Source organism: Taudactylus pleione, unplaced genomic scaffold, assembly GCF_031769625.1.
Source record: "Taudactylus pleione unplaced genomic scaffold, aTauple2 ptg000322l, whole genome shotgun sequence".
In the NCBI taxonomy this organism is placed as follows: Eukaryota; Metazoa; Chordata; class Amphibia; order Anura; family Myobatrachidae; genus Taudactylus; species Taudactylus pleione.
This window is the reverse complement of record NW_028284723.1, coordinates 3,934,556-4,078,734: the sequence shown is the minus strand read 5'-3', so window position 1 is coordinate 4,078,734 and position 144,179 is coordinate 3,934,556. Positions and strand designations below refer to the sequence as shown.

The 144,179-nt window shown below is 43.4% G+C and overlaps 3 protein-coding genes across 5 annotated transcripts in view; 1 reads left to right on the top strand and 2 right to left on the bottom strand.

The window, feature by feature from the left end:
• Nucleotides 1–1,552, top strand: part of ZW10 (zw10 kinetochore protein) — a 65,997-nt gene extending 64,445 nt beyond the window's left edge. Inside the window, exon 16 of the mRNA XM_088443026.1 lies at nucleotides 1,361–1,552. Coding sequence (XP_088299152.1) covers nucleotides 1,361–1,481 — 121 coding nt within the window. The 3' untranslated portion in view covers nucleotides 1,482–1,552. The remainder of the gene's footprint in view (nucleotides 1–1,360) is intronic.
• A 28,910-nt stretch (nucleotides 1,553–30,462) lies between these two features.
• On the bottom strand, nucleotides 30,463–51,947 carry LOC148509509 (transmembrane protease serine 5-like). The gene is made up of 8 exons (XM_088443009.1): nucleotides 51,869–51,947; nucleotides 40,408–40,521; nucleotides 36,459–36,502; nucleotides 35,651–35,813; nucleotides 33,327–33,502; nucleotides 32,149–32,247; nucleotides 30,639–30,790; nucleotides 30,463–30,540 (listed from the first exon to the last, which is right to left on the bottom strand). Exons 2-8 carry the CDS (start codon nucleotides 40,515–40,517, stop codon nucleotides 30,532–30,534), a joined length of 753 nt encoding a protein of 250 aa, XP_088299135.1. The 5' UTR covers nucleotides 40,518–40,521; nucleotides 51,869–51,947; the 3' UTR covers nucleotides 30,463–30,531.
• Nucleotides 51,948–52,248: 301 nt separating this feature from the next.
• On the bottom strand, nucleotides 52,249–106,428 carry TMPRSS5 (transmembrane serine protease 5). Of its 3 annotated transcripts, XM_088443015.1 has the most exons (12): nucleotides 106,347–106,428; nucleotides 97,272–97,370; nucleotides 76,199–76,315; nucleotides 74,662–74,797; nucleotides 67,445–67,558; nucleotides 63,512–63,555; nucleotides 62,704–62,866; nucleotides 60,381–60,556; nucleotides 59,203–59,301; nucleotides 55,220–55,362; nucleotides 53,904–54,056; nucleotides 52,249–53,805 (listed from the first exon to the last, which is right to left on the bottom strand). In XM_088443015.1, exons 1-12 carry the CDS (start codon nucleotides 106,363–106,365, stop codon nucleotides 53,797–53,799), a joined length of 1,272 nt encoding a protein of 423 aa, XP_088299141.1. In that variant the 5' UTR covers nucleotides 106,366–106,428; the 3' UTR covers nucleotides 52,249–53,796. The 3 variants fall into 3 exon arrangements, with proteins under 3 accessions (XP_088299141.1, XP_088299143.1, XP_088299142.1); XM_088443017.1 differs by lacking the exons at nucleotides 53,904–54,056; nucleotides 55,220–55,362; XM_088443016.1 differs by lacking the exons at nucleotides 76,199–76,315; nucleotides 97,272–97,370; nucleotides 106,347–106,428 and adding an exon at nucleotides 75,385–75,425 and having other exon boundaries at nucleotides 74,662–74,753.
• Nucleotides 106,429–144,179: the final 37,751 nt, after the last annotated feature.

Genomic DNA, 144,179 nt, shown 5'->3' with positions numbered 1-144,179 from the left:
AATGTCACATCAAGAAGTTATATTTTCACATTTTCGAACAACAGATGTGGGTATGGTGTCCAGTTTTGCCGTATACGAAGGTCTATCTGCCGAGGCTAATTCAAGCATTGCGCCATTCACATCATGAGCAAATCAGGCTATATAAATTGTTCCTTCCCAGGAAGGCTGTAACTATATGCTGACTTTCCTTTACGTCTCCCCAGTGGATACAGTGGCTCATATTTATAACTTTCTTCCTTACAGGAAAGTAATTCATCTTCAGGGCTGCCCTGACAATCTTACAATAATGTCAGGTGGTAGGATACCCCTGGGGTAATTGCACCTACCCTCTGAGCCTCTCTTTTAGGTGTGATGTAGAAGTCTCCTTCACCATTCTGCCTCCCTCTGGCAGTGCCCGTATCTAGACTGTGGGCCTGATTCAGAGATGGACAGAATTAAAGATCTGCACACAAGTTGCAATTCCGTCCTTCTAAAATGCTAATACAGCAGGAGAGGTCTGTAGGAAACCCTCCTCCTTGCTGCATCTGCGATCCCAGCGCCGAGACTAATGCCAGGTACACACCTAGATGATGTCGTCCTATCCGGCAGATCGGACAACATATGCCCCAGTTTCCTGGCATGGTGACTAGCCATGCCCACGCTCTGCCCCCAATCTCCGCAGCATGTCAGCCATGCTGTGGCTTTGGGTGGGGTTCTGCAAGCGGGTTCGTGCGCAGACCTCAAAACATCAGATGTGCGCTAACCGTCGGGTTTGCACACAGCTCTGAATCATTCCCTATGTTCCTGGGAGTTCTGGTTTCCATATGCACTCAGAACTGATGCTCTCTCATAGAGCATGTTTGGTCAATGATGCTGAATGCGGAGCTTACTTTTAGGAGACAGAAAAGTATATAATTTTATATCCATTTATTTTTAATTTATTCCTTATCCATGTACAGTTGTGGAGTCTGTTAGTGAAACTAGGGAATAAAGGGTGGCATAATGGCTTATTGAGGATAATGTATACACATTCTACCTTCTCATTATATATTACAACAGAGGGGTCCTTATTTTTTCACTGAAAGAACCTTTGTTGCATTGTTATAACTAGGGTATAGTTATTGCCTTCTTGATTTCAAATACAAGTGCTGCTGAGGAAGACTGAGCTGAAGTGTGGAAGTGATTTGCGGTATAGGTTTCTGTGCATTTCGGGAGCACATAACAGACTTACACTTTTGTTGGAATAAATGTCCATTGGAAAATGAGACACCGGTTGCCCGATTTATGTTATGTTTTACTCTGACTGCATTGTCATTTAATGATGTTAAACCTTGTACGTCTCTGGATATCTGGGTTCACTGTCTTCTCTCTCTTTATACAGGTGGGCAGATGGTAAAGGACCCCTTGCTACAGAGTTCTCTACTATCGAAGTAAAGAGTTTAATCAGAGCTCTCTTTCAGAACACAGAGAGGAGGGCAGCAGCGTTAGCCAAGATTAAATAACACTTAGGATAAAGTGATCTATCTGTAATATTATGTAAATACTTGACACCAATAAATTCGTTCTTATAAAAGTAGCGTTTTCCTTTTTTGTGTACACTAAAAGAAATTCTACACATTAGGGATTTGTTTTCTACTGCAATAACCAATTTGAGCTGGAACCATTGTTAAACTCTAGGAAACTTTTCTAACTCCTTAATGCCTCATAGCTGTAAGTTAATGGAGGATTAAAATGGTTTTAAAATCATCCATCAGTCCAGTAACTGCCTCCGTCACATTTGAATAGTTTCCATGTCCTATAAAACCAGAATGATTGTCATACATATGATCACAAGACGCTTTATTTCTAGATTCAATTATTCCATTTTCGCTTGAGGTTACTGCAGATCTGCTAGAAATTAAAATGTCTTCATGTAGTCTATTTTATTTTATTTTACAAAGATGAAGCTCAATAAGAAATGAGGTTCCCTAAAGTGATTGTTGTTTTTTTTTGATAGTTTTGTTTTTTCTACTTCAGGGTCCATAGGGTATCCACAGGATACCTTGGGGTATAGGTGTGACGTCAGTCGCAGGGCACCAAAGAGTTAAGCTTTCAGCCTCCCAGGATGCACTAGGTCCCCCTCCTATACCCCGCCCCCGGGCCAAGGCACCTCAGTTTAGTTTGGTGCCCGGCCGGAGTCGGGTGCACCTGTTGGAGTGGGGGCTAGAAGAGCCCCTGAAGCTTATTCTTCATGCAGCTGTGGCTGCACAACTGGATGTACAGCATGGACAGTCAGTCCTGACGTCCATGCTGTCTTCCCTACACCCCGCCGGTACCAGAACGCCGGTACTGATCCGGGGATGCTGGTGGGCGTCTGGGGTCACAGCTAGCGGTGACCCCAGATGCTCCGGACCATGGCCGGATTCAAGGGGGACAGAGGTAAGCAGCGGGGTCCCGCGGTGGGTCCCCGCTGATCACATGGTCCTAAGTCCCCAGGCAGGGGGCTCCCTGGGGACTGGCTGCAGCGTGGAGCCAGGCGACCAACCTGCGCTTCCACTACCCCCTGGGACAGCGGACCGCAGCAGAGCGGTAGCACTGCGGCGTCCCAGGGGTTAAATGCATGCCAGGGGAGCGCGCCTTCCCTGTCTCACAGCCGGCGCCTCCCCCGCTGCACACAGCCCTCTCTGCATGCTGCCGACTGGTCCTGTGGCAGCGCTCCTCCCCCAGGCCAGCCTCCTCTCTGCTCCTCGGCGGCCATCTTCTCCAGAACGCATGGTGAACGCTGCTGGAAGCGCTGGACGGAAGCATCGTGGTCTGGGTCCCCCCGCATACCTCTCCTCCGCTGTGGTCAGGTCTGTGTATGCAGCGCTGTGTCCTACCAGGCCCTGTGTCTGTGTAGTTGAGTGATCAGCGCTGTTAGTGCAGGAATTGTTATTTCTCTGCATTGTATGTGACTGTGCTAGCGCTGCTGCCTGTAATCTTTTCTTCATCTAAACTGTCAGCTTTATTACTGTCCCTGTTCTTTCTGCTAAAGCCCTTGCGGTGCGGTGCTGCAGGGTGGTCTCTCGCCTATTTAATACTTAATTGGTGAGAGAGGTCACATACGTGGTGCCATCATGTCTAAAAGTGATTTTCCCCTCCGGCTACAGTGTACCACGTGCAAAGTACCGTTAGCGGAGGGGGAGGGTAGCGCGGAGGGCCTTTGCCGGCAGTGTTTGTCCATGGCGCGGCCTATTACGGTTACAGCACCGGTACAGGAGCCGCCCTGGGCTTGTTTCGCTCAGGCGTTAACAGCTTTAGTGGGCCAGTTAGCTCCGCAGCCCGCGTTTACTCCGATGGGTTTGTCCCAGCAGTCTGTGGTGTCGTCACCCATGCAGGGGTTCCCACGACAATTGGTGGTACCCCACAGTCTCCCTATTTCCCCGCTCCCGGGTTCTCAGGAGCCAGCGTGGGTTAACTCCCTGACGAGTTCTGTACAGCACTTGTCGGATGTGTTGCAAGGGGAGTCTGTGATGCGGCCTCATAAACGGCCGGTGGCGTCTCTGTCCGCTCCTTATGAGGATGACGAAGGGACGTCTGATGATGGGGAGATTCTAGATCCTTACGATCAGGAACCTCTCCATACTAAGGACGCTGATGCTAAGTCCAAAGTATATATTCCTGGACTTATTCGGGCGGTCCGCACAGCCTTGGTGATTGAGGACGAAGTTCCCCCAGCGGCTAAATCTAAGTATGCCTTTTTCAAAGATGTGAAGGGCGATGCCACAGTCTTTCCTCTTTCGGGTCAGTTGGTGGACCATTTAGAGGAGGCGTGGAAACAACCTGGCAAAAGATACCAGCCGCAGAGACGCCTGGCGGTGGCTTATCCGTTCGCGGATAATTATTTTGCGAAGTGGGAATCCCCTCCACAGGTGGATTCTCACGTGACCCGTCTTGTCCGTAGTGCCACATTGCCGATGCCATCCATGTCCTCCCTTAAGGATGCTACGGACCGCAAGGTAGAAATCTGCCTGAAGTCCGCTTATTCCCTTGCAGGGGGGGCAGCACGGCCGGCTATGGCCATTTGCTGGGTTGCCAGAGCGATGGAGCGCTGGGCGGATTCATTAGAGGCTTCTTTTGAATCCGACTGTCCGGCCGATCAGGCGGAGTTGATTGGCAATCTCCGTGATTCGGCCACCTACATCAACGAGGCGGCTCTAGACATTAGTACTCTGGTGTCTAGAATTTCTTCAGCAGCGGTAGCTGCTCGTCGCACCTTGTGGCTGCGATCCTGGAAGGCGGACGCAGATTCCAAGAAAGGTCTGGAAGCGTTGCCGTTTACCGGAGAAGTTCTCTTCGGTCCGGATCTGGATAAGATTGTGGCCACGCTGGCGGCAGCCAAATCTGCCTGTCTCCCGTCGGCCGCTGCTCCTTCTGGTTCGGGACCATCGTCCTTTCGGTCATCTAGGGCCCAGGGCAGGCCCAAACCACAGTCGTTTCCTCGACAGGCTGGCCCTAAGAAATCGGTCAAGCCCCGGAAGCAGGCATGGAGTACCAGACGTCCGGCCCCCAAGCCAGATGACAAGCCTGCGGCCTGACGGTCCGGGCCTCCCTTTGGGGGATCCCAGGGTGGGAGGCCGCCTGCTACAGTTCGCCCAGTGTTGGTCGACCACTACGACAGACACTTGGGTTCTGGAGGTGGTTTCTCACGGATACGCCCTCTCCTTCCGGCACAGACCCCCGGCTCGCTTCTTCACCACGGGTCTCCCATCAGACCGGAACAAGGCTACGGAGCTGCGGAAGGTATTGCACACTATGCTCCAGGCTGGAGTTATAGTGGCGGTTCCATTCTCCCAGAGGGGCCAGGGTTTCTATTCAAATCTATTTTTGGTACAGAAACCCAATGGGTCATATCGTCCGATTCTCAACCTCAAAGCACTCAAAATGTCTTTGCGGGTCCCGAAGTTTCGGATGGAGACCCTACGGTCCATCATTCTGGCGCTGGAACCTGGGGACTACTTGGTGTCATTGGACATACAGGACGCTTACCTGCATGTCCCTATTCTTTGGCGCCATCAACAGTTCCTCAGGTTCGCAATCAGCAGCGACCACTTCCAGTTTCGGGCGTTACCTTTTGGCCTGGCAACAGCACCACGTGTTTTCACCAAGGTGATGGCGGTCATGGCGGCTTCTCTGCGGCTGCAGGGAGTCCGCATGTTGCCGTATTTGGACGACCTGTTATTGGTGGCATGATCTCCAGAGCTCCTGTTACGCCACTTGGACCTGACCATTGCACTGCTGCAACGGCACGGCTGGCTAATCAACTGGCAGAAGTCCACTCTAATCCCGTCTCGGAGGATTCTGCATCTTGGAGCCTTATTGGACTCGGGACAGCAAAGGATCTTTGTGACGGAGGACAAGATCTCTGCTTTACAGTCAAGGGTGCGCAGTTGTCTGCACAGCCGCCGGGTGTCCTTACACTCGGCGATGAGGTTACTGGGCTCCATGGTGTCGGTGTTCGACATGGTGGAATACGCCCAGTTTCACTCCAGACCTCTGCAGCACCTGATCCTGTCCAAGTGGAACGGGCTGACTCAGTCTCTGAAGTCCCAGACGATTGTGCTCACCCAGGAGGTTCGCCTGTCCCTTACGTGGTGGTTACAGACGACCCACCTCAACAAGGGACGTCCGTTCTGGGTTCCAAATTGGGTCCTGTTGACAACGGACGCCAGTCTTCGGGGCTGGGGAGCAGTTTCGGGTCCACACTTGTTCCAGGGCAGGTGGACGCCGACAGAAGCGGAGCTTCCAATAAATATCTTGGAACTCCGTGCGGTCTTCAATGCTCTCCAGCAGGCACAGCGGTTTCTCCAGGGTCGCCCGGTGCAGGTCCAGTCGGACAACGCTACCACCGTGGCCTACATAAACAGGCAAGGAGGAACTCGCAGTCGGGCGGCTCTCGTAGAGGTCTCTCGGATCCTGGTTTGGGCGGAGCGCAATCTTCCGGCCATATCAGCGGTCTTCATCCCGGGAGTGCTCAATTGGGAGGCGGACTTTCTAAGTCGCCAGGACGTTCATCCGGGGGAATGGTCCCTGCACCCGGACGTTTTTCAACTACTGGTGGACAGGTGGGGTCTTCCAGAAATCGACCTCATGGCGTCCCGGCACAACAACAAGTTGCCGGTGTACGGGTCTCGCACAAGAGACGAAGGGGCGTCTCTGGTGGATGCTCTGTCCGTCCGGTGGACGTTCCGGTTCGCATACCTGTTCCCTCCGGTCTCCCTTCTTCCACGGGTAATCCGGAAATTCAAACAGGAAGGAGGGACGCTCCTGTTGATAGCTCCCGCGTGGCCCAGACGGCACTGGTTCTCAGACCTTCAGGGTCTGTCCGTGGACATTCCTCTGCGGTTGCCGCTACGACCGGACCTTCTGTCTCAGGGTCCTTGCCTTCACCCGGACCTGACTCGGCTGTCTTTGACGGCGTGGCTGTTGAGACGGCCATGCTGAGGTCCCGGGGGTTTTCCAGCTCTGTGGTGCGTACCATGTTGCGAGCTCGGAAACCGTCTTCCGCGAGGATATACCATCGCGTGTGGCATATGTTCTTCCAGTGGTGTCGACCGAGAGGTTATGCACCGCGGGAGTTTCGTCTGTCTCGGATTCTCGCCTTCCTGCAAGCGGGACTAGATCATGGGCTTCGCCTTGCTTCTTTGAAGGTACAGGTTTCGGCCCTATCTGTCTGGTTTCACCGTAGGATTGCTACAATCCCGGATGTGCGCACCTTTATGCAGGGTGTTCTCCGCATTCAGCCGCCCTTTGTTCCACCTGTGGCGCCTTGGGATTTGGCTGTGGTCCTGAGGGCTCTCCAAGGACCGCCGTTTGAACCACTGGGCTCAGTGGATCTTAAATGGCTAACAGCTAAGACTGTTTTCCTTCTGGCCATTGCTTCGGCCAGACGTGTTTCTGAGTTAGGGGCTCTTTCTTGTAGACCCCCTTTCTTGGTTTTTTATGGGAACAGGGCAGTGCTCCGCACTCGGCCCGAGTTTCTTCCCAAAGTTGTTTCCCAGTTTCATATTAACGAGGAAATAGTTGTTCCGGCCTTTAACTCACCGGGTCTTTCCGTGGGTGAGGCCTCTTTGGATGTTGTGCGGGCCTTAAGGACTTATGTTGACCGCACTTCTTCGTTTAGGAAGTCGGACGCTTTGTTTGTCCTCTTTGGCTTCCGTAAAAAGGGTTGGCCTGCTTCAAAGCAAACTTTGGCAGCCTGGATCCGTATGGCTATTTCTGAAGCTTATCTTCATGAAGGCCTACCGGTCCCTCCTTCTCTGAAGGCTCATTCCACTAGGTCTGTGGGTCCTTCGTGGGCAGCTCGACGTGGTGCCTCGGCAGTTCAGATCTGCAAGGCTGCTACGTGGTCTTCTGTCCATACCTTCGTGAGGTATTACAGGTTTGACACCTTCGCCTCTCAGGATGCTTCCTTCGGGCGGCGGATTCTCCTTTCTGTACAGGAGCGTCCCCTATCCTGTGGATACCCTATGGACCCTGAAGTAGAAAATATGAGATATGGTAAGAACTTACCCTTGTTATCTCTATTTCTACGAAGTCCATAGGGTTCCACAGGACTCCCGCCCTGTCGCACCTGTGCTGCAGATGGGCTTTGCTCTGGTCACCGGTTTTCCGTCTCCCTCTGGTGAGAATGTGATTCTTGTATGTGTCCAGATCTTTGTTCTCTCTCTTCCTTCTCCTCCTCCGGCCTATGGCTTGGTAACTAACTGAGGTGCCTTGGCCCGGGGGCGGGGTATAGGAGGGGGACCTAGTGCATCCTGGGAGGCTGAAAGCTTAACTCTTTGGTGCCCTGCGACTGACGTCACACCTATACCCCAAGGTATCCTGTGGAACCCTATGGACTTCGTAGAAATAGAGATAACAAGGGTAAGTTCTTACCATATCTCATATTTTATTATTCGGTATTTGATTGCCAACATTGACTCATTTTCCTTGTAGAAATTGGAGCAAAGAATATTAGACCAGACCACATGTACACAAATTCATAGTGAATCATCAAAGCATTTGACATTAGTCGTATACACAGCAAACCTCTGCATTATATAGTAATTTCACTGAAACGTACAGATATTCATTCTTCTCATGAAAATATGTAATGTTCCCCCTTAATAGGACACAAAATTGTACGTACAATCCGTCTGAGATAAAGATAGAATCAATAGAGCTGGTCAGTAACTACACCCTAGTCCACCCAATCACATTTATCTCCTGAAATTCTCACTGTTCATGCCTGTGTCATCTGTCCTGGTAGCATTACAAGAGATTACACTTGGGAGGTATTCTTTATAATAACAGTAAATTGATACTTACATGATGTGTGTCAATTAAACCCTCTTAGTAGATCAGTGTGTTTGCATATGAGGGGGAATAGAGGAACGCAATTTCTTCACTTCTTGCTTTTATTATCTTGTATGATCCTGGGCCTCATCTGCAGACTAGTACACGTTTCCTGCACGGTAAGAGAGCCTTACCTTACCCCAGCCACTAGTGCTGACAAGTAAATTGCAATAACAGGTGCCGTGTCTGTAGTATAACATGGTGGGTACTAGAAGTTGATGGAGAACTAAGCATAAATACTTAAACTTGGAGAAAAGAACACATTCTAATAAATTATTTAAATAGGACATTAAGCCTTTTTTTGCAGTGCATTGTATTTTAAAATCCCGAAGCATTTAGTGCCATTAATGTTCACATTTTAATTGAAAACCATTGAATACTAATGGATTTAATAAAGAAAATGTTAAAAAAAAAATAATTATAAAAAGAAAAAGCTTCACTCAGACTTGACATTTTTGCATTATTCATTTAGAACAGCTCTTCAAAATTTCTACTTTTCATATGTGCTGGTTTAAAATAAGGCAAGGTTTAATATCCAAATATTCATATTTATTATGTAATTAATGTCAGCTTGGCGAAGATCAGCCTTTGTGCTTTATAAAGGTGAGCATGAATAACCCTAGTATGAATTAATGTTTGATTTGCTGTACCAAGCTGGAGAAATAGGGTTCACTTCAGATGTTTGTGGGCCCAAAAGCAACACACTGTAAGGGCCCCCATGTACAGAAATCAGACCATTCCTCACCACATATGGTTTACTGAAGCTCCAGTTAGGCCGCCAGAGGGGGTGGTTAGGGTTAGGCTAAGCTTAGGTTTAAGCATCGGGGGGAGGGTTAGCACTAGGGTTAAATTAGGAAAAAAAAAAGACATGTTGACCATTATTTTTGTTGACCTTTTTGTCCCTGTCTGCATATTGCCGTCGACTCATTGATTGTCGACCTTTACATTATTGATCTTTTATACCACACCCTTTTGTGTGCGCACGGCGTACCTACTGTGCACACTTTTATGTTGGCATTCTGTTTTAAATCTTTACGGAGGGCAATTGTTGTTTCTACCTCAGGGTCCTTAGGGATCCACAGGGATACCTTGGGGTATAGGTCTTGGCTCCACAGCCATGGGCACCACAGAGTTAAAGATGTCCTCCCAGGATGCACTGGGCCCCCTCCTATACCCCGCTCCCAGGCCAAGGCACCTCAGTTTTCAGTTGGTGCCCGGCCGGGAAGCTGGGTCATCGCAGACGGGGGCTGTGTAACAGCCCCTGAAGATCTTCAAGAGCGGTAGCATAGGACTGTCCAGCGGACGTCCATGCTACCGCTCCGACACCCCCGCCGGCGCCGACCACCGGTAGTGATCCGGGGAGCTTGGCGGGCTCTTGGGGGTTCCTGCTAGCGGAACCTCCGGGGGCCTGGGACTGTGGCCGGACCTACAGGGGGGCAGCAGGTAAGCAGCGGGCGTCTGCGGTAGGCGCCCGCTGAATCACAGTCCGGCGTCCCCAGGGCTGGGGGCTCCCTGGGGACGGCAGTATAGTGGAGCCAGGCGGATGCCTGCGCTCTCCACTAGACCACCAGGGATACGGGGCTGGAGCGTTGCGGAACACACTCCAGCATCCCGGGGGGTTAATGGCCTGCCAGGGGAGGATGCTTTCCCTGTAGCGCACAGGAGGCTCCTCCCCATCACTGCTGTCGGCGCCTTACATTAAGGTTTTGGCGGGCTGAGGCAGTGATCCTCCTCAGGCCCGCCTCCCTTCATCCTCCGGCGGCCATTTTATGTGTCCCAAGACGCTGTGGTGACAAGGGTGCGGAGCCTGGGGTGCCCCTTACATACCTCTCCTCCAGTAAAGGTCAGCGTATGTAGCGCTATCACTACCAGACTGTAAGTCTGTGTATGTGATAGTGCACTTAGTGCAGGGTTTTCTGCATGGTATGTGACTTTATGCTAGCTCTGTGTGCCTGATTTTTCTCCTGTCAGCCATTTTAGCTATCCCTATTTCTTCCTCCTGACCAGCCCTCTCAGTGCCAGTACTGTCAGGGTAGGAATTTACCTCAGTTTGATTTATTTCTGTGAGAGGAGATTCACATACCACTATGTCCAGTGAGGACTCTGTTAGAGGAGCACCTCTCCTATTTTCCTGCTCCAGATGTAAAGCAGGTGTGGGGGAGGGGGCGGTACTCCTGGATGGGTTATGTGCTGCATGTTTGGCCGTCCCTGGTAACTCTGCTGTACCCAGCACCTCTCAGTAACCACCTTGGGCTTGTTTTGCACAAGCCCTGACTGTTCTTGTAAATAGGCTTGCAGCCCCTCCTACGTTTCCACAATTGGGGTTTGCACAGCAGGCGGTAGTCCCGCCTCCTGTTCTGGGAGTTCCGGGACCAATAGTAATGCAGTGCCCCCCGCAACAGGTCCTTAATCAGGCTGACCCAGGTTTGTCTGATTCTGGGGTGCGGAGCACACAGCAGGATCAATCCAGACCTGCTAAAAGACCGTTATTGTCATATCCATCCGCTCAGGATGATGACGATGACTGGTCGTCTGATGAGGGCGAAATTCTAGATTTGTCGGACACTGACACTCCTCAAGCAGAGGCTAAGTCTAGTATTTACATTCCAGGCCTCATACGGGCAGTCCGTGCGGCCATGGTAATTACTGACGACAACTTACCTGCAGCGCCTACTCATGCTTATTTTAAAGAGGTTAAAGGAGCTCCAGCAGTTTTCCCCCTATCTGGTCAGCTAGTTGATCACATGGAGGAGGCCTGGAAATCTTCAGGAAAAAGATTTCAACCTCACAAGCGTCTGGCACGTACTTATCCCTTTGCGGAAGATTATTTCACTAAATGGGAGTCTCCTCAGGTGGATTCTCACGTTACGCGCTTAGTAAAGAGCGCTACTTTGCCTATGCCGTCTATGTCTTCTCTGACGGATACTACAGACCGTAAGGTGGAGGTGTGTCTTAAGTCCATCTATTCCCTTGCTGGAGGAGCATCTAGACCAGCTATGGCTGTCTGCTGGGTGGCCCAGGCTATGGAAAGGTGGGCGGACGCTTTGGAGACATCATTCGCTTCTGAGGGTACCAGCGAACAGGTTATGTTAGTGGGTAACCTTCGGGATTCCGCTACGTACATTAACAAAGCAGCTTTGGATTTGAGCCTGCTTACTTCTAGGATTTCTGCGGCGGCTGTGGCCGCTCGACGCTCCTTGTGGTTACGTTCGTGGAGGGCGGACGCTGAATCCAAGAAAGGCTTAGAATGCTTACCCTACAATGGACAGGTCCTGTTTGGACCAGCCTTGGACAAAATAGTAGACACATTGGCGGCTGCCAAATCTGCGTGTCTACCCTCAGCCCCGACTCCGTCTGGGTCTAAAAATCCGTCCTTTCGGCCCTATCGCCCTCCGGGAAAACCTAGGGTTCAGTCCTTTCCGAGACCTTCAGGTCCCAAAAAGACCACTAAGACCAAGAAGCAAGCTTGGAGTACCAGACGTCCAGCTGCCAAGCCGGACGACAAACCCTCAGCCTGACGGGTTGGGCCTCCCCTTGGGGGATCCCAGGGTGGGAGGCCGACTTCTGCAATACGCCCAGTGTTGGTTCAAAACCACCACAGACACTTGGGTACGGGAGGTGGTATCTCAAGGATATGCCCTCTCCTTCCGCAGAAGGCCTCCTCATCAGTTCTTTGTAACAGCAGGTCCTTCAGATCCAACGAAGGCTCTAGCGATCCAAGAGTCGGTGCGTTCTATGCTTCAAATGGGAGTAATAGAACCTGTTCCGTTATCCCTGAGAGGGACCGGATATTACTCCAACCTTTTTCTGGTTCAAAAACCAAATGGATCATACCGACCTATACTCAACCTCAAGTCCCTGAACAAGTTTTTAAGGGTCCCTCGGTTCCGGATGGAGACTCTGCGTTCTATTGTTTTAGCTATGCAGTCTGGGGATTTTATGGTGTCCCTGGATATTCAGGATGCTTACCTGCATATCCCCATTGCCAGGGTTCATCAGCGCTACCTCAGATTTACAGTGTTGGACCTCCATTACCAGTTTCAGGCCCTACCGTTTGGCCTTTCCACGGCTCCTCGGGTGTTCACAAAAGTAATGGCGACCATGGCGGCACACCTGCGGTTGCAGGGAGTTCGCCTGTTACCTTACTTGGACGACCTTCTGTTGTTGGCAGGGTCGCCACAAGTCCTTTGCAGCCATCTACAACTGACAATATCGGTATTGCAGGCTCACGGCTGGATAGTGAACTGGAAGAAGTCCTCTCTAATTCCTTCTCAGAGAATGGTCCATCTCGGGGCATTGTTGGACTCTCAGCAACAGAGGATCTTTTTGACGGAGGAAAAGATAGCCCTGTTGCAGTCCAAGATACGCAATGTTCTAAACAGTCGCCGAGTGTCTCTTCTCTCGGCGATGAAGTTACTGGGATCCATGGTGTCAACGTTCGACATGGTGCAGTATGCCCAGTTCCACTCCAGGACTCTACAAATGTTGATCCTGTCCAGATGGGACAGAAATCTCCGTCGAATAAAGACGCAGATGATCAGGCTCACTCCGGAAGTGCGCCTGTCTTTGACGTGGTGGTTACAAAAGTCTCATCTCAGCAGGGGACGTCTGTTTTGGATTTCGGATTGGGTCCTTCTAACAACGGATGCTTGCCTTCGGGGCTGGGGATGCTGTGACAGGCCCACATGTCTTCCAGGGCCGGTGGACGTCGGAGGAATCGAACCTGCCAATCAATATATTGGAAATTCGAGCAGTGTTCAGGGAGCTGCAACATGCAAGACCGTTCCTGCTAGGGAAACCTGTGCAGGTTCAGTCAGACAACGCCACCACGGTGGCTTACCTAAATAGTCAGGGAGGAACTCGAAGCCAAGCGGCTCTAAAGGAGGTGTCCCGCATTCTAACTTGGGCAGAAGGCAAGCTGCCGGCCATTTCGTCCGTCTTCATTCCGGGTGTGCTGAACTGGGAGGCGGATTTCCTCAGCCGCCACGATGTACACCCGGGGGAATGGTCTCTTCACCAGGAGGTGTTCCAACTCCTGGTGGACAAGTGGGGTCTTCCCGAAATAGACCTCATGGCCTCCAGACACAACCGCAAGCTGTGGGTGTACGGATCCCGAACAAGAGACACGGGAGCTCTCCTGGTGGACGCTCTGTCGGCACGGTGGAACTTCCAATTCGCGTACCTGTTTCCTCCATTCTCCATGCTGCCTCGAGTAATTCGAAAGTTCAGGCAGGAAGGAGGCAAGATCCTGCTGGTGGCCCCGGCGTGGCCCAGAAGGAGTTGGTACTCGGATCTCCAGTGTCTATCCATCGACACTCCTTGGCTGTTACCCCGGACCTATTGTCTCAGGATCCTTGTCTCTACCCGGACCTGAGTCGGCTATCTTTGACGGCGTGGCTCTTGAGGCTTCCCTCTTGAGGTCCAAGGGTTTCTCTAGAGCGGTGGTCAATACCATGTTACATGCTCGTAAGCCGGCTTCAGCTAGAATTTACCACAGGGTGTGGCATACCTATTTTGAGTGGTGTCGCCCTAAAGCGTACGATTCTCGCGAGTTTAGAATATCGAGAGTGTTGGCTTTCCTTCAGGCAGCCTTGGATTTAGGTCTACGCCTTGCTTCACTGAAGGTGCATGTTTCTGCCCTGTCTGTTTTGTTTCAACGAAGGATTCCCACGCGGCCTGATATCCGTACCTTTATGCAGGGTGTCCTTCACATCCAGCCTCCCTATGTCCATCCGGTAGCTCCATGGGATCTGGCTGTGGTCCTGAAGGCGCTACAGGATCCTCCATTTGAACCTCTGGGTTCTGTGGATCTGAAATGTCTTACGGCAAAAACAGTGTTCCTTCTGGCTATTGCTTCAGCCAGAAGGGTGTCGGATTTGGGGGCTCTTTCGTGTCGTCCCCCATTTCTAATTTTTCATTCGGACAGGGCGGTACTTCGTACCCGTCCCAAATTCCTTCCTAAAGTAGTGTCTAGTTTCCACATTAACGAGGAAATTGTGGTCCCAGCCTTTAATTCATCTGATCTCTCAGCTGGTGAGGCTTCTTTGGATGTGGTACGGGCTCTGCGGATTTACGTGGACCGTACCAGTTCTTTGAGAAAATCGGACTCTTTGTTCGTCCTATATGGATTTCATAGGAGGGGTTGGCCTGCCAATAAACAGACTTTGGCACGCTGGATCTGCATGGCGATCTCTGAGGCATACACTCACGAGGGACTCCCAGTGCCACCCTCTGTGAAAGCTCATTCTACAAGATCTGTGGGACCTTCGTGGGCAGCTCGACGTGGCGCCTCAGCTCTTCAACTTTGTAAGGCGGCCACGTGGTCCTCTGTCCATACTTTCGTCAAGCATTACGCCTTTGACACATTTGCTTCTCAGGATGCTTCCTTCGGGCGGCAGATTCTCCTCTCAGCACAGGAGCGTCCCCGCCCTTGAAGGATTACTGCTTTGGGACATCCCCAAGGTATCCCTGTGGATCCTTAAGGACCCTGAGGTAGAAAACAGGAGATATGGTAAGAACTTACCTTTGTTATCTCCGTTTCTACGAAGTCCTTAGGGTCCACAGGGCGCCCGCCCTGACGCCCTGTGCTTCTGTAGGGGGGTGTTCTGGTCACCAGTTTCTGTCTCCCTTTTCTATGAGAATGTGAATCTTGTGTGTTCCAGACTTTCTTCTTCCTTTTTCCTCTCTCCCGGCCTATGGCTTGATACTAAAACTGAGGTGCCTGGGGGCGGGGTATAGGAGGGGGCCCAGTGCATCCTGGGAGGACATTTTTAACTCTGTGGTGCCCATGGCTGTGGAGCCAAGACCTATACCCCAAGGTATCCCTGTGGACCCTAAGGACTTCGTAGAAACGGAGATAACAAAGGTAAGTTCTTACCATATCTCCTGGTTTTTTTTGCATTTGCTTGCGCTGGCCAGTACTGCTATTCTTTTTGTGACACCCTCACTTCTCTAGAGTTGTTTTTTTTTTTTTTTTTTTCCTGTATGTATGTGGCCTATGAATTCCTGTGCCTTTTCCCTTCTATACTTGCTAAAAAAAACACACCACTTATAACAGTTTAAAAAAAAAAAAAAAAAAAAAATTCCTGACAGCACACAATAGTAGAGAAAGCTTCACAAATACAGTAGTATAAATGTTAGTGATGGCTAATGTATGCATAGTTTAACAAAGAAAACAGGTGTGAACAATATATAGGTATTCACTATAAAGTACTCCAATTGTATAGATAAAAAGCTTGTAATATCAGATTGCTACATACTGTATAATACTTACTGAATTCATACAGAGCAAGACAAAGCGCACAAAATGAGCAGCCTGTGGCAAAATTCTTTAGGGTTACCCTACCCCACTACAGTGGTAAAATGTTGGCAAGTTGTCTATATAAAAAAAAATTGTACATGCCCAGTGTGGGATACTGTTTTATACCTTGAATGTGTTTAGTTGGTACAAGTACACAACCTGACTATGAGGTGTAATGAGTTTCATTACCGTTGTCGCTCCCATTGAGGATTTATTTGAAAAGTTCTTAACAGACAGGGAATGTTAGTGGGCATCAGTGCAGGTGTGTCGTGACAATTTTCAGGGTTGGTCTCAGCCTGCAACTGCTATCCCATATGCTGTAAATATGGCTCTGGCGTCTCCGTTCCAGCGGCCATTCTAAAACCATAGTGTTACTCAGAACTCTGATAATGACTGATCTGCTACCGATGCTGTGTCTTTGGGTCTGACTCAGACAGACGCTAATGCGATTGCAACTGTGTATTCGTACGCAACGCAGTCGCGGAAATAGCCAAAGATCACCTGAGCATTAAGATGCCCACTGCTGCCTTCTCACCTGCGTGTGACTACGCATACCTATGTAAACATCAGGAACATTGAAGTACATCGGTGGCTGTCTAACCTTGCAGTAGGTCTGACCTGCAGCCATGGGAGCTCTTCTGACATGCAGAGCTGCGTATGAAATTGCAGTGGCTAATTTATGCACGCTCATCTCTGAATCAGCCCATCACTTTTGAGCCAAAAAACCCCCAAGGGGGGAGTATTACCACTTTTGAGCTAAAACACACCTAAGGGGGGAGTATTACTACTATTGATCCAAAAAACAGCTAAGGCGGGAGAATTACCACTTTTTACCACTTTTGAGCCAAAAAACGCATAAGGGGGTAGGTAGTATTACCTCTTTTGAGTCTAAAACATGTAAGGAGGGAGTATTACCTCTTTTGATCCAAAAAAACAAAACAACACATAAAGGGGCAGTACTACCACTTTTGAGCCAAAAACAACTAAGGGAGGAGTACTACTTTTGAGGCAAAAAATACCTAAGGGGGTAGTATTACCTCTTTTGAGCCTAAAAAAAAACACCCAAGGGGGGAGTATTACCTCTTTTTGAGCCAAAAACATAACTGGGGAGTATTACCACTTTTGAGGCAAAAAACACATAAGGGGGGAGTATTATCACTTTTAAGCCTAAAACACCTAAGGGGGAGTATTACCACTTTTGAGCCAAAAACACGTAAGGGGGGATTATTACAACTTTTGAGCCTAAAATACCAAAGGGGGGAGTATTACCAGTTTTGATCCAAAAAACATAAGGGTGGAGTATAACCACTTTTGAGGTAAAAACACTTAAGGGGGGAGTATTACCACTTTTGAGCCTAAAACACCTAAGGGGGAGTATTACCACTTTTGAGACAAAAACGCCTAAGGAGGGAGTGTTGCAACCCCATTTGTTACAAAAACACCTAAGGGGGGAGTATTACCACACTCTCCTGTTTTAAAAACACCTAAGTGGGGAGTATTACCACACTCTCCTGTTTTAAAAACACCTAAGTGTGGAGTATTACCACTTTTCAGACAAAAACATCTAAGGGGGGGTATTACCCTTTTGAGACAAAAACAACTAAGGATGGATTATTGCTACTTTTGAGACAAGAAGACCTAAGGGGGCAGTATTACCTCTTTTGAGACAAAAACACATTAAGGGGGAGTGTTACCACACTTTTTTTTTTAATAAAAACACATAAATGGTAGAGTACTACCACCTCTTCTGTTTCAAAAACAACTACGGGGGGAGGGAGTATTACCACTTTTTAGACAAAAGCAGCTAAGGGGGGGAGTATTTCCAATTTTGAGACAAAAACACCAAAGAGTGGAGTATTACCACTTTTGATACAAAAACACATAAGGAATGGAATATTACCACGTTTGCGACAAAGACATCTAAAGGGGGATATTATCACCCCTTTTGTTATAAAAATACCTAAGGTGGATTATTTCCACTTTTGAGACAAAAACACCTAAGTGGGGAGTATTACCACCACTTTTGAGACAAGAACACCTAAGTGGGAGTATTACCACATTTGAGACAAAAACAACTAAGGGGAGAATTACCACTTTTGAAACATATAAAAACACGTAAGGAAGGATTATTTCCACCTTTGAGAAAATAACACCTATGGGGGAGTATTACCACTCCTTTTGTTAAAAAAATCACCTAATGGGGAGCATTACCGCCAATTTTGTTATAAAAAACTTAAGTGGGGAGTATTACCACCCCCTTTTATATTAAAATACCTAAGGGGGGATATTATTACCCCTTTTATTATAAAAAAAAAAAAAAACACCTAAGAGGGGAGTATTTCCACTTTTGAGACAAAAATACCGAAGTTGTAAGTATTACCACCCCTTTTGTAATAAAAACACCTTGAGTGGTATTTAATTAGTTTTGAACCCGCGATAAAATTTCACCTGCCAGAGTTTTCATCTACATCGCGTATTTTAGCTGCAGAAACTTATCGTGCGCTCCCCTGCTATTCACCGTATTCAATTCCAAAGTACGTGAAAACAGAGAAACGCAAAGTCAAAACACGCAAAATGTGGTGTCAGAAACGTGGGAAAACAGCCTGAACTCCCCAATAAGCTGCAGAAACATTGGGGATCAATGTAGTAGTGACAAATTAGCCCTAATAATACTGTTTGGGGTACTGAAATTCACACAATTGCCACTAATTAGCGTATTTGCACAAGTGGTGAAGAATAGCATAAAGCAGTATTTTTAGGTGAAAATAAGTTGTCCTGTCAAATTTGGGGTACCTGAAAATGGGTGCAAGCATATTTTAATGTCTCTAAAGTGAGCTTTTAAATAAAGTGAAACTTCACCCCCAAAAATGTACCTCCTGCAATCCCTAAAACACTTGAGCCCTTCTTAGAGCACCCCCAGAACCTTATTTTGCTAGTTTGCGTACTTGTCCCTCCACTTTGCACTTTTTCGCCCCCAAGTTCAAAGTACTTTTTTGGGGTGTTCTCAAGATGTACTTAGGAATAATTTGACGCATTTGTCCACTGGGGGGGCCTGTCTTAAGGGTTCTGAGTGGTTTCCATACCTTTGCACCCCTAAACAAAAATGTAGCACTTCTTTTTTCCACCTATTCAGAGGCTAATATTTTTCACCTATTCCATTGCATTGCGTTTATGCTTATGCGAAAAGCGGATGGAATTGAATACGGCGATACTTTTGTGACAGGCAAAAAGTCGCAATCGGCGATACTTTTTCGTGTATCTCGGCTTTTTGCTTCTAATTGAATACGGGTCCTAAGGGGGAAGTACTACCACCTCTTTTGTTATAAAAACACCTAAGGGGGAGTTTTACCACTTTTAATACAAAAACACTTAAGAGGGAGTAATACCACTTTTGTTACAAAAACACCTAAGGGGGGGGGTATTGCCATCTCTTTTGTTACAAAAACACCTAAGGGGGGAGTATTACCACTTTTGAGATAAAAACACCTAAGGGGGGAGTATTACCATTCCTTTAGTTTTAAAAACAGTTTATGAAACTGCCATCCTGTCTGCCACTGCTGAGTTTCAAAAGTTTAATAGATGTCAAATATTTTTAAAACTGTTGTGCTTTTGTGTCGCTAATCTGATTCTTACTTTTTTTTTATTATTTCATACTGTATTGATTTCAACTAAAATCACCAATCGGTATACTTCCAAAATACTCTTATGCCATTCTTCAACCTTGATTTGTAGATACTATTTTTTTTGGTCTTGGTTTTCCTTAATCATAACAGCTATGTTTGGTCAGATGCAACTCAAACACCAAATGGAAAGGCTTTTTTTGTAATGGTATCTGGAGATGTTCTCTCTCTTCCCCTCTCAGCCTTCTTATCCATAATCCTAGAAGCAAAATGATAAGAGATGTGTAGTACCACACTTTAAAAATGCCTCTGCTTCCTTCCTTTTCAGAGCTTCCATTTTGTGTGCTGCCAGGCATCTTCTGCTGCATGCCATTTTTTTTTTATTTTTTTTAAATGCTGGACCACCACAACTGTGGCAGGGACTGATGAAGATGAGTCAAATAGTCTTTTAAAATGACTACCCACCTCCCTCCCTCATAAATTTGTTTAGGAATCCAAAACTTAAATTTAATTTACTATGAGTCAACCATTCCTTTCCCTGCCTTCAACTACATACATCTCCCTCAGGCCTCTTGAATAATGAAAACTTATTTTTCCTTATATGCCAAGTTGGAAGTTGAACTTCCACGTAATTTTGCCGCCCACTGCTGCCACTTATTTTAGTCAGCCAGCTAGCTTGGTGCAAATTATGGGCCTAAACTGGATGAAAGCAATATTGTGAGGTGGTCAAAACTGACTGGAATCGAGTGAAAATTAATGTTATTGAGGTTACTAATACTGTAGGAACAAAAACAGGCCAAAATTATGTCATTTTAGCTGTTTTTATGATTTTTTTTTTTTTTATGAAACACAGATCCAAAAACACGCAAGGGCGGTTTTTGCCAAAACCAAATCCAGATTGAAAACACAAAGGCGATACAGATCCAAGACCAAAACCAAAATACGGGGGTCGGCGCACATTCCTAATTTCTACACATTTCGAAGACTCATTTGAAAACAAATACTATTTGCATGCACTGGCCACTAGATGGAACTCTCTGCCTATGTTTGAATTTGCTGTATTACATCTTGCATATTTTTTTTATATAAATGAGTACTGATATTTATCTGCAAATACAATTGTCCCCTCTAATGAATTGAATTTCCATGAAAAATATAGTTGTTTTACTAATATATAAATATATATATATATATATATATATACAATTAGTAAATCATTACAGTATATAAGATTACTTTACAGAAAATATGACTTATATGAAAGTGTGGGCATACTATTAAATATGTGAATGTGTGTTATACACTATGCAGTGTGGCCTGTGCATTGTGTTTTATATATGCGTTTGTGTGCTGTGTAGTGTTACCTATGTATTGTTAACAGGGCCGGATTAAGGCTTGTGGAGGCCCTGCGGCAACTAAGTTGTGGGGGCCCCCACCAAGCCACATGGAGCCTAACCCCCCTCCACTGCCAAGCCACACGAAGCCTAACCCCCTCCCCCGCCACACTGAGCCTCCCCTCCCTCTCCTGCCACACGGAGCCTACACCCACCCTCACTGATTACTTACCCTCTGTCTCTGTGTTGTGAATGCAGAAGCACAGTCAGCGCTGCTGCATAGAGCGCAGAGTGGCTACTGAGGCCCGACATCAGTGATCAGCGTCGCAGATAGGATGTGTCACGGATGCTGATGAGGGGACTCGGGAGCCGCTCTGCGCTCTATGCGGCAGCGCTGACTGTGCTGTTGCATTCAGAACATAGATCAGCGGCAGCTCAGCCCCCATCCGGGAATAGGGGACACTGGACACCTGCTCTCCGCAATGTTCATAAAGATCATGGATTGATCTGGATTTAAATAGGCAAAAAAGTTAATTCTGTGCAATGACGCTTCGCAGCAGTCTCAGGACCTGCCTGATCCTGGAACGGGGTGGATCATCATGTACCCTGCCCAGAGCTGGTTCCTGGCTGAGCAGGGTACTGGTACACCTGCTTGGAGTTTGCACATGGGCCAGGAAGTCTCAATTTTATCTCTCTCAGATCTTGGCGAATTTCCCTTAGAACGGTGGTTTGCTCCCGCTTGCTGGTCTGGATGGAGTCGCTCATTGACTTAATGGCTGCAGTATGTCTTTCCACTGCCACTCTAAGCCCATCATACTTCGACAAGGGTGGCAGAGGTGGTTGGGGGTGACATGAATGATGGAGGTTGTGTCACTCCCCCATCCGACTGCAGCCTTTGAGGGTATTTGTCTCCTAAAAAATAAAAGGTTTACAATTTTGAAGTTAGAGAGATAGATAGATACTGTAGATGCATATGAGGGGCTCGGGCTGCAGTACATAAGGGGTGCTTCTGTGTTGTCCATAAATGGGATGAAGCTGCAGTACATAAAAAGGGGCTGCTGTGTTATCCATAAAGGGGCTGGGGCTGCAGTACATAAAGGGGTGCTGCTGTGTTGACCTGTCCACCAATGGTCTGGGGCTGCAGTACATAGTGTGCTGTGTTGTCCAGGGGTGCTCTTCCCCAGTACATAAAGTGATGATGCTGTGTTGTCCATAAAGGGGATGGGGCTGCAGTACAAAGTGGGGGAGATGTATGAACCCCAGAAATGGTATCAGCGCACGTTATGTGCGCTGATACCGCTTCTCTCCGATGTATGACCGGGGCACTATGCGCCCCTGTCATTATCGGCACTGCTATCTACAAGAGAGCAGCGCCGAGCAGCAGGGCCATGTACGAACGGTCATACCGCATGACCGTTCAGCCGGCTGTAGCTCTCGTTATCGACAGCTACAGCCTGGCGCTAGCCTATCCCCACAGCAGGGACAGCTCTGTCCCTGCTGCGGCGACTGCCGGCTCCAGGCTGCACGCGGGGATCTCGCAATACTTGCAAGATCCCACGCATGCTCAGTGGAGCTGGCCGGGACAGAGACACAGCGCATCAGCAGTAGGCTGATGCGCTGTTGTCTCTAGCGGTGAGCGCTGGAGGGGGGAGTTAACGCAGCCCCTCTCCGGCCGATGAGATGTTCTTACATCTCATCGGTAGTGCTTCCTGCTTCGCCTCGGTAAAGAGGCTAATCGGGAAGCGTTATAGCGGCACGTTAAGTGCCGCTATCATACATCTACCCCAGTGTGCTGTGTTGTCCAGGGGTGCTCTTCCCCAGTACATAAAGTGGCGCTGCTATGTTGTCCATAAAGGGGCTGCTGTGTTGTCCTGTCCCTCAAGGGGCTGAGGCTGCAGTATCATCAAGGGGTTGGGGCTGCAGTACATAAAGAGGTGCTGCTGCAGTACCATCAAGGGGCTAGGGCTGCAGTACATAAAGGGGGTCTGCTGTGTTGCCCATAAAGGGGCTGGGGCTGCAGTACATAAAAGGGGGCTGCAGTACATAAAGGGGTGCTGCTGTGATGTCCTGTCCATCAAGGGGCTTAGGCTGCATTACATACAGGGGTGCTGTGTCATCCAGGGGTGCTCTTCCCCAGTTTAAAAAGCAATAAAAGTAAAAAAATATATAATTCCACAAAAAAAAAATATATTTTTGTGTGTATGCTAGCTACGCTGTTATTGTTCGGTGACACTGCTGGCCAGACCACAGTTTATCATCCAAGTATTGTGACACTATAAGTCATAGCGCAGTGTGTTAATCTTATTCATAAAAAAATCTTGTGACACTAAGTGGCAGCACAGTGTGTTATTTTTTTCTTATTCATAAAATATTTTGACACTGTAAGTGGTAGTGTAGTGTGTTATTCTTTTCTTATTCATAAAAAATACTGTGACATATTAGGTCATTGATACTGCAGTGTAATATTTAAAATTCGTACAAATTGACATGTGTGCTGTACCCCACTTCATTCGTGTTTGTTGATATGGAGAATGATCAGTTGAGCAGTTGAGAGGAGAGCATAAACCACATACTAGTGCTGGAGCTGCCAGTGCCACCAGTGAAGACGATACTAGTCTGTCTACATCATCTATTAAAGCTGATGCCCGAGGGCCTCTAAATTCAAAGAACTAATCTTTTACAGTGGCAAAGAAAAAAACATCAAAGGAAAAGATTGTTGCAGAAAGACATAAAATTGGCAATATGTCTTTCACCACATGAAGTGGCAAGGAAAGGCTAAGGCCTTGGCCTTTATTTATGACTGGTGGTCCTGACTCTTATGGTGATGTAAGCACTTCTCCCTGTAGACATTTAAAAAAAATGAAAATAGTTTAGGCACAGGAACCAACTTTGCACTCAGAAATGTCACAAATCCCTGATGAGAGTTAAAGTGTGTTGGTGGGTGCCATGTGTGAGACTGACTTTTCCAATATTGTACTTGAAGAGGAGCCTCCTTCCACTACTTGTGCATCCTCTGCAAATGTGGGGATGAGCAGCATAAGTAAACATGCTGACATAGAAATTGAGGATGCGTCTATGGAAGTGCACCAGGATGATGAGGATATTTATGTAGCTGAGGCTAATAAGGATGTTGATAATGAGGATGTTGTTGATGAGGATGTTGTTCAGGCCCCAATGGAAACATTTGTTGCCCATGATAAGGAAAAGCCTGTTGTCATACCTGGACATAAAACAAAAAATCCACTTCTTATGTGTGGAATCATTTCTACCCAAATCCAGACAACAATTGTCAAGTCATCTATACCAATTGTCATGCCAGAGTAAGTAGAGGTATGGAACCTAACCATCTAGGAACCTCCTCCCTGTTATGTCATCTACAGCGCATTCATCAAAAGTGTTTGCAAAATTCTGAAACTTTGTCTAAAAAATAAACAACAAGCAGATCAGCATCAGCTAGCTCCCTTCTCTCTGCTAGATCCAAGCACCTGGCATCTTCACCACCAACACCTTCATCAACATTATCCATAATCATGATCGGAAGTAGTCCTGCATCCTATTTGATAATGCTAACTCAGTCCTCTCCTATGCTGGATTCCATAAAAGAATCCTTGAGGGCTATGCCTGCTGCTGCTGGGAGTGCATCTTCATCCCAGAAGGTGACCAGGAAGACTACTAGTAGTATTTCTAAAAAACAATTGACTGTTAAACAATCCTTTGCAAGTGGGAGCAAATATGACAGCAGTCACACAGTTGCACAGTGGATATCTGATGCCATAACATCTAAGAGCCGTATTCAATTAGAGTGGATCCACAATACTTTTCCACCTCCCAGACTTTTTACCTACATCGCGTCTTTTGTAGGTGGCAAAGTATTGCATCCGTGGCTGCTTTACCCCGTATTCAATATGGAAGTACGCAAAAACGGGACCCGGCAAAACTTGAACAGGCTGAAATACTTTCAGATTTAGGGAAATCAGCCTGACACCCCCCAAAAGATGCTCTGACATGGGGGTTAGCTATGGTGCCCCCCGATTTGGCTTACTGAAGGTATTTGGTGTTTTTAAACGGCCTCAGTAGCTGCTAAATAGCGTTTTTCTATACGTGGTGCAGAATAGTATTCAGGAGTATTTTTTCCAGAAAATAAGTTATCCTAGCAATTTGGGGTACTTGAAAATGGGGGCCAGCATATTTAAAAGTTGCTAAAGTTAAGTTGAAAAAAATCGTAAAAAATCCACCTGCCGCAAGCACTTGCAATAAAAAAACACTTGGGGCATACTTGGGGACCCCCCCAGAGTCATGATAATCACGACCATCGCCAGGCCGCTCGTACTAGCTGTGGGTGGTCACCAACAGCTTTGCGAGCAGCCTGGTGGCCAAAACAAACAATAAAAAAAACGCCCTGATTCAGAGCGAGTGCTCGCAAACAGCGAGCACTTCTGAATCAGGCCCATAGATCCAAAACATGGGGGTTAACTCCAAGATGTTGTGGCATTAACTCCAAGATCTCAGGGAGGGGCCTTCCTAGCCCATTTGCATGCTCGATTCGGGAATTTTAATGTTGCTGAGTGGGCTGCGAAGGTCAGTCCATCTAAATTAAATATATGACAAGTGAAAATTGTAATATTTTTTTTATAAATTTTATAAGCACATTATTAGAATTAAAACACCTCTATTGGCTCCTAGAAAATAAACACACATATTAGACAGTACACAGGCCAGATAAACACTATCACCTCAAACACTATGGTTTAAAACAGTGTTTCTCAAACTCGTTTCTCAGGATCCCACACAGTTAACCTTTTCCTAGTCACCCAGCAGGTGCACAGGTGTAGTCATTACTCACTAACACATTTTCAAAGATCCACAGATGGAGCTAATTATTTCACTTGCGATTCTGTGAGGAGACATGGAAAGCATGCACTGTTTGGGGTCCTGAGGAGCGATTTATCGAACCTGTGTTTTAAATGTATTAGTATTGTTGTTTTGAGTAACAATAACTTTATTCTTAAGCTTGGATCTTCTTACTGTTTCCTTAGATTTCTTGGTGTATGATAAGTGGAGTTCACAGAATGAACTTTTTTGCCAATTTCCATCCAGATCCTTCCATGATCCAAATCCAAACTTTGGTCCCACTATGAAGTCTGGCTATTGCCTCTTGGATAAGGACACAATTTTCCCTCTTACTAAGCCCTGATTTTCATGTCTTGCCATCTGTTGGGTCTCCTTCAGTTGGGACAGACACATTTGGTTGTGATTTTGTTTAAAGAGGAGCTGGAGGAACATTTGTTGAGGTCATAGCAACAGGATCACCATCTGCAAGAATATCAAAAGGCAGATCTTCATCTGACTTCCATTCCAAATCCTTCCAGAAATTCTTTCAAATCAGATAGACTGTCTTCATCCATGTTTGCCAAAGTTCTAAATCCATCGGTGGATTTTTCTATGCACATGCGAACGCGGGGAGGAGCAATTGCATACATATGCAACCAATATGCAATCAACAAACATCTAAAGAGATCTTCGAAATGCCACCCATGTGTATGACTGCCAACACATCTGGTAAGACACCTGTAGAGTGTTCGTGTAATTTCATATAGATGATATTGCAACTTGTTTAAAACATATCCAGTGATAATTTCTAAGCAGCCATTTTATGTAGACAGCCAATCAGACACCACCAGAGTCTTTATAAAGTATGCATGCTGTAATAATTGCCATCATGAGAGCTGCATCCTTCAGCCAGCGGGAGCTTCGGATTCTGACGGAGGTAATGGACTGCTGGTTGGGGGTTGTGGAACCGCCAATAAGCAACCACACCAAGCTGAGGGCGTTCAGACCTAAGGCGCTGCTCTCCAGATCTCCTGGCCCGCTTGTGGGCCATCAACTCATGCAGTGAGCATGCATATCTAGGTATATGTATGACAGTGTAAAATGTGTATGCATTTCTGCATATGTATGCCCGCACCTCATGGACTGTTGTATGCTACCATTTGTGTATATGTTCTGCAAGACTTCTGTATCACTTTAATGCTTCTAATTTTTTGTATTGGTTGCCATTTGTATGTTTGGGAAGTGGTGTACTGTGTATGTCAAGTGCATTTTGTGTCATAACACATGAATATCATCTATATTTGGCTGTGTGAAATGTTAGTGCTTAATGTTGTGTGTGTGTGTGTGTGTGTGTGTATGGAGAGAGAGATGGATGGATGTTTGGTTAAATACACCTTGTTTTGCCTTTTTTATTATGTACAATGGGATTTATGTGAAAATGCAAAAAATAATTTTTTTAATATATATTTTTTTTTACTAGGACAACAATGAGCTGCTATAAGAAGGAGGCAAAGACCAGCAGGCCACATCTCCCCCTCCCCTGAATCCTCTTCCTCCCTGTCCAACCTACCTCCCCTGTCCCAACTTTCTCCCCTGAACAACCTTACTAGCCTGTCCAACCTTCCTCTTCTGTCCCAATTTCCTCCCCTGAACAACCTTCCTCCCCTGTCCCAATTTCCTCCCCTGTCCAACCTTCCTCCCCTGTCCCAACTCCTACCCCAGGCCACTCCTCATCTGACTCGAACATGGTGGCAGTTTCAAGCCCAGGGACGGACAGTCTGGTAATCTGGGAAGAACAACAGGTGTTGCCAGTAGCAACCACTTCGGTTCTAATTGTAATTTTTCAAGTACAATTTAGTGAATAAAAGCAAACATCTGATTGGTTGTTTGTCAGCAACACTGCCTTTTATATACATATTCTCCTGGAAAAATTTTTATGCTGGGTACACACTGAATGATGGATTGGTCAGGAGACTGATCCACCATCAGAACAACCGATTGGTAAGCTATACACACTTAACAATCGGAGGCTCGATTTGTCTGGGCTGACATCACAACTGGACATGCAATTAAATTTGCCCACCTAGTTGAGATGTCAGTGTCGCCGACCACCCATACATACATGCAGATGCACACCTAGCTGAGATGTCAGTGTCAGCGCTCCCTGCAGCTAGTGTACAGGTGGTTGCTAGTTTCCTGTGCACACATGCAGATGCATGCCTTGTTGAGATGTAAGTGTCATCAGTCCCTGCAGTTGGCGGGTAGCTCATACACACATGCAGATCATACCTGCCTACTTTTAATTTTTTCTCCCGGGAGAAGCCCAGAGAGGAGGAGCAGGTGGGTGGCAATGGGGGGGCGGGACCAGATATTTTGTGCCATTAAGGCCCACCCCCGGCATCGTTTTGATTCCCGGCAGCGCCTGGCCGACAAAAGCAGAGTTCCCAGCAGCGGAAGCCCGACAGCCCTGGAAATCCCGATCGTCGCTAAGGTAAGTATAAACTAACCTAACCCTCCTTAGGGGTGCCTAATCCTAACCTCTTCCCAAGTGCCTAACCCTAATCCCCCCTCTGAGTGCCTAACCCTAACCCCCGCCTTCCCCGCTGCCTAAACCTAAGTACATCGGGGGGTGCCTAACCCTGACCCTCCCTCCCCCTAGCCTAACCATAACCCTCCTTGGGGGGTGCCTAACCCTAAGTCCCCCCCGGGTGCGCTAAACCTAACCCTCCTACCCCCCCCCCCCCCCCGCAGCTGTCGGCTCGTGGTGCCCGGCATCCCTTCGATCGGGATGCCAGGTGCCTGTCTCCCGGCATCAGGGAAATGACAGGCGTCTAGATATAGACGCCCAGCATTTCACCCTCACCGGGATATGACAGTCGGGAAGCCAGCTGTCGGTATTAAGGCAGACGATTTCCCGATTGTATACCCCACCCCCACATAGTAAGTTGCAGTAAATAGCGCATATTTAAATAGAGAGTGGTGCCAAATTATGTTATTCTTGTAGAATCGCATCATTAAGCCCCGCCCCATACTCGGGGACTGCCAATCTCTGTGAAAATTCTCCACATTCTGCCCACTTCACTTAGAAGTGCCTACTCCAACGGGGGTTCGGGGGGGTTAGCCAAAAAATCGGGAGCCTCCCGCGACTTCCGGGAGAGTAGGTTATGATGCACACCTAGTTGAGATGTCGGTGTTGGTAGTCCCTGCAGACAGTGTACTGAGGATGGCTTATCGATTCCAGGCCATATATAATCTGTGCACACAGCTTCCACCCTGAATATTGTGGGCACTATGCAGAAGCAAGGAGGGTAAGAACAGTGCATGCGTTAGAAGGCTCAACAACATGGAGATGTGAAAATGTTAAGAGCTGTAGTAAATGTCAGGTTTGCATGAAAATCGTTTCTTAAATCTGTATTTTTGCTACAGCACTTATAGTTTCCCACCCCAGGCATAGCACATTTACATAATAAAAAGGAAAATCTCCACACAGAATACAGCTGTCAAAACTAGTATAATAAGATTTATTATATAACATCAATAAGAATGGAGCAAGAAAAAACTCACCAGCATATGACTGAGTAATTACTACAGCAATCAATTATCGTAATTACACAAGAATCCACAGTGCAAATCATATTTCAGAAATGGATATAAAATGTAATTTGCTCTATCTATGCATGTACTACATTAAAAAACGTCACAAAAATTCCAAGTCAAACTCACATCAGCTACAGTATATTCCGCTTTAGTAGGGCTGCTCAGGGTAACTATCAAACCTCTAGGATTAAAGACCCAGACAGATCTTGGTTCCAGGGAGTGGATGTCTGAATAATATTCTTAGTGGTATATACTGTACAACAGTCTTGGCCATCACTACTACTGTACCTTAAGAGGATTTAAATTACTCTGATCAGACTTTAAAACATTTGTGTATATGGCTACTTGGAAGGAATCAAAGGACTGGTTCAATGAAATTATTTTTGGGGCTTGATCCAATTAGTAGCGAGTTCCTTGTAGCGCGAGTAAGTGTGGCTGTATGCCTCACTTACGGTACCGCCAGACTTGCACATTTTTGTTTGCTAGACCATAGGGCTGCGAGTATAAATGTGCGAGTCTGGAGTGAGTTTGGGTCATGAAGGGCAACTCACCCTCTTCGCTCCTAATTGGATCGAGCCCTTTAACTTTTCTCACACACTGTTTTTTTTTTATTTTAACACTGAAAAATCAGTAAGCCACAAAATAGTGTGCCACAAAAGTGGCATGACCAGCTTTAAAAAGGGTATGACTAGTACTTAGCAAGTTTGCCCTCTGACCACCTTCTCCACCCTCTATTGTATACCACATGCACTAGTGTTTAGTTATGCCCAGCTGTCTAGATCCAACGTGCAGTGGAGGATGACATCTGTAGGGGTTGTCATAAAGGTGGCGTGGCTCTCAGGTAATAAGGCCCACTTGGGATTTCTCCAGTATCCCAGGGGACCAGTCCAACTATCAGTGATGTTGTTGTTTTTTTTTATATATATATCTCGCAATTTTAATTTACATTTTTTTAAACTATACACTTTAGCAAACAAGACCTTGTTGTGTCCCTTTATTGTTCATTTACAGAACTGCAATGTTTTAGAAATAAAATAATACAAATAATAATAAAAAGGGCCAAGGAGTGCACTATATAGATGATGTTTTTGTTGCAAAATCAAAGAATAAATACAGTCCTATTTTATTTGATAATGATTCTAAATGAAGTTATTTTTATTTATTGGTTACACTCCATTGAACACCATACATGGAAACCAGTGATACACTGTCTTAAATGCAGTATGATGTAGACATAGGCTACTGCTATGTATGCCTATTAAATTGCACCTTAAAGTACAGTATTTCAGCTAAATTGCTCAATAGAAATTATTGTATTTCAGCTCTGTATTTCATAAGGAAATATATAAATATACTACAATATAATAACTATGTATGTGGAGTGTTAAGCATTGAGTAGTTTCACAACAAAACCCTTGTCCAGACAATACTCTACATGATGAGTCCATGTGGTGGGTGAATTGGGAAGCCAGTTATACATGGATCCGTTGGTCCAGCTGATGTTTCTGTATATCATCTAGTCATCCTGCAATAAAGAAAATTCTTATTCCAAAAGGTTTCCTCTATTTTTGAAGGTCATAAAACAGAATAGGCCCTTCTTGTATGAAAAAAACATTAATGTACCTCAATGATGTTGTGTATCCAGTCTAAGAAAGATACAATCTTTGTGTATACACCTGGGCGATTGGGCTCCGCACATCCCATTCCCCAACTCACCACTCCAACTAAACGCCAGGTGTAGTCAGTCTGACATACCAAGGGACCACCACTGTCACCTTGCAAGAACAAAGGCAAACAAGGTGAGGTTATCCTGCTAAGTCTTGTACTGTATGTCTTCACCTTAACTAAATGGATATATTGTGTTTTTTATATAAATTATTGGATAATTAGGTTTTGTGAGGTCAAACAATGTGGAGTCATTATAAGAGGGTGAAAGGAGTTCTCCTAGATATATATATATATATAAAATCAAATGTACTGACATACTGACTCATCAATGCCCAGACCATTCCCCTGGACGTATAAACAGGGAAATTGGGGAGAATATGCCTTCCATTATGTAGGTACCCACTAAGGGGGTGAAAAGGTTCTAAAATGTTTCCTCTCCCTGTGCAATGTCCTAAATGACTGTCTCATTGTGGCTGTAGCACAGTTCATATTCAAATACCAACTGCCAAACATCACTGGCAGTTTTTGTGGTTCCTCTATTTGAATAGTGAGGGAAGGGAATGTGTTATTACATACAGTAAGTGAAAGGAAAATGTGTTACGACAGCAGTGAGAGGGGAATGGAATGTGTTAATACACAATTGAGGGAGGGGAATGTGTTACTATAGAAGGGAGAGAAATGAATGTTTTACTACACATTTGAGGGAGGGGAATGTGTCACTACACAGGTGAGGGAGTGGAATGTGTTAGTACACAGGTGAGGGAGGGTAATATCTTACTATAACAGTGAGAGAGGGGATGCATTACTATAGAGGTGAAGGATTATTGTGTTATTGGAGTGGTGAGATGGAAATAGAAACAGTAAATATCTAAGGTCTACCTGGGTGAAACCATCAGCTAGTCTTATGCTATGTTTATTGTTAAGCACAAATAACACCTTCTGCAGGTAGACTGCACCCCCTTTACAGACGGAATCGGTATGATTCCTGGCAGCGGCAGCCCGACACTGGAACAGATCCCGGCAGCAGCAGCCCAACAGCGCTGGAGATCCTGGTCGTCATAAGGTAAGTAATGACTTACCTAACCTAACCCCCCTAACCCTCCTTAAGGGTGCCTATCCCTAATCTCCCCCCAAGTGCCTAACCCTAACCCCCCCCTTCCTCACCGCCTAAACCTAAGTCCCTTCGATCGTGATGCCGGGCGCCGGTCTCCCGGCATCGGTGAAATGAGCGGCGTCTACATCCAGACGCCGAGCATTTCACCCTCGCCGGGATATGACAGTCGGGAAGCCGGCTGTCGGTATAATGTCAGCCGGCTTCCAGCCTGCATCCCTTACAGACTGACCATGCCCATCCAGGGGCTAACCATGCCCTCTTCGACAATGTGCACTTATTGTGCCAGGAATTCAAAAAATAAATCTGGTAATCTAAAACCTTGTACTTTTACTATGTATTCCTAATACTTACTGTTGTCTGGCTGAGTATGGCCCCAACCTGAGATCCAGCATTCAGAGCCTGCAGGTAGGTCCTGGTCATATTGTGGTAAACACACTGGTCGTATGCTATCTGTGTGAGATTATATAAATTCCATTACTATCATTATCCACAAAAACAGCCATTTTCATAAGAGATTATATATAGCTAAATGCAAGTGAGTGAACGAGAGCAAAAGGATATGGATATACTCAAACCCTCATGAAAACATCATAGGTTTACTGGCTTGTCTGGAAGTCAAGTCCAGTACCACATCCAGCTAAAGTAGTAGTGAGCTGCTGGCATTCTGGGATTCTGTAATAAGATTCACCCTGTAAGGGTCATCTGCATGAAGGTGCTCCTGTCCAGGGGCAGAACTAGGTATTGAAAGGCCCCATAGCAAAAGTTTTTAAGGGCCCTATGTACCACCCAATGGTGAGAAAAATCTTTTGACAAGGATGGTGAACTCCCCTTTAGCTCTGGGCCCCATAGCAGCTGTATCCCTTTCACCTATGGTAGTTATGCCCATGCTCCTGTCCCTGCTGGTTTCTTTTACTTATTTGTATACCACAACCTGTTGTGTTGAAGAAACTTGAGAAATTGACTCATCTTTAAATGGAAGGATATAAAAAAAAAGTTCATGCCTACTATATTGCCTGGTAACTGGAGGGAGAAATATATATATACCAAATAGAGTGTATGTATGTAAGAAGTATATGTAAAAAAAAACATAGGCACTCTAATTCTCTGTATATTGGTCATCAAAGAAAGACATATATACATAACATCAATTTACAGGGAAAGAACAAGCATGAGTCCTCCATGAAGCAATCTGCTACTTAGAAAAGGTAAGATGCCAAGTGGCCAATGCAGAATTGAATGCACATTGCTCCCAAATTGCGTGAGTGAAAATAAATGTGTATATTCACCCATACAGTATGTACAGCCTGGTGCATCTCTGTGGTCAAACCACTGCTATCCATTTGCTGGGCTCATTATCAGTCCATACTTGTAGCAGCCCAATCTCTGGTGCAAAGATATCAGACTCTATGAACTTTGCCTATGTGAGAAATCCCTGTTACACACAGTTGTGCAGAACAAAACTGACTTGTGTTCAACCCTACTTTGGCTCCTAAGAATACACTGTATCCAATATGTAATAGGAAGCTAACCTGAATAATTTAAGGGCTTCTCCAGCTTCATCAGTGCAATGTCATAGTCATGATTCCTGTCATCATACTTCTGGTGATAAATGATTTTCTCCACTGCAGATGCTTTCAGTCTCGTTGGGGAGTGACTAACAATACCTGAAAGGATGGACCAGCTGGACAGTTGCGGAGACCTGTAACTTAAAAGAAATTAATCATCAAAATACAGGAATCATATAGTCAGGTCATTTTTAATTAACTGGTATAAACATTATTATTATTATAAACATTTTTTACAATCTAATTTATCTACTATGGGTGCAGGAACTCACAAAAGGGATCTATCATACATACTGCATGTAAATAGCATCATTTGTGTTGGGTATGGTATCCCGGCTGTTGGGAGGCATCCCATCTGCCAGGATGCTGACTACATCCCCATCATTTTTGGAATGAAACCCAAGGCCCCAGCAGTGTGATGCAGCTATGCTAACCACCGTGGCACATATACAGTATATGTACACACATATCAGAGATATTTTGAGAATAATAAAATTGTTCACTGCATAAAGTGGGATTTTTAATCATGTAACTGAGTTCTAAGAAAATATTTTTGCACAATTTTATTTTATGTTTTGCAGCACACAACTCGCTCTCTCCTTGTCTTTGTACAGAAAGAGTCACATCTGAAAAAGGGAAAATACTCTGATAGGGAGAAGAAGTGATTGACTCTGGACATGAGAAAAGTCAAAGTACCCAACCATATTAGACTTTGCATGTTACAAGAGAAAGTGAATAATAACAGTATACAGTGCTCACATTTTCTGGTGTTCCCATCATTGTTCTGCATTTCAAGTTGAGTTTGGCTAGCTGGTCTGATCAGTGTTCCCGGTATAGTCTTCGTCTGCTACACACCAATAATGTACTTAGTTTATTAAATAATTCCAGTCTGATGTTTGGTACAGTCAACGCTCCTTTCATTAATAAGTGAATCTTCTCGACCACAGCGATATGTTCATGAAAACATAAATAGGAATTATAACAACAACTGGTGTTTCTCCAACACCATCTGGAACTGGAGTAGAAAAAGATCAAGAGACAATTTGCCTGACATTATAAAAACTGTCTGTACAGATATTTCTGGATGTGAGTAGCAGTTAATTCCAAACTAAACCTGGGGCAAAAGAATATTTATCTTGTATTTAGAAATCATTATTACGCCCATTGAAAATTCTGAATAATTATTTATCTGATAATGGAGTAATTAATACCACTATGTGATATGATATGAAAGCAGAGGTGTGTGATCTGGTAAAGAACAATGCCTCATTTTCATCACTGCATTTTAGTTAATTTGATGGCAACAAAAGGGCAAGGATACAGGGTCTAGAAATCCTTAAGGGGTAGCCTTCAAATCTTTTTTTTTTGCTTTACAGTGTATACAATTAGAAAGGAATGGTAGTGCCTGGTATATCAGAGGATTAGTACTAAGAGTTGCTATAAAATGTAAAATATGAAATAAAAATAAATTAACGGATGACTGAAGTCTGTATACTATCCAGCTCACACTTGCCAGACAACTATTGTATACCAAGCAGTTACTTTTATACTAAAGCTGAATAAGTCACAAAAAGGCTTTTTATAATGTAAGTCAGTCAACTAATCAGCCTAGTCAGCTGTTACATCTTATCCTGCCTGTATTTCACCACTGTAATTGTCAGATGTATGTGCTTACAAGGAAACAAGAATATACTCTGTAACCTTAAAACCAGGCTCCAATCAAGTGTTTAGAATTTCTCCTGTCAGTTGTGACCTAGAAGCTAATAGCTTGTCTAATTTCAACTTTAGTTACTCAGAAAGTGGGTTAAACATTTTTGGTCATACATACATCCTCTCTGTGTTAAATGTACATTAAGATTCTGACAAAAAAGTATAGTATTATTAAATTTGTAATAGACATGGCAGGAGTGTGATGTAATATATGTCAATTACAAACTACCAGATCTATTATAGGCAATATCGCTGGAAAATTACAGAAAATTTGTGATTTTCAAACATAACTCACCACATATCACTATCCTAATTTTTCACATGTACTGTCACTACATGCACACACATGGACACACATGAAGAGCACATGATTGCTGCACAGGCTTTAAATGAAAAGGGCAATATGTTCTACAATGCTACATTTGTGTGTACAGTGTGTATCCAATGTAAACAATTATTTGTCATGTACCAAGTTTATTAGATGAATTGCAAAATTCGGTAACACAGTGCATTTCGATTTTCAATGCAGAAAGTGATCATAATTGTTTAAACTTGGCAATGAGTTTATGAAGACTTACTTGTGTACACAGTGTGCAGCTGTTATGATCCATTGATGTGCCACGATTGACCCACCACAGACATGCTTATTGTTCAGGTACAGGCTGACTTGCCATGGCCAACGACCCAAGGTCACATCACTTCCCCCAATGATTCTAGAAGATTTGGAGCGGGATCCACATTCTACAGAGATCAGATCAGCTTTGTAATTGGGCTTATGCGGGTTCATGAAAAAGCTGCACTTTTCCAGGGAGAAATATTAATATGTTATATGATACACAGTAGATTACCCAGCTCTCAGAAGACATAGGGCATGGTCCCATACCCATGCTCTTGCCACCTTTAAATTTACAAATATGAATAATATGCACAATATAAAGATACATCTGAAACTTCTTAGGGAAAATCATGCATATAAACTTAATCATTCCAGGAACTATTCCTAATCTAGAAGTGTATGATTTATAAATAGAGCTCATGTCAATATTTGTCCATAGACTCAAATGTACCCTAACTTTTTCTTATTTTTTCCGAGGGTTGACTCTAATGTAAGTAATGTGATAAACAGAAATATGCCCCCTGGGTAGAGACCTTGGTATCCCTTAAATACATGTGTTTTAGTAATGTGTTTGCTGAACCATGCTTTGTCCTGGCCTTCTGACTGGGTAGGGATATTTTCACTATTCAAACAAAAGGCTGAAACCAGGGTAACGGGACTACCTCTACTCAAACTAGGATGTTTTGAGTGCATGTATTCTGGGTGTAAATTAAATTTGTGCATTAAAAAATGTTGATGAAAAATAAGGGGAAATGAGTATAAAGACTGACCTGAGCACTTCAGTGCAACAATACGTCCAGAAAGACACCCTCGCCTGTGAGGTAAAATGTTAAAATATAAAATCCATTATTATTGAAATGAATAGAAAATAATGAAGGAATTGCAAGAGGAATTACAGACAACTATGTGAACAAGGACATGGAAGACCTATAAGGGAAAATTTATTAAAGTTGGTTCTAAGCTTTTGGGTGATTTACCATTGGTTTTGCAAACTGACTATTTACTAAAGTCAAAACCGATGACAAACTGAAAAAAACTTAACTTTAGAACTTGAGACTAACAATTAATAGTTTCACATAAACCAGATTATGATCTGTATATTTGCGAATGGTCGGTTTTAAAACAACCAAAAACCGTTAAACAATGGCAAAACCACCCGAACATTAGACCTGGCTATGGCAGGCATGTTTGGGAGATATACAATCGGGAAGCCGGCTGCCTTAATACTGCCAGCCGGCTTCCCGACTGTCATATCCCGGGAAGGGATGAAATGCCGGGCGTCTAGATGTATATGCCTGACATTTCCCCGACGCCGAGAGACAGGCGCCCGGCATCCCGATCGAAGGGATGCCGGGCGCCGGGAGCGGACAGCCGCTGAGGGGGAAGGTTAGGTTTAGGGCACCCGGGGGGGACTTACGGTTAGGCACCCCCACGGGGGGGTTAGGGTTAGGCTAGGGGGAGGGAGGGTTAGGGGTAGGCACCCCCGGGGGGGATTCAGGGTTAGGCACGCCCCCGGGGGACTTAGGTTTAGGCAGCGGGGAAGGGGGGGTTCGGGTTAGGCACTTAGAGGGGGTATTAGGGTTAGGCACTTGGGGGGGAGGTTAGTGTTAGGCACCCCTAAGGAGGGTTAGGGTTAGGGGTTAGGTTAGGTTAATTAGTACTTACCTATCCACAATCGGGATTTCCAGCGCTGTCGGGCTTCCGCTGCCGGGATCTCTGCTGATGTCGGCCATGCAGCCGGCGGTATTTCATACCGATTCCGATTGGGATAATCATTATGATCAGTGAAGGCTTCCTAAGATTAAAATGTAAAAAAAGGGTCCCCCCTAAATCAGTAACCAGCCCTGGACCTCTGAGCCTGGGCTGTCATCAGATAATAGGGGAAAAAATGGTGTGGGGTTCCCCCTATTCTCAAATAACCAGCACTGGGCTGTACTACAAAGTATTTTTTTGTGGTGTTTATAAGATGAAAAAAATATCAAGTTTGCTTTTGATTCCTTTTCTTGACATTTAAAAACACATTTTGACAATTTGGTTTAAAACATTTTTGACATGTTAGAATGAGTTAAAATACTAATGTTATTTTCTGATACAACAAAGAAAACCTGAAAAAAAGGTATACTTTTTGTGGATACCACATAGAAAATTCAGTGATATTGATGTTGGAATGTGAGAAGTGACAACATCAGAAAATGGCCTCAGCACAAGAGTGAGAAAACCCTCAGCAGTGAAGGTGCAGCCGATAATCATTCTACAGAGTAAGATAAATATTAAAACAAGAGGGCTGGGGGTAGCAGGTTTAATTAAACTATGATGAAGAATTAAAATGGTTGTAGATATTGTAGATAGCAAAGTCTTCCACCATAGGTGGGATAAGCTAATATTATAGGGGAATATAAGCATTCTAGTAATAGACAACATTTTATCCAAAATTAAAAATAGGTGCAGTAAGGCTCAAGTGGGGTGAGAGGATTTTCAGAATAAAAATGTTCAAAATAGATGGGCTGTGTGTATCTGCAATCACATTTTATGTTTATTTGTAATTGCAGCCTAGCCCTAAATCTAATTGCAGCCTAACCCTAATTGCAAATAAACAAGTAAATGGTGTTCTACAATTGTGCCCAGGCTGCTCTAGTTAGACTCTTCTAAAAGAGGAGGTATCCTTTTTCACCTCTCAGAAACTTAGAAGCCAAATAAAAATTGTAATAGAAGTGTCACACCTGAGTGGCCCCTAATCTAAAATTGGGAATATACAAAGAAAAGTTTTATTTCTTATTTTTTAAATCCAAATATGTATCCCCTCTTCTTAATAGTCCTCCACAGATGGTGTGAATTTTGTATTAAAATACACAAGATGCAAGGAAAAAAAATGAGAAAATCTAGTGCAGACAATTCCACAATAATGTGCAAAAATAATAATAATCAACCAAAAAATAAGGTATTTTACCACTCTTGTGACATATGCAATAGAAAGAACAAAAGAGTTCTTAATTAGAAATTAAGAAAATATCACTTAAAGTCGTAGATTTCCAACATTATAAAGAAAGTTTAATACATTTCAAAACACATATATATAATTTCGGCTCAGATATCCACAGAGATACATAAAACACCAACATAGGATGAAGTTGGACTTGTACCAGAATCAGGTCACAACAGAGCCTGTAGTAAGCTGAAGAATAGTTGTAATACCCGGGATAGAACCCAGCCTCCTTCCAGGGATGTATTCCACACTGATTCGGGCAAGGTACCAAAAGTTCCCCCTCTCCAGCCCTGGAGGTAAAATCCCTTATTTTATGGTTAATTATTATTATTCCATCCGTGAAAGACTATTAAGAAGAGGGGGTACGTATTTGGTTATTAAAGATAAGTAATAAAACTTTTCTTTGTACAGTATATTCCCAATTTTAGATTAGGGGGCGCTCAGGTGTGACACTTCTATTACATTTTTTGATTAACCCTAATTGCAGCATAACCCTAGCTCTATTTGCAGCCTAACCCTAATTGCAGTCTAGCCCTAACAGTAAGTGCAGCCTAACCCTAATTACAGCCTAACCCTAATTGCAGCCTAACCTTAATTGCAGCCTATCCCTAATCCTAATTGCAGCCTAACCCTAATTGCAGCCGAACTCTAACCCTAATTACAGATTAATCCTAATTGCAGCTTGATGCTAACCTTAATTTCATAATGTCATAACTTTGTCAGTGTCGACATTGTGAATGTCAGCATATTAAATGTCGACATTATGAATATGTCTACATTCTAAACCAACATGTCGACATTCTGACTAATGTACATCCTCTCCTAACTAGTACTGATGCTCTATTCTAGTCAAACTGATGCAGGAAGATTGTGCTGTCAAATAAATCTCTATATACTGTACATTTTTAAAAAAAGTTCATACATTCTACTTTTTTAATAATATTGTTTTAAAATGTTTATAGCGAGGCTAATAAATGTTCAGTGAATATGCCTTGTAATTTTAATAACTATGTTTAATATCAATGCTTAAATCTTCAAATTGAATATGCACCGCTACTGTAATACGTTTTTATTCTGCCATTCTTCATTCATTGCTGTTTCTGTAGCTAGTTTACCACTAAATAAGATCCCTCCCAGTGTCCACTGTGGTGTTGCATGATGTTCTGCTAATGTGCAGAGGGACAACTCTCTATTAAACTCATTAGTCCCGCTAAGGCAAAGGACTGCTCCCATTAGGAGAGCTGTCATTTGTGATTTTAGTCAGATTTCTAGGTACATACTGGTGTACTTGAGGAAGGGGGGGCCCAAATTGGTATCTTGCTTAGGGCTCTAAATCCGCCTGTGCTCAGTGTATACAGGCTTCTATGGGATCGGGAGGCCAGACCTGCAAATATTAAACAGCCCATAAAATGCAACTTCCTAATCCTGACCTTTGCAGGAGCATCATAAGCCGTTTATCGGCTAACGCTCCTGCAACGACACTGCATACACAACTATACAATTGTAGGCCTGATCACTCTATATCGGGTGATCAGACCAACAATTATACAGGTGTGTGCCCAGTTTATGTTTTACAGTGTTGTGGATCTAGTATTACTTGATCAGCAACATCATTTACATATGTTGCATTATATCTACCAGTGTAAATGTGTATTATTATTATTTATTTATATTATTAAGTTACATTTACTTTAGTTTTTGCAAGTGTATCTAAACATGATTAACTGACTACATACCTGGTTTTCCAAATATGTTCAGGTGCAGTTGTTTGGCCAAGTGGGATTTGAACAAACCCTTGACTGTGATTTAACTTGATATTTGTCAAATTTACAGCCTTGTGGTGCATCAACCTTTAAGAAATAAACAAAATGAAAAAGACAGGTGAGTTAGATTATACTTTGGCACTAGTTTATACTCAATACTATAAGACATTTTATGCCATTTTCGTACACAACAGGTACATTCAGGTGCATTTAAATTAAACACATTTTAATATTATATTTCCATTAAAGATTTAGCTCTACATAATGTGTTACAGAACAAGAGATCAGGATTTAGTTAATGAGGTAGGAAATACAATAATTATTAATTAAGTTTATAATAGAAATATCCTTTTTTCATAGTATTCACTGGATAATAATAAAACTTTTGTTTTAAAAGTTCAATCTTATTTAATAGCACATTTTGTACCATCAGCCATGGAGCAGAATCTGATGTTCCCTTTGTCAGGGTGCTTTTAGTAGCTGCCACTACAATTAGTTTTTGATACATGCCAGGAGAGTATGATCTCTAATGCTGCGTATCCACTACCCGATTACATAGAGTGATTGCAGGATTACCACATTGTAATCGTGCATTCGTTCAGTAATCGTGTAAACATCGGGGACACATCGGGGACGTAAATGTCAGAAATGACCAGCGATGCGCGCTCCCGCTGGTCGTTTCTGACATCATAGAAACAGAATTTGACGGCAGATAAGAACCACTTGGCCCATCTAGTCAGCCCCATTATTCTGCACCATTATTAAAGATATTGTTACCTTAACCCTTATTGATCCTTACTTCTTCTGAAGGATATCCTTATGTCTATCCCATGCATGTTTAAATTGCTCTACTGTCTTAGCCTCTACCACCTCTGATGGGAGGCTACTCCACTTGTCCACTACCCTTTCTGTGACCACTTGTCCACTACCCTTTCTGTGACCACTTGTCCACTACCCTTTCTGTGAAATAATTTTTCCTCAAATTTCCCCTGAACCTACCTCCCTCCAGTTTCAGAACATGTCCTCTTGTTCTAATACTTCTCTTTCTTTGAAGAATGTCTCCTTCCTTTACCTTGTTAAAACTTAAAACCCTTTATATATTTGAATGTTTCTATCATGTCCCCCCTTTCCCTTCTCTGCACCAAACTATACATATTAAGATCTTTTAGTCTTTCTTGGTTCTTTTTGCGGTGTCGAACTTGCACCATTTTAGTTGCCCTTCTTTGTACTGTAAATATATATATATATATATATATATATATAAAATGACCTTCACAATGTGTGCAAGAGCACAGTAAGTATATCCAAATCTACTGGGATTCACCAATCCCAAGATAACAATGAGAACAGTACTGATTAGAAGACGAGGACACACAAGGCAAAGGCGCTACTATATGGTGTGACACAAAATTCTATGAATCAATAAACAAAGATAAAAAAAGGTATATAAAATATATAATATATCCTTCTTAAGTAATGGTGATATTCTTCTTTTCATTTCCTCCCCGATTTAACCGTAATAGTATCTAGGTGCATAAAGAAAAGGTACAAAAAAAATATACACACAATGGGTGGTATTGTTTGATATAATCAGTACTTAGGGCCATATTCAATTAGAGGCAAAGTTTTCGCCTGTCCGACCTTTCGCTTCATTCGCCTGTTTCAGAGGCAAATTTATTCTGTGCTCGTCCCCGCTTTTCGCCTAATTCAATTGCAAAACAGGCGAAAACGGAAATAGGCGAATGCGGAACAGGCAAAAAGTACTGAAAGAATTGGGGAAATCAGTCTGTACCACAGAAAAAGATATATTAACATAGGGAATCAATATATGATGTACTAATAGCCCTAATAAGACTATTTTGCGTACTTAAGTTGTGTAAATTGCTTGCTATTAGCATCTTTGTAAAAGTGGTGAAGAATAGCATAAAGCTGTATTTGTTGGTGAAAATAAGTAGTGCTGTCAAATGTGGGGTACTTGAAAATGGGTGCTAGCATATTTTTAGGTCTCTAAAGTGAACTTTTAAAAAACTTGAAAAATCCATCTGCTGCATACACCTGCAATCCCAAAAACACCTGGCCCATACTTGGGGACCCCCAAGAAGTCTATTTCGCTACTTTATATGTTTATCCCCTGCCCCCCACTTTTTAAATATTCACCCCAAAAATGACATGTCCTTTTTGGGGTGTTCTTAGGTTTTTGTTTCTGTTTTTTTTTGCAGATTTGTCCTTTGGGGGGCTGTCCCAAGGGGTCTGAGTTGTTTCCCCATGTTTGCACCCCAAAATAAAGATTTTACATTTCTTTTCACCAGCTATTGATTGGAGAATCTTTTTTGGAGAATAGCTTCCACTTAGGCGAAATTGTCCTGGAATTGAATTTGGCTAATTTTTTTTAGGCAAAATTTTTGCAAAAAAGCAGGCGAATATGGCTTTTGATTAGAATTGAAGAAACTAAGGCCCTGATTCAGAGCCGGACGCTCTGACAGAGCGCTCGCTCTGCATCAGGGCCGGCCTTCTTGTTTTTTAGAGCGGCCTCCGGGCCGCTCGCATTGCTGTGGGTGACCACCCACAGCTATAGCGAGCGGCCAGGAAGATGGTCACGATGGTCAAGACCATCGCGACCATCGGGTTTGCGATGAGACACTTGTGGTAGGGTCTCATTGCCGCAAGCCCCAGAAAGATTTCGGCTCTCACAGAGCCGAAATCTCTCCCACTGACATCACTCGTGATGTCAGTGGGGCCGCCCCCAAACGGAGGCATTCACATGGGAACGCCTCCATTTGGGCAGCCACTCCCCCAGCCCGCCCACCAAAGGGGGCGTGCTGTCACTCAACATCGACAGCACGCCCCCTTTGGTACGAGATCCGGGGCGACGGTTTGCCCATCGCTATCCGGGTCTCGTGCATGCGCACGACGGAGCCGGCTCCGTCATGTGCATGTGCATGACGGAGCCGGCTCCGTCGTGCGCATGCGCACTGGGCCACCATCGACCCGCTTGCACACAGTGGCCCTGATTCAGAGCCGGACGCTCTGACCAGAGCGCTCGCTCTGAATCAGGGCCCACCTCCATTAATATGGAGCGTCCTCCTGGACGCTCGTATAGCTGTGGGTCACCACCCACTGCATAAACTGCGAGCAGAAGCCTGCGGTTGAGTTTTTCAACCGCAAGGCCAGGAGTGATTTTGGCTCTATCAGAGCCAAAATCACTCCCACTGACATCACTAATGATGTCAGTGGGGCCGGCTTCAGACGGTAGGCGTTCCCTTGACTGTGCTGTTGCATTCAGAACATAGATCAGCGGCAGCTCAGCCAACATCCGGGAATAGGGGACACTGGACACCTGCTCTCCGCAATGTTCATAAAGATCATGGATTGATCTGGATTTAAATAGGCAAAAAAGTTAATTCTGTGCAATGACGCTTTGCAGCAGTCTCAGGACCTGACTAATCCTGGAACGGGGTGGATCATCATGTACCCTGCCCAGAGCTGGTTCCTGGCTGAGCAGGGTACTGGTACACCTGCTTGGAGTTTGCACATGGGCCAGGAAGTCTCAATTTTATCTCTCTCAGATCTTGGCGAATTTCCCTTAGAACGGTGGTTTGCTCCCGCTTGCTGGTCTGGATGGAGTCGCTCATTGACTTAATGGCTGCAGGTATGTCTTTCCACTGCCACTCTAAGCCCATCATACTTCGACAAGGGTGGCAGAGGTGGTTGGGGGTGACATGAATGATGGAGGTTGTGTCACTCCCCCATCCGACTGCAGCCTTTGAGGGTGTTTGTCTCCTAAAAAATAAAAGGTTTACAATTTTGAAGTTAGATATAGATAGATACTGTAGATGCATATGAGGGGCTCGGGCTGCAGTACATAAGGGGTGCTTCTGTGTTGTCAATAAATGGGATGAAGCTGCAGTACATAAAAAGGGGCTGCTGTGTTATCCATAAAGGGGCTGGGGCTGCAGTACATAAAGGGGTGCTGCTGTGTTGACCTGTCCACCAATGGTCTGGGGCTGCAGTACATAGTGTGCTGTGTTGTCCAGGGGTGCTCTTCCCCAGAACATAAAGTGATGATGCTGTGTTGTCCATAAAGGGGATGGGGCTGCAGTACAAAGTGGGGGAGATGTATGAACCCCAGAAATGGTATCAGCGCACGTTATGTGCGCTGATACCGCTTCTCTCCGATGTATGACCGGGGGTCTGGGTGGTAAATGACAGGGGCACTATGCGCCCCTGTCATTATCGGCACTGCTATCTACAAGAGAGCAGCGCCGAGCAGCAGGGCCATGTACGAACGGTCATACCGCATGACCGTTCAGCCTGCTGTAGCTCTCGTTATCGACAGCTACAGCCTGGCGCTAGCCTATCCCCACAGCAGGGACAGCTCTGTCCCTGCTGCGGCGACTGCCGGCTCCAGGCTGCACGCGGGGATCTCGCAATACTTGCAAGATCCCACGCATGCTCAGTGGAGCTGGCCGGGACAGAGACACAGCGCATCAGCAGTAGGCTGATGCGCTGTTGTCTCTAGCGGTGAGCGCTGGAGGGGGGAGTTAACGCAGCCCCTCTCCGGCTGATGAGATGTTCTTACATCTCATCGGTAGTGCTTCCTGCTTCGCCTCGGTAAAGAGGCGAATCGGGAAGCGTTATAGTGGCATGTTAAGTGCCGCTATCATACATCTACCCCAGTGTGCTGTGTTGTCCAGGGGTGCTCTTCCCCAGTACATAAAGTGGCGCTGCTATGTTGTCCATAAAGGGGCTGCTGTTTTGTCCTGTCAATCAAGGGGCTGTGGCTGCAGTACCATCAAGGGGCTGGGGCAACATTACACAAAGGGCTGCTGCTGTGTTGTCCATAAAGGGACTGGGGCTGCAGTAAATAAAGGGGGCTGCAGTACATAAAGGGGTGCTGATGTGTTATCCTGCCCATCAAGGGGCTGGAGCTGCAGTACCAACAAAAGGCTAGGGCTGCTGTACATAGAGATGCTGCTGTGTTGAACATAAATGGGCTGGGTCTGCATTACATAAAGGGGTTTGTAGTACATAAAGGTACTGTTGTGTTGTCTATTAAGGGGCTGCAGTACACAATGGGGGCTGCAGTGTTGTCCTGTCCATCAAGGGGCTGAGGCTGCAGTATCATCAAGGGGTTGGGGCTGCAGTACATAAAGAGGTGCTGCTGCAGTACCATCAAGGGGCTAGGGCTGCAGTACATAAAGGGGGTCTGCTGTGTTGCCCATAAAGGGGCTGGGGCTGCAGTACATAAAAGGGGGCTGCAGTACATAAAGGGGTGCTGCTGTGATGTCCTGTCCATCAAGGGGCTTAGGCTGCATTACATACAGGGGTGCTGTGTCATCCAGGGGTGCTCTTCCCCAGTTTAAAAAGCAATAAAAGTAAAAAAATATATAATTCCACAAAAAAAAAATATATTTTTGTGTGTATGTTAGCTACGCTGTTATTGTTCGGTGACACTGCTGGCCACACCACAGTTTATCATCCAAGTATTGTAACACTATAAGTCATAGCGCAGTGTGTTAATCTTATTCATAAAAAAATCTTGTGACACTAAGTGGCAGCACAGTGTGTTATTTTTTTCTTATTATTCATAAAATATTTCGACACTGTAAGTGGTAGTGTAGTGTGTTATTCTTTTCTTATTCATAAAAAATACTGTGACATATTAGGTCATTGATACTGCAGTGTAATATTTAAAATTCGTACAAATTGACATGTGTGCTGTACCCCACTTCATTCGTGTTTGTTGATATGGAGAATGATCAGTTGAGCAGTTGAGAGGAGAGCATAAACCACATACTAGTGCTGGAGCTGCTGCCAGTGCCACCAGTGAAGACGATACTAGTCTGTCTACATCATCTATTAAAGCTGATGCCCGAGGGCCTCTAAATTCAAAGAACTAATCTTTTACAGTGGCAAAGAAAAAAACATCAAAGGAAAAGATTGTTGCAGAAAGACATAAAATTGGCAATATGTCTTTCACCACATGAAGTGGCAAGGAAAGGCTAAGGCCTTGGCCTTTATTTATGACTGGTGGTCCTGCCTCTTATGGTGATGTAAGCACTTCTCCCTGTAGACATTTAAAAAAAATGAAAATAGTTTAGGCACAGGAACCAACTTTGCACTCAGAAATGTCACAAATCCCTGATGAGAGTTAAAGTGTGTTGGTGGGTGCCATGTGTGAGACTGACTTTTCCAATATTGTACTTGAAGAGGAGCCTCCTTCCACTACTTGTGCATCCTCTGCAAATGTGGGGATGAGCAGCATAAGTAAACATGCTGACATAGAAATTGAGGATGCGTCTATGGAAGTGCACCAGGATGATGAGGATATTTATGTAGCTGAGGCTAATAAGGATGTTGATAATGAGGATGTTGTTGATGAGGATGTAGTTCAGGACCCAATGGAAACATTTGTTGCCCATGATAAGGAAAAGCCTGTTGTCATACCTGGACATAAAACAAAAAATCCACTTCTTATGTGTGGAATCATTTCTACCCAGATCCAGACAACAATTGTCAAGTCATCTATACCAATTGTCATGCCAGAGTAAGTAGAGGTATGGAACCTAACCATCTAGGAACCTCCTCCCTGTTATGTCATCTACAGTGCATTCATCAAAAGTGTTTGCAAAATTCAGAAACTTTGTCTAAAAAATAAACAACAAGCAGATCAGCATCAGCTACCTCCCTTCTCTCTGCTAGATCCAAGCACCTGGCATCTTCACCACCAACACCTTCATCAACATTATCCATAATCATGATCGGAAGTAGTCCTGCATCCTATTTGATAATGCTAACTCAGTCCTCTCCTATGCTGGATTCCATAAAAGAATCCTTGAGTGCTATGCCTGCTGCTGCTGGGAGTGCATCTTCATCCCAGAAGGTGACCAGGAAGACTACTAGTAGTATTTCTAAAAAACAATTGACTGTTAAACAATCCTTTGCAAGTGGGAGCAAATATGACAGCAGTCACACAGTTGCACAGTGGATATCTGATGCCATAACATCTAAGAGCTGTATTCAATTAGAGTGGATCCACAATACTTTTCCACCTCCCAGACTTTTTACCTACATCGCGTCTTTTGTAGGTGGCAAAGTATTGCATCCGTGGCTGATTTACCCCGTATTCAATATGGAAGTACGCAAAAACGGGACCCGGCGAAACTTGAACAGGCTGAAAGTACTTTCAGATTTAGGGAAATCAGCCTGACACCCCCCAAAAGATGCTCTGACATGGGGGTTAGCTATGGTGCCCCCCAATTTGGCTTACTGAAGGTATTTGGTGTTTTTAAACGGCCTCAGTAGCTGCTAAATAGTGTTTTGCTATACGTGGTGCAGAATAGTATTCAGGAGTATTTTTTCCAGAAAAGAAGTTATCCTAGCAATTTGGGGTACTTGAAAATGGGGGCCAGCATATTTAAAAGTTGCTAAAGTTAAGTTGAAAAAAATCGTAAAAAATCCACCTGCCGCAAGCACTTGCAATAAAAAAACACTTGGGGCATACTTGGGGACCCCCCCAGAGTCATGATAATCACGACCATCGCCAGGCCGCTCGTACTAGCTGTGGGTGGTCACCAACAGCTTTGCGAGCAGCCTGGTGGCCAAAACAAACAATAAAAAAAACGCCCTGATTCAGAGCGAGTGCTCGCAAACAGCGAGCACTTCTGAATCAGGCCCATAGATCCAAAACCAAAACATGGGGGGTTAACTCCAAGATGTTGTGGCATTAACTCCAAGATCTCAGGGAGGGGCCTTCCTAGCCCATTTGCATGCTCGATTCGGGAATTTTAATGTTGTTGAGTGGGCTGCGAAGGTCAGTCCATCTAAATAAAATATATGACAAGTTAAAATTGTAATATTTTTTTTATAAATTTTATAAGCACATTATTAGAATTAAAACACCTCTATTGGCTCCTAGAAAATAAACACACATATTAGACAGTACACAGGCCAGATAAACACTATCACCTCAAACACTATGGTTTAAAACAGTGTTTCTCAAACTCGTTTCTCAGGACCCCACACAGTTAACCTTTTCCTAGTCACCCAGCAGGTGCACAGGTGTAGTCATTACTCACTAACACATTTTCAAAGATCCAGAGATGGAGCTAATTATTTCACTTGCGATTCTGTGAGGAGACATGGAAAGCATGCACTGTTTGGGGCCCTGAGGAGCGATTTATCGAACCTGTGTTAGTATTGTTGTTTTGAGTAACAATAACTTTATTCTTAAGCTTGGATCTTCTTACTGTTTCCTTAGATTTCTTGGTGTATGATAAGTGGAGTTCACAGAATTAACTTTTTTGCCAATTTCTATCCAGATCCTTCCATGATCCAAATCCAAACTTTGGTCCCACTATGAAGTCTGGCTATTGCCTCTTGGATAAGGACACAATTTTCCCTCTTACTAAGCCCTGATTTTCATGTCTTGCCATCTGTTGAGTCTGTTGGGTCTCCTTCAGTTGGGACAGACACATTTGGTGGTGATTTTGTTTAAAGAGGAGCTGGAGGAACATTTGTTGAGGTCATAGCAACAGGATCACCATCTGCAAGAATATCAAAAGGCAGATCTTCATCTGACTTCCATTCCAAATCCTTCCAGAAATTCTTGCAAATCAGATAGACTGTCTTCATCCATGTTTGCCAAAGTTCTAAATCCATCGGTGGATTTTTCTATGCACATGCGAACGCGGGGAGGAGCAATTGCATACATATGCAACCAATATGCAATCAACAAACATCTAAAGAGATCTTCGAAATGCCACCCATGTGTATGACTGCCAACACATCTGGTAAGACACCTGTAGAGTGTTCGTGTAATTTCATATAGATGATATTGCAACTTGTTTAAAACATATCCAGTGATAATTTCTAAGCAGCCATTTTATGTAGACAGCCAATCAGACACCACCAGAGTCTTTATAAAGTATGCATGCTGTAATAATTGCCATCATGAGAGCTGCATCCTTCAGCCAGCGGGAGCTTCGGATTCTGACGGAGGTAATGGACTGCTGGTTGGGGGTTGTGGAACCACCAATAAGCAACCACACCAAGCTGAGGGCGTTCAGACCTAAGGCGCTGCTCTCCAGATCTCCTGGCCCGCTTGTGGGCCATCAACTCATGCAGTGAGCATGCATATCTAGGTATATGTATGACAGTGTAAAATGTGTATGCATTTCTGCATATGTATGCCCGCACCTCATGGACTGTTGTATGCTACCATTTGTGTATATGTTCTGCAAGACTTCTGTATCACTTTAATGCTTCTAATTTTTTGTATTGGTTGCCATTTGTATGTTTGGGAAGTGGTGTACTGTGTATGTCAAGTGCATTTTGTGTCATAACACATGAATATCATCTATATTTGGCTGTGTGAAATGTTAGTGCTTAATGGTGTGTGTGTGTATGGAGAGAGAGATGGATGGATGTTTGGTTAAATACACCTTGTTTTGCCTTTTTTATTATGTACAATGGGATTTATGTGAAAATGCAAAAAATAATTTTTTTAATATATATATTTTTTTTACTAGGACAACAATGAGCTGCTATAAGAATGAGGCAAAGACCAGCAGGCCACATCTCCCCCTCCCCTGAATCCTCTTCCTCCCTGTCCAACCTACCTCCCCTGTCCCAACTTTCTCCCCTGAACAACCTTACTAGCCTGTCCAACCTTCCTCTTCTGTCCCAATTTCCTCCCCTGAACAACCTTCCTCCCCTGTCCCAATTTCCTCCCCTGTCCAACCTTCCTCCCCTGTCCCAACTCCTACCCCAGGCCACTCCTCATCTGACTCGAACATGGTGGCAGTTTCAAGCCCAGGGATGGACAGTCTGGTAATCTGGGAAGAACAACAGGTGTTGCCAGTAGCAACCACTTCGGTTCTAATTGTAATTTTTCAAGTACAATTTAGTGAATAAAAGCAAACATCTGATTGGTTGTTTGTCAGCAACACTGCCTTTTATATACATATTCTCCTGGAAATTTTTTTATGCTGGGTACACACTGAATGATGGATTGGTCAGGAGACTGATCCACCATCAGAACAACCGATTGGTAAGCTATACACACTTAACAATCGGAGGCTCGATTTGTCTGGGCTGACATCACAACTGGACATGCAATTAAATTTGCCCACCTAGTTGAGATGTCAGTGTCGCCGACCACCCATACATACATGCAGATGCACACCTAGCTGAGATGTCAGTGTCAGCGCTCCCTGCAGCTAGTGTACAGGTGGTTGCTAGTTTCCTGTGCACACATGCAGATGCATGCCTTGTTGAGATGTAAGTGTCATCAGTCCCTGCAGTTGGCGGGTAGCTCATACACACATGCAGATCATACTTGCCTACTTTTAATTTTTTCTCCAGGGAGAAGCCCAGAGAGGAGGAGCAGGTGGGTGGCAATGGGGGGGGGGGGGCGAGACCAGATATTTTGTGCCATTAAGGCCCACCCCCGGCATCGTTTTGATTCCTGGCAGCGCCTGGCCGACAAAAGCTGGGTTCCCAGCAGCGGAAGCCCGACAGCCCTGGAAATCCCGATCGTCGCTAAGGTAAGTATAAACTAACCTAACCCTCCTTAGGGGTGCCTAATCCTAACCTCCTCCCAAGTGCCTAACCCTAATCCCCCCTCTAAGTCCCTAACCCTAACCCCTGCCTTCCCCGCTGCCTAAACCTATGTACATCGGGGGGTGCCTAACCCCGACCCTCCCTCCCCCTAGCCTAACCCTAACCCTCCTGGGGGGGTGCCTAACCCTAAGTCCCCCCCCGGGTGCGCTAAACCTAACCCTCCTACCCCCCCCCGCAGCTGTCCGCTCGTGGCGCCCGGCATCCCTTCGATCGGGATGCCAGGCGCCTGTCTCCCGGCATCAGGGAAATGACAGGCGTCTAGATATAGACGCCCAGCATTTCACCCTCACCGGGATATGACAGTCGGGAAGCCAGCTGTCGGTATTAAGGCAGACGATTTCCCGATTGTATACTTCACCCCCACATAGTAAGTTGCAGTAAATAGCGCATATTTAAATAGAGAGTGGTGCCAAATTATGTTATTCTTGTAGAATCGCATCATTAAGCCCCGCCCCATACTCGGGGACTGCCAATCTCTGTGAAAATTCTCCACATTCTGCCCACTTCACTTAGAAGTGCCTACTCCAATGAAGGTTCGGGGGTAGTAATCCCTGCAGCCAGTGTACTGAGGATGGCAGGTTGCCTGTACACACATGTAGATGCTTTCAGATATATCGGCACCAGCTGTGCTGCAGGGCTAGCCTGCAGCACATCAGGTGTACACACCCACCGATGGACTAGGAATATATTGTTTGACGATTAAGCAAACTATATATCGACAAGTTTGTACCCAATATTATTATAGTATACTGTAAGATACATCTGACAAAAGCAATAGCCAATGCACCCAGACATGTAACACCGCACCTACCAGTGACAGCTGCAGAGTCCAGTGTATGGGCCAAAAACCCTGCTTATCGATTCCAGGCCATATATAATCTGTGCACACAGCTTCCACCCTGAATATTGTGGGCACTATGCAGAAGCAAGGAGGGTAAGAGCAGTGCATGCGTTAGAAGGCTCAACAACATGGAGATGTGAAAATATTAAGAGCTGTAGTAAATGTCAGGTTTGCATGAAAATCGTTTCTTAAATCTGTATTTTTGCTACAGCACTTATAGTTTCCCACCCCAGGCATAGCACATTTACATAATAAAAAGGAAAATCTCCACACAGAATACAGCTGTCAAAACTAGTATAATAAGATTTATTATATAACATCAATAAGAATGGAGCAAGAAAAAACTCACCAGCATATGACTGAGTAATTACTACAGCAATCAATTATCGTAATTACACAAGAATCCACAGTGCAAATCATATTTCAGAAATGGATATAAAATGTAATTTGCTCTATCTATGCATGTACTACATTAAAAAACGTCACAAAAATTCCAAGTCAAACTCACATCAGCTACAGTATATTCCGCTTTAGTAGGGCTGCTCAGGGTAACTATCAAACCTCTAGGATTAAAGACCCAGACAGATCTTGGTTCCAGGGAGTGGATGTCTGAATAATATTCTTAGTGGTATATACTGTACAACAGTCTTGGCCATCACTACTACTGTACCTTAAGAGGATTTAAATTACTCTGATCAGACTTTAAAACATTTGTGTATATGGCTACTTGGAAGGAATCAAAGGACTGGTTCTATAAAACTATTTTTGGGGCTTGATCCAATTAGTAGCGAGTTCCTTGCAGTGCGAGTAAGTGTGGCTGTATGCCTCACTTACGGTACCGCCAGACTTGCACATTTTTGTTTGCTAGACCATAGGGCTGCGAGTATAAATGTGCGAGTCTGGAGTGAGTTTGGGTCATGAAGGGCAACTCACCCTCTTCGCTCCTAATTGGATCGAGCCCTTTAACTTTTCTCACACACTGTTTTTTTTTTATTTTAACACTGAAAAATCAGTAAGCCACAAAATAGTGTGCCACAAAAGTGGCATGACCAGCTTTAAAAAGGGTATGACTAGTACTTAGCAAGTTTGCCCTCTGACCACCTTCTCCACCCTCTATTATATACCACATGCACTAGTGTTTAGTTATGCCCAGCTGTCTAGATCCAACGTGCAGTGGAGGACGACATCTGTAGGGGTTGTCATAAAGGTGGCGTGGCTCTCAGGTAATAAGGCCCACTTGGGATTTCTCCAGTATCCCAGGGGACCAGTCCAACTATCAGTGATGTTGTTGTTTTTTTTTATATATATATCTCGCAATTTTAATTTACATTTTTTTAAACTATACACTTTAGCAAACAAGACCTTGTTGTGTCCCTTTATTGTTCATTTACAGAACTGCAATGTTTTAGAAATAAAATAATACAAATAATAATAAAAAGGGCCAAGGAGTGCACTATATAGATGATGTTTTTGTTGCAAAATCAAAGAATAAATACAGTCCTATTTTATTTGATAATGATTCTAAATGAAGTTATTTTTATTTATTGGTTACACTCCATTGAACACCATACATGGAAACCAGTGATACACTGTCTTAAATGCAGTATGAGGTAGACATAGGCTACTGCTATGTATGCCTATTAAATTGCACCTTAAAGTACAGTATTTCAGCTAAATTGCTCAATAGAAATTATTGTATTTCAGCTCTGTATTTCATAAGGAAATATATAAATATACTACAATATAATAACTATGTATGTGGAGTGTTAAGCATAGAGTAGTTTCACAACAATCCCCTTGTCCAGACAATACTCCACATGATGAGTCCATGTGGTGGGTGAATTGGGAAGCCAGTTATACATGGATCCGTTGGTCCAGCTGATGTTTCTGTATATCATCTAGTCATCCTGCAATAAAGAAAATTCTTATTCCAAAAGGTTTCCTCTATTTTTGAAGGTCATAAAACAGAATAGGCCCTTCTTGTATGAAAAAAACATTAATGTACCTCAATGATGTTGTGTATCCAGTCTAAGAAAGATACAATCTTTGTGTATACACCTGGGCGATTGGGCTCCGCACATCCCATTCCCCAACTCACCACTCCAACTAAACGCCAGGTGTAGTCAGTCTGACATACCAAGGGACCACCACTGTCACCCTGCAAGAACAAAGGCAAACAAGGTGAGGTTATCCTGCTAAGTCTTGTACTGTATGTCTTCACCTTAACTAAATGGATATATTGTGTTTTTTATATAAATTATTGGATAATTAGGTTTTGTGAGGTCAAACAATGTGGAGTCATTATAAGAGGGTGAAAGGAGTTCTCCTAGATATCATTCTCTGTTCTCTATTACTTATCACATTTCCAGTCATGAGGTCCTGTGTGGAGTATGTTGGTGATTAATCACTTATCAGTCTGTGCAAATGTCTGAAATAATAATTACCACATCTGTCACATGTAGAAGATATAGTTATAATACACAATAATTATTATGTGTATAAACTCCTGAATTTATTATCTGGGTTAGAAACTCAGGATCACGGCAATTAGAATACCAACGCCGGCATCTCAACAGTGTTATGATGCTAAGACCTGCATGTAAGTATTCTAACCAGTGGCGTAACTAGGGTATTTGGAGCCCATGGCAAATTTGAAAAAGGAGCCCCCCCCAATGTGTGCGTGCCACAAAATGGGCGTGGTCACAAGGGGTGTGGCCACTGAAAAATGGGGCGTGTCAGCATGACACACCCCTTTCTTGTCACTGGGAACATTTCTTTCCATTTGCACCTTAATGCAGTGCCCCTTATACAGTCCCCCTTATACAGGCCCCCAGTAGTACCCCTTATAGAGTACCCCCAGTATACAATGCCCCCAGTAGCGGTCCCTCCTATGCAGGCCCCCAGTAATGGTCCCCCTTATGCAGAACCCAATTAGTTCCCCTTATACAGGCCCCCAGTAATGATCCACCATATGCAGTGCCCCTTACACAGTTCCCCCTGTAGTAGTCCCCCTTATGCAGCCCACCACTAGTTCCCCTTATACAGTGCCCCCAGTAGTGATCCCCATTATACAGTGCCCTTTATACAGTGCCCCAGTAGTTATCCCCGTTATGCAGTGCCCCCTGTAGTGGTCTCCCCTGTGCAGTGCCCCCAGTAGTAAACCCCTTATAGAGTGCCCCAGTAGGAGTCCCCCTTGATGCAGTTCCCCCTGTAGTAGTCCCCAGTAGTATCCCCCCAGTAGTAGTCCTCAGTAGTGCCCCCCCCAATGCAGTGCCCCTAGGGAGGTTTAAGTTTATATTATTCTATTATTTATTCCCATACCTGGCAAGCATCAACTTTTCCATCAAGGTATCCAGCACAGAGCATTCTGGGAGTGATGTCACCATTATAGATACAGGAACTGTTGCACTTCTTAGTGCTAATTAGGGGAACCATGGCTTCCTTCAGACTGCGAGGCATGTGTGCTAAGCAATGGAAAAAATATGCATCATCTGGAAGTTTGTTCAGCATCAATAAAAATAGATATACCATTTATATTTTCTGTGGTTTCTTGATTGGGGCCGATTCAAAATTGGGAGCAAAAGAAAATGAGTAACTTTGCACCTTGGTAAAACCATGTTGCGTTGCAGGTAGGGCAGATCTAATATGTGCAGAGAGTTAGATCTGGGAGGGGCGAGTCAAAACTAAAATTTAAATAGAAGTGTGGGCTACATGAAAAGCAGCCGGTATTTACCCAGCATGCAAAAACAAATGTATTTGCACCTCTAGCATTGCAACATGGTATGTTTAGGTACAAAGTTATACCCCTTTTCCACCAAAATTCCGGGTCTGACCTGGAGGTGGAACAGGGTTCCTATCCGGATCAGACCGCAGTCGGGTCTGCATAGACCCGGCTTTTCTGGCGTGAAAGTGGACGCTTGGAGATGACATCATCTCCAAGCACCACTGAAGCCGGACCAATCGGCCGGCATGCGGCGCACTGCAGGTCATCAAGATCCGGAGTGCGCCATACACACATCAGGGTTTCACGGGCTACGCCCATGTTAAACCCTGCTATTTACCTTGGTTGGATTGCCGGCGATCCAACCCTCACCCCTTTTACACTAAGGAGCTGCTCCGGTGTAAAACGGGTATTACTCTGTTTTGCTTTTCTCCAAACTCTGAAGCAGCCCACTTATTTGCATACTTTTAATATACATCCATGTGTTCTAATGGTTCTAATAGGCAATGCACAGAGAAAAAAAACACATCAATGTTGCTTATTATTTAAGTAGTCTTGGTAACCAAAAAGTTACAGCGACTCCTTGCTGTGTCTTACAGTTGGCTTCTGTATATTTTATTTGATTGACAGAGCACACAATAGTCAAGAACTTGTGTACAGATACTGCACATATTTTGGGCATACTTGCCTACCCTCCTGGAATGGCCCAAAGGCTCCCAAAAACTGTATGGAGGTCCCAGCCACCCGGAAGTCTCAAAGCAAGTATGATTTAGGGTCTTATAAATAACTGTCATATTCAGAAAAAGTCATTTCAGAAGTAGGTAAAACTGTCGTAGACCAACATCAATTATTAGCTAGTTAAAGACGGCTGAAACATTGCAGGCTATCTCATATTTTATAAAGTTATGCTCTTCTATCCCTGCAGTTAGCAATGTATGACCCCATCTGAGGGATCCTTATCTCAACTCATTAAATGCATGGGGATGTCACAGAACATATTTGAAATCTTTCAGCTACTGTTCCACATTGAGCAATTCAATTATCGCTGATCTGTGAACCGGCAGGTAGGGCAATTATGCATGCTGATCAAATTTATAGGAGTATATACTTATAAGTGGCTTTAACACACAAGTTTCCTTGACATGTAACCCCGAACAGTGTTCTTTGAAGGTGAAATACATTTGTAAAAACTCATAAACAGAGGGGTCCCAGGAGAAGCTGCACATAGCTATTGCCAGGGTATAGATGTGGATAGGACATAGTCATTGTACCAATGTAAGCTGCATGTTTATGCTGCTTTACAAATATAATTGGCTTAGTAGATGAAAGGAATTATTTAAATAAGAGAGAAGATAAATGTCACCCAACCTCAGCCTGATTATACTGCATCAAGATTCTGATTATGTATGATTTATTTTAGAGTATTTGCACTGTTTATCTATCTATTACTCCATCAATCTATCCTGTATATTGTGTATATTAATATTTAAGCAACATTACTGTACTGAATTATCAACTCTATATGCACCTGTAATCATGAAGAAACAGCAGTGATTACCACTAATCAAGTAAAAAGGTTATTTAAAAAGCCCCTAATGCAGGAAATACCTCAGATATCTCTTGTGTATTAGAGCATACCACAGTCCCCATACAACATATGGGGTAACTGCATGGAGTTGATATTTATCAAGCTCTAAAAACTGAAAATATTTAGAGCTTGCATGTGAGAACTAATAACATCTCAGATGGTGTATGCTGCTTATTACTATTAAAACTGTCCAGAGTGCGATGGGGATCCACTTGGAACTCTCTGCTCTCCTCTGACCCTCACTGTGCACAAGTGCAGCCTAATGTTGCACATGCCCAATAACACTGTCGGGATGGCAGTGTTAGTTTTTTTAGGATCTCTCGACGAAGCTGTCTTATCACAGGGGCTCAATAAATATCCTCTATAGCCCATTCCTATCCTACCATGAATAGAAAAAGGACCTGTGCTGCACTTGTAGCAGGGATGTAGTCAGCATCCCGGCATGCAGGATGCCGACAGTTGAAATACCCGCACTAGAAATCCCGGTACCAGCATCCCGACCGCCGGCATATTGAAGGTAAGTATCGGGGGTTAGGGGGAGGGTTAGGTTTAGGCACTGGGGAGGCTAGAGTAAGGCACTAAGGGGGAGGTAAGGGTTAGGCACTAAGGGGGAGGGAGGGGTACCAGAGAGGGGGAGGTTAGGACTAGGCATTGGGGAGGGAGGTGTAGGGGTAAATAGTTAGTGTTAGCTTACTTATCCAGGGTCATCAGGATTCTGACTGTTGGGATGCCGCTGTCGGTATTCTGACCAGCGGCATCTCAACTAATGGGATCCCATACCCAACCCCTTGTAGCACACACATATGATCTATATATATATAAAATCAAATGTACTGACATACTGACTCATCAATGCCCAGACCATTCCCCTGGACGTATAAACAGGGAAATTGGGGAGAATATGCCTTCCATTATGTAGGTACCCACTAAGGGGGTGAAAAGGTTCTAAAATGTTTCCTCTCCCTGTGCAATGTCCTAAATGACTGTCTCATTGTGGCTGTAGCACAGTTCATATTCAAATACCAACTGCCAAACATCACTGGCAGTTTTTGTGGTTCCTCTATTTGAATAGTGAGGGAAGGGAATGTGTTATTACATACAGTAAGTGAAAGGAAAATGTGTTACGACAGCAGTGAGAGGGGAATGGAATGTGTTAATACACAATTGAGGGAGGGGAATGTGTTACTGTAGAAGGGAGAGAAATGAATGTTTTACTACACATTTGAGGGAGGGGAATGTGTCACTACACAGGTGAGGGAGTGGAATGTGTTAGTACACAGGTGAGGGAGGGTAATATCTTACTATAACAGTGAGAGAGGGGATGCATTACTATAGAGGTGAAGGATTATTGTGTTATTGGAGTGGTGAGATGGAAATAGAAACAGTAAATATCTAAGGTCTACCTGGGTGAAACCGGATACATCAGCTAGTCTTATGCTATGTTTATTGTTAAGCACAAATAACACCTTCTGCAGGTAGACTGCACCCCCTTTACAGACGGAATCGGTATGATTCCTGGCAGCGGCAGCCCGACACTGGAACAGATCCCGGCAGCGGCAGCCCGACAGCGCTGGAGATCCTGGTCGTCGTAAGGTAAGTAATGACTTACCTAACCTAACCCCCCTAACCCTCCTTAAGGGTGCCTATCCCTAATCTCCCCCCAAGTGGCTAACCCTAACCCCCCCCTTCCTCGCCGCCTAAACCTAAGTCCCTTCGATCGTGATGCCGGGCGCCGGTCTCCCGGCATCGGTGAAATGAGCGGCGTCTACATCCAGACGCCGAGCATTTCACCCTCGCCGGGATATGACAGTCGGGAAGCCGGCTGTCGGTATAATGTCAGCCGGCTTCCAGCCTGCATCCCTTACAGACTGACCATGCCCATCCAGGGGCTAACCATGCCCTCTTCGACAATGTGCACTTATTGTGCCAGGAATTCAAAAAATAAATCTGGTAATCTAAAACCTTGTACTTTTGCTATGTATTGCTAATACTTACTGTTGTCTGGCTGAGTATGGCCCCAACCTGAGATCCAGCATTCAGAGCCTGCAGGTAGGTCCTGGTCATATTGTGGTAAACACACTGGTCGTATGCTATCTGTGTGAGATTATATAAATTCCATTACTATCATTATCCACAAAAACAGCCATTTTCATAAGAGATTATATATAGCTAAATGCAAGTGAGTGAACGAGAACAAAAGGATATGGATATACTCAAACCCTCATGAAAACATCATAGGTTTACTGGCTTGTCTGGAAGTCAAGTCCAGTACCACATCCAGCTAAAGTAGTAGTGAGCTGCTGGCATTCTGGGATTCTGTAATAAGATTCACCCTGTAAGGGTCATCTGCATGAAGGTGCTCCTGTCCAGGGGCAGAACTAGGTATTGAAAGGCCCCATAGCAAAAGTTTTTAAGGGCCCTATGTACCACCCAATGGTGAGAAAAATCTTTTGACAAGGATGGTGAACTCCCCTTTAGCTCTGGGCCCCATAGCAGCTGTATCCCTTTCACCTATGGTAGTTATGCCCATGCTCCTGTCCCTGCTGGTTTCTTTTACTTATTTGCATACCACAACCTGTTGTGTTGAAGAAACTTGAGAAATTGACTCATCTTTAAATGGAAGGATATAAAAAAAAAGTTCATGCCTACTATATTGCCTGGTAACTGGAGGGAGAAATATATATATACCAAATAGAGTGTATGTATGTAAGAAGTATATGTAAAAAAAAACATAGGCACTCTAATTCTCTGTATATTGGTCATCAAAGAAAGACATATATACATAACATCAATTTACAGGGAAAGAACAAGCATGAGTCCTCCATGAAGCAATCTGCTACTTAGAAAAGGTAAGATGCCAAGTGGCCAATGCAGAATTGAATGCACATTGCTCCCAAATTGCGTGAGTGAAAATAAATGTGTATATTCACCCATACAGTATGTACAGCCTGGTGCATCTCTGTGGTCAAACCACTGCTATCCATTTGCTGGGCTCATTATCAGTCCATACTTGTAGCAGCCCAATCTCTGGTGCAAAGATATCAGACTCTATGAACTTTGCCTATGTGAGAAATCCCTGTTACACACAGTTGTGCAGAACAAAACTGACTTGTGTTCAACCCTACTTTGGCTCCTAAGAATACACTGTATCCAATATGTAATAGGAAGCTAACCTGAATAATTTAAGGGCTTCTCCAGCTTCATCAGTGCAATGTCATAGTCATGATTCCTGTCATCATACTTCTGGTGATAAATGATTTTCTCCACTGCAGATGCTTTCAGTCTCATTGGGGAGTGACCAACAATACCTGAAAGGATGGACCAGCTGGACAGTTGCGGAGATCTGTAACTTAAAAGAAATTAATCATCAAAATACAGGAATCATATAGTCAGGTCATTTTTAATTAACTGGTATAAACATTATTATTATTATAAACATTTTTTACAATCTAATTTATCTACTATGGGTGCAGGAACTCACAAAAGGGATCTATCATACATACTGCATGTAAATAGCATCATTTGTGTTGGGTATGGTATCCCGGCTGTTGGGAGGCATCCCATCTGCCAGGATGCTGACTACATCCCCATCATTTTTGGAATGAAACCCAAGGCCCCAGCAGTGTGATGCAGCTATGCTAACCACCGTGGCACATATACAGTATATGTACACACATATCAGAGATATTTTGAGAATAATAAAATTGTTCACTGCATAAAGTGGGATTTTTAATCATGTAACTGAGTTCTAAGAAAATATTTTTGCACAATTTTATTTTATGTTTTGCAGCACACAACTCGCTCTCTCCTTGTCTTTGTACAGAAAGAGTCACATCTGAAAAAGGGAAAATACTCTGATAGGGAGAAGAAGTGATTGACTCTGGACATGAGAAAAGTCAAAGTACCCAACCATATTAGACTTTGCATGTTACAAGAGAAAGTGAATAATAACAGTATACAGTGGTCACATTTTCTGGTGTTCCCATCATTGTTCTGCATTTCAAGTTGAGTTTGGCTAGCTGGTCTGATCAGTGTTCCCGGTATAGTCTCCGTCTGCTACAGACCAATAATGTACTTAGTTTATTAAATAATTCCAGTCTGATGTTTGGTACAGTCAACGCTCCTTTCATTAATAAGTGAATCTTCTCGACCACAGCGATATGTTCATGAAAACATAAATAGGAATTATAACAACAACTAGTGTTTCTCCAACACCATCTGGAACTGGAGTAGAAAAAGATCAAGAGACAATTTGCCTGACATTATAAAAACTGTCTGTACAGATATTTCTGGATGTGAGTAGCAGTTAATTCCAAACTAAACCTGGGGCAAAAGAATATTTATCTTGTATTTAGAAATCATTATTACGCCCATTGAAAATTCCGAATAATTATTTATCTGATAATGGAGTAATTAATACCACTATGTGATATGATATGAAAGCAGAGGTGTGTGATCTGGTAAAGAACAATGCCTCATTTTCATCACTGCATTTTAGTTAATTTGATGGCAACAAAAGGGCAAGGATACAGGGTCTAGAAATCCTTAAGGGGTAGCCTTCAAATCTTTTTTTTTGCTTTACAGGGTATACAATTAGAAAGGAATGGTAGTGCCTGGTATATCAGAGGATTAGTACTAAGAGTTGCTATAAAATGTAAAATATGAAATAAAAATAAATTAACGGATGACTGAAGTCTGTATACTATCCAGCTCACACTTGCCAGACAACTATTGTATACCAAGCAGTTACTTTTATACTAAAGCTGAATAAGTCACAAAAAGGCTTTTTATAATGTAAGTCAGTCAACTAATCAGCCTAGTCAGCTGTTACATCTTATCCTGCCTGTATTTCACCACTGTAATTGTCAGATGTATGTGCTTACAAGGAAACAAGAATATACTCTGTAACCTTAAAATCAGGCTCCAATCAAGTGTTTAGAATTTCTCCTGTCAGTTGTGACCTAGAAGCTAATAGCTTGTCTAATTTCAACTTTAGTTACTCAGAAAGTGGGTTAAACATTTTTGGTCATACATACATCCTCTCTGTGTTAAATGTACATTAAGATTCTGACAAAAAAGTATAGTATTATTAAATTTGTAATAGACATGGCAGGAGTGTGATGTAATATATGTCAATTACAAACTACCAGATCTATTATAGGCAATATCGCTGGAAAATTACAGAAAATTTGTGATTTTCAAACATAACTCACCACATATCACTATCCTAATTTTTCACATGTACTGTCACTACATGCACACACATGGACACACATGAAGAGCACATGATTGCTGCACAGGCTTTAAATGAAAAGGGCAATATGTTCTACAATGCTACATTTGTGTGTACAGTGTGTATCCAATGTAAACAATTATTTGTCATGTACCAAGTCTATTAGATGCATTGCAAAATTCGGTAACACAGTGCATTTCGATTTTCAATTCAGAAAGTGATCATAATTGTTTAAACTTGGCAATGAGTTTATGAAGACTTACTTGTGTACACAGTGTGCAGCTGTTATGATCCATTGATGTGCCACGATTGACCCACCACAGACATGCTTATTGTTCAGGTACAGGCTGACTTGCCATGGCCAACGACCCAAGGTCACATCACTTCCCCCAATGATTCTAGAAGATTTGGAGCGGGATCCACATTCTACAGAGATCAGATCAGCTTTGTAATTGGGCTTATGCGGGTTCATGAAAAAGCTGCACTTTTCCAGGGAGAAATATTAATATGTTATATGATACACAGTAGATTACCCAGCTCTCAGAAGACATAGGGCATGGTCCCATACCCATGCTCTTGCCACCTTTAAATTTACAAATATGAATAATATGCACAATATAAAGATACATCTGAAACTTCTTAGGGAAAATCATGCATATAAACTTAATCATTCCAGGAACTATTCCTAATCTAGAAGTGTATGATTTATAAATAGAGCTCATGTCAATATTTGTCCATAGACTCAAATGTACCCTAACTTTTTCTTATTTTTTCCGAGGGTTGACTCTAATGTAAGTAATGTGATAAACAGAAATATGCCCCCTGGGTAGAGACCTTGGTATCCCTTAAATACATGTGTTTTAGTAATGTGTTTGCTGAACCATGCTTTGTCCTGGCCTTCTGACTGGGTAGGGATATTTTCACTATTCAAACAAAAGGCTGAAACCAGGGTAACGGGACTACCTCTACTCAAACTAGGATGTTTTGAGTGCATGTATTCTGGGTGTAAATTAAATTTGTGCATTAAAAAATGTTGATGAAAAATAAGGGGAAATGAGTATAAAGACTGACCTGAGCACTTCAGTGCAACAATACGTCCAGAAAGACACCCTCGCCTGTGAGGTAAAATGTTAAAATATAAAATCCATTTTATTGAAATGAATAGAAAATAATGAAGGAATTGCAAGAGGAATTACAGACAACTATGTGAACAAGGACATGGAAGACCTATAAGGGAAAATTTATTAAAGTTGGTTCTAAGCTTTTGGGTGATTTACCATTGGTTTTGCAAACTGACTATTTACTAAAGTCAAAACCGATGACAAACTGAAAAAAACTTAACTTTAGAACATGAGACTAACAATTAATAGTTTCACATAAACCAGATTATGATCTGTATATTTGCTAATGGTCGGTTTTAAAACAACCAAAAACCGTTAAACAATGGCAAAACCACCCGAACATTAGACCTGGCTATGGCAGGCATGTTTGGGAGATATACAATCGGGAAGCCGGCTGCCTTAATACTGCCAGCCGGCTTCCCGACTGTCATATCCCGGGAAGGGATGAAATGCCGGGCGTCTAGATGTATATGCCTGACATTTCCCCGACGCCGAGAGACAGGCGCCCGGCATCCCGATCGAAGGGATGCCGGGCGCCGGGAGCGGACAGCCGCTGAGGGGGAAGGTTAGGTTTAGGGCACCCGGGGGGGACTTACGGTTAGGCACCCCCACGGGGGGGTTAGGGTTAGGCTAGGGGGAGGAAGGGTTAGGGGTAGGCACCCCCGGGGGGGACTCAGGGTTAGGCATGCCCCCGGGGGACTTAGGTTTAGGCAGCGGGGAAGGGGGGGTTTGGGTTAGGCACTTAGAGGGGATATTAGGGTTAGGCACTTGGGGGGGAGGTTAGTGTTAGGCACCCCTAAGGAGGGTTAGGTTAGGTTAATTAGTACTTACCTATCCACAATCGGGATTTCCAGCGCTGTCGGGCTTCCGCTGCCGGGATCTCTGCTGATGTCGGCCATGCAGCCGGCGGTATTTCATACCGATTCCGTTTGGGATAATCATTATGATCAGTGAAGGCTTCCTAAGATTAAAATGTAAAAAAAGGGTCCCCCCTAAATCAGTAACCAGCCCTGGACCTCTGAGCCTGGGCTGTCATCAGATAATAGGGGAAAAAATGGTGTGGGGTTCCCCCTATTCTCAAATAACCAGCACTGGGCTGTACTACAAAGTATTTTTTTGTGGTGTTTATAAGATGAAAAAAATATCAAGTTTGCTTTTGATTCCTTTTCTTGACATTTAAAAACACATTTTGGCAATTTGGTTTAAAACATTTTTGACATGTTAGAATGAGTTAAAATACTAATGTTATTTTCTGATACAACAAAGAAAACCTGAAAAAAAGGTATACTTTTTGTGGATACCACATAGAAAATTCAGTGATATTGATGTTGGAATGTGAGAAGTGACAACATCAGAAAATGGCCTCAGCACAAGAGTGAGAAAACCCTCAGCAGTGAAGGTGCAGCCGATAATCATTCTACAGAGTAAGATAAATATTAAAACAAGAGGGCTGGGGTTAGCAGGTTTAATTAAACTATGATGAAGAATTAAAATGGTTGTAGATATTGTAGATAGCAAAGTCTTCCACCATAGGTGGGATAAGCTAATATTATAGGGGAATATAAGCATTCTAGTAATAGACAACATTTTATCCAAAATTAAAAATAGGTGCAGTAAGGCTCAAGTGGGGTGAGAGGATTTTCAGAATAAAAATGTTCAAAATAGATGGGCTGTGTGTATCTGCAATCACATTTTATGTTTATTTGTAATTGCAGCCTAGCCCTAAATCTAATTGCAGCCTAACCCTAATTGCAAATAAACAAGTAAATGGTGTTCTACAATTGTGCCCAGGCTGCTCTAGTTAGACTCTTCTAAAAGAGGAGGTATCCTTTTTCACCTCTCAGAAACTTAGAAGCCAAATAAAAATTGTAATAGAAGTGTCACACCTGAGTGGCCCCTAATCTAAAATTGGGAATATACAAAGAAAAGTTTTATTTCTTATTTTTTAAATCCAAATATGTATCCCCTCTTCTTAATAGTCCTCCACAGATGGTGTGAATTTTGTATTAAAATACACAAGATGCAAGGAAAAAAAATGAGAAAATCTAGTGCAGACAATTCCACAATAATGTGCAAAAATAATAATAATCAACCAAAAAATAAGGTATTTTACCACTCTTGTGACATATGCAATAGAAAGAACAAAAGAGTTCTTAATTAGAAATTAAGAAAATATCACTTAAAGTCGTAGATTTCCAACATTATAAAGAAAGTTTAATACATTTCAAAACACATATATATAATTTCGGCTCAGATATCCACAGAGATACATAAAACACCAACATAGGATGAAGTTGGACTTGTACCAGAATCAGGTCACAACAGAGCCTGTAGTAAGCTGAAGAATAGTTGTAATACCCGGGATAGAACCCAGCCTCCTTCCAGGGATGTATTCCACACTGATTCGGGCAAGGTACCAAAAGTTCCCCCTCTCCAGCCCTGGAGGTAAAATCCCTTATTTTATGGTTAATTATTATTATTCCATCCGTGAAAGACTATTAAGAAGAGGGGTTACGTATTTGGTTATTAAAGATAAGTAATAAAACTTTTCTTTGTACAGTATATTCCCAATTTTAGATTAGGGGGCGCTCAGGTGTGACACTTCTATTACATTTTTTGATTAACCCTAATTGCAGCATAACCCTAGCTCTATTTGCAGCCTAACCCTAATTGCAGTCTAGCCCTAACAGTAAGTGCAGCCTAACCCTAATTACAGCCTAACCCTAATTGCAGCCTAACCTTAATTGTAGCCTATCCCTAATCCTAATTGCAGCCTAACCCTAATTGCAGCCGAACTCTAACCCTAATTACAGATTAATCCTAATTGCAGCTTGATGCTAACCTTAATTTCATAATGTCATAACTTTGTCAGTGTCGACATTGTGAATGTCAGCATATTAAATGTCGACATTATGAATATGTCTACATTCTAAACCAACATGTCGACATTCTGACTAATGTACATCCTCTCCTAACTAGTACTGATGCTCTATTCTAGTCAAACTGATGCAGGAAGATTGTGGTGTCAAATAAATCTCTATATACTGTACATTTTAAAAAAAAGTTCATACATTCTACTTTTTTAATAATATTGTTTTAAAATGTTTATAGCGAGGCTAATAAATGTTCAGTGAATATGCCTTTTAATTTTAATAACTATGTTTAATATCAATGCTTAAATCTTCAAACTGAATATGCACCGCTACTATAATACGTTTTTATTCTGCCATTCTTCATTCATTGCTGTTTCTGTAGCTAGTTTACCACTAAATAAGATCCCTCCCAGTGTCCACTGTGGTGTTGCATGATGTTCTGCTAATGTGCAGAGGGACAACTCTCTATTAAACTCAGAAGTCCCGCTATGGCAAAGGACTGCTCCCATTAGGAGAGCTGTCATTTGTGATTTTAGTCAGATTTCTAGGTACATACTGGTGTACTTGAGGAAGGGGGGGCCCAAATTGGTATCTTGCTTAGGGCCCTAAATCCGCCTGTGCTCAGTGTATACAGGCTTCTATGGGATCGGGAGGTCAGACCTGCAAATATTAAACAGCCCATAAAATGCAACTTCCTAATCCTGACCTTTGCAGGAGCATCATAAGCCGTTTATCGGCTAACGCTCCTGCAATGACACTGCATACACAACTATACAATTGTAGGCCTGATCACTCTATATTGGGTGATCAGACCAACAATTATACAGGTGTGTGCCCAGTTTACGTTTTACAGTGTTGTGGATCTAGTATTACTTGATCAGCAACATCATTTACATATGTTGCATTATATCTACCAGTAAATGTGTATTATTATTATTTATTTATATTATTAAGTTACATTTACTTTAGTTTTTGCAAGTGTATCTAAACATGATTAACTGACTACATACCTGGTTTTCCAAATATGTTCAGGTGCAGTTGTTTGGCCAAGTGGGATTTGAACAAACTCTTGACTGTGATTTAACTTGATATTTGTCAAATTTACAGCCTTGTGGTGCATCAACCTTTAAGAAATAAACAAAATGAAAAAGACAGGTGAGTTAGATTATACTTTGGCACTAGTTTATACTCTATACTATAAGACATTTTATGCCATTTTCGTACACAACATTGTCACATATTTAAATGTAGGAATCATTTTTTTTTTTATAGGCCAATCATACAGGTGCATTTAAATTAAACACATTTTAATATTATATTTCTATTAAAGATTTAGCTCTACATAATGTGTTACAGAACAAGAGATCAGGATTTAGTTAATGAGGTAGCAAATACAATAATTATTAATTAAGTTTATAATATAAATATCCTTTTTTCATAGTATTCACTGGATAATAATAAAACTTTTGTTTTAAAAGTTCAATCTTATTTAATAGCACATTTTGTACCATCAGCCATGGAGCAGAATCTGATGTTCCCTTTGTCAGGGTGCTTTTAGTAGCTGCCACTACAATTGGTTTTTGATACATGCCAGGAGAGTATGATCTCTAATGCCGCGTATCCACTACCCGATTACATAGAGTGATTGCAGGATTACCACATTGTAATCGTGCATTCGTTCAGTAATCGTGTACACATCGGGGACGTAAATGTCAGAAATGACCAGCGATGTGCGCTCCTGCTGGTCGTTTCTGACATCATAGAAACAGAATTTGTCAGCAGATAAGAACCACTTGGCCCATCTAGTCAGCCCCATTATTCTGCACCATTATTAAAGATATTGTTACCTTAACCCTTATTGATCCTTACTTCTTCTGAAGGATATCCTTATGTCTATCCCATGCATGTTTAAATTGCTCTACTGTCTTAGCCTCTACCACCTCTGATGGGAGGCTACTCCACTTGTCCACTACCCTTTCTGTGACCACTTGTCCACTACCCTTTCTGTGACCACTTGTCCACTACCCTTTCTGTGACCACTTGTCCACTACCCTTTCTGTGACCACTTGTCCACTACCCTTTCTGTGACCACTTGTCCACTACCCTTTCTGTGACCACTTGTCCACTACCCTTTCTGTGAAATAATTTTTCCTCAAATTTCCCCTGAACCTACCTCCCTCCAGTTTCAGAACATGTCCTCTTGTTCTAATACTTCTCTTTCTTTGAAGAATGTCTCCTTCCTTTACCTTGTTAAAACTTAAAACCCTTTATATATTTGAATGTTTCTATTATGTCCCCCCTTTCCCTTCTCTGCACCAAACTATACATATTAAGATCTTTTAGTCTTTCTTGGTTCTTTTTGCGGTGTAGAACTTGCACCATTTTAGTTGCCCTTCTTTGTACTGTAAATATATATATATATATATATATATATATATATATAAAATGACCTTCACAATGTGTGCAAGAGCACAGTAAGTATATCCAAATCTACTGGGATTCACCAATCCCAAGATAACAATGAGAACAGTACTGATTAGAAGACGAGGACACACAAGGCAAAGGCGCTACTATATGGTGTGACACAAAATTCTATGAATCAATAAACAAAGATAAAAAAAGGTATATAAAATATATAATATATCCTTCTTAAGTAATGGTGATATTCTTCTTTTCATTTCCTCCCCGATTTAACCGTAATAGTATCTAGGTGCATAAAGAAAAGGTACAAAAAAAATATACACACAATGGGTGGTATTGTTTGATATAATCAGTACTTAGGGCCATATTCAATTAGAGGCAAAGTTTTCGCCTGTCCGACCTTTCGCTTCATTCGCCTGTTTCAGAGGCAAATTTATTCTGTGCTCGTCCCCGCTTTTCGCCTAATTCAATTGCAAAACAGGCGAAAACGGAAATAGGCGAATGCGGAACAGGCAAAAAGTACTGAAAGAATTGGGGAAATCAGTCTGTACCACAGAAAAAGATATATTAACATAGGGAATCAATATATGATGTACTAATAGCCCTAATAAGACTATTTTGCGTACTTAAGTTGTGTAAATTGCTTGCTATTAGCATCTTTGTAAAAGTGGTGAAGAATAGCATAAAGCTGTATTTGTTGGTGAAAATAAGTAGTGCTGTCAAATGTGGGGTACTTGAAAATGGGTGCTAGCATATTTTTAGGTCTCTAAAGTGAACTTTTAAAAAAACTTGAAAAATCCATCTGCTGCATACACCTGCAATCCCAAAAACACCTGACCCATACTTGGGGACCCCCAAGAAGTCTATTTCGCTACTTTATATGTTTATCCCCAGCCCCCCACTTTTTAAATATTCACCCCAAAAATGACATGTCCTTTTTGGGGTGTTCTTAGGTTTTTGTTTCTGTTTTTTTTTGCAGATTTGTCCTTTGGGGGGCTGTCCCAAGGGGTCTGAGTTGTTTCCCCATGTTTGCACCCCAAAATAAAGATTTTACATTTCTTTTCACCAGCTATTGATTGGAGAATCTTTTTTGGAGAATAGCTTCCACTTAGGCGAAATTGTCATGGAATTGAATTTGGCTAATTTTTTTTAGGCAAAATTTTTGCAAAAAAGCAGGCGAATATGGCTTTTGATTAGAACTGAAGAAACGAAGGCCCTGATTCAGAGCCGGATGCTCTGACAGAGCGCTCGCTCTGCATCAGGGCCGGCCTTCTTGTTTTTTAGAGCGGCCTACGGGCCGCTCGCATTGCTGTGGGTGACCACCCACAGCTATAGCGAGCGGCCAGGAAGATGGTCACGATGGTCAAGACCATCGCGACCATCGGGTTTGCGATGAGACACTTGTGGTAGGGTCTCATTGCCGCAAGCCCCAGAAAGATTTCGGCTCTCACAGAGCCGAAATCTCTCCCACTGACATCACTCGTGATGTCAGTGGGGCCCCCCCCCAAACGGAGGCATTCACATGGGAACGCCTCCATTTGGGCAGCCACTCCCCCAGCCCGCCCACCAAAGGGGGCGTGCTGTCACTCAAAATCGACAGCACGCCCCCTTTGGTACGAGATCCGGGGCGACGGTTTGCCCATCGCTATCCGGGTCTCGTGCATGCGCACGACGGAGCCGGCTCCGTCATGCGCATGTGCATGACGGAGCCGGCTCCGTCGTGCGCATGCGCACTGGGCCACCATCGACCCGCTTGCACACAGTGGCCCTGATTCAGAGCCGGACGCTCTGACCAGAGCGCTCGCTCTGAATCAGGGCCCACCTCCATTAATATGGAGCGTCCTCCTGGACGCTCGTATAGCTGTGGGTCACCACCCACTGCATACACGAGCATGCAGGATGATGGTCGCGATGGTCTTGACCATCGCGACCATCGAAACTGCAAGCAGAAGCCTGCGGTTGAGTTTTTCAACCGCAAGGCCAGGAGTGATTTTGGCTCTATCAGAGCCAAAATCACTCCCACTGACATCACTAATGATGTCAGTGGGGCCGGCTTCAGACGGTAGGCGTTCCCTTGGGAACGCCTCCGTCTGGCAGGCACGCCCCCGGCACGCCCACCAAAGGGGGTGTGCTGTCAGTCAACATCGACAGCACGCCCCCTTTGATGAGACACTCTGAGCGAAGGAAAGTCCTTCGCTCGTCGTGTCTCGCGCATGCGCACGACGGAGCTCCCTCCGTCGTGCGCATGCGCAGTGCAGACCATCGACCCACTTGCGAGCGAACAGCCGCTCGCGAGTGGGTCTGAATGAGGGCCAGTATTCGAGATGAGGACGTACCAATGACCTATACAGTGGTATTATCACGTTGTTCTCTCTGCTACTGATTCCTCTCCCTATGCAACCAAGCATCTGACTTGCCTTCCTCATTGCTTTTTTACAATGCTTGCTTGCCTTTAAGTCACCTGAAATAGTGACTCCTTGATCCCTTTCCTCTTCAGTAGTTTCCAGTATAGTGCCATTAATACTATATTTAGCCTTTGGACTTTTGAGACCCAAGTGCATGATATTTTCTAGCATTAAATTGTAGTTGCCTCATTCTTGGCTATTCCTATAGTCTACCTAGATCATGTTACAAACATTTCAAAGCTGCTCTGATCTCTACATCCTATTTTATTTTGTTGGGATTAATTGGTAATCATTTGATATGTTATCAAGTTATAAATCTTTAATAGTACCTCGTATCAAAAACCTAAGGAACAGTTAACAATTTCACACTTACAGGTAACTTACCTGATTTTTTAGATGGTATTGCACCTTTTACTGCAATGTCACAAACATTTATGAACGTGCAGAAATACCTATGTTCCATTTTTGGTAAAATGCACCAGTTTTTGTAGTAGTGCACTGGTTTGTGGTAGAAGATGGCTGTGTCTTTGGGCGTGCAATATTTATCATCTTACATGAGGGACTGGGTAGACAATGCATGATTCTTGCCTAGTGAAGACTAGGCAAGACTATATTCACCTGGGTAGACCTTAGATATTTTAATTTCCTTCATACTATATTGATTTAATTTATATGCTTAGTTTATTTCAATCCTTGTTTGATGTCAGGAAAGTTGTTGCATCTCAAGCGCACTTCCCTGTAGTCCTCACCCACAAAATAGATTTGCAAGAATTGGGCTTCCTTTTGATGTGCAGGCAGCAGACCTCCCACCAAGTGATACACCTGCCCCTGAACCTTCAAGGTCGGCATGAAGCCATCTTCTACAACCTACTTGGCCCCAAATTATGTTGTTTGGAAACAACCATTTTACTGCCAAATACAGTCCATAAGGTGAACATGCTCGGGGTGGCGTCATTAGCAGGCTGTAGAGAGGTTTGAAAGGTGTAAGCAGCATCTTGCCAGAGCTGCAGCACATGACAAGGGCCTTCTCCTTCCACTTAAGGGCATTGCAGTACTGGCAATTGTGGCTCATGGTACCCAGGGCTAAATTGCTGACTGCCTCATAAGTCACATCAGGATCATACGCCACACCTGAGTGAGCCTTGACCTTCCATGGAAGTGCTCGCCTTTCTACTCATCATCCAGGATTGTTTTGTTCATATCAAAATTGTGCTCCTCTATGCATCTCAGGGTGATCTTGCTGTCATCTGGCCACTGCTGCTTTGTGCACCTTGGGGTGATCTTGCTGGTACCTGGCCACCACTGCTCTGTGCACCTCGGGGTGATCTTGCTGGTAAGCAGCCACCACTGCTCTGTTCCCCCCTCAGGGTTATTTTGTTGATACTTAGCCACAGCTGCACAGTGCACTGTAGGATTAATCTGCACATATTTCCTTGCTGCATCCTTCTTCCTCCTTTTAGCATGGGTGTATCTGTCACAATGTTCATCAGGAGTCTTCTTCGGGACAGGAAGAGGTGATGCATGTGAGAGGTGTGATTTGGAATCAGGCTGTAGGAGGGGTGGTGTGGTGCACACTTTTTGAGCACAGCCAGCTCATGGGGTAATGTTTAGCACTGAAACTCACATAGAGCTCACCATTGCGGTAAACCTCGAAGATGAACTCATACGGTTGCCCAGACTCCACCGGTTCACATGAACCACCATAAGTGAAGGGTTGGGACATGTCAAGAACGTATTCAGCAGAGCTGGTGTAGTTGCCCCCCTTGCTGTCATGGGACATAATGGAGAACTCCTCCCAGTTGTGCATCATGTGCCTCACAGTTAGTTAGGGCACCTCCCTAGCCATTAGCTGAGTACATGAGATAGGAGAGGGACCACAACAGGCAGGCTCCGTCTCCTTTTTAAAAAAATCATACAAACTCGGCACTCACTTACTTTTCAAACTGTAATTGCTTTAAAAACAGGGAATGTTAGTTACAAAATATTGCTGTATTTAAAGGAATTACAGTTTGAAGAGTGCCGAATTTGTATGATATGAAATGGTGTGGTCACATACCAAGGGCACCACAGATGGTTGAGTGTTGTGGATTAAGCCTGTTATTTCTATACGTTTTTTGTGGTACCACTTTCTAGGGCACCCTGCTTTTCAAATGTAAGACACACTATGTCAGTTTATTGCCACATGCTTATTAAATGATATGCCTGGGTGTGGTTCTGTCTCTTAAAGCCAGGACCCATACTCCTGGATCAAGCATAATTTGTATTTAAAACCTGTGTGTTAGCTGAACCCAAATGTGTTAGAGTAATGCTCATATTTTTGAGAGTCAGTGTAGGGACTGGCCAGATGGGAAGACTTTGTCGTGGTTGGCCAGCTGGACAAATGATTGCAATATTTTGGAACTAACATTCCCTGTATATAAAGGAGTTTGAAAAGTGAGAGCTGAGTTTGTATGATTTTGTATCTATCTATCCAGATGTGTCCACATACTCCTTTCCTAAAATCTAGCCACATGGCCAAATGTGCCATGCGTTTAAATCTGCGAATTAGCCACGCCTTGTGATTTTTCTTAAAATTTGCTACTTTAATCTGATACTTTATACCGTGCTGGCATCTCATGCCAAATGAAGCAAAAAAGGAAAGGTGTATGAGGATACATCTGTATATACTGTATGCATGTGTATATATATATATATATATATATATATATATATATGCATGCATGCTGACCTTTATAACTACTATGGAGCATATTTACAGTTGGACGTAATTTAATTTTATGACTTGCCTCTTAGATGGATCAGTGCTGGCCTTCTTCGACCCATATATCCCTGGTACTCATTTTCAAAAGCAGACAAGCATGCTTTCATGGCTATTTTTAAAACATAAATTAAACAGACTAAACTGCCAGAATTTTAAGAGTAATATGCACACAATGAAATTAGTGAAGGGTGGTCTTAAATCAGGACTTTGCAGTGACATTTTCACTTCTTCCTCTATATAAATTTCCAGTTGGATCTGCAATCCTATTAAATGTAAGTGAGATATATTTCCCAGGGACAGTTCCGAAAACAGAACACAGGATCTATGAATGAGTGAGTCAGTCAATGAGGTGCACTTGTGTAGATAAAACAAGCCTGGTATTCCCAATATTTGCACTTACAGAAATTACTGGACTGGATATATTCAATTATGTTCCTGTTTGGAAAGTTTTGTATTAAAAACCTCTTTTATGTTAAAGAAAATGATAGATTTTAGCTGGTGGAAATGAATAAGTATCTTCATTTTCTGCATTACATTGTTGGATATAAAAAATAGAGCACATCTTGCTGTACTGTGGAATTAATGTAACAATAGCAAACAATAGATTACATAAGTAGTGTCTTTCAGTGAATGCTTTTACCTGATGTAACCCAAATGTCTGCATACAAGAGTCCCCCAATCTGAATTCCATCTCTCATGACAAGTTAGGAGCCATTCTTGCCTGTATTCCACCTGCACTTCCAACAAGAAGTTTTCTGTGTTTATTCTGAAAGATACTGAAACCATTTTATGAAAGAATGATTTCTTATGATAAGTGATCTGCACCTTTAAACTGTCCCTCAATTACTGTACATCTACAATTAAACCAGTCAAACCACATTAAGCCATAGTAACAATGCTATTAGATGGGATTGCGGCCGTTTAAGGGAGTTAAGGGCCCTGAATCAAGAAAAGATTGTAGGAAGCCACCAAAATTGTTGGCTGAAATGTGGACCAGCAGTTGTGAATTGTGGCGTATCTGAAGTATGGTAGAGTCTAAAATGAAAATAAGTAAAATCACCACTTCCCCCCTGACCTCTGAGCTAGTGCAGATTTCCCAGGACCAGTACTGTTTAAAATGAAAAATAACATTAATTAAAAAGCCTGCACTAAAAGTACATGATAAATCTAGTGATGAAGCCCTTTGTAGACACACTCAATAATAACACTTTCCCTATGTATAATGGAAAAAACAAAAATAATATAATAAAAATTGGGTAGCACTCCTCCCTCCAAGACAGCATAGTGTCCTCTTGTTATTGTGAGTATTACCTACAGGCTACATGGTGGAAAGGGAGGGTGTAACAAAATACAGTATATATACCTTCTTAGATGCTACCATTCCAACAATGCAAAGTGATGGGGACCTTTGAAGATCAGAAAAAAAATTTAGACTAGAGATAAGTAAGTGAATCCCTTTTTTCAATGTATTTAGTTAAATCAGTTAATATTAGAATATTTCACTGGAAAGATGGCAGCACATGTGGCACAGTGAGAGGGGGGAAGCAGGTAATAATTACCCGGGCCCAGGTTTGTTTAAGGGACCCAGCAGAGGGCCACTCCAACTTTGCAGGGGGAAGAATTCACCCCTTCTCAGCGAGCGCATAGTCACTTTAAGTCTTTTTTTTCAGGCACACATGGCCATGCCTCCAGGAATTGTTTATGCCTCCCCCATCAACACCAGAGATCATTTTGATGATCCTGGGTACAGGTTGTGTGGCACAGAGTACCCAGGAAATATGGGCACTTCTGCATCACATATCTTGAACCCATGATAGATACATGACTGTTATTTGTATTATATTGATAGTTGGGTGCCTATGATAGGAGCATATTTATTCTGTCAGAATTAATAACAGGTCTAATGGCAGACCCTTAACAACTGCCTATTCCTCTTAGATCTTTGCTAACCAACAACATAATATATGATAGATCTTAATTTCCAACGGTTGCTTGATGTACTACATCAATTGAACATTTTTATTACATTTGTAACCGTGTTAAAAATTAAACTGATGTTTAATTGTGCATCCAGGGCTTTTACCCAACACACTCAGTGTCAACTGAAACAATGACATGATTAAAGTTATACAGAGACAGAGCTTAAAGAAGTATTTAGTAAGGAAGTAACGGCAAACCTTTTCTGCGCGATACAGTAGTCACTTCATTGTCTGTGTTGTTGCATCGAGATGTAACTTCGGCATCTTGTAAAGGAACAGAGCCTTGGTAAATGAGGGGCCTCATGAAATAGTGCACTACACACATTCAAAGAAATAAGATGAAAGTTATTTCCCTGCAAGCAATTACTTATGTTTCACACTGAAATAATTCATGTTTTTCTTTCTTATTATTTTGCCAAGTACAGACTCAGGAGGATGTCATCTTGTGGATTGCAGTGGTTAACTAAAGTGATGTTAAAGAACAAAACAGGCAAGTTTTATGTGTAACGGTTACTCCAAAACTGATATGCCTTAAGTATGAAAATAGTTCAAGAAATATGAAAGAGTAATATATACTGTAGATACTGGCGTGACGACTTTGTCTATTTAAACACTTACAGCATCATTGAGCATGTACAGTTATAGTATCGTAAAGAGATGTGCGGATCCGGTTCTCAGAGAACGGACAACAACCGAACTTAGGGGTTCCGAGTCGAACCGAGTCTGAGTTCGGAATCACTTTGGGGTACCGAGTTGAATCAAATCCTGGTTTGGATCTTCCTGCAGTTTGCAACTTGGATTTTATAACCGAACTTAGGTTTGGATTGCAAACAGGTCAAAATTCCATCATTTTAGCTGTTTTTATTTAAATTTTTTTAAATAAGAAGCCAAATCCAAAACAAAAACACATGAGGGGGGTTTTGCAAAACCAAAACACCAAGATGAATCCAGATCCAAAACCAAAACATGTGGGTCGGCGCACATCTCTAGTATTGTATAATGGATTTAGTCTCACATTTTGAAAAAAAACTCTAAAATACATAGATCAGACAATTGATAAAATCATGTATACTATATATTTACCTCTTCAGTCCACTGTGTTCAAAGTTTACCGTTCGACATTAAAAAATTAAAGTGTTTAAATTTCACCATGGACAGGTTTGATTGTGAGTTTGATGCAGCAGCCATATTGGATGCAGTGGAGCAATGTTTTTCTTTAGCGCTTACATCTGAATTTCACTGCGCGTGCGTCCCGATTTTGTACATATAGATTCACAGTACAGATTTGGATGCACGGTAGCAGAGATGTGAGGGTCATTACTGGACAGTGACCGGTTTGTAACGGGGTGGCTAAAAAGACGCACAAAGATATTGCTTCTTATGGGGTGTTGGAAGCGTGTTTCATGGTGCTTTGTGGAAAGCAGTTGTACACAAAGATGTAGAACTACACACAAAGGAAGCTATACTCAGACCTCAGAACTCAGAGAAATTGAACCTGCTATAGGGCTGGCACAAGTTTCAATGGTGCAACACATCTAGAGATGGTATAGCGTCTATGGATGCTGACAGTGGTTGTCTCAATCCTGGCACGTTCAGACACGTTCAGACACATGGATCTACACCAGGAAAGGACTCTGTAGTGACATTAGCATAAGAACGTAGATGAAACAGCTATGGCCACATCTTTGTCCGACTCATGACCAGTCCCAGTGACTCAAACATGGCTGAGCACGACTTCCACTTGTTTTGAAAGTCTGCCATATCTGTGTATACAGACAGAGCTTGAGCTCCCGGTGGCCAACACTAATGCAAAAATATTGGGTTGTTATAGACAAATAACAAAAGCAACAAGGGTCAGCCCTGTCTTGTGCCATTTTTCCAAAGTGGAAGATTTGTAATTAGTGTTCTGGACTGACGACTTATTGTGGTAGAGGGAAAATGTAGCCTTAAGAAAGGCACCAAAGAAAATTTTTGATCTAGATCTGATGCATGAAAGACCAGGCTACAATGATCAAATACTTTTTCAGCATCAAGGGCCTACACTATTAATTGAGTGGAAAATATTGAATAATGGTGATGAGAGTGCAGGAGCAAATGTTTATAATACAATGCCATAAAGTTATCACTGCCTGGAGCAGGAATGTTTTAGAATGACTTTGTCATATTGTGCTAGTTTTTCCACTGGGTTTTCTGCATTTGATGAAGTCACTTATGAATGAGACAAGCATGTAAGATGCATGATGTTAAGAATTCTTTAATTCAGAATTCTAGATGCACCACTGGGGGAGAGTCAGATTGTAGATTGTATAATTTGAAGTAGTATTCACAAATGGTCTCGTTTTTTTGAGAATCATAGAAGGAATGATCTAAGGTGTCTTTTATACTTATACTTCTGTTTTGCATTTTTTTTAAATTAAATTTTCCTGGCAAGGATGGACACAAATAAAATAAATTTTGTATTTTCTAAACTAATGGCCAAGTTTGGACTCACTGACAACTAGCAGGCTTGTAATCCCTCCACTCATACATTTTCTTGCCATTCTTCTGTACTTCTTATTATACCTTCTCTAGCATTGACATGGCTTTAATGTCACTACCCTTATCCCTTAAGGTAATGGCCGTGTAATAGCTGCAGAGGGGTATATCCAACCGCTATATGGTTTGCTTGACCCTTAATACCTCCTTGCTGGGAGGGGTATGGATATGGAAATGTGACTCCTTTTGGATAGAGCTGATGGGAGTGGTTTCAGGTCTCAAGTCTGCCTGGGAAACTTATTTCTCTCATAATGCCTCTTGTGCTAATAGGGCTCTTCTCTGGGATTCCTTCAAAGCTTTCCTCAGAGACTCTTTTATTAAATGTGTTACTGAGGGGGTGATTCAGCATCAACTGGAATTGCAAAGCTGCATGAAGGCAACTTTGCAATTTCATCCTTGCCACTCCATGAGAATGGGGCGGACATGCCCCCATTTCCGGGAATGCTGGCCAGCCCCGCTCCTGCACTGCCTTTTACATGCATCTGCTTGTCTATCAGGCAGAGGCATCAAAGGGGCTGCGTGCGACTACATAGCACCCATTCTGCACATTTGCAGAATGCATCCTGTGCACATGCAGATTCCCGATAATCAGGAACGTGTGCAATGCTGAATCAGCCCCTAGAACTGTTAGTAGGAGGAGGGTGACTGAGCTAGAGACACGTTGTCTTGATTTGGAGATTTAATACCTAGCCTCACCTGATGCAGCTGATAGAAAAAAAAATTCTGCCCAAATAGGCCACCCCTAACATCACCTCACCATCACCTAACATCACCTCTATGATTACATATTTTTCTACACATCTCTAGTATTCTCATGCAGATGTTGGTGTTAGTTATTTGCCATATTTGGCCATGGAGGAGCAGACTGGACAAAATATATTTGATATTTTGAACACTAATAATGTACAAGTCACTTGATGTGCAAAAATTGCTTACATTTTTTTCATTATCATAAGCATGTGCCTCCACCAGGTTTTGACTCAATGATGTGAAGTTATCTTTGGGAAGTAGAGAAGTAGTGGGATTTTTAAATTGTTACATTCTTTACCGACTGCTAGACTGTGAATTAATGGTAACACTATGGCTCTTTTTAATTTAGGCAGGAACGTCTACTCTCTCCTGTGCTGTTTGAATTGGTCATAGAGCTACTGGCATGTCTAATTCACTCAGAACTGGTGTTTGTGGTCTCCGGGCTGGTGCTACAGTTGACACTATTGCCTTATATGCTGATTACATGCTTTTGTTTCTGGCTCATGCGAGTTGCTTATTAGAGTTTCTTATCTGGGTAGTTAATATTTCTGGCACTTTTTCTAGTCTTCAGATCAACTTAATCACATATATTTACCTTAAGGGCTCTATCCTGTCTAGGTTATTTTCTTCCTGTCCTCTTCAGTGGAATTTATGATTTTAAAACTTACAGTGGAGGTATAGGATACACCCAAGTCCTCTGACTATGTCCTACGTACTGTAGCTCAGATCCTCTCACTTCTAATTTTAGGTCCAAAGTTTACACCTGGAAATATCTTTGCTTGTCTGTCTCCGGACAAGTTAACCTTTTTAAAATGGTCATCCAGCCAAAATATTCTTCGTCTTTTTTTTTTTTTTCTTTTAATTTTTATTAGGGTAAACCAGAAAAGATACAGATAGCAGAACTATATATTAAGCATGTAAAAAAAAATAATATACAGTACAAACAGTAGCACAGCATATAATTGTACAAAAAACAAATGAGGAAAAGTGACCAAAGTACAGGTAAAATCCAATTGGCAAATTGACATATTACAAATGTAATAGACAGTACAAAAAATATTAATTCAAAGGTCACCACATAATTTTAACAATAATCAGAAAAAAAAGTTAAATACAAAAACAAAGATAAATGGCAACATAAAAAGAACACATATAAAAAGAAAAAGGGTGGAGGGGGATGGAAAAAAAGACAAGAAAGGAGATTAGCGGAGTCCAGGAGAAGAGAGAGACTGAAATTGGATTCATGGGGACAAATGGAGTGATATTTAGCAGTCAAATTGATTTGTAAACTGGCAATGTATTCCATGGAAGCAATATAATTGACTTTAGTCACGAGAGCAGCCATGGAAGGTGGGTGATGATATTTCCAATGTTTTGCTATTAGGGTTTTGGCGGCATTGCAAATATGGGTAATCACTTTGTCTTGGGTATTGGAAACACTGGTAGGTGGGGCATTTAGTAGGGCTGTCCCAGGCTCCAACGTGATCTAGTTCAAAGGGCCTGATTGATAACTTAACAGATGTGATTCCAGAAGAGGCGGATAAAGGGACATGTCCACCAAATATGGTAAACTGTACCTTCTTCACTGCAAAGTATCCAGCACATATTGTAAGTGGCTGGAAAAATGGCATGAAATTTAGTGGTAACCAAATACCAACGGGCATATACTTTGTAGCTTATTTCCCAAATAGCAACACTAAAAGAGGCTTTAGCTATATGTAATCTAATTTTGTCCCACTGATCGTCATCTAAGGCCACAGCAAGGTCTACTCCCAAAGCAATTCATGAAGTTGGGACCAAAACAAAGTTATAGATTGCTGAGATATTCCCCTTCCTTCCAATTGAGTATATAAACATAAACATTCAAATGAAGTAGGTAAACGCAGTGAGGGAGAGTTAATTTGAGAGCGGAGAAAATGGACAATTTGGAGGTACTGGAGCAGACATGAGGAAGGAAGGCCAAAGAGCTCCTGAAACTCCTGAAACAAAGATGGCGTTTATTCTCCTCTAACATGAAGAAATCTCTCAATGTCACAATCACACCACGGTGCTGTAATCTTGGTAACACAACCTGGGGGAAAAGGGGGTGATCCCATATTGGAGTCAATGGAGATGGAAAAGGGGAGAGGTCATGAGTGGTGCAAGATTTGTCCCAGAGCTGGAGGGAGAAATTAATAGTGTGGACTGAGTATGCTGCGGCTGGTCTACAATTTTTGGGAAGCCAAGTCAAGTTACTGAGTGAACATCCATGAAATGAAGAGTTCTCGATGTCCACCCATTTTTTGATTCCTGGAGTTGAATGCCATGATACAATATAATTAAGATGACAAGCTGCATAGTAGGAATTCAACATTGGGAGCTCCAAACCCACTGAGACTACCTTTGCCAAGAATTGAACGTCTGACACATGGCATATTACCCTCCCAAATAAATCAGTTACATGTTTTTTACAAAGAGGCAAGGATTGTACGAGGTACTGAGACTGGGAGAGTCTGGAACAAATAAAGTAAGGAAGGGGGGTTGTATCCACACAGAAAAATATCTATTTGTGATGCAATATAGTCGTTACCAAAATCAAGGTCTGTATATATCTAACACAAGTTAGATCTCAAAAATAACTTCTATTGGTGGTGCTCCCCAGAGCCCAGATGTATATACGTAATTATAGCAAAGAGAAAAAAGAAGGCTCTCTTTTTGGGGCACTCTTTATATACAATTTTTAAAGATAAAATTTAACATTTATTAAGTCCAGAAAAATTAGAGCTTCAAGGTATATAAGGACAATACAAAACACTACAAAACAAAAATACATATAATACATATACTTATATGTTGCAATCTATGAATACCGTGTCCTGAAGTATAGGTGAATCCAAATTCCTAATCTAGTAAGTGAGGATATAATGTTAAATATATTGTTAAATATGCAGTGAGAACACTGCATCCACAAAAATTCCTTCTATTGGTTTGACAATTCACCATTAGGACACATGCGCAACATCATGAATAAAATAGCGAGGAGCGAAAATATTAATTTATATCTCAGGCCAATATGTTCGATATGTTCATAAAGCTCCAAAATATTGGTTAATTCTTTAAAGGAATTATAGATTAAGAACTGATGTAATATCACATGCCTGCTTATTTATACAAGCACACTTAAAAACATTATTTTATTAAGTTGTTCCTATATGAGTAAATCATTTTCAACTCAGTATATCGTATCATTCCCTCTTTCTGGGGTCCCTATATGCAGTGTTATAGACAGACTTTGATGTGAGAGCCATATATATTAATGTGTATAGATACTGATTATTCTGCACAAATTATTTTATGGTACATAATACTGCTGAGTTTCTGCATATCCCTTGCAAAGACTGATATTGGAGGTTTATGAACATATCGAACATATTGGCCTAAGATATAAATTCATATTTTCGCTCCTCGCTATTTTATTCATGATGTTGCACATGTGTCCTAATGGTGAATTGTCAAACCAATAGAAGGAATTTTTGTGGATGCAGTGTTCTCACTGCATATTTAACATTATATCCTCACTTACTAGATTAGGAATTTGGATTCACCTATACTTCAGGACACGGTATTCATAGATTGCAACATATAAGTATATGTATTATAAGTATTTTTGTTTTGTAGTGTTTTGTATTGTCCTTATATACCTTGAAGCTCTAATTTTAATGGACTTAATAAATGTTAAATTTTATCTTTAAAAATTGTATATAAAGAGTGCCCCAAAAAGAGAGCCTTCTTTTTTCTCTTTGCTATAATAACAAATAAATTAAACAAGAAAGAAGGTTAATTTTAAGAGAGTTAATTCTGCCGATCCAATAAATATGCATTTAATTCCAGGTCTCAAGATCTCGTGTGGAGGATCGAATCATAGGGACAAAACTTGTTTTATAGAGGGAGGAGAAGGTTTTGGTGCTATAGACCCCAAGATACTTGATAGCAGAAGGTCTCCAAAGAAAGGGGAACTTGGAAGTTAATTTGGATTGTAACTGGGTGAGATATGCAAAGCAAGGGCTTCTGATTTGGATTAATTTTATATCCTGAAAGGGAGCCATAAAAGGAAAGTTCCTTGAGTAGGTTGGGTAAGGATACCAGTGGATTGGAAAGTGTTAGGAAAACATTGCCCACAAAAAGCGACAATTTATATTGAACATGCCCTACGGTGATCCCTTGAATGTCCACATTAGTTCATATACGGGCTGAAAGGGGTTCAATGCATAAAAACAATAAGAAAGGAAGATAACGGGCATCCCTGATCAGTACCATTTGTCAGCATGAAATGGGGTAGCAGATGCCATTCATCAGGACCACAGAAGAGGGATGGGAGTAAAGAGCTCTGACCACTGAGAGAAAGTGGCCCCAGAACCCAAATGATAATGTAGAAAATAGGAAGGGCCATGAGATGCAATCAAATGCTTTTCAGCGCCAAGTGCCAAGACAATCGATGGAGTCTTAGAAGCATTAATATGATGGATCAAATTGATGGTGCATCTCGTGTTGTCTGACGCTTGATGGGTCGGTATGAAACCCACTTGGTCAGGCTCAATCAAGGATGCCAGAAAAGCATTTTATCTAGTAGCTAAAATTTTAGCAAACAATTTTAGGTCTTTGTTTATTAATGAAATGAGCATATAGTTGGTACAGAGAGATGGGTCTTTACCAGGTTTAGGGATTACAATAATACACGAAACTGTACAGCCTGTGTAAAATGGGGTTCTGTGCATAATCTCAATAAAGAGGTGAACCATTTGGGATATAAATTGAGGAGCAAAGGTTTTCTAAAAGGCCATAGGGTATCCATCAGGTCCTGGTGCCTTAGACAGCTTTTGAGACTTAAATGCTGCTTCAAGTTCCTCAGTCAAGATATCCCCATTTAAAAGCATTATAGGCATTGAGTTGGGGTAAAATACAGGAATCTAAGGCCCTCATTCAGAGCCGCTCGTTAGCGGCAGTACGCTCGTTCTGAGCGATGTTTGCACATCTGCGCATGCATACGGTTTTTAGTACGCATGCGCGAACCAGTCAGTGCGGCCAAAAATCGTTTGTACGCTATATAGCGAGTGCCTGCTATTTTGAGTGACAGAATGAGGCGTATGTGGGTGGTAACAGGGGAAGGTGCTTGAAAATGGGGAGTGGAGATCCGAACGCAGGCGTGCTTAAAGGTCAAAACGGGCGTATTATGGGTGTGCATAATTAATACAGCAGCGTCATTGACCACGTCACTGGGTTATTTTATAGCCAGAACTGCTCGCAAATTTGTGGTAGCAAACACCAACCACAAGAATAGCGAGCAGTTCATACGCTGGTCGATGTACTCGATTAATCTAATAAATAGCGGACATGACGTATGGTGCGAGCGGCCAGGGGGCGTTTTTAACAAATAAACGAGCGCATGTTTTGCTCGCTCGTTCAGACTTAGAGGTGTGAACAGACTGCAATTTGCGAACGGATCATTTGAATAGCCACCCCTTGTTTTTGAACGAACGACCGCAAATAGCGAACGGCTCTGAATGAGGGCCTAAGAACGATTGTGTCTCATTTTTATGAGAAGAGAAGTTAGCAGGAGAATCAATTGTACAGGGCCCGGTAATAATCTAAGAAGGTCTTATTGATGAGTTTAGGGTCATATATTGGGTGACCAGAGGAGTACTTAATTGAATAGATAACCTGAGCAGCTTTTTTAGCACTTAATTTGTTAGCCAATAAAGTGTGAGCTTTATTGCTATTGTCATAAAACTTTTGGTTGACCCAGTGCAGAGACTGTTCCAGCTAAAATATTTTTATATCTTCCAACAATAAATATTCCAACGAAGGTTTTCACCACCAATTGACAAGATTCTTTCCTCTTTTGTGTGGGAGAGAGAGGGGGTCAGAGGTAGATTCCATATTTTATGTTTGTCTAAGGCCTTGGGTGGTTTTTCCCTTCCAAACCTTAGGCTTTCATATGTGGCCTCCCAAATTGTCCATTTAGATTGCTCGGTGAGCGGTGAGGGAGACTTAATGCTTCCGGGCTTCCTCAGTGTGCAGACAGGGTCTCCTTTGAGTCATGTTTGAAAAAATATGGATCTTCAATTTGAGTTTGAAAATCTCCCCTTAGCCAGTTTACTTCCAATTTGTCTATGGCTAAAAACTTTAGGTTCTTTGGGTTACAATCATGTTTCTCTTCTCTAGTGAGAGGACATACTGTGTTAGTCAAAACTTCTTTTACAATTTCTAATATGCTCTCCTATTTTTACTTTAAGTGGACTGGTCGATTATCCTACATATTGTAGCCTGCAACTATTTTGCAGTAAATATACTGCAATTAGGTATTCAACTCTAAGTTCTTACCTTATTGTGTGTTTTTGATGTGTCCGGTTTGACTTAAAATCTGTAATCGATTTAGTGCTACTATAGTCTGAGTTCTTACAATTAGAGCATTTTCCACAATGGAAAACTAGTTTTCTTCCCATATCATTTATGATGGTAGTCTGTATTAGTTTCTTGCTGTCCTTAATGTGATTCTTAACTAATTTTTGTTTGATCTCTGGGACCTTTGTTTAGACAATGACAGGTTTCTCTGGTAGAATCTCCTTTAACTATGTATCCATTTTTAATATATGCCAATGTTTGTTTACAATATTTTTTGAATTTTTTTTTAGCTGCTCCATTGTGTTGTACTTGATAATGAGGTAAACTTTAGTCTTCCTAATATTGGTTTCTTAATTGTTTATGGGTTTGTATTTGAACAATGTGTTTCTATCCATGACTTTTCCTTTTTGGTAAGCTTCCTTACCAATTCTTTATTGTATAGTTTGACCTGATTTTTTATTTTAAAGCTTCCCCTTATTTTTTCATAGTTAGCATAGTCTGAGCAGCTGCATTTATGTCTTGTGAACTGTCCCAACAGTCCAACCAGCTAGGATGATGGTGACTGCTTGCCAGAATGTAGCTGTTACATCCACTTGTTTGTAGTGGTTTTTTTCTTTTAATTTGCATGTTCTCTATATAAATGTCCAAATCTATCTTTGCAATAGTTTGTAGTAATGGTCAGATTCGAGTAATTTGTATTGATGTATTGTGTAAATATTTTTAGTCTTTCTTCACTACCTTTCCAAATAAAGAGTAGATTGTCAATGAATCTGATCCATAGGACCAGGTTTGCCCAAAATTCTATATTACCCTTGAGTTATGCAAAATAAATTTACATAACTCAGGTCAAACTTAATCTTCATATTGGTACCTTTGAGTTGTAAATAATCTGTGTCTTGGAACCACATGTAGTATTGGGTAAGAATGAATTCCAATTATTTTGATTATGAATTCTACCTGAGTCTTATGTAATGTTTTGTCTTGTAATGTTTTGTCTTTCATCAAAAAGTGTCTTAAACTTTCTAACTCTTGATTGTGATGTATCACAGTGTAGAGTAATAAGATATCGCTTGTGCCTAACCAGTACATGTCTTTCCACTTCAATTTGTTATTTGTGTTTAGTTCTTGTGTCTTATCCCTTATGTATGATCTCTATTTTTTAAAGTTGTTGGAGTAACTGATTAATATACTTGGAAAGGTTAGCTGTTAGAGATTCAATCCCAGATGTGATGAATCTCCCTGGTGATTGCTGTAATTTGTATGGCTCTTTGGGAGAAAATAGAAAACTGGTATGACTGGATGTCTATTGTTCAGCTGCTCTGCTATTTTGGTGTCACCCTGTTGGATGGTGTCACTGAACAGCTGCAACTCAGAGAGAGGCAGGGGAGAGGCTCTGGACTGCCCCAGCAGCTTCCGGACTGCTGGGTAAGCCTCCGAGAATGGGGGACATCACATACGCTCACACCACCAAGTTCGGCACACATAAAGAAGCGTGACTTTATGGAGCAAGGCCATGCCCCCTTGTGCGCACACCTTAGGCAAGCAAAATAAGTCCTACCAGCTGCATCGGGTGTCACACAAGTAAGTGACAACACTGGGATCTTGTTCTAATTCCTTATATGTCTCTGTATACCCAGGGATCCTCTCAGCCTTCTTTGTCAGCTGGTTTGATTACCACACTAGTGTTTTTACATAGGTCCTCTAGGGTCTCTGGGCCTCATTCAGACCCGGTCGCAAGCGCTGAGTGCTCGCAACTGGGTCAATGTTTGCCCACTGGGCATGTGCACGTCGGAGCGCATGCGCGAGACCCAGCTAGCGACGGGTGCTCTGTCGCTCCGGGTCTCGCACCAAAGGGGGCAAGCTGTCGATGTTGATTGACAACTCGCCCCATTTGGTAGGCGGCTGGGGGGGTGGCCGGCCCAACGGAGGCATTCCCGACAGAACGCTTGCCGTTTGGGGGCGGCCCCACTGACATCACCAGTGATGTCAGTGGGGAGCTTCCTGCTCGATCAGAGCAGGAAGCTCCCTGGGGCTTGCGAGTGCCGAGACCCAACCTTAGGGTCTCGTCGCAAGCCCCGATGGTCGCGATGGACCTGACCATCACGACCATCACTCTGGTCAGTCGCTAAACTGTGGGTAGTAACCGACAGCTTAGCTAGCGACCAGGAGGCCGCACTTCAAGATGCAAGCGGTCGCCCTCATTCAGAGCGACCGCTTGCATCTAACGACCGGGTCTGAATGAGACCCTCTATCTCTCTGCTTGTGTTAAATGTGTCTGTTTCCTTTACTAGTCTGTATCTAATTGTACATGGTTAGGGTAGAACTTCAATGTTCATTTTAAATTCAAATGTATATATTTGTTCTATGCTGTGGCTGAGCAATCTGACATCTTATTTGATAGAAAATACTTCTTTAGGGTTAATTTACACATGAAGTTCCTTATACTGTATCCATATATGTTGCAAATGTGTTTAATCTATTAATGGGTGAAAATTGTAATCCTTTAACAGGTAAATGTGTGAATTTTCATAAATTAGGAACTTGGTGATTACTTATTATAATGTGATATTACATTATTATTTCACTTAGCCAAATTAAATTTTTTTTTTACAGTGTTTTTTATTTTATGACAAATTTTATGCTTTTTAAGTACCTGCTGAATGGGTCTGGGTACGGGATCCTGGCAGTTAGGATGCCGTCAGTCAGAATACCAACAGCAGCATCTCAACAGTCAGAATCCCAACCAAATTAGATAAGTGTCATAACCCTAACCCTTAACCCACTTTTCCCGCAGCCTAACTCTAACCCTCCCCTCTGCAGCCTAACCTTAACACTCCTCCTCCACAGCCTAATGCTCACCCTCCCCCCCACAGCCTAACCCTAACTCCTTACCCTAAACCTAACCCTCCCCCTAACATCCTCCCCCTAACCCTAATACTTACCATCAGGATGCCAACAGTCGGGATTCTGGCACCGGGATTTCAACTGCTGTAGGGATTCTGGTGATGGTATTTTGAGCGATGGCGTCACAACCACCGGGATGGTAACTACATCCCACTGAGTGCCAGATCTATTTAGTTATAGAATTGTTTCCTCTTTATCATCTCCCCTTCTTACAGCTTAACCACATGCCTAGCGTGGTCGCATCATTTGCTGTTCGTTAACAGACATGGTCACAAATGATGCGACCTGTCTGAAATGCACAGTGGACGTCTGCCGGAAGATAATCTTCTAGTAGCTGCCAATAGCAGAAGAACCTCCTAACCACTCTGATTCCCTGTACCCTCCCCCAGTAACTGCCGTGCTGTCAATTACTGATGATCCGTCAGCCCAGCAGCATCCCCCACCAGAAAGTAGCAGCTGCTGGGTATATGTAAATGAACACCCCTCTGCCCCCCCAGTCTGTACCTGGCAGCTGCTCAGAGAAGCATCTACTAGGGCAATCAAAGTTGCGATGGTCGCAATGTTTCAAAAATGGATAGTATGAATTATCGATGACCGATATTGTAACATCGATGTTAATGTTTAAACACATTTTTAAATTTTTTTTTAATCAAATTGTGTTGAATAAGTATTACATAGATGTCCTTGACCTAATTCAATCAGAGAAAAATGACAATAGTTTAAAAAAATAAATAAATATGTACCAGTTAAGTGGTTAACAAGTTGTCTAATGTCATTTAATGTTTGAGGAAATGTCATCAGACTGCTGTACATTATGCATAACTGACAGATGAAAAAAAAGTAAAGTAAATTAGATAAGGACTAGAAAACACCAGGTCTGTCTGTTCTTGATTTTCTACCACTAGAACTACTTTTTTTGTTATTGTACTTAGTAATGTGGGGATGTCTGAGCTTTATTTTAGTACCTGTGCCAGAATTAAGTTTATTGCTAAACTATTCATTTTCATTTTCAAGTGACCATCTTTTTCCCAATCGGGTCATCATAAAAAATTTACCAATATGTTGCCTTAGATAGTCAATGACACTAGTTGCAAGTGGAAGGAACTTCTGTTTATTGCACCAGTCAGTGGTAATGGGGATGCCTTGTTCTTTTTGTCATTTATTTTTAACATAAAGGTTTAACGGATTGGCACATTTTAGTATTGGTATGTGCTGTGTTTAACTGTAGTACATCAAGTGGGCAGCTGAGAACTGTTAGACAGCTTTTCTTGTCTGTTAATGAAATGCATTGGGTATTGGCAGAGCTAGGTTTCTGTATAATTAGCTATTACGAGCACTAATGCTGATAAAATCAGATTTTTTTTAAGGGGCCTTTACTTTTAAGTGCTTTAAAAGGAAGCATTTAGCTAAAACAGTAAAAGAGATGATCATTAATCTATAATACATACTTTGCATTGTGCATGCAAAGCAGTTACATGCCTTCCTTGTGGGATTATGTTGTGTAATTATAATGGTACTGTATGGGCACTGTTTGTTTAAAAAAAATAGAAAATATACTACTAGTCAAAAGCTTTAGAACACCCCATTTTTCCAGTTTTTATTAAAATTTAAGAAAGTCAAATTCGGTGAACAACCTGAAATGGGACAAAGATAAGCGGTAACCTGCAAGAGGTTAAGAACAAAAACATTAAGGTTAGTAAATACTGAAAAATTTACATTTCTGTGTTATAGAAAATGTATTTTCAGGGAACACGTAATGATTTAAGAACTTAGAGCTGTTCTGCAGCAATGAAAAAAAAGCTTGCCTGGGCCATGGAGCACCGCCAGTGCTTTGCTGAAGGCTGCAAGAAGGTCTAATGGACTGATGAATCAAATGATGAAATCTTTTGTTCAGGGTTTTTGTACACTTAGGTGAAAGGATGGTTTCTCAGTGTGTTGGGTTTATTTACTAAGTGGTGACTTGTTGCAAATAGCAAAACACCACATGTTTTGCTATTAAAAGGATTGTTCTTTTATATTTCAGGCTTGAATGCGCTGGGAAGCAGCAACTCTATAAGCCTACATTTAGTAAATAAATCCAACTGTATAATATGGAGGAGGTCATGGTCCGGATCTCTGTTGCTGGATCCCAAGTTGGCTACTGCGCAGAGAGTCACTAGCATGCAATACTCTTTAGTTTACTTTTTAGAAACCAACCTTTGTGACCTTAAAAACAAGGTGCTACCATGCTGAGACTTGTAGTTCCCTGCAGAAAAAAAGAAAATGAAGGTGCACACTCTAAGCACTAAGAATACCGGAGCTCATTCAGAGCCGCTCGCAAGCACTGTGCGCTTGTAAGCGGCCCGATGTTGCTGCACTCCGCATGCGCCGCGTCTGGCGTGCGTGTGTGCAACCCCCGCTGAGCGACTGAAGTTCAGTCGCTATGGGGCTCAGAACAAGACAGGGCAGCTGTCAATGGTGAGTGACAGCTCGCCCCGTTTTGTGGGCGGGTAGGGGGTGGCGTTCCCTTAGGAACGCCTGACGTTTGTTGGGAGGTCTAACTGACCTAACTTTTAGAACAGGGAGTCCACTCGGCCTTGCGGAAGCCTAGACCCTACCGCAGGGTCTTGTCGCAAGGCCAATGGTTGCGATTATCGCGATGGTGTCCTGGCCGCTCACGCAAGCTGTGGGTGGTCACCCACAGCTTTGCGAGCAGCCGGAGAAAATAATAATAAAAAAAAAAACGCCCACAGACCCAGCGAGCGGCCAGCGGCTGCGAGCGGGTCTGAATCAGGGCCACTGTGTGGACTGCAATGCAAAGTACCTATACTAATTAAAATCACCTAGGGCAGTTGGGAGGAGTGCTAGCCAAGGAGAAGGGGTTTCACCTTTAAGCAGGGAAGTCAGAACAGGGGAGGCAAATGGGTGGCTCGACCCTCCCAAACATGTGAAAAAATGCTGGGAAGTGGCATTGATGGCAACATCTTAAATAGTCTGCAGGAATGCAGGAACTGAGGTGGGCAGATGGGCCGGAGAGGGGACGGACCAGAAGAAGCACATCACACCTCCCGTAGTACTGGCAGTGCTGCATCTTCCCTGTTGGTCACTCCTTCTCAAGGGTGGGCACACTCAGCATACATGCTATATTATGCCTGATGGCCAGGGATGGATCCACTCCCACTGATTACCTTCTGGACATTAAAAACAGGGCTGTAGCATGTAGGCTCTTATTGCACCCCCCCCACCCGAACTGCGCGAGAGGGGGGTGGCAAGCAGGCTTAGATGGGGGCATAAGGATCTGGCAGTGAATGAAGTCTGGGCAGTAACTGGCCTCACACAGAGACTGGCTAGGGAGTTCCATGCAGGCTGTCACAGAGGCAGCGCACCCAATCAGGAAAGTGGAGGAGGAGATCAAGCAGCAGAAAGATAAGTAGGGCTGAAAAATATTCTGAGGGCATCTTATGGGCATATAAGTGGCATGAGGGGCATCTGATGAGCATGGGGGACATCACATGGGCATTTTAGGGACATGTGGCACATATGATGGGCAAATAAGGGGCAAAGGGGACATCTAATGGGTATATAAGGAGAATGGAGGACATCTTACATATATATAAGGGGCATGTGGAGGACATCTGATGGGAATATAATAGGCATGGTAGAGATATATGATGGGCATATAAGGGGCATTTGATGGGCAACTGATGGCATAACAAGTTTTAAATAGGATTTATTATGAGGGAGAAGGGGTTAATAAATTTAAAAAGAGGTTAATGCTTTTATGTGGTTTAATTAAGGGGAAGGGTTCTTTTGATAGACTGAGGAAGTTAATGTGTGGTTAAATAATATGAATCAAATTAATTAAAGGGGGGGAGGCTGGGCTGCACACCCTAATTTTAAACATAATAAGAGGTGCTACAGTATCTGCTCCAGGTGGTTTTAATTGGTATAGGGCCTTTGCATTGCCGTCCACACATTGGAATGGGCACTATTAAATGTAAGTACTAAATACATTTATATAATTTGTCATTATTAGGAATGTTAGGGACCCACCTGATGAGGTTCACCTTGACGTGGTAAGTGTGCAAACATTTTTGGCCAAACATGCTAAAAAAAACATTAATTGTTAGGGTTTATTATGAATGTTTTGATCATCAGTATTTTCAGCGTTAAGGATGTACACCTGCATTTTCTTCTTTTTTTCTGCATGTACCCTAAATACAACTAGAATAAAAAATATACATTTATAGTGTTGGTGTTGCTTATTATTAGTGACCAGGCAACCTCACAATATATAAAAAGCTTCTGCAGTTTAAAAATATAGAGTTTGCACATTTGGGCTCCGGCTGTGTACTTAAAATTGTATCACAAAAATAATGTACTTATCAGTGTGTTAGGTCGCAAATATCTCATGATGTATCTAACTCAAAAACGGTAGTACTGTACTTATGTCACTTCCAACAAGTTGCATCAGGCTTATATCAGGCGGTATGTAGTCGACATCTCGGCAAGCGGTATGCCGTCGGTCTAAATACCGTCGCCAAAATCCCGACAGGTCGGGATCCTGGCGCCAGTATGCTGACCAGCGGCATCCCTAAGGTAAGTATCAGGGTTTTAGGGGGAAGTTAGCATTAGATAGCAGGGTTAGAGTTAGGCATTAGGGGGAAGTTAGCATTAGATAGCAGGGTTAGAGTTAGGCATTAGGGGGAGAGTTAGGCACTGGCTAGGGAGTGGCAGGATTAGGGTGCGGGAAGAGGGAGGTTAGGTTTAGGCACTAGGGGGGAGGTTAGGTTTAGGCACCAGGGAGGGGGTCTTAGGTTTAGGGTGCGGGGAGGGGGAGGTTAGGCTTAGGCACCTGGGAGGGAGGGTTAGGGTAGGGGCTGGGAAAATACCATCTGTTCTTATGGGTGTCGGGATTCTGGCTGTCGGGATGCCACTGTCGGTATTCTGAACAGTGGCCTCCCAACAGCTGGGATTTCATACCCAACTCATGTCAGGCATAAAAGTGTGTACTAGAGCTGTGGCTTGATAGTGTTAGAACAACTACAGGCACTGACTCATATGAATGTGCTCTTATGCAGCTATGTATTGTGTATTCCACATGTCTCATTTTTAAATGCCTGACCTATTTGTCTAAACCCATCTAAAACTTTCTTAAAGGTTCTTTTTTTATTTATTTATACTTAGGATCACCAGTAATCAGTAATACATACTGCAGTTTCCATGTTTCTGGGCAATGGATGTCTGAAAATGCAAATTATTTTCTTCTTTATTGATTTATCACATTTCAGTTGAACAGGGAATCACACCACAGTAATGGTTTGTGCTGTGTTTAACTTTAGTACACCCAGTAGACAACTGGGATCTGTTAGGAGTCTGTTCTGGTCTTTAGATTAAATGAATTGGCATTGGCAGAAATACATTTCTGTCTAATTAGCTATCATGAGACCTAATGCTGATAGAATCAGAATCTCCAGTGTTAGATAGTCTTTGCTTTTAAATGCTGTAGCAAGGTGTTTTTGGTAAAACAGGAAAATACATGATCATTACTTGAATTTGTAGTTCATTTTTGCAAATGGTGTGCTTTCTGCTGGCAATACAGATATACAGTCAGGTGCATAAATATTTTGACATTGACAGAATTTTCATATTTTGGCCTCTATTCACCACCACAATGGCTTTGAAATGAAACAAACAAGATGTGCTTTAACTGCAGACTTTCAGATTTAATTTGAGGGTAATTATATACAAATCAGGTGAACGGTGTAGGAATTACAACGGTTTCTATATGTGCCTCCCACTTTTTAAGGGGCCAAAAGTAATGGGACTCTCAACTCAAAAGCTATTTCATGGACAGGTGTGGGCTATTCCCTCGTTATTTCATTATCAATTAAGCAGGTAAGAGGTCTGGAGTTGATTCTAGGTGTGACATTTGCATTTGGAATCAGTTGCTGTCGACTCTCAATATGAGATCCAAAGAGCTGTCACTATCAGTGAAGCAAGCCATCATTAGGCTGAAAAATCAAAACAAACCCATCAGAGAGATAGCAAAAACATTAGGTGTGGCCAAATCAACTGTTTGGAACATTCTTAAAAAGAAAGAACGCACCAGAGAGCTCAGCAACACCAAAAGACCAGGAAGACCACGGAAAACAACTGTGGTGGATGACATAAGAATTATTTCCCTGGTGAAGAAAAACCCCTTCACAACAGTTGGCCAAATCAAGAACACTCTCCAGGAGGTAGGTATATATGTGTCAAAGTCAACAATCAAGAGAAGACTTCACAAGAGTGAATATAGAGGGTTCACCACAAGATGTAAACTGTTGGTGAGCCACAAAAACAGGAATTAGAGTTTGCCAAACAACATCTAAAAAAGCCATTACAGTTCTGGAACAACATCCTATGGACAGATGAGACAAAGATCAACTTGTACCAGAGTGATGGGAAGAGAAGAGTATGGAGAAGGAGAGGAACTGCTCATGATCCAAAACATACCACCTCATCAGTGAAGCATGGTGGTGGTAGTGTCATGGCGTGGGCATGTATGGCTGCCAATGGAACTGGTTCCCTTGTATTTATTGATCATGTGACTGCTGACAAAAGCAGCAGAATGAATTCTGAAGTATTTCAGGCAATATTATATGCTCATATTCAGTCAAATGCTTCAGAACTCATTGACGGCGCTTCACAGTGCAGATGAACAATGAACCGAAGCATACTGCAAAAGCAACCAAAGAGTATTTTAAGGCTAAAAAATGGAATGTTATGCAATGGCCAAGTCAATCCCCTGACCTGAATCTGATTGAGCATGCATTTCACTTGATGAAGACAAAACTGAAGGGAAAATGCCCCAAGAACAAGCAGGAACAGAAGATATTTGCAGTAGAGGCCTGGCAGAGCATCACCAGAGATGAAACCCAGCGTCTGGTGATGTCTATGCGTTCCAGACTTCAGGCTGTAATTGCCTGCAAAGGATTTGCAACAAAGTATTACAAAGTGAAAGTTAGATTTAGGATTGTTTAGTTTGTCCCATTACTTTTGGCCCCTTAAAAAGTGGGAGACACATATAGAAACCGTTGTAATTCCTACACCGTTCACCTGATTTGGAAAGTCTGCAGTTAAAGCACATCTTGTTTGTTTCATTTCAAAGCCATAGTGGTGGTGAATAGAGGCCAAAATATGAAAATTCTGTCAATGTCCCAATATTTATGCACCTGACTGTAGGTTGTCCTTGCAGAATTTTATTTACAATTATAATTGTACAACTATGCTATCCATTTGCATTCTCATAAACATGACATGTTCCATCAAACTCAGAAGTGTTTATTTAATAACAAGGTCCCCTCTGCTTAAGGGACATAATTATTACAGTGCCCCATCTCACCCCCATTAGTTATGTATCTGCAGTGGCATCAAGCTTGTATAAGCTTGATTCTGCCACATAGGGAAAATCAACTATCCCCACAAGCCCTAATACTGCTGATTCCGCAGGTAATTAGTAGCTGCTACATTTTCCACTGCTGGAATTTAATCCAGCAGTGTTAGTGCACATGTGTGAACTGAGTTTATGCATGTGTACTGCCGGAGGGAGCACAGGGCTGGATCATCCTTCACAACATGGATCTCCTTCCCATAGGAAGAAGTGGGGCTCTGGGAACTAACGCTATCTTAAGATGGCTTAAGTTCCCGCAATCAAATTCTGAAAGCTTTCAGTTAACAGTTTGATGAATGAACGTCCCCATACTATGGGGAAGGGAAAACCAGTGCTCCAGCCAATCAGCTTCCAACTGTCATTTTTCTAACAGATGACAGTAGGGGGCTCATTGGCTGGAGCACCATTTATCATAAAAAGTGAAATTTATCACTAGTTTTGAGTGATAAACTCGTTGATAAATAAGGCCTTGGGGGAGAGATGTACCAAGCCTTGGAGAGAGATAAGGTGGATGGAGATAAAGTACCTACCAATCAGCTCCTGTCATTTTTCAAACACAGCCTGAGATGTGACAGTTAGGAGCTGATGGGTTGGTACTTTAGCTCCACCCACTTTCTCTCCAAGGCTTAGTACACAGATCCCTCATCAGTTTGAAAAATTACAGTTAAGAGCTGATTGGTTGGTACTTTATCTGTCTCCAAGGACTTAGTACATCTCTCCTAGGATTGAAAGGGAAGCAGGAGATACAGTAAAAATCATTTTCTCACCTACTTTAAGGAATGATAAATGGGCCGCTAAAAGTGCTGTAGTCTCCTATGCCTGTGGGGGTGCTATCACACTGATCGCGCCCCCTCGGCTTTGCACCGGGCTGAGGGGCTCACATCGCCCTCCTCCCAAGCATGGGAAGGCATGGCCATGCCTCCTGTGATTAGGTCACACCCCACCCCCAGGTCCAGCATGGCTCTAAGTGCCCCTAGCTAGCAGTTAGTTAGTGGAAGAGGTGGCAGGGAGTGGAGCCAGTGGGTGAAAAACATACGCTCATACAACTCTAATAATTCTAGTATATTTTTGTTATGTTTAACTGTTATTGAGGAGATTTAACAGGTTTGACTGAGCTAGACGTATTAAGGAGAGGCATCGGGTGGCTTCCCCTGCAACTCTTTGAGTCATCTTAACTGAGGCAGAGCTTTCATAATGTAAGACATGCAGTAGTAATATGTACTAAACCATCAAAGAGCATCAACTTATTTGCCCCATGCACAATATTATATTATATTACAATGATACCTAATATGTAAACTCCAACAGCTGTCCCTGTGAGAACTCCAGCCGCAAAGAGCAGAATGAGGATCTTCTGGCCACAGCATTGGTGGTCTTTGATTTTTTCTAGAGATGAAATGAAAACTGGTTAATACAGTGTATATATAAACAGCCCTTCTTGGGGTGTCAGGTCCCGTGCAGGTCGCCTTGCGCCAAGTGTCTTTTTACTGTATACAAGTGTTGCATTTCAAATGAATCAGTGCAGTCTTGTGAAGCAACCATGATGCCACAAAAGATGCGAAAAAGACTCTCAGCACGGGCCAAGTCACACGTGGCAAACAAACACGTAAAAAGTACAAAAAATAAACAGATTTTTTTCTATTTTGTACATTGGCCCTCATTCAGAGCCGTTCGCTATTTGCGGTCGTTCGTTCTAAAACAAGGGGTGGCTATTCAAATGAACCGTTCTCTCATTGCGGTCTGTTCACGCCTCTAAGTCTGAATGAGCGAGCAAAACTTACGGTTGTAATTTTGAAAAATACGCCCCCTGCCGCTCGCATAATACGTTATGTCCGCTATTTATTAGATTGATCGAGTACATCGTACAGCGTATGAACTGCTCGCTATTCTTGTGGTTGGTTTTTTCAACCGCTATTTTGCGAGCAGTTCTGAGTAAAAAAAAACTAGTGACGTGGTCAATGACGCTGCTGTATTAATTATGCACTCCCTTAAAACGCCCGTTTTGACCTTTAAGCACGCCTGTGTTCTAATTCCACTCCCCCGTTTTCAAGCACCTTCCCCTGTTACCACCCACATACGCCTCCTCCTGTCACTCATATTAGCAGGCATTCGCTATATAGCGAACAAACGATTTTCGGCCGCACTGACTGGTTCGCGCATGCGTATTAAAATCCGTACGCATGCGCAGATGTGCGAACATCGGTCAGAACGAACGAGCAGCCGCTTACGAGCGGCTCTGAATCAGGGCCATTGTCTTGATAAAAGAGGTCACAATCTGAAACAGCCTAGAAAAAATGTGTCAGCGCCTTTCTTTTGTTGGGAGGTGTGCCATCCATGTTCGTTCTCTGTCTCTGTCTCTGTCTCTGTCTCTGTCTCTCTCTCTCTCTCTCTCTCTCTCTGACTTCAACTATTCTCATCCTTGTATTTGTAGTGGCACAGTAAGTAGTAAGTTGCACAGTAAGTAGTACAGCAAATATTATTTAAGTCAGAATAATCTTGAAACAATGTAGATCAGTACATGAAAACGAAGCAATTTTTTTTCTTTTCCCGTATCTTTAAAGTCCACCTTTTTCCTATTTACAAAAGAGGTAACTATTGAATCAGCTGAACCAATACTCACTCATTAGACACCAGGGACATCACTGAGGTGAAATAACCAGTGATGTCACTTGGAGCTAATACCTCTATGATGTTAGTGGTTCCTAGTAAAAAGATATATTGTGATCTAATGAACAATGCTTCAGCCTACAAAATGGCTGCTTCCAGTGGCTATAAGGGCAACATGTATACTTTGAAGGTCAAAACAGATCAGTTTACATAGAAGATGAATTAGAAGCTTCTCCCATTTTCTTTGCTAAAGTCTGTCCCAATACATTATTAATATATTTATGGCCATATTAGCAGCAATCTTATATATAAAATTCATTGGTCTGTTTGTTTGTTTGTTTGTTTGTTTGTTTGTCTGGTTTTGCATATGGACACTCTTGCACTGATTGAGATGAAATCAAAGTGAGGTGGTCCAGTTGGGTCCTGGCCATGTTTTAGGGGGGGTAGGGTCCCGGTCAGACGTCCTGTTGGTGTACACTGGGCAGAAACTTGACCAGGGGAGACTGTTCTGGGCCTTACACTGGATGGATTTGGATGAAAACTTTGCAGAGGGGTGGTAATTGGTATGATATGCCTAATGGAGCGGTTGGAGTCCCAGTCAGACATCACGGCAGAGAGCGCCAGGCAGAACTTTGACCCAGGGAGCCTGTTCTTGGCCTTTCACTTGATGGATTTGGGCAGCATCAGATCATAAAACTGAGTGGTGTATCTATAATGGGTGCAGTGTGTGTGGGGCACACGGGCCCCCAGGTAAAGGGGGGCCCCGCACCGCACACGCTGCACTCATATTATTTTAAACTTACCTGTCCGTGGTCCCGCGGCGGCTGTCAGCGTTGCTTAAAATACCGGAAAAATAGCCGCCACGGCCATTTTTCTGGTGTTGTGCTCATGCGCAGTAGACTCCGGGCACAGTCTAGTGCCAGGAGTCTACTAATGCTTCGATGGCTGGTCAGCCACGTCAGTCGGCTGCCGGCCACCGGGGGGAGAGGGGGAGCCCCGCACTGGGAGTGCACACGGGCCCCCTCCTCTCTTAAGACGCCGCTGATAAAACTTAATATCTTGAAGATTTAAACCTGGGCAATCATTGTATTATACAATAGACCAAGGCTTCATAACTCTAGTCCTTAAGTACCACCAACAGATTATGTTTATAGATGTCGTAATCATGCACAGGTTAGTTAATGTATTTTGCTGGGTCAGTAATTATTCCATCTGCTTTCACAGACAGAAATCCTCAAAACATGACCTGTTGGGAAAACTTCACATTGAGACCTCTGCAGTAGACAATTTTTTCAATCTCTTACTTGTGTAGACATCACGTTTATTAAATAATAGGCAATCATGCAACACATCAATTATAACAGAGACAGATTACTGTCGACTGATCTTCGTGTCATCCCTCAATCAGCTATCAGTTTCACACTTTTACCAGTCAGTTTTGAAAAACATTTTTTTTTTCATTTTAAGGATAATGTAAATCATTCAAAGTAATAATTATTCGCATTAAAATTCCTGACGGTCCTCAGCAGAAACACTTATTAGTGTAATGATTTCTAAGTGAAATAAGACAATGTAGCTGGACTATACTGTTAAGACTTAGGGGGTCTATTCATTATCGAGGGCCATGGGGAATACTTATCTCAAGAGCAATTGAACTTTGCTCTGGTGCGGGGACAGCTGCTCCGAAAAGCAGCTTTCCCCACGATTAGTAGCACTGTGTAATGGGCCATTTAATAATAATAATAATAATAATAATAATAATAATAATAATAATAGTAATAAGACCCCTTAGTGGTGACTTTTTCACTGGAGCAAGAAATGTGCATCTTGCAATATTGGTACCCATTCAATGCACCATTGACACAGGAACTTGCTGACCAAAGAGCTACACCTGTATACATGCACACACAATGAATATTCATTATCGTACAGGTTTTGTGGTGCTGCCCCTCATGCTTCATGCTCTTTCTAAATAAGACCTATCATAAGCAAGAAAATCTACTTGATGAAAATGTTTATGACACAACAGGTGGGTATGTAGTCGTTATGTCCAGAATCAGGATTTTAACAGTCAAAAGGTTGACAACATAATGTCGACTTTCATAATGTTGACATCTTCAAAGTGTTTTAATAGTCAACATGTTGACATATGAAATGTCGACAAGGAGAAAATGTTGACAATATAAATTTTTGGGTTAGGGCTAGGCTAAATATTGGATGTCATCACTATGTACCTGCCATCATTTTAAATGTTGAAATTTTCAACATAACATCTGTCACGACCCCGTTTTCGCGGCATGGAGGTTTGTGGTCCTTACTGGTGAGGGCGCTGTGGCGCAGTCCTTCTATCGGGGGAGCTGGTGTGTGGAGATTGGCATTGCATGTGCGCAGAGGTCTGCCAGCGTTGGGCCATCCTGACAGGGGTAAGACTGGAGGCTTCTCCACGTCACGGCTGTCTGGGCACCACCATGTTGTCTGTGGCCATGTGACATAGCAGCCCAATCATCTGTGGGTCATCTGCTCTCTCTGGCCTATCATGTTTTGTTGCTGGGTACTTAAGGGTGTTTGGAGCGCCCTGTAGTTGCCAGTGCAACGTGTTTCACAGTATCAGCTGTGAAAGAGAGTTCCGGCACTCCTGAACCTAAGACCTGTGCTCCGGTGCTTGTCCTAGCTCCTTGTCTGTCTTCGGCTCCCTGCAGCCTGCACCGCTCTGCCTTGCCTTGCACTCTGCTGGAGATTGTCCTGCACCTTCCACCAGACCCACTCCTGCCTGAAACCGGTCTCCGTAGTTAACCCATTCCTGTACAGCCATCGTCACAGCATTACCGGATTCTCCTTTCAGCCATCATCACAGCATTTCCGGATATCGCTCTTAGCCATTACTCTGCATACCCAGATATTCATTTCACCTTTACAGTCTATCTGGATTCACCTTATTCTCTCTGTCACCGTGCTGGACATTTGTTTATTCCCACTCACTACTGTTTCCTCCTGCTACATTTATTAGTTTGTAATTACTGGACTTTAGTTTATCTTATTGTTCATGACTACCAACATTCACATTAAACAACCTACTTTGCAGTTTAAACCTGTTCCGGTGTTTACTCCTATTTCCACCCCGGTCCACAACAAGCACAGACTCTAACAACATAATTTTGTCGGTGTCAATGTTTGTAAACAGTGTGACAGGCTGCTGCTTCTATAGAGAGATTACCAAAGACCATCACTATATTAGTAGCTGAAGATTTGCATCTTGCATCTTTTATCCTATGTATATTTGATATTACATTGCTGGAACTAAGTTTATCACTAACAGCTAATAGACTGTGGATGTACTAAACCACTACTAACGTCTGGCCATTGGCAGAAATGGATATATAACTGCTTGAGCTGTGCATAGTATGCAATTTAATTGGTTTGCTTAAGCTGCCCATCCATTGCACGATACGGGGACGACGGCATGATTACGACGCCGTCGTCTCCCGCGGGGTGAACTGCATACAATGAACGTTCAGACATTCAGTGTATGCAGATCGATCATCCCCGAACATGGCAACCTGACGGCGGTCGTCAGTTGACAGTCATGTTCGGGCGATGATTGATGTTAAAAACAACCAGTGGGCGCTTGCATCGCTGGTCGTTTTTAACCTTTTACTGCCCGATTTGCGTTCGATTACCAAGCGATGGAGCGATAACGACCGTTGTTATCGCTCCATCGCTAGGTTTAATCGCCTAGTGGATGGGCAGCATTAGATAATTGATTTGCAACTAACAAATTGCAATCTGCTTTAGCAATAACATAGCATCCATTAATTTCATGAACGTTCTACCTATCTGCATGGCATTTCAGATAATATTTTATATTGTTTCTATGATAAATAAATAACCACTGTGGAAACTATATTATTATTTGATAGTGTGTATATGTTTATTTTAGATTAATTTTCAACACATTGGCCCTGTGTTTGTTTTGTAATGTTCATTTAATGTTGCTGAGACGAGTCTGATAGACAACGCTTCTTAATCCTACGTTTTCCTTCTTACAAGTCGTCTTACATTCCTATTGAATGTGCATTTACCGGCTACAATGCATACTGTAATCATAGCACAAACCACTCTGGCTTGTATGAGATTTTTTTCTTTTGTATCTTTTTTTTTATAGCAATGAATAATACCATAACAATGCTTTCACTTCCACATAAAAATCATTTGAAATGGCAATTAGAGAGTAATACTCCAAGAGCTAACTAATAAACCTCTTGTACCTTGCTCTATACTAACCTACTCTAAATTACCATCCACAGTAAGTGGCGCTCATTTTTCTATGATTTTTTTTAATATCCTTTCATACAAGGATTCCTTTGTAAACGGCCATTATTCATTTTCTATTTGATTCAGCATTCCTAAACTTAATGAGTATTGCAGGTTTGAGATTTTATCACTATTGCAGAATCAGAAATAAGACTCAGTACGATGATATTCTTGCATGTTAATGTATTGAGAAGCTAATGTAAAATCTTAAACATTATTTGCTACATGCCATTGAGCACTGTATCCTGATAGGATAGTAACTGGTTATCTTGTTCTGTGCGCTGTATAAGAGTCGCATTATGGTTTCTTGCAAGTGGAATTTAAAAAAATACAACATAGCTGTGTTATTATTATTATTATTAGAGATCAGAGGGCTTGATTCATTATGGGTCGCAATTGCAACAGCATACGCAGATAGGCCGATGGTGCGTACGCAGTGCGCCTGCGTGAATTAGCATTGTGATTGCACTGCAATCACCTTTGCAGATACAAAGCCATCGCAGATCGAGGGACGGGACATCAGTGTTTGGAGGTGGTGACAGGGGAGTGAACACCATTTCGTGGGCGTGCATAAATTAGCCACTGCGACATCATATGCTGCTTGCGTACTCACTGCGTACGACGACAGTTGCAATTTCTGATTAAGGTCAAAGCTGCTGTAATTCTATGTGAGAGTCCGATGTTACTCGAAGCTACTGATGTATACATAGGATTGTTGAGGTTATAGATGTGCGAAAGTGGTAGTGGGCATCTCTATGCCAGATGAGCAGTTGCAGACATTAGCATATTTTCGCAGCAGACCTGCATGCGTAATCGCAGCTGCGATCGCAATAGCGTTACCTAGTGAATCAGGCCCACAGTTTCAAATTACAATTTGTTGAGAACACTTTAGGCCTCGATACATTGCATATGGATTATCTTCAGAGACTTTCCTACTAAATATTCCTCTAAATGCCTCTTTGTTCAAAATTCATTTGTTTTTTTCATGTTTATGTTTTTTTATTTATTTATTATTATTATTTTAATGCTAATAAAAAGACTTTCCCCTCTTATAGAATAATTTCTTTCACTGCCCACCTCTGTGTCCTCTGTCACTGACCCCTGGCTGCATAAGTTCAATAGTTTTGATATCTGTGACACAGTCTAATTTTTCAAGGATCAAAGGCCTTTAAGGAAAGGTGCATGTTATTGGGCATGGCACGCGTAGAATAATGGGCATGGCATGCGTAGAGTAATGGGCATGGCACGAGTAGAGTAATGGGCATGGCACGAGTAGAGTAATGGGCATGGCACGAGTAGAGTATGGTTTTGAGGTGAGTGGCCTTGATTGTGATTTGACATTAATGTCAGCTATGTGCCTGCAGGAGGAAGGTAAAAGCGATTACATAACATGAATGCAAACCACTACTCTCTTCCTCCTCTATTGATTGCATGAGAGGGCATGTAGACAGAGGAGGTGCATATACTATGGTGAAAGTGAATGCTGAAATTGTTTGGCTTTAATAATTTTAGCAGTGGAATAATGGGGTAGATGCATTAAGCAGAAGGCTCCAGACGTTATTTGTGTGGACCCACTTCACCTCCGAATCATGGTGAAGCGGGTCCTGATTGTATGTATTAATCTATTTGGTTTCAAAGTGTGAGAGTGTTAAATCATCTGTCTGGTGATCTGCACCCTCCCACTTTTGGCTCTCCTGTTCTGCGTTTGAGTTAGCACTACACAGTCTGTCTCCCAGTGCCCTTGCGCTTTTGTGCTTGCACATGAGTGTTTATCCCGGTCACTGACAGATGCTCACCTCAATCTCTACTGCTCTCTCTGCACTGACAACTTTAAACAACAAGTAAATCTTTATTAGCCGTAAACAAAACAAAAAAAAACATTGGCAAACACATCGGCACACTGTCATGTAGATAGGAGCGCCAAAAATGACAGGAGCGCCCCCGTCATTTAAAAAATATCTCCACATTAGTACATGTGGGAGAAGTGGTATCAGTGCACATAATGTGCGCTGATACCACTAAACCCCAAAACGCCAAATTATACATCTATCTAATATCTGATAACGTCCTGCATTGACCATTGCCACTAGATTTCTGCTGCCTGAGGAAAAGTTCTAAGATTGCATCAAGGGATAAACCAGTACTGTAACTAGGGGTGTGCAATAGATGCCACTGCCCAGGGCACAATGCCGAGATGGCAGCACTGTCACTGCCCTGGTGGCACCTGTATTTGGCTTGCAAGGTGCATGGAGAGAGACGCCAGAGATGTCCTTAGGTTGCGCACGGCTTTTACTGCTTTTAGTTCCTGGTCCTGAACCTCTCTTGTCTGACCTTGTGACATCACATGTGCTGGGGTGTGGGGCACATGGGGCCAGCCCAGGGTGCAATAGTGCCTTGTTAAGGCACTGGTATAAACTCCCCTCACTACCTTTGATTTTCCTCTGTCATTTGCACTTAATTTGAGAACTGTGTCCAACATCTGTCACTGTCTCTATATTTTAGCAATACATGCTTTTCTTTTTATAGTCACAGTTTAAATCCTTAAGATTTATCTTATTCTTTCCTGGCTTGACAACTCTCTTTCTTTCTGTTTAACCTACTTCCCATCTTTCTACCTTATAGTGAATAATAACTCCAGCAAGTAAAATCACCACATTCTTTTCAAAAACTGTACACAATTTAGGTCCCTCTCATGTCCCCCCAACATTTACCATATCAACTATAAAGTAGAGATGTGCAGAATCGGTTCGTATTTTACCACCAAATTAGAATTTTTCCCACCAAAAATCAGGTCTCAGAAAGAGGCAAAACATCATCTTTCATGGACAAACATCATCTCTCATGGACTTAATGTTTGTTCATGAAAGATGATGTTTTGCCTCTTTAACCTCACCATTAAGTACTGCCCACTCACTTCTAGATGATCCCCTTAAATAGTTACAACTTTTTGTCCCTTTAACCTGCCACAAACCTTTTTTGCCCTAATTTATAATTATAACTAATGATGATAGTAAAGAGATTTCAAGGGTCACAATTTTTATTTCATCTTCTAAATCCAATGATATACAGTATACAGGTTGAGTCTCCCATATCCAAAATGCTTGGGACCAAGGGTATTTTGGATATTGGAATATTCCATATTTTGGAATATTTGCATACTTTAATGAAACATCCTGGGATCGGGACCCAAATATACACACAGAATGCATTTATGTTTTATATACACCTTATACACACAGTCTGCAGGTAATTGTATAAAATATTTTCAATAATTATATGGCTCAAATGAAGTTTGTATACATACATGAAATTAATTTAAATTAAATGTGTTTTACCCTTCATTGTAATTAGAGTTTTTCATGTCACTACTAAGCAGCACTGTCAAAATAAACTACACCTTTCTCAACAAACAATATTGTATTAATGACTGACTTAATTTCCTACCTGTTTCAAAGGAAGCCATTGTTTCAAACTGATTCTCTTTGATTTTGATTGTAGTCTTGTGAATATCAGCACTGCAGTGTGCCAAGGATTCATGACTCTGGTTGGAGAGACAGACTATGACTGATTCGCAAAATATGTGAAAACAAATGTAAAGAAGGATTGTCAAGTTGTCGACAATACAGTGTTCCATTATATGGACATTGTCATTAACCATTTGCATTTTTTAACTGTAAAATTCCCCACTAATACATCAATTGTGAATTTTTGTCCTCTGAGTTATATATGAGTACAGGTATTATACACTGAGGCCCTGATTCAGAGCCGAACGCTCTGACAGAGCGCTCGCTCTGAATCAGGGCCGCCCCTTCTCCTTTTTGGTGCGGCCTCCTGGCCGCTCGCGTAGCTGTGGGTGACCACCCACAGCTATAGCGAGCGGCCAAAATGATGGTCGTGATGGTCAAGACCATCGCGACCATCGCGCTTGCGACGAGACCCTGCGGTAGAGTCTCGCTGCCGCAAGCCCTGGAGTGCTTTTGGCTCTATCAGAGCCAAAAGCACTCCAACTGACATCACTAGTGATGTCAGTGGGGCCGGCCCCAGACGGTAGGCGCTCCCATGGGAACGCCTCCGTCTGGGCAGCCACGCCCCTGGCATGCCCACCAAAGGGGGCGTGCTGTCAATCTCCATCAACAGCAACGCCCCCTTTGGTGCGAGACCCATAACGACGGCTTGTCCGTCGTTATTCGGGTTTCGCGCATGCGCACGACGGAGCCACCTCCGTCGTGCGCATGCACACTTGGGCACCATCGACCAGCTTGCGAGCGCTCAGCACTCACGAGTGGGTCTGAATCAGGCCCTGAGTTATATCAGATGCAAAGTGCAGTATACAATACTATATCATGTTACCTAATATAATGTACTGGGCTATGCCTGGTGCCAAAGACCCAAATTTTGAACAAATCTGCAGCCTATTATAGAATGTTGAGCCATTTATTTATTTACAGTTATTTATTCATTTACGGTTATTTATATAGTGTACACAAATTATTAGGGGTGTGCATCGGTCACTTTTCGTGTTTTGGATCTGGATCTTTCTTCGTGTTTTGGATCTGGATTGGTTTTGCCAAAACCACCCTTCCGTGTTTTGGGTTCTGGGTTTTGTGTTTTGGATCTGTATTTTTTTTAAAAAAAGCATAAAAACAGCTAAAATCACAGAATTTGTGGGTTTTTCTACTCCTATGCTATTATTAACCTCAATAACCTTAATTTCCACTCATTTCCAGTCTATTCTGAACACCTCACTCCTCACAATAGTGTTTTTATGTCCAAAAGGTTGCAACGCGGTGGCTGGATGACTATGCTAAGCGACACGAGTGGGCGGCACAAACACGTGGCCCATCTAGGAGTGAGACTGCAGTGGCAGACAGGATGGCAGTTTGAAAAAATAGGCCCCAAACAGTACATAATGCAAAGAAAAAAAAGAGGTGCAAGATGGAATTGTCCTTGGGCCCTCCCACCCACCATTATGTTGTATAAACAGGACATGCACACTTTAACAAACCAATCATTTCAGTGCCAGGGTCTGCCACACGACTGTGGCTGAAATGATTGGTTCGTTTGGACCCCCACAAAACAAGCTGGCAATTAATCTGTCCCTGCACAAACTGGCTCTATGGAGGCAAGATGTCGTCCTCATCCTCCTCATCCACCGATTCCTCATTCTCTTCAGTGTTGTGTACATCCTCATCCTCACAGAGTATTAATTCGTCCCCGCTGGAATCCACCACCACAGGTCCCTCTGTACGTTCTGGAGGCTGGTCTCCCTGGAAGAGTTTATAATTAATTTTTATGAACATCATCTTCTCCACATTTTGTGGAAGCAACCTCTTACGCCTTTTGCTGACAAGGTTCCCGTCTGCACTAAACACTCTTTCGGAGTACACACTGGAGGGGGGGGGAAACTCAGGTAAAATAGAGCCAGTTTGTACAGGGGCCTCCAAATTGTCTCTTTTTCCTGCCAGTACAGGTACGGACTGTCTGACATGCCTACTTGGATGCTGTCACCGATGTAAACCTCCACCATTCTGTCAATGGTGACAGTATCATATGCAGTGACAGTAGACATGTCAGAAATTGTTGGCACGTTCTTCAGTCCAAACCAGATGTCCAAACCGGCCCTTGACTTATGACACAGGCGCACGCTTGGCGCTGCTACTGTGTTGATGCACGTGCGGCTACTGCGCATACATTTCGCACACAAACACAGAAAAAAAAGAATTGTTTATTTTTTGTGGAGTGCACTTTGCGGGTTACACCACCCTTTAACAGACTTATGGGACATAGGCGCACGCTTGGCGCTGCTCCTTTGTTGATGCACATACAGTGCACACAATTCACAAACACAGAAGAAAATGTTTTATTTTTGTTGGAGCACACTTTGGGGGTTACACCACCCTTTAACAGACAGACGCACGCTTGTCACTGCTGCTTTGAGGATGCAGGTGCGGCTACTGCCCACACACTTCACAAAGACAGAAAAAAAATAAGAACATTTTATTTTTTGTGAAGCGCACTTTGGGGGTTACACCACCCTTTAACAGACAGACACGCGCTTGTCGCTGCTGCTTTGAGGATGCAGCTGCGGCTACAGCCCACACAATTCACAAAGACAGAAAAAAAATAAGAATTTTATATTTTTTGTGGAGCGCACTTTGGGGGTTACACCACCCTTTAACAGACAGATGCACACTTGTCGCTGCTGCTTTGAAGATGCAGGTGTGGCTACAGCCCACACAATTCACAAAGACAGAAAAAAATAAGAATTTTATATTTTTTGTGGAGCGCACTTTGGGGGTTACACCACCCTTTAACAGACAGATGCATGCTTGTTGCTGCTGCTTTGAGGATGCATGTGTGGCTACTGCGCATACGTTTCACACACAAACACAGAGATTATTTTATTTTGGTTGGAGCGCACTTTGGGGGTTACACCACCCTTTAACAGACAGACGCACGCTTGTCGCTGCTGCTTTGAAGATGCAGATGGCTACAGCCCACACGATTCACAAAGACAGAAAAAAAAGAAGAATTTTCTATTTTTTGTGGAGCGCACTTTGGGGGTTACACCACCCTTTAACAGACAGACGCACGCTTGTCGCTGCTGCTTTGAGAATGCAGGTGCGGCTACTGCACATTCATTTCACACACAAACACAGAAAAAAAGATTATTTTATTTTGGTCGGAGTGCACTTTTGGGGTTACAGCACCCTTTAACGGACAAGCCAGCCGGCCCTTTACTTATGACACAGGCGCACGCTTGGCGCTGCTCCTTTGTTGATGCACGTGCAGCCACAGTGCACACAATTCACAAACTCAGAATATAATTCCTCCACCATTCTGTCAGTGGTGACAGTATCATATGCAGTGACAGTAGACATGTCAGAAATTGTTGGTACGTCCTTCAGTCCGGACCAGATGTCCAAACCGGCCCTTGACTTATGACACATTGGCGCTGCTGTTGTGTTGATGCACGTGCGGCTACTGCGCATACATTTCGCACACAAACAGAAAAAAAAGAATTGTTTATTTTTTGTGGAGTGCACTTTGGGGTTTACACCACCCTTTAACAGACTTATGGAATACAGGCACACACTTGGCGCTGCTCCTTTGTTGATGCACGAGCAGCCACAGTGCACACAATGCACACACAGAAAATATTTTTTTATTTTGTTTGGAGTGCACTTTGGGGGTTACACCACCCTTTAATAGACGAGCCAGCCGGCCCTTTACTTATGACACAGGCGCACGCTTGGCGCTACTTTGTTGATGCACATGCGGCCACAGAGCACACAATTCACAAACAGAAAATAATTTTTTATTTTGTTTGGAGTGCACTTTGGGGTTTACAGCACCCTTTAACGTACAAGCCAGCTGGCCCTTTACTTATGGGACACAGGCGCACGCTTGGCGCTGCTCCTTTGTCGATGCACGTGCACAGGCCCGCCAAAAGCCATGGCGGACTCCGGTAATAGGGGGCATGGCCTAATCACGGGGGGCGTGGCCACGCCCCCTTGGCGAAGAAAAAATACAAAAACGATTTGCAGCGCCGTGAAGCGCTGGGGACAGGGGGCGCTCTGAGCCCCCTCAGCCCGGTGCAAAGCCAGGGGGGGCGCCATCAGTGTGATCGCTCCACCGCACAGGCATAGGAGACTGCTGTGGCTGCTGCTCAGCAGCCACGAGCAGTCCCCAACTGCGGCTCAGCGCACGCTGTGTGCTGGGCTGCTGTGAGGGGGGGAGCGGCACCGGACCTGGGCCCCCACCGGACCCCTCAGGAAGCCCGGGCCCGGGTAATCTGTACCCGCTCCCCCCCCTCTCGGCGCCCCTGCACATGCAGCCACAGTGCACACAATTCACAAACACAGAAAATTATTTTTTATTTTGTTTGGAGTGCACTTTGGGGATTACAGCACCCTTTAATGGTCAAGCCAGCCGGCCCTTTACTTATGACACAGGCGCACGCTTGGCGTTACTTTGTTGATGCACGTGCGGCTACTGCGCACACAATTCACAAACACAGAAAAAAAAAATCTTTTTTTTGGAGTGCACTTTGGGGGAGCACCCCTGATGCACAGATCACCCCCTGGACAACACTACAGCACCCCTCTAGGACTACAGCCTTTATGGGACACTGCACAACACAGTCCAGCCAGCCCCTATAGACTTTGGAGTGGACACAGCCCCTATGGACAACTGACTGCACAACACAGCCCAGCCAGCCCTAGCTCCCACCCTCCCTCTTCACTGTCCACAGCCGGAGTGAGAAATGGCGCCGACGCGGGGACCTTTTATAGAATCCAAAACCCGCGAGATCCGGAAGGTGGGATGATGACGTTTTACCTCGATTTCAGATCTGAGTCAGGGGGGATAAGTCGAGCCTGACTCGGATTGGCCTTGGATTGTGGGGGTTCGGATTTCAGAAATCCGAACCCACTCATCCCTACAAATTATGCAGCACTTTATAGAGAATACTTCCATCCTTTGTATCATTCCTGACCCAGTGGAGCTGGACAAATGTCCACAGCTGAAAAATGTTATACTGTGGTGGGTATTATACTTGACAAACAATAAATAAATCATGTTCTACTTGCTTTTGAAAGTGACCTAAATACAAATACGTGCAAATCAGCAATATTCACAATTTAATAGTTTAGCATTTAAAAGACATATAGTACAGTATAGTAAGAATAGTGCAAAACATAGGTCCTCGCTCCTTGAAAATGATTGCACAGTTTGTAATTCAAGTCCATCCCTGTGATAGGCCTGAAGTTTGCTTAGATAGTAAATTAACTTTTTTCAAAATCCAACCTTAACAGTACAATCTAAGCAACCTACCTAAGAAGGACTGATCAGTTCTATAACACAAGTTCATGCTCTAAGCTAGGGGTGACCAACCAGTCAGAGGCAAAGAGCCAAAAAATATCTGTGGTCTAGTTGAAGAGCCGATCACAAGACCATGCCCCATTTTTGTGCGCACGCCTTTGGCATGACATTCGCAGGAGCATGACCTTGTGTCACATCCCCATTTTTAGTCATGCTGGTACATTGAAAATACACAATTTGCATAAAGTTCCCAATATAATTTTTTCACTGTTGAAGTGAAAGAAAAAGCCAGAGCAATATAGAAAACATTGAAATAGCCATGTTTACATAAAATACACAGAAACAAGCCAGATCCACATAAAATACATTTAAAATACACATCCAAATAAAATACATATTGAGAAAGCCAGTGCCCATTATGCTGTGCCTCATATGCAGTGCCCCCCTGTAGTTGTGCCCATTAAGCAATGCCCCCAGTAGTTGTGGCCATTATGAAATGCCCCCTGTAGCTGTGCCCATTATGCAATGCCCTCAGTAGTTGTGCCCCTTTTGCAATGCTCCCTGTAGTTGTGCCCATTAAGCAATGCCATCAGTAGTTGTGGCCCTTATGCAATGCCCCCTGCAGTTGTGCCCATTATGCAATGCCCCCGTAGCTGTGCCCCTTCTGCAATGCTCCCTGTAGTCGTGCCCCCTAAGGTAGTGCCCCCAGCACTAGCTCCCCCTCCCTGCTCACACCCCTATGAAGAAACTTGCCTGTCTTCATGCTGGCACCACTCCATGCCATCAGGGCACCCAAATCCTGCCGTTGCTGCTGCCACTTCCACTTCCACTGCCTGCTGGATCTAACTGGATCCAGCTGGCGCGTGGGCTCCTCACATTGCGGATGACATCATGACTTTACCGTACACTGCATTACTGGGAATGCTGGCCTTTGAAGTGATCAGAGGCTTCTTTAGTCTCTGATCACTTCAGAGACCAGCATTCTCAGTACTAGTGGGGGTCTGCTGAACCACGAGCTGGGAGCAGCATCAGAAACTCAAAAGAGCCACTTGCGGCTCAAAAGCCGCTGGTTGGCCACCCCTGCTCTAAGCTATTTGTCAACGGGAGTGATAAATATTGCCCAACACTGAGAGGAAGGAATATTATTTATAAGACCCAGCTAGGATTCATGACAATAAATGGATTACTTTTGTGTGTTGAAGTGGAGGATGTCTAGGCCTCCAGCTAAAGTAAAAGACCTCCTTGGACTATTTCTGAGGATATAATTGTCTGAGCCTCTTGCCAAGGAGAAGGGTATGTTTTGCCATCTGAAATGGGAATATGGATTTGCCAAGCTGCCACAGGTCCAAATGTCTTAATTTTAGGAGCCAGTTAAAGTAAAACTCTTTCACAAGTACCCACTTCCCATGTACTCATGGCTATGATACTGTAGCTAGTATATTTAGCTGAATCTGGCATGATATGCCTAGAAGCATCCCAATATTAAAAGACTATGGGCCTGATTCAGACCCACTCGCGAGCGGCTGTACGCTCGCAAGTGGGTCGATGGTCTGCACTGAGCATGCGCACGACGGAGGGAGCTCCGTCGTGCGCATGCGCCAGACACGACGAGCGAAGGACTTTCCTTCGCTCGTTGTGTCCGATCAAAGGGGGCGTGCTGTCAATGTTGATTGACAGCACGCCCCCTTTGTTGGGCGTGCCGGGGGCGTGCCTCCCTGACGGGGGCGTTCCCAAGGGAACGCCTCCCGTCAGAAGCCGGCCCACTGACATCACTAGTGATGTCAGTGGGAGTGATTTTGGCTCTGATAGAGCCAAAATCACTCCGGAGCTTGCGGTTGAAAACCTCAACCGCAGGCTCCGGCTCGCAATTTCGATGGTCGCGATGGTCACGACCATCGCGGCCATCAAAATGCACGCTCGTATAGCCTGTGGGTGGTGACCCACAGCTATACGAGCGTCCAGGAAGACGCTCCATGAAAAAGGAGCCCGGCCCTCATGCAGAGCGTGCGCTCTGCTCAGAGCGTACGGCTCTGAATGAGGGCCTATTTTTGCAAAAACTGGTGTAGATATTTATGCAAGCCAATGATAAACAGTGAGTTCTTGGTAACTTATGCCCTCGTTGTGACTAATATAAAAGTGTGCACAAGTACCTGTCTTGTAGTGTGTTTGTTTTTTCACTGTTAACTGGCTGATCACAGTGTGCTTCCTGAATCAATTTAATAAGAGCACACCAATCATAGGCAGTAGGAAATGGCACTCCACTGGTCAGTTCTATATTAATATAAAATTATAAATATATGTGCAATTCATTAAAAATATTAAGACACTATTGCATATTAAAATATATTTAATAAAAAAAACATTAATGTTACAGTATATTGAAAAATAAAACAAACATATGCAAGAGAGTTTATAAAAGAGGCCGGGTCACATTGACACTACTCTGACAGAAAATAATAATAATAAATAATAATAATAATACAAACCATAATACTCCCACCCTGCAGTCTACAGTCTGCACTCATTAATTATTACTTAGATCTGGTTCTAGATTTCATTACACATGCATTGTATTGTAATGATGATCACACTGAAATACTTTAATGATATCATAAATTACTAGTTATGACATTATTACTCAGGATTTATGCAAATATATCCTATAGTACAGGCCTGGACAACCTGTGGCTCTCCATCTGTTATAAAACTACATCCCAGCATGCCCTTCGAATAACAAAACTGTGGCAGGGCATGCTGGGACTTGTAGTTTCACAACAGCTGGAGAGCCATAGGTTAGACAGGCCTGCTATAGTAGTTCGTCACAGTTTTAATATTATTTAAGTTACATAAATAATCCAACTCACCCTATTTGCCATGTCTGTCTCAGTGTATGTTGGGCACATGCTGAGTTCTTGTCCAAAATAGGAATTAAAAAAATAAAAGCAAGCAATTCTTATCCAGGGTTTAATTATAGTCTGCATTCATTAATACGAAATTCATGTTGTAGTGATCACACTGAGGATGATCGTGGCATCACTCAGAACGCATATTGCTGCACACAGTTGCTGAGTGGTAAAGAGCTCTCAGTGGCGACCTCTTGTTAAATAGTCAGCTAGAACAGATTGTTATTTGGTGAAACAAGAGAGCCAAATCAGCAGAGCTCATGTGAATAGGTTTGTTATTTGAACTCGGGTCAGGGGCTGAGGCTGAACCAGCTGCAGATAAAGTTATGCATAACTCTAGCTACAAAATAGTATAATAGCAAACAGCTAAAAGGATCAACAATCTCCAAATGCTAAAAATACTCCATAGGGTCCTGTGTGCTTTGCTAATATAATAATGAAAGTGCCAGAGATGCTCCCATTTATATCAGATGAAAAACTGTACTTGCCACATCCCACTGCATGGGGTCATCATTCGCATTATCAGATTGAGCTGCATGTAGGGCCGACCTGACAATGCGACTGATGACCAAACGGGAGCGCACATAGCCAGACACAGCATACAGATTACACGATATTGACAATGTATCGGATCAATCTGTCGGATTGTGTGAAATATTGTCTAATGTGTACCCAGTTTAACTGTAACGGTTGCCATCTTTAGCATGTTGATATTTTCACATGGTAACAGTTCTGCTGTCGACATTCTGAGGATGTTGACACGTTGCCTGAACCATGTCAACATTGTGGTGTAAATAAAGTTGTTAGGCTCCAAATAATCTGATGTTGAAATATTTTTATCCAGATGTAGAAGAATTGACCACTGGATTAGGACACTTTAAATCACAGTTTAGTTCTTTATGGGTAGATATTAGAATAGTAGAAGCCTGGTCTGATATTAAAATATAGAATATCCTTTATGGCTGTGGGTGTAATAATGGGGTGTGGTATAAAAGATTAAAAGGAAAAAGGTCGACAATGATGACACCAAATGGCAGATATACAATAGGTTGACAGGTATTTTACCATAGTCTAACCCTATCCATCCCTCTAGTGCCTAGCCCTAACCCTAAATGTCCACTGCGGCAGCCTAAACCTAACTATCCCCCAATTGCCTAATCATAAACATAACCTTAAATATGTAGAAAAAAAAAAGAAAATGTGTTGACCATATTATTGTGTCAACCATCGGCTTGGAGACCATTTGAAACTGTTGACCTTATAACCCTGTTGACCTTTTGCACTGCCAACCTATTGCCTGTGTTGACTTATTGCATGTCGACCATTTGGTGTCGACCTATTAATTGACGGCATTTCTACTGTCGCCCTTTTACAAAGATACCATAATAATGGATAATGTAACGATCACTCTGCCTTTAGAATGGCAGGACTACCATCATGAGGCAGCTTGGGGCGTCTTGCATGCTGTGATTGATGCTTGAATGGATGTCTGATCAACTGTGGCTGCAGTTTGAGAGGTGCTCAGAATTGATCACTTGCATGACACTGCTCCAGAAATTGTGGATGATGGTTCTTCGCCATCGATGGCAGGGAGTCCGGCAATGTTTTATGTTCATTCTGGTGCAGGGGCAATAAGCTCTCTAAGCATCTGAACGGCCTGATGGTTAGAGCATGTAGAGAGAGGTAAGTGCACAACTACACCGCACCATACATTTCTAATTTGCATTCCCTACTGTTGGCTCTAATTCTGATGCCCATTCTTTTCCACTATAGTTTGTTATTTTATCAATACATGATTATCTTTTTGACCACCATATTCTGTTGTAGTTTTGTGCCATTATTCTTATTGTTAAGATTTAGGTTTAGTAGATGGCTTACTATGGTATCTCAGAAGTCACAAGCCATCATCGGCCATTAAGGGGTTTACATTTATTATACATTGACTTGCCTAACTGATGCTGATGTCATAATGTAGCACCTGCTCCTATTAGAAATGTTAATGCGCTATAATCACAGAACTAAAAAAGACTTGGGAAATAACGTAAGTGTGCGACTTTGTGTGATATCTAAATTTGAACATATGGCGATTGAATGAGGTTATCTCCCTTTACAAATATAAAATAATGAATACAATAAAATAATATGTAGATTCAATGCCAAAGTAGGCTGCTGAACTTAATAATTAATAGCAGAGTAGCACAAAAATACAATAATGATAAGTATGACAACATCTGTATGTATTAAATGTATACTTACTTTTTCTGCTAGAAGAGAAATCTAAGTCAGAAGTACAAGTGGTTTATATGTCCTATGGGTGATGAGGTGCTTATGGCAGCCAATAACATTTAATTAGGGTGTGTTTATTTGATATACAGGTATATCAGTGGTTGGCAGCCATTTTAGGTATCTTGTCTATCAGGAAAGGCCTATGATAGAGGAAATTATCTTTGCCTTGATAAGTGTTACTTTTTCTTATTTTTCTATTTTTCTTTGTTCACTATGCATTTTCCTTGCTCTTTTTATACTCCTATAATATTTTATTTTTATTCTGCTTCATCTGTTTTATTTTATCTCCCCCTTTAATTTTTTTCCCTTTTCTTAACTTTGCTTCGGTGTCTTCACTGACAAATATGCTGCCAGTTCAACACTCAACTCCCCTGCTCCTCCGGCTGAATGAGAGTGAATTTAGCCTCCTCTAGCAACATCCAGCTGCAGTTGCTTTGGCCTGTGGCAACCTTGCCAGGCTATCCCATCTGACGAGCCTCTTGTCAGCGAGTACTGCTCAGGCCAGGACGGCCACTCATGTAGGGATGTCCGTCAGTGGTGTAACCATCAATGGCAAAATAGCAAGTAGCCATCCATGGTTACAAATTAGTCAATGGATGACCATCAATGGTTTCGCCAACCGATGTTCATTCCTGTCTTTTGACTGACTGGCCCGTAGGCCAATCAGAAAATGGGCTTAGGGCTTTGCGGATGCTGGGGGGCAGAGCTATGCTCTGTGTCCCAGCACTTGGTAAAAAAATAAAATAAAATTTGGTTATGCTTAGACATTAATGGAGGGAGACCATCTGGTTCTCCCCCATCGATGGCAAAAGCATTCAACATCGGCCATGAATCATCAATGGTTAATGGCCATCCATACACTTGCGGCAGTGGACATTTCTTGTACCAGTGTTAAGGAGGAGGGAGCAGTGTCGTTATCATCTACTTAACAGTTCCTTTAGCAAAACTGGCTCTTGGTGTCATATTTAACAACTTTGTCTAAGATGCATTGGTCCTTACGTTGCTTAGGAGTGTTCTTAGCTTGCAGTTCAGATTGTGTGATAAGATAGAAGGACCAGTGACATGCTTATTGTTTTTAGATATTGAAATCAATAATATTGCGGGTTGTTGCTGACTCCCGCAAAATAAATGTAATAGCTATTTTTGGGTTATTCCTGCGGGCTTGTTTGCAAGGACGTTGTGTCTTTTGACTTTTACATTTTGCCCTTACTATGCGGAAAGTTTTCTGTAGAAAATTAGAGAAGACTACATTCGGTATAACCCATTCTTATTGTTTTCTCTACCTATCGGCAGAAATAAAGCTTGACTTTGGGATCTGGTCTATTTTCTTTCCAGCTTTAATGGCATGCTCATATGGTCGTCCATGCCTCTCAGAACAGTGATACACAGAATGGTAGCTGCTGAAATCAATGTATTCATCCATCACAGGAGCATGTAAGGCAGGAGTTAATCTAGACTAGAAAAAGACAATTCTCCCAGCACACTTTAAGAGACATAAATCCTGTAAAAAATGGATGTGATCAGTTGGAGGGTATGCTGATCTTTGTAGTGCCATAATTGGGGGATCTTGGGGTGCCTCCATGTGAGTTGGCTCTCAATTTAGAAAAACATAAATGTGTTACCCAATGTATGTGCTTTTATCATGTAGCATACTGTAGGATTACCAGAGCAATGACGTTTTGCCCAGGATGGTGGCTTACCATACAGTATGATTGTAAATGTATGTAATTGAGATATCTGCATTACTATTATTAGGTAGGATGTACAGTATGTCTCTTTTGCTGTTCCAGTATGGTATTCTGGGGTATTTTTTTGTTCATTATTTAAAATCTACATAAACCCCTCCCTTACATGCACATGTGTAAATTGATTTGAACATCTACCATTCTGTTATAAATAATATCAATTCAGTTAGATTGGGGAGGCCACTTCTGCTGCTGAGACAGGGGTCCCAGCTTCTGACATCTAGGCTTTAAAGCACTTTTTTGTTTTGGCATGAACTAACTACAAATAGTTTCCCTCTATTATTAAAAATCCTAGTAAATTATTCTATGTTCACCTACAGTCTTATAACCATGTACTTTTTTAGTCCGCTACTCTCCCCATCCCATTGTTTGTTGGAGTGATTCAGGCTGAGCGAATGTTATCGGTGTGCTGGAGTTATCATTAAGTATTTACATTTTGTTTTGCAGGATGTTTTGATGCTGCAGTAAGCCCATTTGGACTGTAGAGCATTCTTATGTTTTCTGGGCTGATTTAGCACCTCTATTCTTTTCCCTCAGCCTTATGATGTACAGTATGCTGGTTGAGTTTTCAGGGAATGTTGTGGGAGGCCCTAAAGGACCTTTTCATAACTGCTGTACAGTTTTTTTTTAGTACCCAGAGTGGTGGATTGTCACCTTGATGGCAAGGGTTTATATAGGCATACATCTTCTAAGGAATGAATTTTGAGTGTCTTCCAGATTGTACACTATGGGTATCTGGCATATTCACATCTGGTGATGTAAGGCTGCTTAGATCACGTGACACAATATTCATTCCTTGTTTTACCTTTGATTGCAGGGTCCATGTTGGTGACTGGACCTACGGTGTACCTAGGCTGCCAATTATACATTTGCAAAAGAGCCTGTCAATATTTCTTCATCATCTTTGGATTTCTGTTGGTGTAATTGTGTGTCATTTTGAATTACTGTCTCGATCTTGCCCCTTCTGCAGATTTATCTGGTCAACCATTGTGCCTTGCCAAGTGTGGCATTCCAATAAACCTGGCTCAGTGATCGATGAAGCCTGAGGGAAGGTGAACTCAGCATAGTTGTGATTCCATACGCAGTGAGTGTGCGAAAATATGCAAATGTCAGAGCAGCAGGAATTTGTACAGAGACCACCACTAGTGCCATCTTAAATCCGAAGCTTGTGTACAAAGATGCACCATCTATTTTCTAAATAACCCTATGGTTGCTCAGAATGTCTGTCACAAGTAAGCCACCGGACGCTTTATCACTGCATATTAATTCACATTCGCAGGGTGAGACATGCCCCCAAAATGGCCTTGACACACCTGAGTTTGCCTCCCCTTCCCTGCCAGTAGAGTAACTAGGGTATTTGGAGCCCAGGGCAAGGGGAAAAAACGAAGGCCCTCCCATGTGCCAAAAAGTGGGCATGGTCACATGCAACAAGGGGCATGATCACTGAAAAATGGGGACGGTTCAACATGACACACCTCTATTTCTTGTCACTCTGGGAAGATTCCTTTCCATTCCATATGCACCTTAATGCTCCCAGTAGTAGTGCTCCTCTTGCAATGCACACTGTAATAGTGCCCCTTATGCAATGTCCCCAGTAGCAGTGCCCCATGTAGAAGTGTCCCAGTGGGCCCCTTATACAGTGCCCCCCGTAGTGCACCCTTATACAGTGGCCCCAGTAGTGCCCCTTATACAGTGTCTCCAGCAGTGCACCCTTTTACAGTGCCCTCTATGCAGTGCCCCCAGTAGTGGTCCCCTGTATGCAGGCCCCCAGTAATGCCCCTTATACAGTACCCCCAGTATTCAGTGCTGCATGGTCACAGGGTCTTTATAGCTATGGCTGGTTAGCAGCGTGATCCTTTTAGCGAGTAGCTGGACTTACAATAGGATCCCCAGAGTTTTTGTAAAAGAGAGCAGCAAGGCATTTCGACTACCACTGTAGCCTTTTTCAAGTTGGAAAATATTTTCAACAAATGCTCTGGTCCCCAGGGCCCTTTTAGCTATGCATTTGCATCGGTACCATCGAGAAACATCGAACCCTCACGCACATTTGCAGCAGCCCTGGCTTTACTTTAAAATTGCTAAGCTCGTAGCACGCAGTGAGTGCTCAGATTGCATAGGCAATCGCAATAGCTAATTTATGTATACCCATAAAACGGCGAACAAACGGCCTGGCACGTCTACGTTTTTTGGACCACTCCTAAGAACGATCTCCTATATGAACTCAGTAACCTGCTGTGGTAAATCAATAATTTTCAGCAGATATTAATACTATCAATCCCATCATGTGATTAGCGAATTAATTAAATCATTACAATCATTGAACATTTGAAGCAATGTATTTATAGAAACACACAGTATCACCCTGCACATACAATTGAGCGAGCCTATTCAATAAATTATATCCGCAAGTCATTGCACTGTAAATACTTTGTCTGGATAGTAAAATAATAACCTTCCAACATCTAATACCAGCTATCACTAACTTCCAGATGATCATTGGTTAAAATGTTACTCAGCCTGGATATGTCACATATGTCTCCTCTCTAATCGGAATGCTTCAATCCACAAATCAGACATATTGTTGCTGTGTAAATTTGCACAATTTACATACAGTATATTGTTATTGCATGAATCTATATACCTGTACACAAAGAAATGTCATATGCAACAGTGCATTGGTAATGTTCCATATAATAATAAATGCAATCAATCCCTTCTCTTAAACAAGAACTTAATAGCCTCTAAAAGTTATACACAGACAGCAGAGAACTTTCCATTCCTTATGTATCCATACGGTAGTATAGTAAGTCAGATATTCAAATACTAATTACCAGATTAGGTAGAGAAAATCAATGTACCCAGTAGCTATTTACCCTGTTTCTGCTGTCTCAACGTAATGCAGCCAACGGACGAGGGATGAAAACACAGGACAAGACTGCTGGGACTTAAGGAAGAGAGGAACACTTCTGCTGACAGTACTACTTTGCCACAGTCCCCTCTGTTGCGCAGTACATTGCAGGGTGATGATGGGCAGAGCACTGATGAGAGAGCATTGAAAGACGTGCAGGGAATAAATAGACAGGCTGATATTATTGCTTAGCTTGCTGCTGGGCTGTTATCAGTGCAGATTCCCCGGTTTGCTGCTCAGCACTGTGTCTGTGTGTAGGAGAGGCAAGTTCCTGTGGCTAAGGCAGCAGGAATCTCCTTCCACGCTGAATATCAGGAAGGTATACCTAGCCATCAGCACATAACCCCGTGGATGACGATTGTTTTAGCTGGGGCCGGGCTTGATCACATCAGAGTATCGGAATTGCGTCCATTTCTGAATCAAGCCCATAAACTGTAAAGCTGGCCACACACATGGCAATCTGCACACGATCAGCCGATGTGTACGATTTGTGTAGGATTTCCCTTGAAACTCTCCCCGGCAGCTCTGCACACGATCTGCACACGATTTGGTGTCCAATCTTCAAATGATCTCTCCTGCATCCAGACTTTCACAGTGCATCGTGTCCTAGATTGTCAGATCTGCCCTACTGCACGGCAGATCTGAAGATGCGATGTGCGACCAGCGGGGACGCGCATTGCATTGTGATCGTGAGTGGGGACTCACGATTTACTCAGGATTTGGCCATATTTTACACGATCTGTCGTTCCAATGTGTCGGAATCGGCCAGATCGGGTAAAATATCTCTATGTGTGTGGCCAGCATTAGTCTCTTTAACAGTCCTGCTCATAAAAAGTAAAATTTGTGCAATCTGGGATTAAAGTAATATAAATTCAAGATGTAAGGCCTGTAACATTGAAGGGTCATTTGTCAGTTCAGACAAAAACCAGTATTGATTATAGAATCTGGTCAGTGGCGTCACAAGGGGGGTGCGGCCCGCATCGGGTGTCACCCTTCAAGGGGGTGACACCAAAGAGCAGCACGCACACACCCACGGGCCGCACCCCATCCGCACTCCCTTCCCCGGCACCACTGCACCCCGCCGCTGCCCGGAGTCACTCACCGCGTACAGCGCCACACACAGTCACAAAGCGGCCCGTGTGTGGCTCTGGATGCCGGCCGCGGTGACGTCATCATGCATGCGGCACGCCGGAGGAGAAGAAGAAGATGATGCGCGCACGGACATCGTGAAGAGGGGTAAGCAATTGCACAGGGGAGGGGCATTACTGGGGGCACAGTATAAGGGCACTACTGTCTGGGGGCACTACTGGGGGTACTGTATGGGGGCACAGTATAAGGGCACTGCATAGGGGCGCTACTGGGGGTACTGTATGGGGGCACAGTATAAGGGCACTGCATAGGGGCACTACTGGGGGTACTGTATGGGGGCACAGTATAAGGGCACTGCATAGGGGCACTACTGGGGGTACTGTATGAGGACACAGTATAAGGGCACTACTGTCTGGGGGCACTGCATAAGGGGAGCTCCTGGGGCCGGGCATTGTATAAGGGTCACTACTGGGGGCATTGCATAAGAGCACTACTGCTGGGGGTACTGTATAAGGGCACTACTGGGGACACTGCATAAGGGGAGCTCCTGGGGGTATTGTAAAAGTGGCACTGCATAAGAGCTCTACTGGGGGTACAGTATAAGGGCACTACTGTCTGGAGGCACTACTGGGGGCACTGCATAACAGGAGCTCATGGGGGTATTGTATGAGGAGCACTACTGGGGGCACTGCATAAGGAGCACAGCGTAAGGGACTTTAATACAGGCGGCATTTCATAAAGGGGTATAATACAGGGGGCAGTGCACAAAGGGGCACTATTAAAGGGGTAACTGAATAATGGGCACAACTGCAGGGGGCATTGCATAAGGGGCACTACTACTGGGGCATTGCATAAGGGGCACTACCACAGGTGGCACTGAATAAGGGGCACTACTACTGTGGGCATTGTATAAGGGGCACTACTGTGGGCATTGTGTATAAGGGTCAATAATGTGGTAATTGTGTAAAATGGGCACTACTGTGTGCCAGAACATAAATAAGGGACACTACTTTATGGTGTAATATGAATCAGGGGCACTATGTCTGGTGTAATGTGGATAAGATTGTGCTACTGTGTGGAGTAATTTGAATTTGGGATAGTATTGCATGACAATGCCCCTTTCGAGATCACGCCCCTTTTTTGCACCACACGCCATGCTGTCCTTTTATTGATAAATCGCTAAGGAATGGGGGGGTTGTTCCACCACGTCTCTAGGTCCACTTTAAGCACTGCTACCCAGAATATCGGGCGTGGCATCATCACCTTGGTACCGAATTTTTATTTTGGATGGGGGGGTGTCACCGTGCAGCACAGCACCGGGTGACACCAACCCTAGTGACGCCTCTGGATCTGGTGAGCTCAATTAAAGAGGTTCCAAAATATCGAGATACTTTTAGCTAGAACAGAATTTTCCCAGCAGAAATCACATTGTTAGGCCAGATTATTTTGTAATTATGGGGCATATTCTATTAGGTGCGAAAAGCCATTTTTGGCGAAAAAGTTTCACCGGTGACGTCATTTCGCCAGGTAAAATCTTATCCCCGTATTCAATTGTGGCGCGTTTTCGTCGGTGCGGAAACTCAATGTATTGGTATAGGCGAAAAAGATTTGCCTATGAAACCAGGCGAAAAAAAGTGCAGAATTGCGGCTTTGGGGTGCAAAGGTGGGGAAACCAGCCTGCACCCTTGGGACAGGTCCCCATATGTTAACTGCGTCAAAAAAAATCCTAACATTTTTTAAAGAACACCCCAAAAAATTACTTTGAAACAGGGGGTGAAAAAGTACAAAGTTGGGGTACACACTTAAAAACTAGCAAAATAGACTTTGTGGGGGTCTGCAAGTATGGGGGAGGATTTTTATTGCAGGTGGTTGCTGAAGGTGTGTTGTTCACATTTTTTAAAACCTCACTTTTGCAAATTTTAACCATGCTTGTGCCCATTTTCATGTACCCCAAATTTGCTGGGACTAGTTTTTTTCACAAAAAAAACCTGCTAAATGTTATTCTTCACCACTTGTGCAAAGACGCTATTTAGCAGCTAATGAGAGCATTTAAGTACCCCAAATAGCTCCAGCAGGGCTATTCGGGGGCATCTACAATGATCCTCAATATTAGTGCATCTTTTGGGGGGTGTCAGGCTGATTTCCCCATTTCTGACAGCACTTTTCGTCTGTTTGCATTTTGCCAAGTGCCGTTTACACCGATTTCTAATTGAATACGGGGATAAGAGGGGACACGCGCGATACTTTCCGCATGGAAAACCAGCGATGATGGCGAAAATTCCAGCATGTGAAAAGTACTCGAGTTTTTGCACCTAATCGAATATGCCCCTTTGACTTCATCACATTCATACGCAAACTTTTAAACAGATGCATAACTAGGCAAGAATTAGTGTTTAAGTGCAATAATCTTTATTTTAAGGGTAGTGTAGCAGTGGCTAGGAAACAAGAACATAATGGGCTGAGGACTATAAACACCGATATAACAGAAACAAGTAATTGCAGAGAAAGATGTGGTAATAATATCGTAACAAGTCTCTGGAACACAGTAATACGAGGGTGTCCAGGTTTTGCAGTGCAGGTAGTAGCAGTAGCATTTACTGAGAGGTTTAACAGGAACAGAGCAAGATTGCAATTTTCATTTAGCACAATTGTAGTTGAAGAGAAAATACAGGAAGCCAGTGAGTAGTATGAATGCAGGATACTTGGGGAATAACAACTGAAGTCCTTGAACATTGGGTACTTGAAAATAGCAACTAAAGTCTTTGAACACTAGAAACATAAGAACAGCAACTGAAATCCTTGAACACTGGAAACATGAGAACAGCAACTGGAAAAATGAGAACAACAACTGGAAACATGAGAACAGTAACTGAAGTCCTTGAACACTGGAAACGTAAGTACATCAAAAGAAGTCATTGAACACTGGAAACATGAGAACAGCAACTGAAGTCCTTGATCACTGGAAACTTAGCAGTTGCAACAAGGTTTCCAAACACTGAGGGTACATTCTGAATTTGGAGCAAAGATAAAAAAGAATATAACTTCACATCTGAACAAACCATGTTGCATTGTAAGGGGTGCAAACAGTAGCAAACGCAGGATTTCCAGAGGGGGGTTTCAAAATGCTTAATTTTAGAGTGAGTGTGGCCTGTCAATGAAGAGGGCAGAATTAGTACTTTAATAAGCATCATACAAAGTGTATTGTGTCTAATAATTCCAGCATACAAAGGACCATTGATCACAGTAAGCCATTAGGTGCATCAGTAGGCCATATTGCCTGAGCAGAATGTATTTATTTTAGATGTGGGCACCATTGCTGAGCATTGGAGCAAGTCCGGGAGCCAGGAGGAGCAGCAGAAGAACCTAGCACTGCCCTGGACATATATGTACATATTGGGCTATATAGCAGTTCATCTCTAACAGAGCATGTTTTTCAGATCTCCTAGTTGGTGCACAGGTGATTTAATACTGGCTGATACATGTTAAAAAATCCACAGGTGGTGCTAATTATAGTAAGTAACATTCTATTATATTACCATTTCTATTGTGGTCATGGTGTGGGTTGGGGAGGGGGGTTTCCAGGCAGACGGAACCCCCCCCCGCATTTGCCTATGGGTGCAAATATATTTTCTCTTTTTTTCATGCAAGGTAAATACTGTACTAGCTGTGGTTACAGGGAGCAATCCGTGTGTAAAGTGCTTGGGTAAGAGTGATCTGTATGACAGAGAGACGTAGACGGTGGTGTTGGGTCAAGGTAATCTCTCTGTCATACAGATCACTCTTACCCAAGCACTTTACACACTGCCCCACCATATAGAGAGCGCGCCTTACCCAGCTTTTACCAGTCTCTAAACTAGGTAGGAACAGGTACTCCTACCACAGGCGCAGCACTCTTACACCCCCTACCCCCATATCTCCAGATACACGCACATCCCCTCCCCCCACCTCTCTTCCCCCCCATTACTCTTTCCCTCTCCCTCCTGCCTCAATCCACCCCCACAGTCATATCAGTGAGCGCGGTTCACCACCCTTTATTGACTGAGGTACTAATTAACGCCTGTGCTCAACCATGGATATCTCTAAAGCCTGAACTGTTGGGGAACCTTGAGGACCACATTTGGGAACCTCTGGCACAGTCGCAGAGAAGCAGCTGTGCAATACCATACAACTCATATGCAAATGCAGCAGGAGTCATCGGGGGGCGACAGCCGGCAGCGCATGCGGTGACACATACTGTATTTTTTGTGGAAAATTCAGTGAAAAGTATGTGAAGTGGATTTTCAGGGACAGAGCTTTATCGCATGCTTGCCTGTGATTTTTGAACCATCCTTGTGATGTAATCAAATATCACATTGCAATATTGGGCAAATTTATTAAAGCCAATCCACATCTGACATGCGGATTGTGATAAATATGCCCCTCAGTGTAAAACTGAACCTTTTGTTATGTAAAGGTTTTATTTTCACATCACAGTAGATGGATTTAATATATATGTTTTAAAGCTTGACCTATAAATTTCACAATACATGCCACTGACGTGTTTGCATGAGATAGAAAGAGTAATCCTGGCATTTATTCTAAGCTGGCTAGCTTTGTTATATGCGAAAGTGCCTTCATCAAAGAAAGTATTATATTTCCATTTACAGCTTATGTTAAGTTTGTTCATTTTCAGTGCTGAAATTACAGTATGGACTTACAGTACTAACATTATCATTTTACTCTATATACTGATGACAAACTCTGATAAAATAATATGGTCAGGATATTACACACAGGTATGTGCCTAGGGGAAGCAGAGAATAAGAGGCAGCTTTTCTACATAGCAAGAATATTAACCTAATTTTATTTCATTACCAAACAAGAACAGACCGACACATATTGAACTAAGATGCGAGTTGTATTAAGAAGTGATGTTGCCCATAGCAACCAATCAGATTCCAGGTATTATCTTCTAAAAGGTGCTAGATAAATGAGAAGTACAATCTGATTAGCTGCTGTGTGCAACATCACTTCTTAATAGAACTCCCATCTTAGTAAATTTACCCCGTAGAGTTACTTGCAAGTGAATGAACTGAGGGCCTGATTCAGAGCCGCTCGTAAGCGGCCGCTAGCTCGCTCCGAGCGATGTTCGCACATCTGCGCATGCATATGGGTCGTAATGCACATGCGCCAACCAGTCATTGTGGTCGGAAATCGTGCGCTCGCAAAACAGCGAGGGCCTGCTAATTTGAGTGACAGAATGAGGTGTTTGTGGGTGGTAACAGGGGAAGGTGCTTGAAAACGGGGTGTGGAGATCCGAACGCAGGCGTGCCAAACGGTCAAAACGGGCGTTTAATGGGTGTGCATAATTAACAAAGCAGTGTCATCGACCACGTCACTTGGTTGTCTTTTAGCCTGAACTGCTCGCAGTGATTGCGGGAAGTAAAACCTACCACAAGCACTGCGAGCAGTTCAGACGCCTTTCGATGTACTTGATTAATCTAATAAATAGCGGAGATGACTTGTGATGCGGACGGCCAGGGGGCATCTTTACAAAATAGACAGCACATGTTTCGTTTGCTCGTTCAGACATAGAGGCATCAAGAGACCGCAATGAGCGAGTGCTCAATTTAAATAGCCGGACCCTTTTTCTGAACGACCATTCGCAAATAGTGTCCGGCTCTGAATCAGGCCCTGAGCTTAAGTAGACAAAGGTTGTGTGCCTTCAAGCTTCATATATGTTTGTTCAGATTTTGGGTATAAAGAAAAAGATATACTCATCCTTATGTTAAGCTTCATAACATGGATACTGACATACAGTACAGTATTCGACTTCATTTATATTTGGGTGGTGTGTTCACATAAATGCAATACACTCCCTGGAGATAATTAGACATGAATGTAGCCACAGATATACCTTTTAGGAGGCATTTCTCTTGCAGGTATAGGAGCCAGGAGGGCTGGTGAAGTTAAGCTCAATGATAACTATCAGAAGCAAAATGCTGTATAACATTTTGAGCCTTTATTAGAGTTGGGTTTAAGTCAAACGTTTTTGTGCAAAATGCTGCTTTGATTTACTGTGCTTACACCATAAAGCATTATAAGTACAATTGTGCTTTGTTTTCACTACTCCTAGAGATGCAGACCAAGGGCCTGTTAGTGCTTAAGATATGGGGTGGGATGCATCCAGGCCCGCTGAGAGCTGCGGCGGGCCCGGGTAATAAGAGGCGTGGCCTAATCGCGGGAGGCGTGGCCACGCCCCCTTTCCAGAAAAAAACCCAGAAATGCAGCACTGTGATCGCTCCCCCCCACAGGCATAGGAGACTGCTGTGGCTGCTGCTCAGCAGCCACGAGCAGTCTCCACTGCAGCTCAGCACACACTGTGTGCTGGGCTGCTGTGAGGGAGGGGGAGCGGCGCCGGGCCCCTCAGGAAGCCCGGGCCCGGGTAATCTGTAACCGCTCCTTCCCCCTCTCGGCGCCCCTGGATGCATCAAGGAGAAAAATGACCACATTTCTCATATGCACCGAGCTGCTTGTTTGCGGTGGGTAATGCCATCTTCCTGATGGCGTTACCCAGAGAAGCCTATGGGCTTCTCTCCGCAGAGTGTTGTGAGAAGGGATCCAATCGGATCCCTCCCAGCACCCCCTGTGGTGCATGCGTCCTTCTGTGCATGCGCAGAAGGATGCCGGAGGGCTTCTTGGTCATAGAGATGGAAGTCCCTCCATTGCAAAGGGCTGCTCTAGCTGACAGAGAGGTCCACGCATACCGATGTTACTAACGACGGCATGCATGCGATGACCGACGGAATGCAACAAATTGCGAGTGCGATGCATCATGAATCCTGCCCATGGTGAGCAGGTTCAGGAATTAATAATTATTTTCAATTGATTAAAAATATTCCGCAATCCTCATCCAATACTTTCTATGGAGAAATAAATACGGTGCAATATTTGTTTGGATGCAATAGCACGATAAGAATAGAATATATTTTGTTTTCACATTCAGATCATTATTTTTGAAATGTGGAATTGAATTGGAAATCTGTTTACATATATCATTACATGAACACATATCATACTGGGAGAGTTAGTTTAAAAAAGTGGGTGATACAAAGCGGTGTTACTTCATTACTCAGCTTTTATTCAGCATTGTACCTTATAATAAATCCGCTTTGCAGTATGCATATTTAAAACAGACAGTTGCAAGAACGGTCCATGGTTTAATAATTTAAAAGTTCTGGCTAATTAATGGGCAGCAACTAGCACACTTTTTTCCCTTCATATGACATGAAATATTGATAGCTACTCTGCACAAGAGGTTGTAATGAATTTTCTTTTTGTGAATAACTTTTTCTAATAAGATCAGTAGATGGCAGAATAGGATAAAAATTATGTTTGCTTTGGACATTGACACGGATCACGTTACATGCATAATAATCACCCTTTAAACAGTCAGAAATCTATGACAGAAAACTACTTGTAACATATATGGATCAAAAATCCCAGGAGATGCTATGTAGGTGCCACTTTTTACGGTTTTGATGTCATTTTCCATCTATAAAGGAGAATCACATTTTCAGACCAGGCCACATATGGTATTATATAGTGATAACAGAGATTTTCTATTAAAATAAATTTTTATAAACCTGTTATCACTGCAATTTAGTATTAAACAATCACCAGAGCCACTAGGGCATGTTGGGAGTGCTTCTGAGTACCTAGAACACCCCAGAAGGACTGATTCCTCTCTTCACTCCCTGGGTGCAATGGGGGCTGAGCCAATATGGCAAGCCCTGCCACCTTACATCCGCAAATTGCGTCATTATGGAGGGGGCATGGCCTATTGATGAAAGGTGCCCGTCCCCATTAACAACCTGCTGTTGCATCAGAAGTGTAAGTATGTACGTGTTTTAGTGTGTGTATGTTACTGTGTATAGTGTATGTGTATGAACAGTATGTGTTAGAGTTAGGGGTGTGCACCGGCCCCTTTTCGTGTTTTGTGTTTTGGTTTTGGATCTGGATCTTTCTTCGTGTTTTGGATCTGGATTGGTTTTGCCAAAACCACCCTTCCGTGTTTTGGGTTCTGGGTTTTGTGGTTTGGATCTGTATTTTTTTTAAAAAAAGCATAAAAACAGCTAAAATCACAGAATGTGTTGGTTTTTCTGCTCCTATGCTATTATTAACCTCAATAACCTTAATTTCCACTAATTTCCAGTCTATTCTGAACACCTCACACCTCACAATAGTGTTTTTATGTCCAAAAGGTTGCACCGAGGTAGCTGGATGACTATGCTAAGCGACACGAGTGGGCGGCACAAACAAGTGACCCATCTAGGAGTGACACTGCAGTGGCAAACAGGATGGCAGTTTGAAAAACTAGGCCCCAAACTGTACATAATGCAAAGAAAAAAAAGAGGTGCAAGATGGAATTGTCCTTGGGCCCTCCCACCCACCCTTATGTTGTATAAACAGGACATGCACACTTTAACAAAGCAATCATTTCAGCGCCAGGGTCTGCCACACGACTGTGGCTGAAATGATTGGTTTGTTTGGGCCCCCACAAAACAAGCTGGCAATTAATCTGTCCCTGCACAAACTGGCTCTACAGAGGCAAGATGTCGTCCTCATCCTCCTCATCCACCGATTCCTCACCCTCTTCAGTGTTGTGTACATCCTCATCCTCACAGAGTATTAACTCGTCCCCACTGGAATCCACCACCACATGTCCCTCTGTACGTTCTGGAGGCTGGTCTCCCTTGAAGAGTTGATAATTCATTTAGATGAACATCATCTTCTCCACATTTTGTGGAAGCAACCTCCTACGCCTTTCGCTGACAAGGTTCCCGGCTGCACTAAACACTCTTTCGGAGTACACACTGGAGGGGGGGCAACTCAGGTAAAATAGAGCCAGTTTGTACAGGGGCCTCCAAATTGCCTCTTTTTCCTGCCAGTACAGGTATGGACTGTCTGACATGCCTACTTGGATGCTGTCACCAATGTAATCCTCCACCATTCTGTCAATGGTGACAGTATCATATGCAGTGACAGTAGACATGTCAGAAATTGTTGCCAGGTCCTTCAGTCCGGACCAGATGTCCAAACTTGGTCCTGCCTGCCCTGCATCACCACCAGCGGGTTGCTTAGGATAGCTAAGTTTTTTCCTGGCAGCCCCGGTTGTGGGAGAAAATGAAGGAGCTGTTGACGTGTCACGTTCCGCTTCAGCTGACAGTGTGTTCACCAGCAGGTCTTTGCACCTCTGCAGGCTTGTGTCAGCTGGAAAGAGAGACACCACATAGGCTTTAAACCTAGGATCAAGCACGGTGGCCAAAATGTAGTGGTCTGATTTCAACAGATTGACCACCCTGGAATCCTGGCAAAGCGATTGAAGGGCTTCATCCACAAGTCCCACATGCCGAGCGGAATCGCTCCGTCTTAGATCCTCCTTCACTTTCTCCAGCTGCTTCTGCAAAAGCCTGATGAGGGGAATGACCTGACTCAAGCAGGCAGTGTCTGAACTGACTTCACGTGTGGCAAGTTCGAAGGGCTGGAGAACCTTGCACAACACGGAAATCATTCTCCACTGCGCTTGAGTCAGGTGCATACCCCCACCTTTGCCTATGTCATAGGTGGATGTATAGCCTTGTATGGCCTTTTGCTGCTCCTCCATCCTCTGAAGCATATAGAGGGTTGAGTTCCACCGCGACACAACCTCTTGCTTCAGGTGATGGCGGGGCAGGTTCAAGAGTGTTTGCTGGCGCTCCAGTCTTCGGCACGCAGTCGCTGAATGGCGAAAGTGGCCAGAAATTTTTCGGGCCACCCAAAGCGTCTCCTGCACGCCCCTGTCGCTTTTCAGAAAATTCTGCACCACCAAGTTTATTGTGTGAGTAAAACATGGGACGTGCTGGAATTTGCCCAGATATAATGCCAGCACAATATTGGTGGCGTTGTCAGATATCACAAATCCCCAGGAGAGTCTAAGTGGGGTAAGCCACTGGGCGATGATTTCCCTCAGTTTCTCTAAGAGGTTGTGGGCGGTGTGCCTCTTACTGAAACCGGTGATACACAGCGTAGCCTGCCTTGGAACGAGCTGGCATTTCTGAGATGCTGCTACTGGTGATGCTTCTGCTGTTGCTGCGTAAGGTGATACATCTACCCAGTGGGCTGTCACAGTCATATAGTCCTTAGTCTGCCCTGTTCCACTTGTCCACATGTCCAAGGTTAAGTGGACATTTGGTACAACGGCATTTTTCAGGACACTGAGGACACTTTTTCTGATGTTTCTGTACAGTCTCGGTATTGCCTGCCTAGTGAAGTGGAATCTAGACGGGATTTGGAACCGGGGACACACTACCTCCATCAATTGTCTAAATCCCACTGCACTAATGGCAGATACCAGACGCACGTCTAACACCAACATAGCAGTCAAGGCCTCAGTTATATGTTTTGCTTCAGGATGACTGCTGTCGTACTTCATCCTCCTCGCTAAGGACTGTTGGAGGGTCAATTGTTTAGTAAAAGTAGTGGTGTTCCTACTTCCTCTCTGGGATGATGAACGACTCCCAGCAGCAGCAACAGCAGCAGCGGCAGCAGGAGGCGTAGCAATGCAGGATCCTCCAGAGGAATCCCGGATAGGAGAGTCAGTCATGCCAGTGACATGGCCTGCAGGACTACTTCCGATCCTGACTAAGGAGGAAATTGACAAGGAGGGAGTTGATGGTGTGGTTTGCAGGCGCTTGGATACAACAGGACAACGGGATTTAGGTGTCCCTGGACTGCTTACGGTCTTAGCCAAAGTTTCTGAACTTGACAGTAACTTTTATGAACGCGCTGCAGGTGCCGTATAAGGGAGGATGTTCCTAGGTGGTTAACGTCCCTACCCCTACTTATTTCACCTTTACATATGGTACATATGGCAAGACAGTTGTTGTCCGGATTTGGATAGAAATATTGCCAGACCAAAGAGGTGGAATGTTTGGTCTTCTGCCCAGGCATGACCGTGATGGGCTTTTTCATCCCATGGACAACAACTGTCTCCCCCGGAGCCTGATTTAAACAAACCACATCACCATCAGAATCCTCCTCGCCAACTTCCTCCTCAGCGCCAGCTACACCAGTATCCTCATCCTGTTGTACTTCAACAGTGACATCTTCAATTTGCATATCAGCAAGTGGACTGTGGGTGCTCCTTTCAGCACTTGCAGGGGGCGTGCAAATGGTGGAAAGAGCCACCTCTTCCCGTCCAGTGCTGGGAAGGTCAGGCATCGCAACCACCACCACACTTGGACTCTCCTTGGGGATTTGTGATATCTTCTTAGAACGCACAGTTCTTCGCTGTGCTTTTGCCAGCTTAACTCTTTTGATATTTTTAGTGGGAGGAGGGCTTCCATCGTCATGTGAAGCTGAACCACTAGTCATGAACATAGGGAAAGACCTTAGCCATTCCTTGCCACTCCGTGTCGTAAATGGCATATTGGCAAGTTTATGTTTCTCTTCAGATGATTTAAATGTTTTTTTCAAGGTCATTTTCCTGAACTTTGCCATTTGGGATTGTATGTGCCCTCTACTATGACATTGGGCATCGGCCTTGGCAGACGACGTTGACGGCATGTTATCGTCTATGTCATGACTAGTGGCAGCAGCTTCAGCACTAGGAGGAAGTGGTTCTTGATCTTTCTCTATTTTATTTTTATCGGAGAAAGTTTGGTCCTCCATTTATGTTATATCCATTTGATATATACATGCGGCTAAGGCGCACACAAACACAGAAAATATTTTTTTATTTTTGCTGGAGAGTAGTGCACTTTGTGGGTTACAGCACCCTTTAATAAATGAGCCAGCTGGCTCTTTACTTATGGGACACAGGTGCACGCTTGGTGCTGCTCCTTTGTTGATGCACGTGTGGCTACTGCGCACACAATTCACAAACAAAGAAAATATTTTTTTATTTGGTTTGGAGTGTACTTTGGGGGTTACAGCACCCTTTAACGGTCAAGCCAGCCGGCCCTTTACTTATGACACAGGCGCACGCTTGGCACTACTTTGTTGATGCACGTGCGGCTACTGCGCACACAATTCACAAACAAAGAAAATATTTTTTTATTTGGTTTGGAGTGTACTTTGGGGGTTACAGCACCCTTTAACGGTCAAGCCAGCCGGCCCTTTACTTATGACACAGGCGCACGCTTGGCACTACTTTGTTGATGCACGTGCGGCTACTGTGCACACAATTCACAAACAAAGAAAATATTTTTTTATTTGGTTTGGAGTGTACTTTGGGGGTTACAGCACCCTTTAACGGTCAAGCCAGCCGGCCCTTTACTTATGACACAGGCGCACGCTTGGCACTACTTTGTTGATGCACGTGCGGCTACTGCGCACACAATTCACAAACACAGAAAAAATATTTTTTTTTTAGCACTTGGGGGGAGCACCCCTGACGGACAGAGCACCCCCTGGACAACACTACAGCACCCCTTTAGGACTGGGACACTGCACAGGACTTTGGAGTGGACACAGTCCCTATGGACAACTGACTGCACAACACAGTCCAGCCAGCCCCTATGGACTTTGAAGTAGTGGACACAGCCCCTACTGACAACAGCAGCACAGCATAACACAGCCAGCCCCTATGGACTTTGAAGTAGTGGACACAGCCCCTATGGACAACAGCAGCACAGCACAGCACAGCACAGCACAACACTACTCTGCACTACACTACACTACACAGCCCAGCCAGCCCTAACTCCCACCCTCCCTCTTCACTGTCCACAGCCAAGTGAGAAAATGGCGCTGACGCGGGTACCTTATATAGGATCCAAAACCCGCGAGACCCGGAAGGCAGGATGTTGACGTTTTGCCTCGATTTCAGATCCGAGTCAGTCGGGAAAAGTCGAGCCTGACTCGGATCGGCCTCGGATCGGGGGGGGGGCTCGGGGAGGTTCGGATTTCAGAAATCCGAACCCGCTCACCCCTAGTTAGAGTGTATATATATATGTGTATGTATGTAGAGGCACCAACGGGTGTGGAGACACCCAGTGTGCACTCCATAACCTCCCGAAAAAGGGGCATGGCCTTGCTGGAAATCCCTCTGGGGCTTGCCCAGCATCCTCGGTGATGCTGGGCTGCCCAAAGAGACTAGTTGTTCCTGCACTGTCAGCTACTCCTCTTAGATTGGAGCCAAGTGCTGCAGGAGAATGTGACAAAAGGAGCCGGCATTTTGGTGCAACCACCTCTGAGGGTGACACCTGCTGCAACCCACACCCCCCACACCCCCATAGCAACACCACTGTATGTACTTTAAAAAGTATATATGTGTATGTCTGTTAGAGTGTATATATGTGCATGTAGTTGTTATTGTGTTTTTGTATATATGTGTATGCATGTTAAAATGTATATATGTGTTAGTGTGTGTATACTGTATACATGCTAGTGTGTATATATGTGTAGGTAATATATAATATACAGATAGGCCCAGCTAGTATGTTGCTCATAGTGTGCCATATAGGCCTGTAAGTCACGGTATGAGAGTATCACAGTATGGCGCGTTAAGGCACAGTGAGACTTGACAACATCCATGGCATGCAATACACAGCTTCACCACTGGGTGGCAAGTGCTCCACTGATTAAATCTACATTAAGGCACTACAGAATACTGAACAATAGAACAGTAAGCTGTGATAGGCGGGCCAATCACATGCTATAGAGTAGAGTATTACAGAGAAACTACTGTAGTAGTGACACATGGGTAGTGTAACTGTGTGTTTTATGCTGCACAATAGTGGCACTGTCAGCACATTCAGCGCTGTCCCAGCTGTGGTACTCATACACTGTGGTGTACTGATATCATGAGTTACTGGAGTATCATAGTACTGCGCATGCCCAGTGGAGCTGGTCGAGAGTCACACACAGTGCATCCCAGACTTAGATACAGTACTATAGTGAAGAGGGGTCTCTGTATTACAAACTGACTGTGCATGTTGAGCTGCACACTTGCAGCACTGTCAGCACATTGCTGTGGTGGCTGTGGTGGCTGCCACCTCCGGGGGGTTGCGCATGGAATCTTCGGTGCATGCCCTTTGGAGCTGGTCAGGAGATGGACACAGTGCATCAGCTCTAGTCCGATGCACTGTGTGCTCAAGAAAAAGGTGTGCGGTACTGCATATGCCTTGAATCGCCTTGCTAGTTGCGCTATGCTGTGGCATACAGTGTCTCATAGTACTGTGCATGCCCAGTGGAGCTGGTCAGGAGTCGCACAGTGCATCCCAGACTTAGATACTATTTCATGACTTAGAAACTAGTAGTGAGCTCTGGGCCTGATTCAGACCTGGTCGCAAGCACTGAGTGCTCGCAACCGGGTCGATGGTGGCCCAGTGCGCATGCGCACGACTGAGCTGGTTCCATCGCGCACATGCGTGAGACCCGGATAGCGACGCGTACTCCGTTGCTCCGGGTCTCGTACCAAAGTGGGCATGCTGTCGATGTTGAGTGACCGCACGCCCTCTTTGGTGGGCGGGCAGGTGGAGTGGCTGCCCAAACGGAGGTGTTCCCATGTGAACGCCTCCATCTGGGGCCGGCCCCACTGACATCACGAGTGATGTCAGTGGGAGAGATTTCGGCTCTGTTTGAGCCGAAATCTCTCTGGGGCTTGTGGCAAAGAGACCCTACCACAAGGGTCTCGTCGCAAGCCTGATGGTCGCGATGGTCTTGACCATCGCGACCATCTTCCTGGTCGCTCGCTATAGCTGTGGGTGCTCACCCACAGCTATGCGAGCGGCCAGGAAGCCGTTCAAAAAAAAATATAGCCAGGCCCTGATTCAGAGCGAGCGCTCTGTCAGAGCATCCGGCTCTGAATCAGGGCCTCTGTTTGAAAGATTGAATGTGCCTTTTAAGGTGCACAATTAAGTAATGGGGTCCGAGTTAAAAAGGGGTCCCTTGATTACAAACTGAAGATGCGTTTTGAGCTGCAAACTGTAGCACTGTTGGCATGTTGGCACTATGGTGGCTGTTGGCTCCGGGAGCTGCACATGGGATCTCTGGTGCATGCCCAGTGGAGCCGGTCAGGAGTTGGACACAGTGCATCAGCTCTAGGCTGATGAGCTGCGTGCTCAAGAAAGTGGTGTGTGGCGCTGCATATGCCATGTAGCGCCCTGCTAGTTGTGCTTTGCTGTGGCGTATGGAGTTTCAAAGTACTGTGCATGCACATTGTAGTTTAGATGAGATTACTCACCCGAGATTGCAATGTTTCCTCTCTGCCAAACTCACACAAACAAGCAGCCTGCACATATCAGTGAGATATATGAAGGCTGCTTATGTGGTCTACCTGTAAAATAGGGTTAAATGTTTTTAAAAATATTACAAAGGTTCCCCCTCAAAAGCCATAACCAGACCCGGACTGCTCTGCCAGTCCTAGTTCATAAAATTAAGGGGAAAAAAATGTGTTGGGTTCCACCGTAATTTAGGAACCAGCACCTGGCTGCAGGGCCAGTCCTAGTTTTAAATATTAGTGGAACAAATGTGTAGGGGTCCCCGTATATTTAAAACCAGCAAAGGACCCAAACTGACTAGGGTGTAATGCCTCTGCCAGGGGACCCTATCTCTGAGTCTCCATGGCCAAAGCATTCACACCCCAAGCCAATCAGACCAAGTTGGGGATCTCAGGGGAGGTGGGGATTCCCCCCAAGAAGGCCCCCCCCTCTCCCAAAACCCCAGGCTTAGGCTGAAGCCCGGGGCTCTTCTGGAGTGGTGGATATGGGGGTAATAATGTTGTATATAGTTCAAAACTATTGTAATTCAAAGTGGAACTACAGGTTCCAGCATTCCTACCCTTTGGAACTACAAGTGCCAGCAAATGGCCGTAACCCGTACATCCACTGTAAATTATATAATTTAAAAAACACAGTGCACACACACCATATAAAGTAAAACTTTATTACACACCTACCTACCTCACTCACACATACTTACCTGCACCCAGCTGGTCAGTCCCCTTCTCTAGTAGAATCTGTTTTGTGTACCTGGAATAAAGCTCTTATACTCACCTCTGTCCTCACACTGGTCTCCATAGACTCCAGGGGTCTTGGCAAAAAAAAAAAATAGAACCCAATCCATATACTTACATTAGCATTGTATGTGTGTGACCACATACACCGCTACCTGGCTCCTGACTGATCAGTGTGTACTGTAAGGAGCCACCAGCCTATCAGTGGCCACTAACTGTAGAGCAGCCGCTGATTGGCTCCAGCTCCTGACAATTCCCACGTGGACTGGTCAGAGAGTAACTCTAAGAACTTGCTCTGTGGGAAGTGAGACACAGTACATCATGTCCCTTCCCCCAAAGTAAACAAGAGCCTTTCCTTATCATAATAAAGGATGCTTTGTTAGACATTGAAGCAGTCAGCTCAAGGTCTGCCCTTGCAATTACACAGTACAGTACTTGTGTCATGAAAAGGTGAGGAATAGGTGTCAGCTGCCTGCTGGCTCCTGTAGCCTGTCAGAAGTAGCAGTACACTCCCACTTTACTGCCGCGCTTATACTGTAGGTACTGCTTTTATAATCTCCATGAAATGCTTTTTCAAAAGTAGGAAAGTATGGTTCAGAAGCCCGGCGCTGGTTATGCTTTGGGGAGGGGGATCTTCTTTTGACAATGTAGACAGAAGCTTAAATTTGATAATGTACTGTAGACAGCTCAGGTGAACTTGTGTAAATCCTGTTGATATCTTTACCATAAAAGCAAATTGAACTTTCTCTTTTGTAAATTGTTAAATTGAAAAATACAAAACATGGTGTAAAACAAAAAGGTTTATTACAATAAATATAAATACAATAAATTAAAAACTTAAATGAAACGCATTAGAAAATGTAAAAAAAGATCCACTAAAAGGTGGGCAATCGCCCAAAAGAACTTACATAACATGCTCTGTCCGGAAAAAATGAAAATGTCAACATTTATAGAGTAATAAGTTTTGAAAAAGGGGTGAGCGTTGGACGTCGGGCCCCCGAGGCTGATCTAGCTGGGCCTCCTCAGGGCATCACCACTTAATACACATAGTTACTTTTCACATCACCTTTAATGTTTGTTTTATATTCATGTAATTTTTTTACATATATTTTAACCCCCTTTTCAACACTTATTAATCTACTTGCACACATCTATAGTTTACACTACATTGTCACTCTTTTTCCATTTTTCGTGTGATGCCCTGGGGGGGTCCTGGGCTGGACATTATTTTGGGGTGCTCTGCGTCTCGGACATGCACCCCCTAGTGTTAGTGACAGAGAAGGCATGATGTGGCCTAGCAGCTTCCCATGTATTTGCAAATGCATGCAACTAATATCTCTGAACTTCTATTATCATATAGTCTTCCTATATTGTTGCAAGTATAATTCAGTGTATAATTCAGTGTGCTGACGAACAATAGGGGGTTAAACCCATGTCCTTTTTCTTAGTGTACATAATAACACATAATAAGATATACAGTAATCTGCCTCATGAACGGTGCATGTCTCAGCTAAATATTTTTATTATTTATATTTTTAGGTCACCATATTTTAGAATGCACTGTGGCACATTGGACAAAATCTCGGAGTCTGGAGCAGCAGCAGAATAACCTTTAGTACATTACCTAAATGTGACCGATCCATATCATTGGCTGTGGAACTCTCCGACTCCGCAGCACGACTCCACAGCCGACTCGTCAATGATTAGCCGGTCTGTGTGTAAAAAAAAATGCTGTAATGTTACAGTAAATCAAGTACTTGTATTGTCTCCACATTACAACATGGGGGAGAAATGGTATCATCACAAATGAATGAAATATTGAGGGGGGTTTCAAAATGCTTGATTTTAGAGTGAGTGCAGCCAGTCCATGAAGAGTGCATTATTAGCACTTATCCAGCTTTGTGTATTACAAAGTGTATTGTGTGCACAAAAACAGACAAATCTCAGGTGCACAACTCCAAATTATTGATAATATATAAATGCAATAAAATTTTGCAATCAACAGAGGTTTTTAACATAATCTTGGCCAAGGTTATGGGCCTACCCACCATATCTTTAGGGTAGGTCCCTAACATACAAGGATTCAAATCCAGAGTGCAGGACACCCCCAAACTGGCCCAGCTAAGCCACCCCAGGGCACCGTCATAGTAAGAAAAATGCAGTGTAAAAGAGATAGTTAAGAGCAGCCACAGCTGCATATAAAGAAGGAAAATAAAAAAAGTGAGGTACATGTATAATAAACAAACAGTGAAGGGTTAAAATGTGTTCTAAAAGAAAACTGTGTTATAATGCGGTGCCCTGAAACAGATCAACCAAGGCAATCCAGGGGGACCCACACCCCAAAAATGAACGAAAGTTGCACTACAGTATATAACTTGTAGGACTTACCTAGAATTGTGCCTAATACCAGTGTGCATATTCATTACAAGACTCCATGCTTTTAAACTAGGGGTGAGCGGGTTCGGATTTCTGAAATCCGAACCCCCCCCGAGCCCCCCCGATCCGAGGGAGATCCGAGTCAGGCTCGACTTTTCCCGCCTGACTCGGATCTGAAATCGAGGCAAAACGTCATCATCCTGCCTTCCGGGTCTCGCAGGTTTTGGATCCTATATAAGGTACCCGCGTCAGCGCCATTTTCTTACTCGGCTGTGGACAGTGAAGAGGGAGGGTGGGAGTTAGGGCTGGCTGGGCTGTGTAGTGTAGTGCAGAGTAGTGTTGTGCTGTGCTGTGCTGCGCTGTGCTGCTGTTGTCCATAGGGGCTGTGTCCACTACTTTAAAGTCCATAGGGGCTGGCTGTGTTGTGCTGTGCTGCTGTTGTCAATAGGGGCTGTGTCCACTACTTCAAAGTCCATAGGGGCTGGCTGGACTGTGTTGTGCGGTCAGTTGTCCATAGGGGCTGTGTCCACTCCAAAGTCCTCTGCAGTGTCCCAGTCCTAAAGGGGTGCTATAGTGTTGTCCAGGGGGTGCTCTGTCCATCAGGGGTGCTCCCCCCAAGTGCTAAAAAAAAGAAATATTTTTTCTGTTTGTGAATTGTGTGCGCAGTAGCCGCACGTGCATCAACAAAGTAGTGCCAAGCATGCGCCTGTGTCATAAGTAAAGGGCCGGCTGGCTTGACCGTTAAAGGGTGCTGTAACCCCCAAAGTACACTCCAAACCAAATAAAAAAATATTTTCTGTGTTTGTGAATTGTGTGCGCAGTAGCCGCACGTGCATCAACAAAATAGTGCCAAGCGTGCGCCTGTGTCATAAGTAAAGGGCCGGCTGGCTTGACCATTAAAGGTTGCTGTAACCCCCAAAGTACACTCCAAACCAAATAAAAAAATATTTTCTGTGTTTGTGAATTGTGTGAGCAGTAGCCACACGTGCATCAACAAAGGAGCAGCGCCAAGCGTGCGCCTGTGTCCCATAAGTAAAGAGCCGGCTGGCTCATTTCTTAAAGGGTGGTGTAACCCACAAAGGGCATTACTCTCCAGCAAAAATAAAAAAATATTTTCTGTGTTTGTGTGCGCCTTAGCCGCACGTATATATCAAATGGATATAACATAAATGGAGGACCAAACTTTCTCCGATAAAAATAAAATAGAGAAAGATCAAGAACCACTTCCTCCTAGTGCTGAAGCTGCTGCCACTAGTCATGACATAGACGATAACATGCCATCAACGTCGTCTGCCAAGGCCGATGCCCAATGTCATAGTAGAGGGCACATACAATCCCAAATGGCAAAGTTCAGGAAAATGACCTTGAAAAAAACATTTAAATCATCTGAAGAGAAACATAAACTTGACAATAAGCCATTTACGACACGGAGTGGCAAGGAATGGCTAAGGTCTTTCCCTATGTTCATGACTAGTGGTTCAGCTTCACATGATGATGGAAGCCCTCCTCCCACTAAAAAAATCAAAAGAGTTAAGCTGGCAAAAGCACAGCGAAGAACTGTGCATTCTAAGAAGATATCACAAATCCCCAAGGAGAGTCCAAGTGTGGTGGTGGTTGCGATGCCTGACCTTCCCACCACTGGACAGGAAGAGGTGGCTCTTTCCACCATTTGCACACCCCCTGCAAGTGCTGAAAGGAGCACCCACAGTCCACTTGCTGATATGCAAATTGAAGATGTCACTGTTGAAGTAGAACAGAATGAGGATACTGGTGTAGCTGGCGCTGAGGAGGAAGTTGGCGAGGAGGATTCTGATGGTGATGTGTTTTGTTTAAATCAGGCTCCGGGGGAGACAGTTGTCCGTGGGATGAAAAAGACCATCACGGTCTTGCCTGGGCAGAAGACCAAACATTCCACCTCTTTGGTCTGGCAATATTTCTATCCAAATCCGGACAACAACTGTCTTGCCATATGTACCATATGTAAAGGTGAAATAAGTAGGGGTAGGGACGTTAACCACCTAGGAACATCCTCCCTTATACGGCACCTGCAGCGCGTTCATAAAAAGTTACTGTCAAGTTCAGAAACTTTGGCTAAGACCGTAAGCAGTCCAGGGACACCTAAATCCTGTTGTCCTGTTGTATCCAAGCGCCTGCAAAGCACACCATCAACTCCCTCCTCGTCAATTTCCTCCTTAGTCAGGATCGGAAGTAGTCCTGCAGGCCATGTCACTGGTATGACTGACTCTCCTATCCGGATTCCTCCGGAGGATCCTGCATTGCTACGCTTCCTGCTGCCACTGCTGCTGTTGCTGCTGCTGGGAGTCGTTCATCATCCCAGAGAGGAAGTAGGAACACCACTACTTTTACTAAACAATTGACCCTCCAACAGTCCTTAGCGAGGAGGATGAAGTACGACAGCAGTCATCCTGAAGCAAAACATATAACTGAGGCCTTGACTGCTATGTTGGTGTTAGACGTGCGTCCGGTATCTGCCATTAGTGCAGTGGGATTTAGACAATTGATGGAGGTAGTGTGTCCCCGGTTCCAAATCCCATCTAGATTCCACTTCACTAGGCAGGCGATACCGAGACTGTACAGAAACGTCAGAAAAAGTGTCCTCAGTGTCCTGAAAAATGCCGTTGTACCCAATGTCCACTTAACCACGGACATGTGGACAAGTGGAACAGGGAAGACTAAGGACTATAAGACTGTGACAGCCCACTGGGTAGATGTATCACCTTACGCAGCAACAGCAGCAGCATCACCAGTAGCAGCAACTCAGAAACGCCAGCTCATTCCAAGGCAGGCTATGCTGTGTATCACCGGTTTCAGTAAGAGGCACACCACCGACAACCTCTTAGAGAAACTGAGGGAAATCATCGCCCAGTGGCTTACCCCACTTAGACTCTCCTGGGGATTTGTGATATCTGACAATGCCACCAATATTGTGCTGGCTTTACATCTGGGCAAATTCCAGCACATCCCATGTTTTGCTCACACAATAAACTTGGTGGTGCAGAATTTTCTGAAAAGCGACAGGGGCGTGCAGGAGACGCTTTGGGTGGCCCAAAAAATTTCTGGCCACTTTCGCCATTCAGCGACTGCGTGCCGAAGACTGGAGTGCCAGCAAACACTCTTGAACCTGCCCCGCCATCACCTGAAGCAAGAAGT

Coding starts and splice junctions, on each gene's coding strand:
- LOC148509509 (XM_088443009.1), bottom strand. CDS start 40,517: ATGCACCACAAGGCTGTAAATTTGACAAATATCAAGTTAAATCACAGT. Junction 32,248..33,326: donor GAAGCCCTTAAATTATTCAG/GTTAGCTTCCTA, acceptor AATCTCACACAG/ATAGCATACGACCAGTGTGT. Junction 30,791..32,148: donor CCATACTCAGCCAGACAACA/GTAAGTATTAGG, acceptor TGTTCTTGCAAG/GTGACAGTGGTGGTCCCTTG.
- TMPRSS5 (XM_088443015.1), bottom strand. Junction 76,316..97,271: donor TGTTGGAGTTTACATATTAG/GTATCATTGTAA, acceptor GAATGTGTGTAG/TGCACTATTTCATGAGGCCC. Junction 63,556..67,444: donor GAACATATTTGGAAAACCAG/GTATGTAGTCAG, acceptor TTTACCTCACAG/GCGAGGGTGTCTTTCTGGAC.